General features: G+C 38.3%; 4 protein-coding genes, 1 long non-coding RNA gene, 1 other non-coding gene and 1 pseudogene across 11 annotated transcripts in view; 4 read left to right on the top strand and 3 right to left on the bottom strand.

Annotated features, from left to right (window-relative positions):
* The first annotated feature begins 45490 nt into the window (after nucleotides 1–45490).
* On the top strand, nucleotides 45491–46316 carry KCNE2 (potassium voltage-gated channel subfamily E regulatory subunit 2). Its single transcript, XM_072606951.1, has one exon. It carries the CDS (start codon nucleotides 45502–45504, stop codon nucleotides 45871–45873), a length of 372 nt encoding a protein of 123 aa, XP_072463052.1. The 5' UTR covers nucleotides 45491–45501; the 3' UTR covers nucleotides 45874–46316.
* Nucleotides 46317–47950: 1634 nt separating this feature from the next.
* On the top strand, nucleotides 47951–69115 carry SMIM11 (small integral membrane protein 11). 3 transcript variants are annotated; one of them, XM_072615035.1, is made up of 4 exons: nucleotides 47951–48019; nucleotides 58777–58883; nucleotides 64387–64568; nucleotides 68952–69115. In XM_072615035.1, exons 2-3 carry the CDS (start codon nucleotides 58863–58865, stop codon nucleotides 64552–64554), a joined length of 189 nt encoding a protein of 62 aa, XP_072471136.1. In that variant the 5' UTR covers nucleotides 47951–48019; nucleotides 58777–58862; the 3' UTR covers nucleotides 64555–64568; nucleotides 68952–69115. The 3 variants fall into 3 exon arrangements, with proteins under 3 accessions (XP_072471136.1, XP_072471138.1, XP_072471137.1); XM_072615037.1 differs by lacking the exon at nucleotides 47951–48019 and adding an exon at nucleotides 48027–48057; XM_072615036.1 differs by lacking the exon at nucleotides 47951–48019 and adding an exon at nucleotides 48316–48526.
* LOC140507094 (nucleoside diphosphate kinase B pseudogene) lies at nucleotides 48551–51601 on the top strand (annotated as a pseudogene).
* An 11343-nt stretch (nucleotides 69116–80458) lies between the features above and the next one.
* C5H21orf140 (chromosome 5 C21orf140 homolog) lies at nucleotides 80459–81617 on the bottom strand. The gene has a single exon (XM_072615030.1). The coding sequence runs from the start codon at nucleotides 81546–81548 to the stop codon at nucleotides 80790–80792; it is 759 nt and encodes a 252-aa protein (XP_072471131.1). The 5' UTR covers nucleotides 81549–81617; the 3' UTR covers nucleotides 80459–80789.
* Nucleotides 81618–124034: 42417 nt separating this feature from the next.
* KCNE1 (potassium voltage-gated channel subfamily E regulatory subunit 1) overlaps nucleotides 124035–144179 on the bottom strand; it is a 24491-nt gene continuing 4346 nt past the window's right edge. The window contains exons 2-4 of one of the 4 annotated variants that reach the window (XM_072615032.1): nucleotides 128363–128468; nucleotides 126582–126693; nucleotides 124035–125860 (exon numbers count right to left, since the gene is read on the bottom strand). In XM_072615032.1, the coding sequence (XP_072471133.1) occupies nucleotides 125436–125819 (384 nt within the window). In that variant the 5' untranslated portion in view covers nucleotides 125820–125860; nucleotides 126582–126693; nucleotides 128363–128468 and the 3' untranslated portion in view covers nucleotides 124035–125435. The other 3 variants (XM_072615031.1, XM_072615033.1, XM_072615034.1) reach the window with 3 other exon arrangements.
* LOC140509328 (U6 spliceosomal RNA) lies at nucleotides 124318–124423 on the bottom strand. Its single transcript, XR_011968658.1, has one exon. It is a non-coding gene; the product is annotated as a U6 spliceosomal RNA (small nuclear RNA).
* On the top strand, nucleotides 132972–142422 carry LOC140507098 (uncharacterized). The gene is made up of 3 exons (XR_011968197.1): nucleotides 132972–133141; nucleotides 135053–135200; nucleotides 139416–142422. It is a non-coding gene; the product is annotated as an uncharacterized lncRNA (long non-coding RNA).

The following is a 144179-nucleotide window of genomic DNA, read 5'->3' as shown; positions in this document are numbered from 1 at the left end:
TCTCAAAATTGTTATTAAATCTCTTTTGTTATCTTTGCTAATCTAATGGGTATGAGTTAGAAACTCTGAGTTGTTTGAATTTTTATTTCTCTAATTAGTTATTTGGAAATGTTTTGAATTCATGGGGATAGCTTGCCTTTCTTCATTTCAAAATTGCCTAGACATATTCTTTAGCCATTTATCTATTGGGGAATTGTTCTTATTCTTATATAAGTATCAGTTTTTTATATGTGTTTAATATTAGATTTTTAGCAGAAAAAAATTTGTAAAGATTTTTTTCCCCAATTGTTTCTAATTATTAAAATTTTGCTTCTGTAACATGTATCAAAGGGATGGGTCCATATAACTTTTTCCCATATAATGGTTTGTAGGGGGTCTGGGATCTGACCACTTATAACTGACCCAAACTCATAGCCACTTGAATTTTTTTGGATATTCAATTTATTAATTCCAAGCTCTATAAAAATCTGGGGGTTTATTGGATAACATATTTTATTAATAAATTTGCAACTTAAATTCATTAATTAGCCTGAGTCCTCATTCCAATTTATTAAATATTAATTATTTGATGAACTAAAAAAACTCATTTCCATTATTAAGATATATTCAAATAAATACTAAGCTTTCATTCAGATAGTCCTTTGGGGATGCAGCCTACTGGGTAAATGTGGTTTGAGAGAATTTCTACCACATGTCCTCCAGAACTTATACCAGATTATGCTTGACTTTCTTCTCTATCACCAGTTCTAATGTGGAATGGCCAGTTTGCCATCATTTCTACTCTCAGCTAGCAGATTCTCATCAATGAGAATCATTTCAAGAATAAAGTTACACTGATCTGTTCCTCCATTTTCTGAAGGATGAAATCAATAATAAATAAAAGAAGTCAAGAAACATTTAGCTGCTCTATTTTGGATAGAGGGAAAGTTTAAGGACATTAATCAACAAGAGTAAGCATTTCTATGTGCCAGGCACCATGCAAGGTACTAAAGTTAGAAAGAGAATCAAAAAGTCGCTATCCTTAAGGGACAGTATTTAGTATATAAATAACTCTTACTGTTGAGTCATTTTTCAGTCATGTCCTATTCTTTGACCCTTTGTGGGGTTATCTTGGCAAAGATACTGGAGTTATTTGTAATTTCCTTTTCCAGCTCATTTTACAGATGAAGAAACTGAGGCAAACAGCATTAAGTGACTTACCCAGGGTTGAATTCATGAAAAGGAGTCTTCCTAACTTCAGGCCCAGAGCTCTATCCATTGTGCCACCTAGCCAGACATGTAAATGACTAGGTACATGCAAAATACATACAAAGTAAATGGAAGGTATCTAAGAGGGGAAAGTACTAGTAGTGGGGGGACTAAGAAAACTTCTTTAAAAAGGTGATATTTGAGATGAGTCTTAAAGGGAACTAGGGAGTAAGGAAGTAAGTATATTTATATGTGTGTGTATGTATATGTGTGTGTATGGATGTGTATATCTATCTATCTATCTATCTATACATATATATATATATATGCACACCCATACCCACACCCGTATATATACATATATATGTATGTATGTATGTATATATGTATGTATGTATTTTTTTTTACCTACTATATGCCAGGCACTGTGCTAAGTACTTTGCAAATGTTATCTGATTTAATCTTCACAAAAACCTTGCTATTATCCTTTTTATAGTTTCGGAAATTGAGGCAAACATAAGTGACTTGCTCAGGATCACACAGCTAGTCTAGCGTCTGAGGTTGGATTTTTACTTAAGTCTTCCTAACTCTGGGCCCAGTACTAGGTCCACTCTGACACCTAACTACCTCAGAGAGGGGAATAGCTAAGGAAACTATGAGGTGAAATTAAGGCAAGAGGGAGTGGAATGGAGTATCTTAAGTGAGAAAAACCAAGTAAATGAGCACAGGTGTACAGCTCTGATGGGAATAATAGCACAGGTCTACACCATACCTGGTGATGTTTGGGTGAGAGACGTATCAAGTTATTGACTTCTGCTTTGGAATATCACAGGATGGTGAGAGTCTAGATACTCATATTGAACATAGTTCTTGGCTGTGATCAGAATTGAAAGAAGGTTATTACTTTGTGATTCCTTTGCCTCGAAAGAACCCTGTGAGAAACGAATGATGGTATGATGCCTGAGATCATTGTCACAATCTTGAACAGTAAGAGTTTGGCTGAGACACTCTTGTGTTCATGGGACACATGTTAGCAGATTAATAATGGAAAGATTCCCCATTCTCAGTTGAGAGACTAGACAACTTCCCCAGACCTTGCAGAATAGTTCCAGAGATTGGGGTGAATGGACTCTCCAAAGATAATTTACTGTAACCCATAAGAGAGTTAGTTGGACTTTCTAATGATCAGGACAGAAGTGACAATCTACTCAGGGATCTCTGAATGAAAGAGATTATCCACTAATTGCACAAAGGCTGTCTGAACTAGACAATGACATTCCATAAAAAAAAATTCTGTGTTGCGCACTATAATAGCCCAACACCTGTTCAGACAAGGAAAGTGGGCCACTAAGGCCAAAGACAACACTTTTCCTGCCTATGACATAAGCTATAGAGACTTCTAGGATAGAAAGGCAATTCACAGAGTCTAACAATAAAGGCAGCTATCCTGGGCACTCAACAAGGTCAGGTTTAGGAATACAGAACTGTAAGTGACAATAACAAGTGAGAATAATGATAATATCATTATTTTACAGTTGAGGAAACTGGCGCGAACAAAGGATAAGTGACTTACCCAAGGTCATACTGTTAGTAAATCAGATTTGAACTCAGGTCTTCCTGAATCCAGGTCTAATATCTGCATTGTAGCACCTCTAATAATGATGTTGACCAGCCTATTTAGGTCTCCTCAACCTATGTAACCAAACTATCTCATTATTTATGATGTTGTGGAAGGGAAATGGAGAAGCAGTTACACAGGCAACAGTAGCCAAGTGATTCTACTAATACCTCTCTGTGGAATCAATGTCTGGTATGTAATTGAATATGTTTATCCATACATGTGTTGATTACTACATGTCAGAGAATGTTCTCATCTTTTTATTTTTTCATTTATGGGTATTTGGATACAAAAAGACCAGTGTCCACTATTTAACCTGAGATGATTTAACCCTTCCCATTCCTCAGGAAGGAGGAAGAGGAAGCAGAGAGAGGTTTTCTTAAGAGGAGATGAGATCACAAAGTCCAAAGTGAAGCAAGCTGAGAAGGGCTGCACAATGTTGTGTACTGGCATTGCGCTGCTCCTGCTGCCTCCCAAGACGAAGTACGAACAGATTGGCAGAAGAGATTCCTCTGCAAGAATGCTGACCTGTCTCCCCAAGTTTTGTTCTGTTTCTTTCTGGTTTTGTTTACATATCTGTTTATTTGTTTGCCACCTAAAGAAACCAGACTCTCCAAACTAGTCTATTTGTATAGTGTGCTGCTGTTGTATATTGTGTTGCTGCTGGTGTGTATGTCCTTTGGGGATGAACTTAACTGAGAGGGAATCCATTGTATGGACACCTGTGTAGAGGGAAAAACTGATATACATGATTAAAGCTGGGAGGAATTCCCTGGAAAAATGTGTGATTATAATTAGACTGAAAGAGGGCTTATTGATTCATATTTTTTTAATGTCCCCAACATAGAGAGAATTTTATTCAGAACATAAGTAACATAGGCATGAATGAGCCTAAAGTAACCCATGTGGGAGGAACAAAAGAGTATGTTTTGGAGGTGCTTGCTTTAAGCATCACCTTTGATCCAACTATAAGATGACTAGGATTGTACCACAAAGAGATCAATGAAAGAGGAAAGGTCAAAGGTGCTTGCTATATGTACAAAAATTCTGTAGCAGTTCTTGCTGTGGTGGCAAAACCAACCAACCAATCTGAAAACTCAGGGAGTTCCCATCAATTGAGAAATGGTTGAACAAACTGGGGTATCTGCATGTGATGAAATATTCTCACAGTGTAAGAAACGAGGAAAAAATTAACTTCAAAGAGACATAGGAAGAGTTCGTATTTACTGATGCAGAGTTAAGCAAGCAAAACCAGAAGAACAATTTGTACTGCATATTAAAAAGAATAATTTTGAGTACTTATATAAAATGATGAAGAAATGAACAGGATCAAGAGAAAAATTGTGCAGTAACAACACTGTAAAAACAAGCATCTTCAAGCTGTATGAACTCTGATCAACATCTACGATTCGGGAATCTGCAGACTAAGTTTTTGTTTTTTTAATTATGTCAGACAATATTAAGAATGGACCTGACTCAAAGATGAAGCATACTCTCCTCATCCTGCCAGAGAGGTGATGGACCCAGGGTGTAGAATTTGACATATTTTTTTTTGACATGACCAGTGAGGGAATTTGTTTTTCTTTACTATGAATACTTTTTAAGAGGAATTTGTTTTTCTTTCTTTTTTTAAAAATGGAGTGAGAGTGGGAGGAAGGGAAAATAAAGTTCCTTTAATTAAATAAAATTTCATTTGAAATGAAAAAAGGAAACTATGCCTGAAGAGAGGAATTGGGAACAAAGGGAATCAGTCACCAAACTTTCTCCCTTCCACCCTTCACAACTGCTAGAGACTTGCTTTTGCTCAAGTTTTAATTATTTTGCGTGCATTATAGATATATTTATTAGCTATGAACTGGTTTATTATTTCTTTACTGATGTTTATGCATATTTTCTTTTTTACGTAGGTCCAGTGATATTGCTGTTTCTTTGATGTGATGTTATTGATTCTCTCCGAAAAGAATAACATACAACACATGTAAGTCTTTATGCACGTCTATGGTACATGAGAAAATAAGCACGAACAGCAAAAATGAAGAATTCACTTGAATTTAAGGAAGGCAGAGTTACTCAAAGTCGTCAACCTCACTCTCTCTTCCTGAGTCATCAAAATCCAGTGGCAAGGCAAATGTCAAGATGACTGATGATGGCCAGGAATGCAGTGGATGATCTTGGTGTCTTAGATGTCTGACCAAGCTAAGTGGTCCACAAGGTTTGTACCTTCATGGCTCTTAGAACAAATCGTTCTCATCTGTCCATTCTACAAGGGAAAGTCTTCACATGCATGGAATAAACATCCGCCTAACTCACCAATGGGTCTGAGACCTGTTGGTCACCCATAACCTGGTTTAGCTCATCTGCCAAAACAGTTTTACTAGGGTGTGGCTGCTGCACATGCTACAACTTCTTGGACCCACAGGTGAGAGTTTGGTAAGTGGTGGACACCAAAGGTGGATGAACAGCCCTGAAAAGGGCTCAGCCAGCATTTACATCAGAGGTGCTAGTCCTCCTGAACACCCCCAAATGCCCAGTCATATTGTAGGTGTTTGTCGTAATGATTCTCAAGAAAAGTTTTTGTCCTATTTTTATTTGTTAATGAGTAAATATTGGGAAAATTATCCCCCCTCTTCCAGGTGTATATGACTAATGACACCAAAGGTGGATGAGCAGCCCTGAAAAGGACTCAGCATCTTATCAGAGGTGCTAGTTCTCCCTGAATGCCCCATAGACCCCAACTTATGTATAATATGTCCTGCATATAATGTAGTCATCTAACTACAGAAGCAGCCTGTCAATCATTGTTCACATTGTGCTACATCCACATTGCTGATGCATCTTTGATATAAATGGTACTGTGGGGTGATAACCCATGCTATTGGTACAACCATCCTTATTATTTTAAGTTTATTTGATATTTGATATCTGTGATGCATACTTGCAGACGCCCCCAAATCTCAGGAATTTTCAAAGTACTTAATGCTTTTGCTTGGAGGGAGATTTGTAATGTACTTTCCACAGAATAGCACAAGTTCACAGCATGGGGGAGCAGAAAGTGCAAAAGATGGACAAGGCATGGGCGCTTGATCTGTGGCTACTTCTGGTTCCTGGTCATTCTGGAAAGGATGGGGGATCAGGGCAGGGGAAAGGGACTTGATCTTGGGAGTGAGGGTTTGCCAGAGCAGCAGGGCTGCCACAAGACTGTGGTTGCAGAAGTTTTAGACAATCATGCAGACAGAAGGAGGAGAATGTGAATTGTTTTACCTTGTGGTGGAGGAAATCAGGGATTGGGAGTCAGTGGGAACAATCATGGCACAGTAGACTGTTCCAGGAGAAGGAGGGAAAGAGTTATCTACAGCAACGGTATCAAACTCAAATAGAAAAGGAAAGAAGAACATAAATTAACATGATCTATATTGTATTTCAATTTATTTCATTATATTATATTTATATTAATTTTATTAAACATTTCATAATTGCATTTTTCTCTAGTTCACCCTTTTGCAGACCATGAAGGACACCAGTCTGACACCTCTGATCTACAGCATAGATGAGGGATGCTTATTGTTTAGAGACTTTATTCCAGCCCATTGACCAAGACTTCCTTTCCCTTGTCTATTCTTCACAGTTTCTGGGAAGACAGAGCAGCCTTGCTATCTCCCTGAGTGAATGACTAAGCCACAGGTGTTTAGAAGTTGTATGTCTATGTTTTCCTTTAAATCCCACGATGCTATTAAAACTGTGGTAAATTGTTAAGCTGTGCATACCAGTGTTTGAATACACAATTAAGTGAGGATGATTGGGGAAAACCATGAGGGAAGGAGATTTGAAAGAGATTTACTGTTTCACTATAGTCTGCAGGCTAAGGTTCTTCTATCATGTCAGACAATATTAAGAAAGGGCCTGACTCAAGATGGTATACTGTTAGTGCATCTTCAGTATCATGACAAAATGAGGCGTTCATTGGTCGTTTAACAGCTAATGAAAAGACTTTTACTTAGCCCTAATATATCAAGGTTATTAAGCAAGGATACAATAGTGTTTAGTTTGCATAGAGGTGGTCCTTGTTTTCTCCACATGGAAATGCATCTGGTCATTAGGGTAAGTATAGTGAATTTGTGTTCTTGGGACATCCACTGAGTCTGAAGGATGCTGACCATACATTGGTGGGCATTTTATACCCTTACATGACCAGAAAGCCATGTAGTTACAGCTACGGGCTATCAGGAAGCAGAGTCAAGGAAGACATAACTTCAGCCATGCCCCATTAGATCAATCAAATCTGGCTTTGTCTGCTTTTGGGGAAAATCTAACCTAACATATGTTCCTAAGAAAGGGAACTCTGGTAATTATCAGTCCTATCACAGACAAGCATTTATGCTGTTTTCCAGTTGTTAAAGTCACATCTGACTCTTCATGACCCTTTTTGGTGTTTTCTTGGCAAAGATACTGGAGTGGTGTGCCATTTCCTTCTCCAGCTCATTTTACAAATGAGGAGCTGAGGTAAACAAGGTTAAGTGACTTGACTAGGGTCACAAAGCTAGTAAGTGTCTAAGACCAGATTTGAACTCTAGATGTCATCCTGACTCCGGGCTCAACACTTTATCCACTCTGCCACCTAGCTGTCCAATGTGCACTTATTACGTATTCCCTATGTGTCAGACGCTGTTAGGTGCTGGGCATACAAAGAAAAAGATCCCTGCTTCCAAGAAGCACACATTCTAACGGGGAAAACAACATGTAAATAACCAGGTATACATTATATTTGTATGTATGTGTGTATGCAGAATGTATGGAAGTTTGTCTGAGAGGAAAAGGCCCTCTAGTAACTGAAGGAGCCAGAAAAGGACTCAGTGGCAACCAAAAAGGAAAGGAGATAGGGCAAAGTATTCTAGGCATGAGGTCTAGCCAATGCAAAGGTGCAGAGAATGGAGATGGAGTTTCATGTGTAAAGACTAGCAAATAGGCCAGTATAGCTGGATCATAGAGTGAGTAGAGAGGAGTAAAATATGAGAAGACTGAAAGGGCCAGGTGATATGGTTTTAAATACCAAGCAAAGAATTTTTTAATTGATACTGGAAATAATAGGGAATCACTGGAGTGAATTACTTAGAGGTGGGTGGCATGGTTAGACCTATACTTTAAAAAAACCACCTTGGCAGCTAAATAGAGGATGGCCTGGAAGTGAGAGACACTTGAAGCAGGAAGACCAGTTTGAAGGCTATTACAAGGTGAAACTTACTGAGGGCTGAGACTAGGGTACCAGATGTTTGAGTAGACAGAAGAGAACATATGAGAGAGATGTGAAGGGACGAACAACAAAATTAGATATGTGATATAATCATATGTGGGAAATAGGTAAGACCACACATCAGGAATCCAACTTTACCCCATAAAGTAAAATTGAGACTCTGACTTACTTTTTACCCTAGGGTAAAAGGGGGAGGGGAGATCCTTGGATCTCATTTTAGTTCTGATTTTTAGGAAATTTATCAGTTATTAATAATTAAAACCACAAGATTCTCTCTTAGCTTAGCCTTCAGCCAGGAAAAATTTGGGGGACCAATATTTTCTGTACTGTGGCAGCCACCCTGTTTGAAAATAAGGCAATATACAGATCAATAGTAGTTAAATCAATCAGATTTATTTAGCCCTTAGGCTTATGTAAAAGAAAACAAAAAAGCAAGCTGGCCCTCCCACTCTCCATTCCCCTCTGATAATGATGTCTTCCAGCTGAAGCACTTGACTGATGGAAATGCCTCACACAGCAGACAGGCCCAGAGAGTCCATTCATGGAATCAGTTAGATGCCTTTCAGCACTGGACTCTTTCACGTAGAAGAGGCAAGTACATGACACAGTGGATAGAATACTGGGGCTGGAATGAGCAGGACTTGAGTGCAAATCTGACCTCAGACATTTACTGTGTGACCCTTGACAAGTCACTTAAGCTCTGTTTGCCTCAGTTTGCTCAAGTAAAACTAGAGATCATAAGACTTTTCAAGGTTGTTGCAAGAATCGTGACATAATATTTGTGAAGTGCTTAACAGTGTTCAGAGCATGGTAGGCACTTAATAAGTGTGTATTTTCTTCCTTCCATGTGACTCTGATGCTCAGGATTCCATTGGTCATGACAGGGGGAAGAGGAGATCAGTTCTGCCCCTCTGTCTCCTGGCAGTATTACGTAAGAAGTCCAAAAGGAAAGCTAAAGAGAGACCTCAGGAGTTGAGTATTTCCTCCATAACTTGAAAGTCAGAGCTAGGTCAGTTTGATATATGTGTGTAGGGGTGTGTGTGTGTGTGTGTGTGTGTGTGTGTGTGTGTATGTTTTCAATATATCAACACAAGAAACATGACTGATCCTCTCAGCTAGTCGCCACAAGTTGCCAATGAGGTGTCAGTTTAACCCAAAGGTAGATACTCTATGATCCATATTCTATAATGAATTTCATACCACATAAAAGAGTAAAAAAATATATAAACATGTCTACATTACCTTTCAGTGAGGTTTCTATTTATGACAAGAATAAAAGTAGCCTTTATGAGGCATTCTGTACCAGGCCTGAACATTTTTTTAAAGGGTAATTGTTGTTTATGCTTAGGATGGGCTCTTAACCGAAAGAATGTCCCCAACTCCAAATAAACTTTCAAGCCAGCCTCTGTAAAGGGCAAACCTGGGTAATGCACAGTGGGAAAAGAAACATTACATGGGTGGTTTTCAGTGAAACACGTACACCACGTTGTTTACAAATTCCTGCAACCAACCTAGGAATCCAAATGTAGATGTCTCCGTGTTTATATAACCAAAATAGCCCAAAGTGGCATGTGATTAAGGTAGTTATAGGCAATTTAAGCACATAAGGCAGCAGTCGCTATGGAAGAGGGCTGATGGGGTTGATAATGCATCAGGTGGTCATGAGGCTACGGGAGGTATGTATGAATATTTATTTTTGAATCGAGTTCCCTAGATCAGTCATTTCGCTTCTGAGAAGGTCTTCTAGAGGTATGAATGGCAGCCAGAAATCATTACACTTTCTTTTCTACCAACCACAAATGGTGTGGAATATTTAAACTTAATCTAGATACAACCCAGGAAAGCCACATATTTGTGCTCCCTTCTTACCAAGAGCTCACTCATCTAAGAGTAACACAAGTTGCCTAGGAATATCATACCCCATTCTTGGGAGATATTTGGAATATAAACTTCTCATCACATTGGTGGAAGAAGCCTTATTCTAGCATCTGGTTTCAATCAGAAACCTGTGTCAATAATAAAACCTTAAATATGCTTGGAGTTAGAAGGTGTAAAGACAAAAAAATATGTCTATATATATTTATATCCCCCAAGAACATTAGCCTCATTCAAGAAACTGAAGAATCTGTCGAATCATAAGATAATGTTTCAATTGTACACATCCCATCTAGCTGCAAAATGCAGAAATAAGAGTTGAGGCAGGAGGATAGGAAGAGTACCAGAAGAAAAAAGCAATATTTCAGCATAGCCACTGGGGTCAAATGACCTACATGTATTAGCTATTTTCCACCCTTTCCAGCTTCTAGGCAAATACAACAAAGAATTGGTTGTTCTCTGCTGGATTCCAGTGTCTATGTTGACTCCAAGCTTTGTGAGGTCAGGTTAGGGAGTGGAAGAGAAAGAAATCCTACAATGGTGAATGGAGTTTTGTTTTGTTTTTTGTTTTTTCTCTTTTTAAAAACCATCCCTGAGTTGTTACTGGGAGAAATAGAGCTACTGAGGATATTTAAAGACAGAAAGAAATGTTTCTTAAGTACAAAAAAACACTTGTTTTCCAGAGACAGACCAAAATATAAAGAGGCCCTCTCATTTTCTTTTCTGATTGCCACTCTAATAGTGGAAGAAAAGAGAGGAGAATACATCCAGTTGCCAGGTTTCTGAAAGGTAACCAGATTACAGTCAATGCCTCATGTGTAAACCATGACCTCCTTTCCTACTATTCTGAGAATTCCTAGCTAGTTTAACCAGATACTCAGACTTTCCCTGTGGACAGAGATAGAAAGCTTTTGATATCTAAATATGTAGTATTGTGGGAAAGGTTCTTATAGACAATGTGTTTTCTGAAATTGTAATACACACACACATACACACACACACACACACACACACACACACACGAGACTCCAGAGGGAAGATTCTGAGCTGAAATTCAGGTGAGGTTGGAGAAAGCTAAGTTTGGAGGCAGCAGTAAAATGGCCATTAGGCAGAGAAACAGAGAAGGCCCACTATGTGTTTTGATATGTGAATCTGAAAATGAAGTCTCTACTTATTTATTAGAAGAAGCTTCTGATGGGTGTGACTAGGATTCACTGACATTGCTTGCTGCTATTCCCTGAGATCAGCAAAAGGACAGTGAAAAATCTCACTCCCTTTCCTCCAAACCTACAGGGGGCAGGTATTTCTAGGTGCTTTTCCTCTGTTTCTCTAAGTTGTTTATAATTCCTGATTCTATCTTCCACAAATTCCTGATTTCATCTCCCACTCCATTTTGCAATGGCTGTTCTACTCGGTTTCAACTCCACAGAACAAGATGCCCCTTCCAGGATAAGATCATCTCTTCTAAACTTATGCTAAACTTACGTTAACTTGTTCCTTGATTGATGCCACCACTTCCCTCAGTTTTCTGTCCTCTCATAAAGGCTGAGGATGGAGTACCAAACTCCTCCCGATGCTTTCCTTTATAGAGGACAGAAACTGGATTCTCAGTTCACTCTACTCTACATCTGTTGCTCTACCTGTTTTCAACTCCATGGAGCAAGATACACCTGCACTGGATCCTGCTTAGTGTCCCTGGTCTTCCCCTCTTTCCTGCCTAATTTTATATGTGGTCTCCCCATTTAGATTGTATGCACCTTGAAGACAGGGATTGTTTTTATTTTTTTATTAATTGTATGTAATAGGAGTTAAAAATCTTCCCCACCCATTAATGGGCCTCACGTAGGGCTATTAAGGGAAGCTTTATTAGGGGAGATTTGTTTTGTATGAAGGCACTCTGTTAATTTCTAATTAGGCACTGAATCTCGAAAGTCTTGCCCTCCAGCCCTGAAAAGAGTATATATACTCTGAGGTGAGGTTTTGCTTTGGGGCTTAGCTTTTGAAAGAAGATTTTTGTGCCATATGAGACTCTGGGTAGCTGTTTTAAGAAGTCCCCCAACTTTGAAAACCCAGATGTTGGTGCTTCTGTCTCTGGTTCTGATGTATGTATTGTCTATGATCAGACAGTTGAAAGGCCTGTCTGCTGGTCTCTCCGTTTGTAATTTCGGCTTGTAATTGGTGTTGTATTTTCTCTGAAGTTCAGGGGGCTGACTTTTCCCCTAAACTAAGTGAATGATACATGTGCTTGATTAAAGTAAGATTGTTTACCCTTCCTAAAGTTGCTTTCATTTTAGAAAAGCAGATCTAAGAACCTGTACAGCAGACCCTCCTGTGTATGCCAGGGTACTTGCTGTTACATTGTATCCCCAGCACTTAGTACAGGTCCTGGCACATAGCAGGTACTTAAAAAATGTTTATTGGATTGGATAAATTATGACTCACAAATGCTGTGACCCATAACTGTTAAATAACTGTATACAAGGAGATGGCAGTGCAGGAGGCCAGTGAATATCTTGGAATACTCTGAACTAAAAGGACAGTGCTTAGTGCTATGATTCAAAAACAACAGAGTTTTTACACTCTCCCACCAGCTAGGGGATGACTCCATTGAGAGAGAAATTTTTGATGTTATTTCTTTCAATTACTTTAATAAGCTATTAAATCACAGAATAAGACGAATCATGAGGCTTGGGACCATTTATTCCCAGGCTATGGAGTCAGGAGTAAACAAGATTCAGGTAGTACTATGTGGCATATATTTCAATGATGCTTTAAGATTCTATAGTAAGGAAGGAAGTAACTCATGGATCATGCCATATCCTCTGTGTAACTTAATGTAAAGAGAAAAGCATTATTTGGATGGCATGACTAAACCCCACATCCCAATGGTAGGGACTTCTCATTCACCTATACAGCCAACCATTCCAGATTGAGCCACTGGTTGGCTACATTGGGAAATAGGATTTTCTGTTTCTACTGACCCAGACAAGTTCATTCAAAATTAACTACAGTAACTGGCAGGCAGGCTATTGGATTTGTGATTTTAAAGATACTTGGGGCTCAGTGGGGAAAAAAACTGAATGTTCTACAGCTGTTATTTCGTTTGGGTTCTGAGAAGTGTCAGTTTTCCATTACAAGAAATGAACAACAGTTGCCAAGAGGAAAAAAAAGAGAATGTGCAGAAATGACCTAGGGAAACATAAATCCATTCAGGTAGAGTCTCAACGTACCTATCCCTCAGGAAGAAGGAGAAGCAGGAATGGCCCCTAACTCAAGGCCGTCTTCAGAAGCAAAGGTCCTTCCAGATAATTCAATTCTCTCAGCTGGCAGAGTCAAACGGAATCTTAAGAAGATCAGATTAGGCAATAATCTGTGTAAAAAGTGTTTTATGCATGGCCACACACTCCATTCTAGGTGTTATTATTATTATAATTTTTAGGACACAAGTACTCATGAGACCTTTAAAGGCCTGAACAGCTCCCAAAATAAAGAGTTATAAAAATCTATATTCAGTAACCCCATTCAGGGGTACTGGCTGTTCTTAGTGACTCACTAGGGTAAAGTTATTGTTTTCTTCAGAGACTGTTTTTGCTGGAAAAAATAAAAGTCAGAAGTAGTTTCACACTACAGTTTGTTGCATCACTGGCGGTCTCCATATTTCTAATGTGGTAAAGAAAAGAAACATGATTTACTGTGATTCAAAGATGAGAGTTCCTCATTGTTGGTTTTGGGGTCTTCCTGGCTGGGGTTACCTGTCTATGCTTGTAAATCCTTGGCTAAAAGAGCCAATTGTATGAGATTTTTCTCTCATTGATGGAGATCAATGCTCCACACTAGCATGAGAGGTGGACCAGAGTTGACTGGAGAGCTAGAGAGAGGAGAGATTCTTTCTTCTTCCTTCTTGAAGTTTCAAGAGAGATCAAGAGAAGTTTAAGAAAGATCTGTGATTCCAACCTCTAAAAAAGACTCCAGGAAGAAACTGAGAAGAAAGTGGCACTCTCTATCATGTCCCTATCTCTAGCTTGTTATACTAGAGATAGGGGAACTTCCCCCTTGGGTGAAATCTGGAACTATCTTTCTTCTTTAAGCTGAAATATCTCACTCTGAGAGGAGAGTTCCTTCAATGTTTATTATCTGATAAGTATTCTATGTATGCTTTTTCTGATTTCTGTTTTGCTATTAACCTGCATAAATAAGTTTCCTTGTGATTTACTACGTGTGCTCATTTTGGAATTGGCATATGGTGGAAAGGAAGTCGAGTTTAGATAGAAAATTTAGGGGTCTCCATTGCTATTTTCACACATCACAGGAAGAGCTTTAATTTGACACTACAGAACTGCCTATGCTCACATAGCCCTGGTCCAAAAAGGGACTTCAACACAAAACTGACAACTTGACTACAAAAATACTGAATCTTTTACAATTGCCACCTGAAAACCTGCTCTTTCATTAACTCTTATCAGCAGGCCACAGTCACACTATGTTGTTTGAAGCTAACATAAAATGAGAGTGTGGGAAAAGTTCATATTGCTGCCTTCAAAAACCACTGAATTCTTCTGGAAAACTTCACTTTGCTATAACCCCCTGTATTTATATAGTGCTTACTATGTGCCAGGCACCGTGCTAAAAAATTTACAATTATCTCATTTGATCCTTAAAACAATCCTAGGATGTAGGCATTATCATTATCCCCCTTTAACAGATGAGGAAACTTAGGCAACCAGAGGTTAAGTGACTTTCCTGGGGTCATACAGCTAAGAAGTGCCTGACACTGGATTTGAACTTCTGTAGGTCTTCCTGATTCCAGCCCTAGCACTCTATCTACTCAAACCTAGTTGCCCCATATATACTTATCTGGAGAGGTTTTTAAGCTTCATTCTGATCTCAACAGCCCAACCCTTAAGACTACCCCCATTCTTCCCCCAACTTATCTTTCTAGCTTCAATTCACATGATTCCCCTTTGAGCATCCCATATACAACCAGATTGGACTCCTAGCTAGCTGCTATGCAGAAGAGTGATCAGGCTTGTTTTGATTGGCCTTAGAGGGCAGAATTAAGAAATAATGGGTAGAAGTTCCAGAAAGGCAGATTTTGTAAGCTTGATAAAATAAAACAATTCCTAATAAAGAAGTATATCCGAAAGTAAAATGGAGTCTTTATGAAGGTGATTCTGCTTTTGATTCTATGTCCCCTGGCTGGAAAGCTAAAATCAGGGAGGCTGGTTTTCTCTTCCTGGGAAGTAATGATTCTGTCCTTAGTATCTCCTGACCAATATGTTGCATCCCTGGCTCTTTCCTAGGACAGCAGAGAACCATTTGGTTCTGCTTTATCATCTTGCACCATCAGACCTACCCATACATTCACTACCTGTGCATGTTCTCCAGGCGTATCCACTCTTTCCACTGATGGTATTTTGTATTTATGAGACAATTTACCCTAATTGTCTTCATATGAAATAGTAGTGTTCTCTTGCTGACTGGCAAAAGTAAGCACATTGGCAGTAGCTGATCAGTTATATTTTTTTAAAAAGATATTTGAAATATAATCGTTCTGTGATTTAAACAAAAAAGAGTGGAAATGGTAATAATAAGAAAGATTTATCACTGAATATTGTGGTATGACTTCATCAATTTTATATTTGAAACTGAAGGATATACATGAAATTCAAAAGTTAGCTATACATGTCTAAAATATTAATTATATATGTGTGTGTGTGTATATATATATACGTGTGTATGTATGTGTATATGTACGTATACACATATATATATATTTAGTCTACTACAATTCATCTTCTTTAGCATTCCCCAAACTAAGCACATGTTCTTCTCAATTATATAATACAGTAGAACACACACTATGCCACTACCTAGATTTCTGACACAGGGCTTCAACTTTAATCCTTTCTTAGGATTTAATCATCTTCTTATGGTGCTTCAGTTGTCTGTCACACTCAAATAGAAATGGATCCCTGCAGACCACATATTGACTTAGAAAACCACAAGTTTTATCATCAATGTTGCATTCTTATTTATGGAGAACTTTGTCTCTGCTTGCCGAACACCTCTGGTCTAAGCAATTCCTATTACTACTATGTTGCCAGCGCTGGTTGTATAACAGCCTCTGGAGGTATAAAAGCAGGTGTGATGACAAATACCAAATTAGAGTCTCCAATACGTTTTCCAAGAAGTCAAAAGAAGGGCTTTTCCAAATTGTCACTTTTGCCTGAAACATCACAGTCATAGAGATCCTGCTTCCTAAGAAGACAATGGATTTTGCCTTGACTTTTCTGTCCTTAATATCCATTTTGTTGATGCACAATGCAATAGAGAAGTTTTCATATGGTCATGCTAGATCTCTACACCCTTTAGATACATTCTGGTATGTAACTCTCAATGTCAAATAAAGACTAATGACACACTTACCTTGGATGTTGTAACCATTTCTCATAGCAGCAAACTTCTCTTGGGCAGTTATATACCATTCAAGAATTTAATAGAACTTTTCTTTGCACAGAACACAAAGGGGATGGATCTCAATACGCACGATTCTTTCATCCCTCTTCTCCTCCCTGGTCTCCAGCTTGGTTTCCAGCTGGTTATAAAACCAGCTTTTTGGTTATAAAACTTATGTGTTGTCCTCACTTTTTCTCACTTTCCTGTATTCAATCTGTTGCCAACACCTGTTGATTTTACTTTAGCAACATTTCTTGCATACATTCCTCACTTCTCCTCTGCCCTCACCCTGGTTCAAGCCTTTGTCACCTTGTACCTGGACTACTGAAATAGTCTACTGGCTAGACTGCCTGCCAGAAATCTCTCCCCACTTCAATATATCCTTCCCTAAGCTGACAAAGCGAATTTCCTAAAGTACAGGAGTGACCATGTCACCCCCCACCTCCAGTCAATAAATTCCAAGTGGTTCCAAATCACCCCCAGAATAAAATATAAATGATAAATACATTCTATTTATTTATTTAAAGGACAAAATATAAAACTCTCTTTTTGGCATTCAAAGACTTTCAAAACCTACCCTACTCCCCCACTCCACCTCTCATGCCTTATACCACCTCACATATTCTGCCGCCCAGTGATACTGACCTCCTTGGTGTTTCTCAAACAAGATATTCCGTCCTCCAACTCCAGGTATCTTCACTAGTTGTCCTTCATACTTGGAATGCTCTCCCTCTTCATCTCTACCTCCTAGCTTCCCTGGCTTTCTTCAAGGCTGAGTTATAATCTCATCTTCCATAGAAAGCCTTTCCCAATCCTCCTTAATTCGAGGGCCTTCCCTCTGTTGACTACTTCCAGTTTATTCTGGTTTTGGTTGGGTTTTTTTTTGGGGGGGGGCACATAGTTGTCTTCATGTTGTCTCTCCCATTTGGCTGTGAAAGCAAGGATAAGGTGCCTACATACTTCTGAAACTGATTAATCAAGTACCACACTCTCCAATATCTCCACCACCAACGAATACAATTTGGAGCTAATCTCGCAGTTCTCTTTGGGTCACCATCATGATGATTCCTCCAGAAGTATCTCCATCTCTGCCTCTAAGTTAAGGCTTTGAGTGGATGCAGTCTTCAAGAGTATCTTAAATCTGGAGTAGCTTTTTTTCCTAGATTACCTATATGTAAATGAAGGTATTCCCCATGTACAACATGTAAAATGAAGGTGCTGGATTCCATGATCTTTAAGATCCCTTTCAGTTCTAAGTCTATGATTCCAAAGTCCCCAAAGCTATATTTTCAATGAAGGTTGGATCAAGTCTCCTAGTTCATCAGTTTTAACAATTTCTAGACAGTTTTAAGAAGCAGTCAGGAAGATAGTGACAGAGAGATACAAGGACCCAGTGATGGATTCCCACTATTTATTAGTGGTAAATCTGAGCTGGCAGAAAAAGGGCTACCCAATCATGAATATGAGTAGGGCATATCAATGCTACCTTCTACTGTGTTTTTAGATATGGAAACTTCTGGCTTTCTGACTACAGTGGTCAACAGCCCCTGTACTGCAGTGCAATGGAGACACAGTGTGGTCATTTTAAATAACACACCTGGAGGACCTCCTTTTTTCTTCTCTCTCCATGCATGAGGTAAAACTGGTGTAAACACCTTGTATCAAAGACTTGCCTTGTGATAAAGGAAGATGGCTCTCAAATTAACCTAGAAAGCTAACAAACTAGAACTTGAAATCTTGAAATCAGCGGGAACCAGAGGATGGGAACCACCACTGTATCTGACAGGACTAAGCAAGAATTCTTATATGGAACTGATTTAAATGCACACCCTGAAGGCACAGGTGCATAGACTTAGAAACATCCCTTTTGTTGGTGGTCAAATCTAAGCACATTAAGCCACCAGGAGATTGAGATAAAGTATTATATGTTTGGGAGAAGGGAACAGGGAGTTTAAAGGGTACCTCAGGAAACTGATTTCTGCCTTTGTATTCCCAGAAGCTAGCACAGGGTTTGGCACACAGTAGGGGCTAATGAAATGCTTGTTGATTGATTGACCTATTGTCTCTCCCCACTGGGTAGTGATGTTCCACCAGCCCACCCACAATTTCAGTTACTACACAAACAAGGAATTCATGGAAGGCCCACCCTGTGGTTCCTAGAACTGCTGTCAACAATCTTTTCAGATAAACTGGATCATTTGGGAATGTGGCTGGATGCTGGCTATCCAGATTTTTAAAGGGATTTGTCTAAATATGTAGAATTGTCCAATCAGATCCGCAAAGGGTAAGGCTAACCTTTGTCAAAACTGTGAAGCAAGCAAAGTTTTTCTTTGTTCTCCTTTCATGACCTTTTCTTCGCATACCTGTTCCCCAACATCTTCCTTTCCTTCCTCTTCTCAGATGCTCACTGATACCCTGACCATTTTACATCTGCCCCAGAAAAACCTACTGATGGCATTTCCCATTTTCTCAGGGCTCTGCTCACTCACTATCTGGTTAAGCTCATTGTTTTGAAAGGTGGTTGACAGACAATTACTCAAAGAGTCACCAGATAACGTTTTGCATTTGTCCTGAGCCTTCAGTGACTGAACTCAAAAGAGTGAATGCTGGGAGATTTCAGGTATTTTTATAGGGATTTCTGAATCAATAGGCTGTACCCAAATAATGACAACTCCAGTACTATTGCATGAAATGTATAGACATCCCATCCTTCAGTGTCCTCAGCACATGTGCATGTGCACATATACATATACATACACAGTTTCAATAATAAAGGAAAGAAGAGGGAAGGAATGATATCTAACCTAACAGATATCAAAATGATATCTGTTCAGATCCAAGGCAAACGATTCTACCCCACAGTAATACAAGTCTATGCTCCAACCACCGATGCTGAAGAGGGCAAAGTTGATCAGTTCTATGAAGACCTACAACATCTTCCAGAAAGAACACCAAAAAGAAATGTCACATTCATTATAGGAGATTAGAATGCTAAAGTAGGAAATTAAAAGATAATTGGAATAACAGGCAAGTTTGACCTTGGAGTACAAAATGAAGAAGGGCAGAGACTAATAGACTTTTGTCAAGATAACTCACTGGTTATAACAAACACTTTTTCAACAACCTTTCAAAAAGTGACTCCACATATAGATGTCAGATGGTCAATATAGAAATTCGATTGATTATATACTTTGCAGTCAAAGGTGAAGAAGCTCTGTATAGTCAGTTAAAATAGGACCTGGAGCTGACTGTGGCTCAGAACATGAGTTTCTTATTGCAAAATTCAGACTTAAATTGAAGAAAGTGGGGAAAACCATCAGACCATATAGGTATGACCTAAATAATATCCCTCATGAATATGTAATAGAAGTAATGAATATATTTAAGGGATTTGATCTTGTAGACAGAGGGCCTGAAGAATTATGGACAAAGGTTAATAATATTGTACAGAAGGCAGCAACAACTACAACAAAAATTCCAAAGGAAAAGAAGAACAAAGAAACAAAATGGCTGTCCAATGAGGTTTTACAAATAGCTGAGGAAAGAGGAAAAGTAAAAGGCAAAGAAAAGAGGAAAAGATACCCAATGGAATGCAGAATTTCAGAAAATAGCAGGGAGAGATGAGAAGGTTTTCTTACAGAAGCAATACGAAGAAATAGAAGAAAACAACAGAATGCAAAAAAACAGAAATCTCTCAAGAAAATTAGAGATATCAAGGGAAAGTTTCATGCAAAGTTGGGCATGATTAAAGAGAAAATGGCAAAAATTTAACAGAAGCAGAAGAAATTAAGAAAAGGTGACAAGAATACACAAAAGAGCTATACAAGAAAGGTCTTAATATCACCAGTAGCTTTGATGATGTGGTTAGTGATGTAGAGCTGGACACCCTGGAGAATGAAGTCAAGGGGGTCTTAAGAAGCATTGCTAGCATTGGAGGTGATGGAATTCCAGCTGAGCTTTTTAGAGCCCTAAAAGATGATGCTATGAAAGTGCTATACTAGATATGCCAGAAAATTTGGAAAACACAGCAGTGACCACTGGACCAGAAAGGATCAGCCCACATCCCGATCGTAAAGAAAGGCAACCCCGAGGAATATTCAACTTACCGAACAATTGTGTTCATTTCACATGCCAGCAAAGTTATGCTTAAAACTTTACACGCTAGACTTCAACAATATGTGAACTGAGAATTACCAGAAATCAGGCTCCAAAGAGGCAGAGGAACTAGAGAAGAAATTACCAACACTTCCTGGATTATGAAGAAAGCAAGGGAATTCTAGGGAAGAAAAATCTACTTCTGTTTCACTGACTACACTAAAAAGCCTTTGACTTGTGTGACTCCAATGGGCTCCTGCCAAGGGCTTCTGGACCCTCCTCCCCTAGCTTTAGAGTGATTATCAACAGCAACTGCTGTTTCCCACTCAGTTTGATGTCTTTGCTTTTCTTGGACTCATTAAAGGGGCCATGCCCTGGCTACTTCTTAAACAGGCCTATTCAATGAATGGGCCTTGCCTCACCCCTAAGTGAGTATCTGCAAAGACCTAGGCCTAAAGGGCCCAAGGTCTACTAGTGTATCCTGGATCATCTCTAGTCATCCTGAAGAATATCAGGTCACTAGATTCAGATGGCTCTGGAGGAGAAGTGAGGTTGGTGACCTTGCACAGCCCTCCCTCGCTCAAATCAAAGTCAAGGGCAAGTCATAACACCATTTCTCTGATGGCCTGGTCTTCTTCAGCAGTGAAGGACAAACACATGAGCCTCTTGAGGACAAGCACTGTTTTGCTTTTGTCTTTATACCCCCAGCATGTAACACAGTGAATGGATTATATTAGGCATGTAATAAATCCTTTGGTTGATTGACTGATCCCAATTAGGAGTTGAAAGAGATTAAAGAATTCTTATGTTTGTGTGGGTATCTTTTAAAAAAAATTTGTTTTTAATTACTCAAGAGCTTTCAATGGCTCCTTATTGCCTTAAGGTACAAACATATACTTAAAGTACAAACATAAACTTTGCTGTTTAGCATTTAAAACTCTTTCAATCAGACTCTAGCTTATCCTTTCTGAATGATGTCATATTACTTCCCCTAATTTAGACTACATCAAAGCAAAATTGGCTTACTTGCTATTCTTAGTCCATAGCATTCCATATCCTTTGCATAGGTTACCTCCATGGCTTGGAAGACCTTTCTCCTCATCTCTGGTTATTGGAATGCCTAAGTCCAGTAGAGACTCAGCTCAAGCACTTCCTACAGGAAACCTTTCCTTATTCCCAAAGTTGTTTCTGCTCTCCAACATACACAGTTTGGGGAGCTCTGCGAACATAGATTCCAATTCATTTTGCAAGGAGAAATTTGCTTTTCTGCACACTATTAGTATTAGATATGACAATATTTTGTTCTGTTATTGAAAATGCTGCAGAAAAGAATTGGAAATTGAGGGGGATGCCCATCAATTGGGAAATACCTGAATGTGATATATGAATGTAATGGAATACCATTGTTCTATAAGAAATGATGAACAGGCAGACTTCAGAAAAATCCTGGAAAGACTTGTATGAACTGATTCTGAGTGAAGTGAGCAGAACTAGGAGAACATTGTGCACAGTAACAGCAACATTGTAACAGTAATAGCAACATTGCAACAGTAACAGCAGCTTTGTGGCATGATCAACGATGATGGACTTAGCTCTTCTCAGCGATGCAATGATCTAAGATGATTCCAAAAGACTCATGATGGGAAATGCGATCCACATCCAGAGAAACAACTGTGGAGTCTGAAGGCAGACCGAAGCATAGAATTTTCTCTTTTGCTTTCTCACGGCTTTACCCTTTTGTTCTTTCTTTCTTAACAGAAAGATGTGGAAATATATTTAATATGATTGAATATGTACAACCCATATCAGATTGTTTGCTGTCTTGGAAAGGGGGGAAGAAAGGGAGGGAGAAAAAAAGTTAGAACTCAAAATCTTATAAAAGTGAATATTGAAAACTATCTTTTACATGTAATTGGAAAAAATAAAATACTATCAAGTGGGAATGGTGGTAAGAAAATCTTCAGAATTAAACTTTTGAGAAAGTTTTACAGAAATCTAAACTGCCACAGAATGCCTAAGATGGCATTGGACAATTGTAATAATCTGGCGCGCTATTGTCATTTTCGTTCCTTTTTTGTTTAGATCGTAAGAAAGTTGTGCTTCAAACATCTAAAATTGAATAAACAAAATATGTTTACTTTTGCCAGTCACCCAGAAGACACAATTACTTCAAAGCAAAGGTTTTTATACTAAGAAATGTAGTAATAGAACACTGCTTCCATGAACCTGGGCTATAATCTTATCATAAACATGCACATCACTGGAAAGCACAGATATGCTTGGAGAACATAAATAAGAGAGCATGTGTGGCCTGGTCTGACCACACAAGAAGAGAGAGCAGAAGAGATAACCAGCCAACCTGCTTTCAAATAAGGGGACAGAGAATCAAAATTGGAATAAGATTTGGCAGAGACGTCATTCTGCTTGTAGATAAGTTTAATTGTTAGGAAGGTTTTTTTCCTTATGTCAATATCTGATGTCACTTGTGTTATTACTTTTGTTTCTATTTTCTCTTCAAACGAACTTTCCCACTGGGAGTCACTGAACAAAACTTACTAACATGTCAAGTAATAGGTAAATACTAATCAGTGAGTAAATAATAAAGAGATTACCTAGCTTCCCTTGACAAGTCACCTGGCTCAGATGAAACATATGCTTAAGTCCTGAGAAAGAACTGACATCTGTAATTGCTAAGCTGCTATTCGTGTTAATTGAAGGATCATGGAAAACAGAAGAGGTGTCATGAGAATGAGGGAGAACAAATATCTCAGTTTTTAGGAAAGAGAAGAAAGATATAGATATGCCTAGTAAGGAAACTGAGGGAATTAAGACAGCCAAGTGATTCATTGTGGAGAATTGAGTGAGCTACCATTGTACATCACAAGTAACCCTTACGTCTGATCTGAAAACTGGCCCCATGCTGATCATTGAATATGCTGAACAGTGTTACTTTGAATATTTATAGATATTTGAGGGGAATGGGACACTTTTTTTTCTGAATTAAGGGAATTGTACCTGTTTGATCATCTCTCAACTTGGAAAGTCCCTAATGTTTCATCCAAATAGAAATCAGATTACCTAATGTTGTAATGTTTCCTTTTAGTTACTTGGCTTTATTTGATTGTTTTTAATGTATAAAAGACTGTCTCCTCTTGTATCTGGGGTCCAGGCCTAAACTGAGGAGGTCTGGTCCAGGTTTGTTGGGCAGCTGGCATGCGTTGCTTAATCAATCATTATGCTTAGAAGATCAAACCTTTATTTTCTCAATCATTTCATCTTTCACTGGCCGCACTAGAGAACATGAATTAAAGGGAACATATGTGACCAGGTCTGATGTTTCAGGATGAGAGAGCAGAACCAATAACTAGACACCATGATTTCAAACAAACTATAAACTGTAATAGGCTAGTGAGCTTGACTTCCATCCAGGGGAAATTCTAGAAAATAAGAAAATTCTAGAAAGACATGGTTAAAAACATCTGAAAAAAGAAGGCAGACATTATGAGATTCAGCATGACTTCATCAAGAATAGGACACATCAGACTAACCTCATTTTTTTTGGTGGGATTTCTAAACCAGTTAATCAAAATTCTGTGGTTATATTTTTCTTAGATTTTCACAAAGCTCTTGATAAATTATCCTATAGTATTTTGGGGGAGAAAATAAAGAAATATAAATTGGGTCAGTAGAGTCAAACTCAAATATGATTAGGAGTCATTAAACCACATATCAGAATCTTTGTAAGCTTCATATTGACTTAGAAAACCACTTATTGATATAATCTAGGTTTTATTGTGTTTTTATTTAGTTTGTTAAGTATTTCTCAGTTACATTTTAATCTGTCTCAGGCTCACAGACTGCATTTTTTTATGTCTCTGAATCACATAGTAACACAGTTAGATGGATTCAGAACTTATTGGATGGATGGCTGAACTCGGAGAGCTCATGATTCAATGTTATTGTGTCAGGTCTCCATTGGAGGGATCTGTGCTTGGCCTTATGATATTTAACATTTTTATCAATGACTTGGATAATGGAATAGATGGTCTGCTCATTAAATGGACACATAGTTGGGAGGGGTTGCTAATGGTGAAGGAGAGGATCCAAAAGGATCCTGACAGTCTGTCCATCAATCAACAAGCATTTATCAAGTTGATACTACGTGTCAAGTTCTGTGCTGAATCTAATAGGATTAAATCCATTAAGGACAAATTTAAACTCCTGCACTTAGATATTAAAAAAACCAAAACATCAGTTTCACAAGTGTAAGCTGGGGGAAGCCTGGTTAGATGGTGGTTGGAAAGGATCTGAGGATTTTATTGGACTCATTCTGAGTCAGAAGTGATATGTAGTAGCCAAAAAAAGCCATTGCAATCTTGAGCTACATTCTAGGAATTGGAGATGGTGATTTCTCACTCTGCTCTGCTTTTGAATCTCATCTGGAATATTATGCCCAGTTCTGGGCACCTCTATTTAGGAATATTCATAAGTTTGAACATCTTCAGAGGAGGGCAGTCAGGATAGTGAAGTCAGTCTATACCACAAGAAGATTGATTGAAGAAACTAGGGATACTTAGGCTATTGAGCCTGCAGAAAACTCAGAGAGAGACAAATATTTAAAGGGCTATTTTGTGCAGTATGTATGAGATTTATTTTGTTTGGCCCCAGAAAGCAGAATTGGGAGTGATGGGTAGAGATTTCAAAGAAGCCAACTAAGGCATCAGGAAAACATTCTTAGAAACCAGAGCTGTCCAAAAGTGATACGGCTGCCTTGAGAGGTGATGGATTTTCACTCCTCTGAGGTCTTCCAGCAGAGACTGGATTACCACTTGTCAGGAATGGTGTGTGGGGTTGCCTTTTGTGTAGAGGTTGGACTAAGATGCTTTCTGGAGTCCCTTCCAACTCTGTGATTCTATAATCTCACAGCACAGTAGAAAAGAGAAATGGCTATGAACTCAAGAGGAGAGTAGAATATTTGTGAGAATCAGGCTGAGTCATCCATCTGACAGAGATGCTGCACTTAAGGGGAGCTGGTGAAGACTCTACAAAGAGAATAATATGTAGTCCATGTAGTACCAGGGATTACAAGTTACCTCTTCTGACATGCATATCCTACAGATATGCCTTATTATCACCGTATTCAAAACCTGAGGACATTCTTCCCCGCAGTGCTCTACGTATTTGTAGAAAAGGGTACCCCAGAGGTCTTTGGGGAAAATGTTTTATGCCAACTGTTCTTTCTATATCACCTTACTAAATGCCATCCCTAACAGCAGCTAAGTGGCACAGTGTATAGAATGCCAGGCCTGAACTGAAGGAGGTCCATTTTCCTGAGTTCAAATCTGATCTCAGATATTTTTTAGCTGTGTGACCCTGGGACAAATCACTTAATCCTGTTTGCCTCAGTTTCCTCATCTGTAAAATGAACTAGAGAAGGAAATGGCAAACCACTTCAGTATCTTTGCCAAGAAAACCCCAAATGGGGTCCTGGAGAATCAGACATGACTAAAAATATTTGAACAATAGGAGCTTGTTAGCTATCTTACTGTTAAGAGGGAAGCACACTTGTGGGCACTTGTGAGCTACTATAAAAGGAATTACCAACCATAATGTTATCCTTGGAACCCTAGAGTAGCAGTCACCCTCTGGAAACCCAGTCACTCATCCACAGAACCAAACCTTTGTGTTTGAGCACAAGTTAAAGGAATAGCCTTGAAGCTATGAGGCACCAGGCCTGGGCCTCTAGGTACATTACATTTTCCTGAACAGTGAAACCATAACATTATGCGATGAGAGAGGCTTTAAAAGATTTTAGAGGTGAGGAAACTGAGGGCCAAAGATATGAAACAATTTGCCAAAAATGTTATTCCTTTCTACTATTCTCACTTTCTTTCAAACACTACAGAAACGAATGAGTAATTAGAAGGGAGGATATATAGAGAGTCATAGTGATGGTATCTGATCTAGCCTCCCCAAAATAAAATCACCTAAAAGTTGTCAGAATGTTTTCATAACTTGAAAAATGGCTGAATATCAGACTCTGCTTTAAATGGAACTAAAAGATAAACTTAGGCTAAAATAAATGCTAACTACTACACACAAGATAACACAAGCATGTGAGAGACACCCTGGGATAGAAACCAGGATATCTGAATTCTAGTCCTAACCACAAATGCTATCTAGGAATGTGAATTTGGGCAAGCCACCTAACCTTTCACCCAGTCAGCTAGCTTCTACTTTCCTTATCTGTATAATCCTTGGCTACCTGGCAGCGTTGCCATGGAAACATGAGATACCAGCAGTAACCATGGTAACCGAGCAGATTTTTACCCAGTATTCACAGGACTGATGACATCTGAACTTGGCATGGGAGAAAAAAGGAGAATGTAGTGAATCCATCTTGGTAAAGCTGCACAGAGTTTACTGGGGGAGTGATCTGCCTTACCCCCAGGATTCTTGCAGGTTGTCGTAAATGATACTCACTGGAGTTAATGGAATGAACAAAGAGATTTCAAGGAACTGATCCATGTTTTAGACAAAGTGAACAGCAAAGCAGAGGGATCCTTTGCTTCCCCTCCCCCTGCTCTTAAAAGAGCACACCTCAAAACCCCCACCTTCATAGCAGGAGTTAAGACAGAGAAGCTTATTCTGTGTCCTGTTGACCCCCACTCCAGGCAGCTGGTGCTCCTAATGAATTCTTTTCCAATTCTTTACTCCTCTTTCATTGCTTGTAAATGTATTCCCAGTGATATAAAAGAAAAGCAGGTGGCCACCAAGATCTTGACTGTCTTGATTTAATCATGAAATTGGTTGGAATAGATTTAGGAAGATGTTTTGCCCTTAAAGAAAAAGGAGATTATTTTACCCTTTAGCAAGAACAAGATAAGAAGAAAGGACTTGTTGAATTCCCATGGGAAGGACTCAGCATTATCTCCTAAACCTAGAGAGAATGCACACATGGAGAAAAAGACCTCAGTTGGGGTGAGGGTGGGAAAGCTGTTAACATCATTCTATCTGGCACCATTATTTTATTTGTTATTTTATTTTATTATTACATATGAAGCCTGTTATCCCCAAGTCCTATTACAAGTAGGAGTTCTATTTACATCTATAACAAGGGAATAATAATATAAATTTTTGTGAGGATCATTGTGGTTTCAAGGTGTGTTGTGGGATTGTCTTGAAAGAATTCACAGATTCAGACCATCTCCAACCCAAACAAAGACATTTATTGACAATTATGCCCCTCGGGAAGTGGGCTGAATTCCAGGAAGGAACCAGCTGTTTCATTAAGGCAAGACAGGCAATTTTATAGAGTATATGATGCTGATTACGCAACAGAAAATATGAATATTAAAAAGGCAGAGGGGTTTGTCAAGGGATTAGGCAATAGGGGAAGGGTTCCAGCCTTGGTGGAAGTGCACATGCTATTACCCACAATCCATACAGAAAAACCCATTTGGGGGGCATGTATGTATGATACTGAAATTATAAAAAGCCTCTCCATGCCATAAGTACATCTAAAGGACAGTTTTTGCTATTACTCTATGCAGGTGCCTACTTAGGGAAAGTCCCTTCTATTGTTTTAGGGTTCACCTCTTGCTCAGGCATCCTGGTGGTGCTGGCTGATTGGCTTCTGATTGGCTGGCTATTGAAGTCCTGTCTGAAACTAGATGGATGTGGTTGTTGCTGAGCTCATGGACACACCTGCTATTTCTGTGAGGAATATGAGAAATTTAGGTCTGGGGATAGGGACAGTGGCTGGATTAAGGCAAAGGACCTGTGGCGTGGTTAAAGCCAGATTGTTGGTCAAATCAAGTCAAATTGAATCAAAATGCCTGCTGTTCAGTGAGGTCCATAAAGAAGTTAGAATATTGGGGGTGAGGCAGCTTTATAAGGACTCCATCAAGGATAAAATGATAGTTTGACTTAACTATGGTGTCAAGGATATAGCTAACACCCAGGCTTATCCTACTGAATCAGGTTTTCATTCAGAGGTGTGCTGAAGCCTACTCTGCGTAGAAATCAGCAATCACTATAACTCAGGGCTTGATTTATTGTTTGGTTGATTATCTAGATTTAAGAAAGTGTTAATAATGCAGATTAAACTAGTAAGTGTGGGTTTACATTTTTTTTGAGAGCCTGGTTGTTAAATATTTACCAGCACACCCTTATGTGTAGGATTTCTAAAATCTTGCATGAATTTAATAGAAATGCAGAAGAAAGCTCAGGGAAGGAAGTAACACCAAATTGGAGGCCTGGTGACTGTAGAAAAATGATAACAATAATAAATAATGCCTTAAGTTTTCAGAGTGCTATAAATCCATTATCTCCTTTTAGTCTCATAATACCCCCTGCTTTCACTATAGCAGATATGATTTTTTTGAGAGGCTACCCAAATTTGGGGCAGTTACATAGCAGAATGGATAGAGTGCCAGTCCTAGAGTCAGGAAGACTCATCATCTCAAGTTCAAATCAGGCCTCAGATACTTACCAGCTTTTTGACCCTGGGCAAGTCACTTAATGCTGTTTGCCTCAGTTTTCTCATCTGTAAAATTAGCTGGCAAGAGAAATAGCAAATCACTCCAGTATCTTTGCTAAGAAAACCCCAAACAGGATCACAAAGAGTTTGACACGACTGAAACTGACTGAACAATAACAAACTCCAAATTTGTTTAACAGTTACTTTAGAGTTCCATTGTTATCACTGGAACCACTCACTTTACTCCATCTAGATCCCCTGGTATCCCCAGATTAAGGACTTTTGTCTATAATCATTTTATGGTTCCCTGAACAGTTCTATCTATGAGGACAGAACATATAAATCTCCTATGTGTCTTTACACATTCTCCTCTGACACTGGGACATTCAGTGCATGCATTCATAGAGGAAACATGGTGATGGAATCAGGCACTAGAACTGAAGAAAAAAACCTGACTTTCAGCTTTGGCTTTACACCTGTATCTTGCTTGGTGTGTATACATGACCTAAGAAAAAAATCACCTCTTTTCTCTGGGCCCCAGATTCCTTGTCTGTAGAATGATGTGGGTTGGACTCAATAATCTCTAAATTTCTTTCTAACTTTGATATGCTGAGGTTCTACTTCTAATAAAATAGAATAAATAATGATAATACTTCTAATAAATAAAACAAACTTTCCATTAAGCCAGGTAATTATTTTTCTGTTCCCTTTGTCCAACAGTAGGTGGCACCATATCCCTAAAAGAATTTTCCAGGAGACTAGTATTTAATCCAATTGACATATCTGGGTTACTCTTAGTCAATTTTAGTTTGCCTGTGTTGGATCAAACCTGTGTTAAATGGTAAACAATGAAGTGAGTGCAATATGTGTAAGATAGCCTTTTTCAATTCAAGGTGTCAGTATTTCTTTAAATATGTGGGCTCCAATTAATTTTTCCAAAAAAAAAAAATTTATTCTTGCCCATTGTTGCTGTTAGGTGAAATAACATTATTTTGTTGTTAAGAATGCTAAACAATAAGGTAATTGAGAAAGATCTGTAGAAACTAAAGCTACTGCAAGTGTTTTGATGATGGTGTTGACCAAGTTATATTTTTCCTCCTTTTAGCAGCAGTCTTCAGGTGTGATCCTGTGATTGGCGATACAGGTTGCTATGTGTTTTTCTTCATCAACTTAAGTGTGGGTCTTATTTACCTCTTGCTTCTCTTTTGTTTTATTCTGACTTCCTTGTTGTAGAAGTGAACACATTTCTTGCATGCAGTTTTTTTTTTGTAAATAGTTGATATTCTCTTGGCCCTATTCCCATCCCCTGTATAGAAATACAATGTCAAATTTTCTTGGAAAGTCTGTCTTCCAATTAATATAGTCATTGAGAGATAGTAGATTATAGGGAAGTGACTAGGAACCAGGAGGCTGATTCTTGTTGTTTTAAATTTTTTGTAAATATTTTTACACACATTTGTAACCTGTTTCTATCACACACACACACACACACACACACACACACACACACACACACAACTGAACAACCAAAAAAAAAAAAGAAAAGGAAAAGAAAAAATCTTCAGCATAAATATGCATCATCTAGTAAAAACAAATTTCCACACTGGCCATGTCTAAAATATATATGCTCCTGGTGCATTTTGTTTATCATCTTTCTAGAAGAAAGTGAGTGGCATGTTTTTTCTTCAGTCTTTTAGACCTTTGAATTATTCTTGTATTGATTAGAGTTCTAAAGTCTTTCCAAGTAGTTTTTTAAAATAATATTGTCATTTTATAAATCGTTCTCCTGCTTCTTCTTGCTTCATTCTGCTTCCTTCCAAAGAGATCTTCCCAGTGTCCTCTGAAACTGTCCATTTCATCATTTCTTATAGAACAATAATATTCTATTACATATATTTGTTGTAATTTGTTTAGTTATTCCTCAGTGAAAGAGTCTCTTGGTTTACAATTTTTGGATACTACAGAAAGAGCTACTATAAATACTTTTGTACTTATTGCTTTGATCTCTTTGGGGATATAGGCTTAGTTATGGTATAGCTAGGTCAAAGGGTATATACAATTTGGGCAACTTTTGCAGCATAGTGCTAAATGACTTTCCAGAGTGGTTGGACCAATTCATAGCATCACTAAGAGTGAACTGTTTCCTGTAGCCCCCCAATATTTCTCATTTTCCTCTTTTGTCATCTTTCCCAAACTCATAGCTGTGAGGTAAAATTTCTAAATTCTATTAATTTGCATTTCTCTAATTTCTAGTGACTTAGCATATTTTTTCACATGGTTGTTGACAGCTTGGATTTCTTCCATTAAACATTGCTCTTCATACCTATTGGGGAAAGGCTCTTAAGTCTTATAAATTTGAATCAGTTTCTTATATGTCTTGGATATGAGACTTTTATAAAAGAAATTTGCTACAAAGATTTTCTTCATAGTCATCTGTTTTTCCTTTTAACTTTTACTACGTTAGATTTATTTCTGCAAAAATTTTAATTTTATGTGGTCAAAATTGTTGATTTTATCTCATGTTGATCTACTCTTTCTATGTTTAGTCATGAACACTTCCCTATCCGTAGATCTGAAAGGAAATTTTTCTTTGATCCTCCAATTTGTTTATGATATGAGCTTTTATTGCTTATCTTGGCATATTTTGTGAGCAGTTGGGCTAAACCTAATTTCTGTCAGACTGCTGTCCTTTATCCCAGAAATTACTGTCAATGTGTCTTTCCCCCAATAATTGGTTTCTTTTTGTTTATTGACCTCTATTCTATTATGTTTGTTTCTGTGTATTATGTAACGAATCTGTTCCACTGGTCAATCTCTTTATTTTTTAACCAGTGCCAAATCATTTTAATGATTATTGTTTTGGAGCACAATTCGAGAGCTGATCTCCTTCTTTCACACCTTTTTCATTATTACCTTTGAGATTCTTCACCTTTTTTGTTCCTCCATATGGATTGTGGCATTATATTTCCTAACCCTATAAAATATTCCTTTGGTATTTGGCACAGTACTGAATAAGTAAATTAATTTAAATACTATTATAATTTTTTATTATATTGACTTGTTGTATCCATGAACAGTTAATGTTTCTCTATTTAGATCTGTCTTTATTTCTGCAAGTAGCATTGCTATTTATTAACTATATGACCTTGTACAATCAATCTACAAGTATTTATTTAGTCCATACTAAGTACTAGGCATTGTGGTAGGTGCTGGGGATACTGGCACAAAGAATTAAACAATCCCTACTCATAATGAGCTGGCATTCTAATGGAGTAGATAAAAAGTACACATACAAGACTGCATGACATAATTATGAAGTTAATTAAGGAAAATATATATCAAGTACTTAAATATATGGTAGTTTGGAGGGGGGAGCACTAATCATTGGAGAGACCAGGAAAAGTTTCATGCCGAAGATGGTGCCTGAGCTGTAAAGGAAGAGGGGGAGGTAAGGAGGAAATGTATTCCAGGCATGAAGGATGGCCAATGCAAAGACATAAATAAGAGGAATTTAGCTAGATCACAGAGCTGAGGGGAGATGGTTTGTGAAGTAATGTTCCATGAGGTTGGAAAACAAGACTGGAGCCAAGTTGGGTAAGGATTTAAAAGCTAAACAAAGTATTTTATATTTTAGTCTAGAGGCAATTTGAAGCCAATGGAGTTCGTTAAATAGGGAGATCACATGGTCAGATCTGTGCTTAAGGAAAATAGCATTATATTAGATGAACTCTCTGGTTGGGTGCTGCCACTGTGACAGATGTGTGTTATTGTATTTCAAACCTCAGTTGGGACTTAGTTCTTCACCATTAAAACAAACTTCTTCATGTCTTCTGGCAAACCAGGCTAAGGATTAAACTGCTCCATTTGTTAGTGATCATACTCCTAGATAATACAAACTCTCCCTATCCTCTATCAGTGCACAAGGAATCCAATCCAATAAACATTTCTTAAGTACCTACTGTGTCCCAGACGTTGTGCTAAGTGCTAGAAATACAATTAATTCTCTGCCCTGAACAAACTTATAATCTAAAGGGGGAGACAACATATAAAAGGGGACAGGAAAGAATTGGGGTGAGAAATGGGGAGGGAGGGAGAGCTGTACATGTTGAGTGAGGGCATCTTGTTCCATGAAGTTGAAACCAGGCAAAGAGAGGAGTAGATGCAGAATGGAGTGATTCCAGGAGTTCAGGTTCTGTCCTCTATAAAGGAAGGTGCTGGGAAGAGTTTGGTGCTCCACCCTCCAGCCCTCCAATCAAAGGGGAGAGGAGGCTGAGGAAGGTGGTGTCAAAGCAAGGAACTGAAGATCTCCAGATTCTACAGGGTCCCCTCTGATCATCATCACAGGATTGCTGTTTGTTCACCCATATTCAGAAAAGACATTGAATAGTAGCAGCCCATGGGCCTAAGGCCCAGATTCTGGTTCACATAAACCGATTGTCAACCATTACTAAGTTCATTCTTAGAAAGACAAACAAAATTAGGCTGAATATGAGTGTTTACTTCTATCAAAGTTCGCAGAACATGCACATAGAGATACACATGGGAGCTCATTGCAAGTCAATGAACTCAAAAATTTACAGATAAAGCAGACCTTACACATTCAGAGCAATTCCCTTTCACCCCTTCCTCCCTTCCTGGCTCAGGATGCCCATATCGGCTAAAATTATGGTCTCCTTATGGTGAAACCATGATATGAGAAAGGAATTTCTTAAGTGAATAGGTTGTAAATACAATAAGATAGGAGAGGTGTTAAAGTGTCGATTGAAATTATAGATCCAGAATATTTGTGTTTCTTATAGTATATGTCCATCAAATAACTAAGATTAAAAAAAGTTCCATGATTCAAGATAGTGTCTGATTCAAGGAAACTTGTCCTTGGTAGTCATAAATAGAAGAATGTATTTGGGCAATTTCATCTGGCCTTGTAGATGTTGACAAAGGAAGGGATATTCTGAGTCCACTCAAAGAGCAAGCATGTCTGTTTTACCAGAGCATGCAAAGCATTATGGTAGATTAACCTCTGAGTGGGCCAGAAATGTCTTTCCTGATTGGCCAATCCAGGTTGGAGGCCTTTCTCAAGTTTTGGGGAAAGGTCTATACTATATACACTTCAGCTGTCATCTGCTCACATTTCAACATTTCTTCCAGGCAGAAGGCAAAATCACCAGGCCTCCCTCACTGTCTTACAGGAAATCTAGAGAGGGAGAATTTTGTTGCTACATGGAAGTATAAAAGGATGAGTTAAAAAGAGAAAAAAATTAAGGTATGTAATTAAAACAACTCCATCCAGACCTATTTAAATAGGCTGTTGACATTTAAAATTGGGAAATAGATGGAGAAAAGGATATTGACACCAATTACAATAATTCCATGAAATGGAATTTAAATAATGTAAATTAATTACCATAAAAAGGAGAAAAAAAGGAACCTAAACACTGCCTTAATTAGCAAATTATCTTTCTGGCAAAAAAAATCTTTCTTGCAGGTCAAGTTATATAACAGCTAAGGGCAATACCACTTTAGAATATAAGGTCATTTGTAAAGCCATTTAGATAAGGATGGTGAATGATTAACCTTAAATTCAGAACAGGTGAGAAATAGCAGAAGAAACAACACACAAGAAAACTTGGCAAATGACATAGCTAAGCAAAATCATGCTAAGGGCCTTTAAGAAGGAATTTGAAAGGACAAAATGTAGATGAAAGAGGGGGAAATGTCCTTCTAGCAAACTCTCTTCACCATTAAGGATACTTTAAAAGCCAAGTCTTAGATGTATGCATAGCGAACAGTTAACATTTATGCAGAATTTTCTATGTGCAGAGTATTTTATGATCATTATCTCATTTGGTCTTCACAGCTCTGAGAAGTAGGTGCTATTATGCTCTCCCATTTTACAGATGGAGAAACTGAGGCAAGCAGAATTTAAGTGATTTATCCAGAGTCACACAACTAATAAGTGTCCCAGGTCAGTCTTCCTGACTCCAGGTCCAGCATTCTATCCATCGCTCCACCTAAACAGTATTGAAGAAAACCAAGATGGTAAAGAGAGCTAAATTGGTTCAAGTAGACACAGAAAACTCTGTGCTGGCACTAACACAATTTTGAGGGCATTGAAAAAGGAGAAAATATCAAAGATTTGAAAAAAATCTTGTCCATTATTATTGTCAAAAAAAAGCAACCATCAACAACTCCTGACCCATACACTTATTTTCCATCTATGCAAAAATTCTTGCAAACTGCATAAATTGAAGGCATCCTTGAAAAGGATATCAGAAAGCTTTTGAAAAATGGTATCTATATAGTATTTTGAAGGTTATGCAACAATTTATTTATAATAACCCTATTAAGTAAATAATCCAATTAATCCATTGGATTAATTAACTGGAATCCATTAATTCCAGTTTATAAATGAGGACATTTGGGGACAGGGAGGTTAAATGATTTGTCTTTGATTATACAACAAATGAAAAAGTAGGAACAAGAACATAGATGTCCTGACAGAACATGACTTAAGTGTTAGAAAACAGAATTGGATATTGGATTAGATCCTTACTAGCTTCATAACCATGGATAAGTCATTTAACCTCAAAACCGCAGTTATCTGAACTATAAATTGGCAATAATAATATATGCACTCCCTACCTGTAGTACACCCTCTGGAAACTATCCCCAATTCTCAGACGGGAGTTGAGGCCCATAGATAACACCTGGATTTCTAAGGTATACTCTTTGTTGCCACTTCTAAAACTGTAGTTTACACTCACCCATCAGTGAACAAACTTCTAATAATCTGTAGACCAAATCAGCTCAAAGCAAAGGCATTTACTAATGCCACAGTAAGAATAATAGCCATAAATCTTCCCATACACACTCAGGGTCAGTGGGAAGAGGAGACACAAACTTAGAAAGCTCTGGTAATGGGGCAAACACAAAGGGAATACATAAGGCCAAGGGAACTCATACCTCCATTACTGCAGGGCCCTGATGGCTTTTTTCATCCAATGGCTTTGGGTATTTCTATACTGTTACCCTCTGGGTATAGAATCTCTTCCAGAGAGTTCACACAGCTGGGCTCCCTGAGTCTGCTCTTTATCACAGCTCAATACTCTACTATTTAGAGCTAGGTGTCTCTTGAATTCACACTTGGCTCTCTTCTCATTCCTTGATGCTGTTTCTTACTTAGAAATGGTGAGAAATAACCCCTCACACCCAAACAGACATGGCAAATTAGACGGACTCTGGATGAGTGAAGCAGTTGGAATTTTAATGCATCCTGTGGGGCAGATAAAGGGACCCTGGATGATATCCCTCATACCTTACAGAAGTGAAAGTAAGCCCCTTTTGTTTTCTCCTCTGGGCTGCCAGTCCCTCCTAGCTGGCTCTGATTAGTGAGAGTCAGCATAGTTCACAAGGTTCCGGGGATGCCTATTACATGTTCCCCTTAATATGCTCTCCCTCCCACCTCAGGCGATGCATGTTCACAAAATGGCACTAACCCCTTGTAATGATAATTTAAATGGGAAGATCTTTCCCATTCATTTACAGGTTCATGTGACCTTCCTGGGTCTCATGGAAGTCTGAGTCACATGGAGCCTGTGGTGGGAGGAATTTGCTGAATGGGTGGAGCAGGAAGGGTAGAACAGGAAGAGACAGAGCTAGAGCAGAGCTGAGGAAGTTGGTCATGAGAGCAGTCAGAGCTAGGAAGGATGTAGGCAAGCAGGCAGCTGGTTAGCATGAGTGAAAGAACTTTTCTGTGATTTTGTTTAAGGGAGTTGGTTTGTGGGAAGCCTAGCAGTGGGAAGGCTTGAGGATGGTGTGGTCCACTGTATTGTTATTGTTTATAGATTTTTGTTACTATGATGGATTTGGCATTCCAGTGTCTGAATAAGTTTTGGTTCTGTCTTTCATGTGGAGAGTCTGTGGTATTTCATGAGTCAGAATTATGTGGGGATGTTCATGGTTGTAGGTGCTATGTGTATTGCATTGGTACTACACTCCTCCATACAGGTATGTAAGTTAATACGCATGAACCTTATTATGCAGATATGGTAAAGATGGCCCTTAACCTTTGCCCTAATTTTATCCCCTGAAACCCCTCAGGTTGTTCCCCGGAATTCTCTCCCCATGAGACACCTTCCTTTTATGGCCCAATCTTTTAATATGTAAACAGAACTCACCCTGCTAACTCTTAACAGCCCTATATCCATAGTGATTTGCCTAACAAAGAGTTGACTGTCCATAGTGATTTGCCTAACAAAGAGTCAACTGCATTTCTTGTTCATATAACCTTTGTGGAAACAACTCACCCTGCTAATTCTTACAGAAACTCAGTTGCATCTGTGCATCAATCTCTCCCCTAGAGGCTGGATGAGATGCCTACTAGAGATTGGTTAGCTCCATTATAACATACCATGATGGTTGCATGGGGAGAAGAGAAAAAACCTGTCACCCACTGTTTCCCTCTAGTTATAATGTTGGGATACAGGCCCAAGCTGAGAATTTTGCCCCTTTCCCCAAAATAATTCAGGTCCCATTTGTATAAGGCCCTGGAAAACCCCACCTTCAACTCTCCTTGAATCTTCCCACTTGATATGACCAATCACCTGAGGCTGTAAGCCTTTCGTTATCACTATGCCCAATTCTCTGTTACACTTAACCTAGCCTAGCCCTCCATTGTCTGTTATTTCCAGATCTGCTATGGCTACTTCCCACCCTTGATCCTATCTAAACCTCACTCTCTTGGTTCCTGGCCTCTAACCTCTAGTCACCCCAGCCTACTGACCACTCCCATCAAGATCCTCCCTAGACCCCCTCCTTCACTCACCCCAGACTACTTGGCCAAACCTAGATCCCTCTTATAGTCTTTCTGTATATAAGATTCATCTCTGTCTCCATGGAGGTGCTTCAATTCAATCTTGGCCACAAATGGCACAAATACTCAAATTCCTTAAGAGTCTAGCTGATGCTGAGATTCCTTAAGAGTCTGACAAATAGGGTGGATTTTTAATAAATTTTGTTTTTCTTTGGCTGAAAGAAAGCTTGGGTTGAATTCCTTCCAGCGGGACCCATGTTATTTCAGGGTCCCAGCACCCATAAAGCTCAACCACAGGAGTCATATTCCACAAAAGTGCTTCTAGCCTCAACTGTCTACACTATTCAACTGTCTTCAGGGCTTCCAGGCTTCGATTTTTAAAAGCCACATAACCAATTTTTGGTCAGTCAATACCAAGTTACCTTTCTAATTCAACCAGAGAAACATTTGTGCACTTGGTAAGGGTAACAGATAGTAGACATATCTTTGAATTTCATTAACTTAAATTCACTTCCTCTGTCATCTGTCCCTTGATTTCTGCTGTTACATCAACTGAGCTGGGGGTAGGAGCAAATTGTCTTCCTATCCATGGCTACCCACCGAACAGAATTATTGTGAGGAAAGCATTTTTAAATAGTAAAGCACTATAAAAATGAATTATCATTCCAATCTATCATTAACTTGGTTAATATCTTCATTGGTACAAGTTACAAGTCATCCATGCCTTCTTACCCTGTGTTATCTTTTGCAGATTCTTCTACCATAATTCTAGAGGCCTTCCTCTTTGTCTCTTGACAATGTAGAACATTTCTCTTGCTCCATTATCAGCCCACTTTCTTTCTTATTTATACATCTCTTTGATATATTTTATTCTACTTCTCTTTCACAATTCTTCACCAGTAATATGCCGCAGCCTACTCACACACCTACCATGCACCTGTTTACTTCTGAGTCATCCTCAATTTTAATTCTTTGGAGACTTTGATAGCCCATGATTTTTAGATATAGAGGATCCCTGGGGATTGATGTTAAAAAGATTAGCCTTTGTTTCAGACCAATCTCGGAGCAGAGATTATTTTCTTCTTTGTATTTTTATCCCCAGTACCTAGTGAAAGGTCTAGCACAGAACAGGTGCTTAATAAATACATATTGATTAATTGATTTTGAAATTCTATTGGAAAGGAATAAGATCTAAAAAAGCTTATGTTGAGATATCTAAAATAACTCTAAGGATATCATCTCCTTCCCTTCCCACCTCCCCCCAAAAACATATTTATCTCCAAGTTATGTACTTCCTCATCATACCCAATGGAAGATGAGCAGAGGTTTCTTTTTCATCATGGGAAACTTAGACAAGAATTTAACACTCCCCCACCCCCACCCCACCCTGAAGCAACACTACTATAGAGGCCAAAGTCAGGTTTGGGAAAGTTGTGTGTTGTTTTTTTAGGCGCTTATTAAATGGGTCCACCTGTGCCCATGAGAATAAACTCTGGTTGGAGGTGGCATTATGGGACCCAGGCAGACAGCTTGTCCCAAAGCAGTAAGCAAATCAGATCAGAAATCAAGGTTGATTTCTATTGGCTATTTAGTATTTAACTTTCACATAAGATTAGATTAAATATTCAGATTAATGAAATCCTACCACCATAGAAATGAGCTGACAAGCTTGTAGTTGTACACAAACTACAAAAGAACACCATACCAAGGCTTCTCTGCCTTGCAAGGAATTTTGTATCACATTAACATCATAGTCCAGGTAAGTTACTATTTCACATTATTTATCTTTCAAAGGACTAAATAGCTAAATTATTTATTTTGCTGTCCAAAAAAGTGAAAAAAATATTTTTTTCATGGCACAATGTTTTTCTCTTTCCTCATGCCAGACCCCTTTCTACTACATTCTTGGAAAAATAATTTTAAATAGTCTTTTAAAGATAGTATTAAGTAACATTTATATGATATATAAGTGACTTTTACTTCCCTGTTCTTAATACAGAAATGAAATAATATATTCTCCTTTATATACAAGGACAATAGGACCATCTCATTCTCATTAGAGTAATGCATTGGAGATAAAAGCAAAAGTAGGAATTATTCTATTGCATTGACACTCCTGTGACCAGTTACATAGAGAATTTGATTTCTGAACACCCCAATCTATCTTAGCCACACTTTGCATGAAGGCTTCCCTAGCTGTAGACTTTTTTGTGTATTAAAACAAAGTGAAACAAACAACCTGGGGTCCAAACTCTAAGATATCTGAGACTTGTCATCTGTAGCTCTATCTTAAAGAATTTAGAAGTTATGGCATTAGTAGGGAGGAAACAGGCCCTTTTCTCATAGTTTTTCCAGAATGTTCCTAGATTCTTTGCTTTTTATTCTCTGACTAGTTCCTCTCTTTCCCATTCTTTGGAACACAAACCTCAGAGATTTTTCTGATAACATGTTTTATTTCTAACATTTTGGTTAGGAAATAACTGACCCCTGATACTTTTTTATTTCACCTGAAGTTGTGTTTCTTTGGAACTCATGGAGAGCTTTACCAACAGAGAAACAAAAGTTGGTTAAGCATAATGATACAGAAAATTGTATAAAATATTCATGTACTATCCCAAAATTGCCTTACCACTTAACTTGTTTATGTGTACATGTATGTACATAATTTTTTATACTTTCAAACTGTTCTAAACCTTCTCTCCTCATCAGACTTCTTGCACTAGCTGCCTCTTCTTCGTCTCTTTCATCAGAGAACCCAGCTAGCATCCAATCTGAGAAATGGAGATCATTAGTCAAAACCATTTTGTACCTCAAAACCTTTTATCATTCCTATTTTCAACTCTTTTGCTCCAGTCTCTATGGTAACTCTTGAGCTTCTTTCCAAGTTTAGCCCTCCATTTGCATTCTTGATTCCAAGAATTCCTTCCTTAAACACTTTCCATCACACCTACTTACAGGCACTTCTTCACTACCTACAAGCATAGCATGCCTGTTATTTCACATCCCATCCAACATTTAATTTACTCTTTTGAGATGGGCCTTTTGAGGAGTTATCTACATTGGTTGTTTCCATTTTCTTACCTCCCATCCTCTTATTAAATCTGTGCAATCTGGCTTCCCTCCTTACTGCTGTACCTCCTGGTTGCTAAGTCTAATTGTTTTTTCTCGGTCCTATCTTTCATTTTTCTGTAGCTTGACCACCCTTCCCCTTCCTGAACACTCACCTCCTGGTTAAGAAGAGAAGTCATCTAATTTTCCTCAATGCTGCATTCAAGGTTACACATCATATTATGTAGGAGCAGGAGCAGGGAATATAAACATGTGTGTGTGTGTGTGTGTGTGTGTGTGTGTGTGTGTGTGTGTGTGTGTAATGGTAGCCATCTCTCGCGTAGGGGGGGAGGAAAAAGTGTGAAAAAGAAATTTACATGATAAATTTATTATATATTTAAGAAGAATAGCAAGTTGTATATAACAGATTTGCAGTCTCATGTGAAAATCATCTTTTTTATACTATGTTTTGGAAATGCTTGTTTTATTTCATAAATTAAAAATAAAAATATTCTTTTTTTTTTAAGTCTCACTGGAGCTTGTGAATAATCACAACCCTTTAGGATAGCTAAACCTTACTTTTCCCCAACTTTTGTCTCTGGTTTCTAATGGAAAATACAGAAGGAAAATAATGTGTAGCTGGGGCTCCTAAGGGACTTCCACAACAGCTAATATATTCTAGCTTACTCCTCATAATTCATTTTCTCTCTTAAACTAGACATTTAAGGGTGTGTTGTTAATTGTTAACTTTTGTGTTTAATCTGCATCATTCACCGATCTTCCATCATTTTTTTAAGTCTAGAAAGTCAGCAAAACAATGAATCAAGCTCTGATTTGGAGTATTCACTGATTTCCAAGGTGCCACTGCTCACACTGAAAATTTAGGATCCTACCTCCTAAATTTCTGCTTTTTCTAAGTTCTTCCTTATATCTAAAATGTTTTTCCTTCTCACCTCTGCCTCATCATATATTTGTTGTTCAGTCATTTCAGTCACGTCCAATTCTTTGTAACCTCATTTGGGGTTTTCTTAGCAAAGATATTGGAGTGGTTTGGTCATTTTCTCCTCCAGATCATTTTACAGATGAAGAAACTGAAGCAAACAAAGTTAAGTGACCTGCCCAGGATGACACAGCTAGTGTCTGAGGCCAGATTTGAACTCTTCCTGACTCAAGACCTGGCAATCTTCAAAGCACCGTTCATTTTACCTCTTAAATGAGGGCTTTTCCAAATACTCTGGTTATTAGCACTGAATTCCTCTTGAAGTTACTTTGCATATGTTTTATTTAATTTCTTATGTACTTATTATATTCCCTCCCTTCTCCCAAATCCTAGAAGGCGAGCTCCTTGAGAGTAGTATTATTGGCATTTGTATTGTGTCAGCAGCGTCTAGTATGGTTCTTTGTCCATGAATTGACTTGAGGAATGTTAGATTGGGTATGTCTGAAATTCCCATGAGGCTCCCATTATTCTCATTTGAGAGATTAAGATGCTTTTCCTAACAGGCTCTGCAGAGTCAGTAATAGAACTAAAGAATTCTACATATTATTCACTAGACTGTGAATTATGTTCCTATCAGGAAAAAGAATGCATTTTCCTACTGCATTGTTCAGAAAACATGTTTTGGTACACTCTCCTCTATTTAACTGCAGAACTCCTTCCCAAGACAGGAAGGAAGGAAGGAAGGGAGAGAAGGAAGAGGGAGAGAGAGATCATATTGGAGAAGAGAGGTCTTTGAATATCAGGTTAAAGAAAACAATGGCTTTTCCTAGATAATTATTTTTAAAGGAAATATTGTGGAAGGAGTATTCTTTGGAAGAGAAACACATAGCAGCACCTAAAGATCACATTTAATAAGAACATAGGAAAGAGAGTCTTATAAGTGAAAAATGTTTATTCCTTACAGAAATCTTAGCTACCAAATCTGTTCTTTGGTCAATTTATTAGATGGACATTTCAGTCATCTTTGCAAATTTATAGCTTGAAGTAATCTGGCTTAATCCTCTGATTTTACCAGCAAAGAAATCAAGGTCCAGAGATATTAAGTGACTTGCCCAATACCACACACCTAGCCAGTGCTATCATTAGGACTAGAAGCCAGGTCTCCTGATTCTCAATCTAGTATTCTAATTAGTTTTCTGGTCATTGGGGATCATAAATAAATTCACTTGCTGTAATTTTGATGGCTTATTTTCACATTGTTCATACCAAACTCTCATTATCCTTTTCTTTCATACACTGCTTAATGAAAAGAATATCTGCTTCCCCGCCCTCCCCCCAAAAAACTGATACAAATATGTTTCTGCTTGGAATGGTCAGGGTATAATAGCTGAATGACTTCTGCAGGTACCTAACAACTTTATGAGCCCATGATCTGCCTCAGGCCTCACTACTGGACTTAAATCCTCATCATAAGCAAACAAATGAGATCTTATTAATTATAACTAATAATATTATTCAATACTGTACTAGAAATGCTAGCTATAGCAATAAGAGAAGAAAAAGAAATTGAAGGAATCAAAATAAGGAAATAAAACCATCTGTTTTTTGCAAATGAAGTGATGCTATCCTTTGAAAATCCTAGAGATTCAAAGAAAAAAATTAATTGAAACAACAATTTTAGCAAAGTAGCAGGATATAAAATGAACTCATATAAATCATTAGCTTTTCTACATGTCACCAAAAAAATCCTACAAGAAGAGATAGTAAGAAATATCCCATTTAAAATAACACAGACAATATAAAAAAAAAACCTATGTATATACCTGCCAAGACAAACCCAGGAACTATATGAACATAATTGTAAAACATTTTTTATTCAAATGAAGTCATATTTAAATCATTCAAGAAATATTATTTGTTCATAGGTGGACTGAACCAATATAATAAAAATGACTGTTCTACCTAAACTAACCTATTTATTCAGTGCCATTCTACCTAAACTATCATAAAAGTATTTTATTGATTTAGTAACGAAATTCATTGGGAAGATCAAAAGATCAAGAAAATCAAAGAAATTCATGGGGAAAAAATATAAAGGAAGGTCTAGCAGAACTAAATCTTAAACCGTATAATAAGGTGGTAATTATCAACACTGTCTTGTTCTGGCTAAGAAACAGAATGATAGATCAGTGGAATAGAGTAGGCATATAATACACAGTAGTAAATAATTATAACAACCCTACATTTGATAAATGTGAAGATCTAAGCTTTTGGGTTAGGAACTCATTATTTGATAAAAATTGCTGAGAAAACTGGAAAGCAGTCTGGCAAAAACTAGATACAGACCAATATTTTACATCATTTACCAAGATGAGGTCAAAAAGGACATACAATCTAGAAAAGGAGATAACCATAAATAAATGAAGAATGTGGAATATATTGCCTGTCAGATTTATGAATAGGAGAAGAATTTATGAATAAGCAAGAGACAGAGACCATTGTGGCACATAAAATGGATAATTTTGATTACTTTAAATTCAAAAGATTTTGTGTAAGTAAAACCAATATAACCAAGATGGAAAGAAAAGAAGAATGGGGGCAAAAATTTTATAGATAGTTTCTCAAAGACCTCATATCTTAAATATATAGAGAACTGAGTCAAATTTATAAGAACATGAGTCATTCTCCAATTGATAAATGGTCAAAGGATATGAGCAGGAAGTTTTGAAAGAGGAAATCAAAGGTATAGTCATGTAAAAATGCACTAAATCATTATTGATTAGAGAAATGCAAATTAAAACAACTTTGAGATACCATCTCATACCTATCAGATTGGCTAAAATGATAGAAGGGGAAAATGACAAATGGAGGGGATGTGGAAAAATTGGGACACTAATACACTGTAGGTAGAACTGTGAACTGATCAACCATTTTGGAGAGTAATCTGGAATTATGCCTAATGGTTTATAAAACTGGGAATACCCTTTATTCCAGAAATATCACTATTACATCTGTTTTCCAAGGTGATCAAGGAAAAAGGAAAAGAACTTACATATTCTAAAATATTTATAGCAGCTCTCTTTGTAGTGACAAAAAACTGGAAATTGAGAAGTTAATTGATCAGGGAATGACTGCATATGTTGTGGTATATGATTATGATAGAATACTACTGAATAGTAAGAAATGATGTACAGGTTGATTTTAGAAAACCACGAAAAGACTGACATGAAATAATGCAGAGTGAATTGAGCAGAAAGGAGAGAACATTGTATATAGTAACAATAACTGTGAATGACTAAACTATTCTGAGTAATATGGACATTCAAATCAGTGACAAAGGACTTAAGAAGATATTATCCACCTCCAGAGAAAGAATTGACATTATGAAAGTATTTACTGTATGATTTCATACACATACACATTATATAGATATAGGTATAGCTATAAAACATTGACCTCTAATTGAGGGTTGAGAGGGAGGAAAAGAGGGAGACAACTCAGAACTCAAACTGTAACCATAACAATTAATTTAAAAAAAAAAAGAAAGCCCTTGTTTGAATTACTGAGAACCCCACACATATACGTACATTTTCATTTGTATGACGGATTCAAGAAGTGAAAGTCAGCTTGAAAAAGATATGTTCAAAATGGGTAGAAAGAAATTTTTAAAAATTGAAATGATCCTTTTTTTAAACTTCAGTAATTCCTTTTGTTTTTCCAATAGAAGTTGGTGGGGAAGATGTCACTTTTATCTAATTTAACCCAAACATTGGAAGATGCTTTCAAAAAGATCTTTGTTACTTATATGGACAACTGGCGCAGCAACACAACAGCAGAAGCAGCAGCTCTCCAGGCCAAGGTCAATGCCGAAAATTTCTACTATGTCATCTTGTACCTCATGGTGATGATTGGTATGTTCTCTTTCATTATTGTGGCCATCCTGGTGAGCACAGTGAAATCCAAGAGACAGGAGCACTCCAATGACCCATACCATCAGTACATTGTGGATGACTGGCATGAAAAGTATAAAAGTCGAATTCTGAGTCTAGAAGATGCCAAGGCTACCATTCATGAAAATGTTGATGCGGCAGCATTCAAAATGTCTCCTTGATGATTGAGAAAGACATCCACTTGCAGAAGACATGAAGTTATCATCTGCCTCTCCATCCATATATACACGTGTGTCCACTCATATGTACATGTATGCACATGTGTGTGCACTTGGTACATGTGTATATATACATATATATCATTCCAAATAAAACACAAATTTACATTTGTATTTTATCTAAGCAAACAGTATGGAAATATCAGTGTGTGTGTATGTATGCATGTTTATTCCAAGATAAAAAAAAGGAGCGAAGCAAACTGATGGCTTGTTTGAGAGAAATTAAATTCCTTCTCAGATGAAAACTTTACAGCAAGTCAAATGGTAATAGGTTAATCAAAAGGAGTGGTATCTTAATCTATGTTACTCATGTTTAGTCCAATATTTTATGCTATATACACCTTTTATTATTTAAGCATTGCAAACTTCCCACCCAGAGCAACAATAAAGTCAAATTTTGAAGTGAAAGGTCTTGTTTTGTTTTGTCTTGTTTTGTTTTTAAGATGTTGGATGGAGGAGATGTAAAGATGTATATGTAAGAGTCTTTCCTCTTGGAGCATTATGTCTTCTGAGTTTGACAAGAAGTTACAGTTCTAGTTTAAATTAAGAACATTTTTGTGTCTCTGTGAAACTAAGATATTAATTCAATCTGTCATTTATTAGTTGGATGATAAAATTTTATTCATTTGCTTATCGTTGTAATTGGGGTTTACACAGATTATATTCAGAGCTTTCCTACCTGCTGACAGCTAAGGAGCGTGACAAAAATTAGAGACAAATAGAGACAATAGAGACAAAGCTCAGAACCCTGTCTAGGGGCTCTAGCTGCTTCCTTCTGGTAATGGGCATGACTCAACACCGAGAGGACATGGTACTTGGGTTTGACAAGAAAATTCTATATGATCCCTTGATCATTTCCCCAGACCTTGACGGCAATTGGAGGATAGTATACTAGGTCAGCTAAAAGGGAGAAGCAGCTTAGATCATTCTCACCCTTCGACCTTGGTGGCATCATATAGTTCTGGAATTTGGGTGAATGGTAGAGGAAAGAGTAGCTCACAGTATCCCCTACTGGTCCCCACAAAGTGGTTATGTAGCTGATAGTATATGACAGCTAAAGCCCATGTCTTCACTTCCCTGAGCTTTACCATTGGGTTTTAGTCTGCTTCTTCTGTGTTCTCTCTTTTCCGGTCTTGATATGTTAGTGTTGGTCCTGAGATGTAGATATCCAGACTTCAAGGTTTGAGAGGTTTGGTTCTGCGTTCTTTGGTCATAGTTGATGGAAAGCATGAGGAAGAGTTAGTTAGTTAGTTAGTTAGCTAACTGGCACTAAGATTACAAACCGCCCAAAAAGGAGCCCAAGTTACTTGGATTGGCAGAAGATAGAGGCCAGAAGTTATCTAGATAGTACAGAATTGAGGGTGAGATATAACAGCTCCTATTCAGCAATCCAGCAAACTGCCTCATGTCCAGATGTTGATGACTCCAACCTCTGGGAAAACAATGGGTACTGTGAGTTGAATCTTGCAGTACTTCTTTTGGAGGATGTAGGGAAGGGTAAAGCATTTATCAAGAACCCAATGTGTCCTAGGCACTGTGCTAAGAGATTTGCCAATATTGTTGACTCTGGCAACAACCCTCACCAGGTAAGTGCTGTTGTTTTACAGTTAAGGAAACTGAGTCTGATGGAAGTTAGATGATATGCCCAGGATCACACAGCTAGTAAGTACAGAATAAAAACAAGGCCAGAAGGAAGCACAATAAGCAGGAAAGCTTGGAAAGCTACACGCTGAATTTATTTAATAAATACGTAGAAAGAAAAACGAGATGTACATCCTAGAGATGATACACAATCCTCATTTCAAAATAATATGTACGTATCTGCTCCTTTTGGGGCATTTATATTCAGAATTAAGGTAAACAGAAAAAAAGCCAAATCGCAGCTGGCTCCCCAAGCTCGGGTAAGAGGCAGGACGGTCCAGCCTAGGCAGCGGAGCACTGGGCACTCAGGAGAGGGTTGTCACTGGTGCCCCGCCCCTGCATCAGGGATGCGAGGCGTCTGTTGGGAGATGTAGTTTGAGAGCACAAGAATTCTGGGAGTTGTAGTTTAGGGGCAGTTTCCTTACGACGGGCAAATGGCTACAGAGAGGTAGGTGTAGTGAGACTTCTGAATGCTAAGGTCGGGAGGTAGGTAAGGTTGGGGGGAGGGGAGATTATTTGTCAGAATGGTCCTTCCCCTCTCCCCCCCTCAAAGGGAAGTCAATCAATCAGTCAGCTAACACTTTTCAAGCTCTATGTGCCAGGCTTAACAAAAGGCAAAAAGTGGTCTCTGCGGTCAAGCAGCCTCGTGGTATAATGGGGGTGCGGGGTGGGGGGTGAGAAGGGGAGAGCGCGCGAAGAGCCAGGCAAGGTCTCTACGGGATAAACTGGGGATGAGGCAGGGAGAGGGAAGGCATCAGCACTGAGGAGGACCAGGAAAGACTTCCCACAGAAGGGACTTGCAGGAAGCCGGGGAAGGCAGGAGTTCCGAGGGTTTGAAGCCTGGGGGACAGCCGTGGAAAATCCGCTAGTGGGGAGATGGAGTGTGCTGTGGGTGGAACTGTAAGGAGGTCGGAATTGCTGAAAAGCAGAGTAAAGGGGTCAGAAAACTGGAAACGTAAGAGTGTGTGTGTGTATGTATGTGTCTGCCTGTGTCTGTGTGTCTGTGTCTGTGTGTCTGTCTGTGTGTCTGTGTTCAGGGCTTCTGGGAATGGAAAACAGAACAAAATATAGAGTGGCAGGAAAGCTGGGAAAGGGGATATTCCAGCCTGGGGTTGGGAAGTTCTTGAGATTCTCTATGTGGGCGTGGAGAGGAGGAGATGGGAAGTATGACTGCTGAGAAGACAGAGAATCGAAAGAGGACAATAGATCGGCCAAGAGGGGTTTCGTTCATTTTCTGGACCTCTAACCTCCATTCTGAATTCCCTTTAAGAGGATAATTAATTAGACAAGCAGTTTTCAAAATTTTTTGGGTCTCTTTATACTCTTAAAAATTATCGAGGACCCCAAAGAACTTTTGTTTATATCGGTTATATTAATTGATATTTGCTGTTTTAGAAATTAAAACATTTGGGTATTATCATGAAAATAATTTTGACCCCAGGATCCCCAGAATTTCTAGCCTGGGGACTTCTAGGGAATCCCCTGAATACACTTGGAGAACCGCTATTTTAGAGTGATAGACTACTTTTGGAGTGGAAAGGGACTTCAGACATTGCAAGGAGGTTTCATTTTTTAATACTTGTGTCCCCAGGCATGTAATAGGTGTTTAATAATGATTGATTGATTGATCACCTTGTTTAGTTCCAATTATGTTAGAGATTAGGAAAGGAAGCCCAGAGATATGAAATTACTTGCCCAATTACATTTAGCATATTGTAAAAATTATTAAATTTAGAGTTAGTTTAAATCCTAGGTTTAAATCACTCTTTCCAGGACCTCAGTTTCCTAACTTGTAAAATGGACCAGATGATCCCTACGGTTCTTTCCAGCTCAAAATTTTAGGTTTTTAGACCTTTGAATGGCTCTTTTTAATAGTTTTTATGCACACAAATCTCTACCCCATCTCCACACCCAAAAAAATTTATCAAGGGAAGTGAAAGCATTGACAGTAAAACTTTTGAGGAAAGGAACACACTAACTAGTTACACACCCTCTGTAGTGGGAGTCCTGGAAGATTGTGGAGGAGGATAGTGTGGTAAAGACAGTCAGCCTAGAAATCTACTATGTAAGGCTTTAAGATATACTATCAGGAAATCTTTGTTTTAGAAGTGTGGTTGGAAGGTGGGTTGAGAAGAGTACAAGTGAATGAACAAAGCATAAAGGTTAGCTTTCGATCAAAATTCAATAAATGGAGATTTACCATGCATTTATTTAGTGCCTACTTTGTGCTAGTAATACAAAGAAACAAGTGATATATTTTCTCAAAGAGCTTAGGGGAGAATATAGTCATTTCTGACTCTTTGAGAACACATTTGGAGTTTTATTGGCACAGATACTAAAGTGGTTTGCCATTTCTTTCTCTGACTCATTTTACAGATGAGGAACTGAGGCTAGGCACTCAGGGTTAAATGACTCACCCAGGGTCATACAGTAAGTGTCTTAAGGCCAGATTTGAACTCCAGACCCAACACTCTATCCACTGTACCAGCTATGGGGAGACTATACACACACATACAAATTAGTTGAACCAAGCACAGAACCCAGAGAGCAATGAAGAAAGTGCAGATATGGCCGCCCTTGGCAATTCCATGAAAACTGAGGTTCCAAGAGAAACTGACAAAGCAGAGGAAGGGACTCCTCCAGGGGCAGAGTGTTCGGAGACAAGATTAAAAAAAACTTGACAAGCTAGAACTGTGGCTTAAATATTAAAGATAAAATTTAACAGGCATAAATATAAAGTCCCACATTTGAATTTTTAAAATCTGCTTCACAAAGATAAGATGTCAGAGGCATGGAAAGGAAGCACTTTGTATGAAAACTGTATGTGGGCCTTTGAGCTCAATATAAGTTAACATGATTATGTGACTGCTAGAAAAGCTAATTTCAATCAATCAATCAGTACACATTCATTAAGCACCTGTTATGTACCATGCACTGGGCTAAGTGCTGGGGAGAGGTAAAAGACCCTTCTGTCCTCAAGGATCTTAGTCTAATGGGGTAGACAACATACAGACAGATATATACAAAGCAAGTTAAATACTGGGTAAATCTTGGGCTACATTAAGAAATATAATTTCCAGAATGAGGGAACTAGACTAGTCTAGCTAGTCCTATTAGACCTTGCCTTATTCAGAGCCAGGCTGGAGTACTCTGTTTAGTTATATTTGAGGAAGGACACTGCTAAACTGAACAGATTTCAGAGGAGAGTAACTAGGATGATGAGAGTAAAGGAATTATGCCATATGAAAACCAGTTGAAGAAACTGGGGAATGTGTAGCCTGGAAAAAAACTGAGTGTAGGGGAAGAAATGTCATGAAGAATCAAATGATCAAGCATTAAGTTGGGATGTACTAAGTCATAATCTAGGCCAGGTAGGGAACCTGTGACCTGGAGGCTACATGTGGCCCTCTAGGTCCTCAAGTGCCACCCTTTGACTGAATTCAAGCTTCACAGAAGAAATCCCTTTAACAGACCACAACCACAGCTGTCTGTTTCTCTTGCTCTAGCCTGAGCTGCCCTGGACATGGCCAACACTGGGCACACCTTCATTGCCATCAAACCTGATAGGGTCCAGAGGGGCCTGGTTGGGGACATCATCAAACATGTTGAGCAGAAGGGATTCTGCCTCGTGGGCATGAAGTTCCTTAGGGCCTCAGAGGAACATCTGAAACAGCACTATGTTGACCTGAAGGACAGGCCATTTTTCCCTGGGCTTGTGAAATATATGAACTCAGGGCTTGTTGTAGCCATGGTTTGGGAGGGCTTGAATGGGCAGAGTGATGCTGGGAGAGACCAACCCAGCTGATTCCAAGCAAGCCACCATTCATGGGGACTTCTGCATTCAAATGGGCAGGAACATCATTCATGGCAATGATTCTGTAAAAAATGCTGAGAAGTGATCAGCCTATGGTTTAAGCCTGAAGAACTGGTCGATTTTAAGTCTTGTGCTCATGACTCGGTCTATGAAAAATGATTTTAAAAGTGGATATAGGTTGGACCTACTCTTTTTAGTAGCTGTGCTATGCATGCGTTTGTCTTCATCACTGAGTATTAGTGTGTGTGTGTATGTGTGTATGTGTGTGTAATAAAGTCTTGGAAATAAAGCAGGGGACGGGGATGGGGACGGGGCAGGCGGGGGGGGGGGAAAGAAATCCCTTTAATGAAAGGATTTGTTTTGTAAAACTTGGGCTTAGTTACAAATATGAAGAATAAACTAAACCCAACATGTAAGGAGTAATAGTAATTGTATTAGCATATAAAAGAGAATAATTAGAAATATATAATACAATATAGTTTGTGAGGGAAGGCTTCATAAAGAAGGTGGTACTTAAGCTCTTTCTTGGAGGAAAAGAGATTCTATGAGGCAGAAGTGAAGAGAAAAGGCATTCAAGGAAAAGGGGGCATAGTACAAAGAACATTAAGGTTGGAAAGGTTGGGACCAGGTTATGAAAGACTGTAAAGATAAACAGAGGCATTTAGGAAGAAGGACCTCACTTCTTCTTGATACCAGAAGGCAGAACTAGGAGTAATGAGAAAAAAATGAAAAAGTAGACTAAGTGAAGAAAGAACTTGTTAACAAAGATGTACAAAAATGATATGGGTTGTCCAGAAAAGTCATGGATTTCCCCTTACCTAGAGGTTTTCAAGGGAGTCTTGAAGTTGGGTATGTTGTAAAGCAGATCTTTCAAACATGCCTGCAAAACTCCAAAGTGTGGGTTACAATGTGATTGGGAAATATTTGATAAAATAGATAAAAATACAATGTGGCGTAATGTTAATTTGCGGTTTTCTTAGTTAATCTGTGTATCTCTTTCTATTTTAAGTTGACATGTTGTAGAGTGTTTTTGGTTAAGTGCAGGATGGACTAGCTGGCTTCTTGTTTCAGCTCCACAGTTCTATGATAATAATTCAGTTTAGCTGGAATATAGTGTGAAGGGGAGTGGAAATATAGATTTGTGCTATGTGGTGGAGAACCTTGAATGGCAAGTTAAGGAGTTAATCATAATCTGTATTCAAGGCAATAGATGGCCAGTAAATGCTATTGAGCAGGGAAGGCACCAGGGTCAGCTAGAACTGGGCAGTAGTCACATTATTTTGGCAGCTATGTGAAAAGTGGATTGAACTGGGATGATACTGGAATCAAGGAGATCAGTTAGAAGGTTTTATAAAAGGTGAAAGGCGGTGAGACTCAGAATGAAGGATGATCATAAGGATAGTGGGTTTAGAGTTGTAAGGATGTTTAGAAATCATGAAGTCCAACCCCCTGATTTTACTAGTGACCAAATGGAGCCACAGAGAGGGCACACAATAGTGTGTAGTAGTAGAATTGAGATCAGATTATTAGTTGCTTTCCACTAGATTTCTTCCCTCCTTTGTTAGGGAATAGAGGAACCCAAGTTTTGACTTTTAGTCCTCAGTGGGTAGGACTTTCACTGCCCTTCCCAAACTAACCCTTTTTGAATAAACTCAAATGGCCATCTGGGTTCTCATGGGTAGATCTGAGTTGTTGTTGGTTTTTTTAAGTCACAGAAAGCCTTCATTACCACAAAGGGAAATAAGAAGACATTGGAGATCACAAGAGCTTTGGTAGTGTATTTGGTGAGAAAATGGTGGAGGTGAGGAAGGGATGATGGGAAACCAATCACTTCCACTCTTCAGACAGGCCTGGTTGGTTCAAGGGGCTGTTTCCTGGGACTGAACAAGAGTGAATGACTTTGTGCAGCTCAGGAGTCAGCCTTGCTTTGCAGATTTCCTCAGGGAAAAGGACAAATGATGTTCAGAGAACACCAATGGCTGTAGCTATATGCCATAAAATGGAGATTAAAATTAAGCCCATGGCATCAATAAATGCATTTGTAGGTGATGCCAAGCATTGTGTGTCCTTTGCCTATGGTGAATACATTCTGCTATACTTATTGAGATTGTCTAGTTGAGACAGATATGGACAGTCCCTTAGTACACTGTTTGGTTTGGTTAGTTGGGTTTTTGGGTGGATTTGGGTGTTAAAAAAAATAAGAAATGAGCCTGAGCACATCACTGCTCTGCCAAAGAAACTTTAGTGGCTTCTTTTTGCTATGAGGATAACGAAATACAAACTCCAAGGCTTTTAAAGTCCTTCAGCCTAGTCTAGCCTAACTTGTTAGAGTGATCTCACATTAATCTCCCATACACATTCTACAGTCCAGCAAAACTGGTCTCCTTACACATGAAATTCTGTCTCCAGCCTCTTTACCTTTGTATGTCTAGAATGACTTTCCCACGTCTGCTTCATGGAACTCCTCATATCCTTCACAGCAGAGTCAGGTGGCACATCCTCCAGGGGACCATTCTCCAATTGTTAGCATTTTCCTCTTGCCTGAAATTAATCTATATTTACTCAGTATATTGTAGATGCTTACCTGTGAATGAGCAGATGGTGTTTCTCTTAGTAGGATATTAGCTCTTTGAGGGCAAAACTTTCATTTTTGTCTTTATATTCTCATGGTTTCTCTAGCAGAGTGCCTGGCACATAGAGGCATAATTAATTGACTCTTGAATTAAGTGACTTGCCCAGGGTCACACACATGGTAAGTGTCTGAGGCTGGATTTAAACTCAGATCTTCCTGACTCTAGGCCCAGCACTCTATCTGCTAAGCCACGTAGCTGTCTCCTAGTAAAATAGTGACTTGCCCAAGGTCACACTGCTAGTAAGTATCCCAAGCTGGATTTGAACTCAAGTCTTCCTCACCAGGAACATTAGAAATCATTTAGACTAACTCATTTTACAGATAACAGACTGAAACTCAGAGAAATTATTCAGTTTTCCCAACAACCAGCACAGAGTTAGTGTCTCTTGACGTGGTTCAGTAATTCTTCAGAGAAGGATGTCAGCTCATTGAGGTCAGGAGTTGGGGTGTTTTTTGTTTCGTTTTGTTTTGTTTTGTTTTGTTTTGTTTTTTACTTTGTATTTCAATCCTCTCACACAATACCTGTAAATACATACTTGCTGGATTGGATTTTGTACTGCTTCTGTGCCTTTTGCCTTAGACGACTGACTGCCCACTCTTGTCCTATACGCTTAGTTGTGACAGAACATCTCTTTGCCCTAGTTAAGATGTAACCCCTTCTTCCCCTTTTCCTCTCCCTCCCACCCACCAGTCCTATTTCATAGAGACTCTGAGCCTCCACAGGAACAAATTTGTAAGTGTTTATTATGTAGATCAGGTACTTTGCTAGGCACTGGGAATATTGACTCCAAGGAAATAGTAACTGCTATCAAGGAGTTTACATTCTAGTGGGAAACAGTGTACATGTGCAAGTTTATTTGTATGAAACATCAATGAAAACTGTAGAAACAACTTTCAATATATACTAGGCACCGTCTGATACTTTCCATCTAATATGGGTAAAAAAATCTATCACCACTGAAATAATGTGACCCCTGATCATGAATGAAAGGAAAGAGGACCTTCAGTTCTCCTTTCATGATATTTAAATAAGTTTCCCCCTCAGGGTAACCAACAAGAGTGTGCTGGGTTTTTAAATTTCTTCCATTATCTTATCTGACTTTTCAAAGTCACATGGAAACTTTTCCTTTTGCACCAGCTTGTTCTAAAGATAATCATAACCTTGAAAATCTGAATTGTGATTTTTTTGTACATGTATTTAATCTCTATATGGCATTATAATTGAAGGTTATTACAATTTCATCCATGAGGTTCACCTTTTTCAACCCAAGACCTACTTAGTGATTTTTTTAGCCTAATGATCATTGATTACATTATTTCCAAAACACAGAAGAATAAGCAAATTAATTTTTTTCTACTTTTTGTTGACAACTCTCCACATTGTTTGCTTGAATTAATTATATTAAGCGCCACTTCTGCAAAGTACCTTATGAATAAGCCTCTTTTTTCCCTCTGAAGCTATGCTGGTTTAGAGTTATTCCCTTTTGGGTTTATGTCTTGGGCATCCTTACTATTTCTAGAGTTTTGATTTTTTTCTTTCTAATCTCATTTTTAATATCTCCTCTTTTGTGCTTATTGTAGGTTATTGAATCTCTTTTATAACAAAGTGATAAAAAGTTTCATTAATTTGCTAATGATCCTGTGGTACCATTGGCATGAGGCTCTGTTCTGTCTTTAGCTTGTATATATATCACATTCTCTGTCTTCCTACAGTGAATATCACTTTTGTGGATTAGGAGTATAGAATTATTTTCAGTAAAATTTTAGTCTGATCTAATTTTTTCTCTGCACACATTTTGAGGCTCATATACTATCAGAGCATAAAATGACTGACATCTGCTTAATCAAAATATTAGGAAGGCAAATATGCTGTAAAAAGAATCATATAATACATTCTACAGTTAAATAATGATTTTGGGGAGGTATTCTGTGCAGTTTTGAATAATCCATGCTGCTGATCCCTCTTACTATGCTGTATTGAAGCTTTCTTTTGACTGCAAGTTGCAAACCAGCCACAAAAATAGAGACCCCAGGACCAAGCACTAGCCTTTCCTCTATTTTGACCCTGACTACTACTTTCAAAATAAGAATTATTGTTACATAGGAAGAAAATTCTAGGACGAGTTCTTAACCTTTTTGTGTGTCCCTTTGACAATCTGGTGAAGGCTATTTTATCCCTTTTGAGAATAATTTTTAGTATAAATGTTAGCTACTAAATTTACAAAATAAAATACATAGATTACAAAGGAAACCAATTATATTGAAATAGTGACCTATATATTTTTTAAAACCAAGCTATTAGATCCTAAATAAAGACTTCTTGTCCTAAAAACAAGCTACATATTTAAAGTGCCATGTTTGTTCATCCCCAAAGTTGAGCCACCAATAGTCATTGGTTAAAAAAGCTAACCGTTCAAGTCTGTACAGAAATCCAAGTTTAAAAACTAGTACATAGTATAAAAATAAAGATTTTTTTTGTTTAGGTTTCTATGCTGGTTTGTATTCCCTTAGGGATCTGGCTGAGGAGTAATCAATAATTTGGAGTGGGAGGTAATTAAAAAAGCTTAAAATCAGGGATCATGTATTTATCAGGTGCTTTAATGGCTTTGAGGTATGTGTATGTGTATGTGTGTGTAACAAACAGAAAAAAGTTAGCAGTGAGGCTTACAATCATTGATCATAGAGCTGCAAAGGGCCTGAGATATCTTCTTTTATACCCTGTTTCACATAGCTAGAAAATTAGGGCCCAGCAAAGAGAAGTAACTTACCCCCAAAATCACAAAACAAGTGTCAGATCTAGGATTAGAATCCAGATTTTCTAAACAAATTCTATGTCTCAGTTATGATAATGGTGGTGTGTCATAGTCCTTCCCACCCCTTTTCCCCCACTGCTTCCTTGGGTCTTAGGAAGAACCCTAAATATGTATTGACATCTCAGGACAACCATATGCATCCTTCTCTTTGGTCTTCCCCATTCCTTCTAGACATTACTTGAAATCAAAACATCTAAGACTTGATAATAGGAGACTTGATAATAGGAGACTTGAAAAGCAGGAAACAAAAGAACAGTGCATAAAATAAAAAACAGGAGGTGCTGAGTGAGAAGCAAATTTTAATCACCACCTCCTATTTTCACTTTATTGTTGGAAGTGATAATGTTTAATATAAAATTTTGGAATAATCTCTTTGTTCTCTCTGAAGTAAACTCAGAGAGTGCCTCTTCCTATGTCAGCAAAAGCCAGCCAAGGCCGTCTCTACACTCCTTAAGGAGACCTTTAACCTAAGACACTATATCTTGAATAATAAGACTTTCCTTTGATGAATAATGAGACTTTCCTTTGATGAATCTTATTATCTATAGACACATACTATGTTATGAATAATGGGACTTTCCTTTGATCTATAGGCACATACTATGTTATGGTGTATTAATGATAAAGAAAATATAGACATCTTAGATCATAATTTCTATTGAACATTGTTTACCCTTTCCTATGTCAATTATCTGTTTAAGGGAGGAAGCCTGCCACTTACTAGTGGTGGGGTTTCTTTCCTTATCACCGAGACATATGCTTACCCAGCTTGGAATCTCAAGGCCTGACTAACATTGCTTTGTTAATTGTCCTGTCTTACTGAATTTATGATTTGCTTAATTAGGAGAGTTTCTTTCTCATGGCAAAATGTACTTAAGACAGATGATTTCTGTACTAGATAGTCAGAGTCACCTCTGACTCCATAGCGCTATGTAACTGTTTTCTTTATAGGGAATTGATCAATTAATTAATTAAATCACAAAATGTATGCATTTAGCCATGTTGCCTTTTCTCTAACCAAGTTTTCAGGTCAACAGAAGGCATGTAAATCTTCAGTCAAGACTGCAATGAAACCCCCTCACTTCTAAGGACATTCTTAACGAACAGCTGCAGTCAGGATCTGCATTCAGAAAGGGCGGAGCCTGTCTTGGGCTTATACAATTGATACTTACTTAAAACCTGTCCATTTCTGGCCAAACTGTCATTGGTTCTGTTGCTGTCAGTCAGCTCCTTATACCAGGCTCTCCTTGAGAAAAATGCTTCCAGAATGATGTAGCATATGGTATTTCCCTTTGGGAAATTGAGAGATCCAAAATGAATTAAGAGAGACGAAGTGTTTCAGGAGGAGGTTTTTGTGTCATGAAGTCCCTTCTCAGAATAATATCTCTGCTGAAGATTACAAAATGAACAATTATATTGAAATACACTTATCAAATTAGTTTTTTTTTTAAAAGTTCACAAAGGGACAGCTAGATAGCACAGAATACCAGCTGTGGAGTCAAGAGGACCTGAGTTCAAATCCACCCTCAGACACTTACTACCTGTGTGATCTTGGGCTAGTCACTTAAACCTGATTGCCTCAAAAAAAAAAAAAAAAGGTTCACAGATACCAGGTTAAGAACCCCTGGGAAAGAATCCTCTGGTTTAGGGGACAGAATATTAGACCTAAAAGTTAGGAACACAGGTTCAAATCCTGTTCCTTCCAGTTATAAGTCATATGAACTTAGGTCTTTTGGTAAACTCTTTTTAGTTTATTTTGCTTGTAAACTTCCTGAGCTTCAGTTAATTTCTATGGAAACTGGGGTCAGTAATGCCTATAGTGTCTCCTTCAGGTGGTAGTTGTGAGACTTCCATCAGAAAAGTATGTCAGTTGTTTTGCAAACTATGTAATTCTATGTAACTGTAGTTATTGTTGGTAAATTAACTGTCCTTTGTTGTTTCTCCAGATAAGTGGGATCTGCCTCCTTTTCTCTGCTTCCTTTGTCCTCTCCTGGTGACCTCTAGCCAGGAGCAGTTTTACAATTGATCCAATATGCAGGACCCCTCCTGGAAGGTAAGGAGAATTTTGAACATTCAAAAATTTGGACTGGTGCTTTAGACATATCTGTGGTAGCAGAGCACAAAAAAAAAGTTGTAATAAAAATCTAAACCACAGAATTTTCATCACCCAGTGGCTGATGGGTAAAACTGGTCCTAGTGCAAACTCGAGTTTGAACTGGCAACCTGAAAGACCCAGAAAGCTTGTAACTGGTTATTACTGCCTATACCAATTGACTGGGGTCCATTATCACTAATTAAAAAAAACAAAAAGGTTATGGGAAGAGAAGAAATTCTTATGAAGATAATAGTTTTCAAAGAAAGGTGATTAACCTATGAGATGCCATATAGAACAAGGTGTAGTAGACAAGACCCAAATTATATGGCCTATTTTAGTAGGAGCAATAAAGGACTGTGTGGAAAGATTTTCCTCCTTAGTACCACCTACATGGATAAGATCACTTTTAAACATGGGAGAATTATGTCTATAGTGGCTAAGCCAGATCTCTGTGTCTCTATTGGGATGTCATATTAATATCTCAGGGAACTGACAATTCTGGAAACATAGTCTTCTTACTTAGTGAACATTTTAAAACTGAAAGTAGACAGTATTGCCAGATTAGAATTTTTCCCCCTTTTTGTAGGAAGTATAAGTAAAGTCCTGAATGTGCGACAAGGGCAAGATTGCCCTATTCTTAAAAGTTGTATTTTGAGAATGGTCATATTCAATTCACTTTCTCCTCCCAATAAAGCTCATAGCTTTAGGTTCTATAGATCATATGCAGTAGGAAAAACATTTAATGGAATTCCAGAATCTCAGAGCTAAAAAGGAAATTCACAGACTTTTTTGATTCATACCTAAAAACGAATTCCCTTTGGCATCTCTGACAAATAATCATTCAGCATTTGCTAAATGGTCTCCAGTGATGGGGAACCCATTGTCTCCAGAAGCCAATGAGGCATCATGTTGTAGTTGTTAAGAGTACTGTGCATATGGTCAAGAAGACCAGAATTCTGATCCTGATTTATTCAATTAATAGCAATGTCATCCTGGACAAATACTGTCACTTATCCTCAGTTTCTTCACCATTAAAGGAAGGCATTGTAATCAGTGATCTCCAAAGTTCTTTCTAGTTTTAAATCTCTGATCCTATATCTCCCAAGGCAGTAATATGGAGCACTTAATGATGGAACTCTATTTGTTAGGAAGCTTTATCTTATGTCAAACCTAAATCTATCTCCAACTTCTTCCTATTGCTCCTAGTTCTGTCTCTAGGGCTAAGCAGAATACGTCAGATCCCCCTTCACATAACAGCTCTTCAAATACTTGAAGGCAATTGTAGTGTCCCACTATCTCTGCTCTTCTCCAGGATAAATATCCCCATTTCTTTCAAGTGTTTTCCCTTATGTTTGTGATATTGATATCTAACCAGCTTTTAGGGTATGAGAGCTATAAGTCCTTAGGAAATGGTGATATTCTGTGTCAATGTCTTTTATTATACCTATTTCTCATTTTTTAGAATCAGTAGCTTATTTAAATAGGTCAAGTTGGAGTCTCCCAATTAATGATCCTATCATTTTTATTCCATCTTACGTTTTCTAAACAGGTAGCAAATTCAGAAAGGACTCCCACAGACAGTTCTGTCAGTTATAATATAACATAATTTTCAAATCCCACTTATTGTATTTGTTGTAATAGGATTTGACCTGTATTTGAAATATTTATCATAAAGTTCATTTTTATAAGATGGGACCCATCCACAATCAATCTGTAGGAAATTGTCTTATCAAAAAGGGCCATTTACCCCGAGACTTTTATGGAGCAGGGAGATTAATTTTGTTGAGGGAAAAAATTATTGGGATGAGGACAGGAATGCCAATGTTTCTAATTAGGATATAAAAATATTTGAATGAAAACCTACATAAAATGTTCAAAACCATTGTTCAAATCTTAATATAGAATCATAAAATGTTGGAAATGGAAGTAACTTTAGAGAATATTTAGTCTAACCTTGTCATCTTAGAGATGAGAAAAGAGGTCCAGTGAAGAAATTAGAAACTAGTAGATAGTTTTTACTAGAAGTTTTCAAGCAAGGACTGGATCAGTTGTTAGGTACAATATGCACAGTATTGTCTGGTTTGGGCATGATTTCAACTAAATGGCATTGTAGGTCACTTCCAGCTCTTGAGATTCTCTGTTTCTATGAAAGGTCTAAGGTGTGTCAACCAGACCAGAACCAGTCCTTAACCTGTAGGTGTCTGGAGCCAAACAAAGCAGGCTGGAGACAGGCCAGTTAGGAATTAAACAGAAGTTTGATTTCAAAGTGAGGAAAACACTTGCAAGTAGAAGTCCTCCTGGGAAGGAGGGCTTATGGCTGTAATAGCAAGGACCCTGGCATACACAGGAGGGTCTGCTGTACAGATTCTTAGATCTGCTTTTCTAAAAGGAAAGCAACTTTTGAGGGATTAACAATCTACTTTAATCAAGCACATATATCATTCATGTAGTTCAGGGGAAAAGTCAGCACTCTGAACTTCAGAGAAAATACAAACAGAAATTACAAACAGAAAGACCAACAGACAGGGCTTCCACCGGTCTGATCATAGACAGTACATATATCATTACCAGAGAGAGAAGCACTAACATCTGGGTTTTCAAAGCCAGGTTGCTTCTTAAAACTACTGCCCAGATTCTCATCTGGCACACGAACCGTCTTCCGAATAATAAGCCCAAAGCAAAACCTCACCTTAGAGTATATGTACTCTTTTCAGGGCTGGAGGGCATGACTCATTAGAAATTACGGTGTCTGAGGCCTATTAATGGGTGGGGAAGATCTTTAACTCTTTCCCCCACCCACCATTAACCTTACTTTAACCTTACAGTGCTAGAGTAGGGTTTTTAATTATAAAAACCACAAAATGATGCGACCCAGCAGTCATTCTTTGGTCTTGAGTAAACAGTTCCCACAGCAGGCCTACTCTTGCAGGTATTTTGGGGACAATACTGGTGTTCTTGGGTCCTGTAGGAATCATTGAACCTGATGATTGTCTCAAGTGTTAAGGGTCATTGAGTCTTGTGATCATTCAGTGGAGTACAGAACCAGAGTTAGCATGGCAGAAACAAGCGTATAGCAGCTGGTTTGGTTGACTTAGTGGTTACAAGCACGGGAATTGTTCAGTTTCAGGAGATATGACTGATCGCTTTCTGTTATAGTATATTGGCTGCAGTTCTAGCTCTCTAGTCAGGATCCCCTGGGAAATAGAGCTAAATAGTTAAAATAGTGAATCCCAATTCTGCGGTTTTGCTGTGTCTGAGATCATCCAGAGGTTGAGTGCAAAAGAATGTTGTTATGCCAAATTCAGGGCACAGATTGCTTGCTGTGCCTTAGCTCTGAAAACAGGATGTCTCCTAATATCTTGACAGGTGCAATGCAAAATTTCAGAAGGAAGAAATTACTTTCATCTGGGAGATTATGGGGACTAGGGAGGGCTTTATGGAAGCCATCCCTGAGTTTGGCTTTAAAGGATGGGAGGCAGCAGTAGGAGCTGCGATACAAGGAATGGTATGAGTAAAGACATAGAGAAGAAGGAAAGTAGGCTAAGATGGAGGACAGGGAGCATTTCAGTTTGACTAAAACTGAAAGATGGTTGGAAAGGTAGATTGGAGCCAGACTGAAGATTTCCTTGAATCAATCAGAAGTTTATCCCTTATTTAATAGACAGTGGGAGTCACAGGTTTCTTGAAAAAAAAAGATGACATGATCTATACTGCATTAGGAAAATCATGTAAGCTATAGTGATAGACTGAGTAGAGAGAGTATGGAGTATGAGAATGAAGACCAGTTTGAAGGCTCTTACAGTAATCTAGAAGATAAGAAAGGAGGACTTGAACTCCTACAGTGAGAAGAGGAGCCAGATGTGAGAGATATTACACAGACAGAAGCAGACAGAGTCATAGATGATTCTCAGATTATGAGTTTGGGTCATTGGGAAGATGGTGCTGTTATCCACAGAAATTGAAAAATTAGAGGGAGATGCAATTTGGGGGGAGAAGATGATAACTCCTTTCGGTTGTTTGAAGTTGTCATATTGAAAATAATTATTTAGATTTGTTCTGCATGGCTTCACTGTGCTGACTCAGAACTACTGAGAAACAGATTTTGGCTCGATATAAGGAAAACATCTTAATTAGTTATTTAAAAAATTATGCTTCAGGAGGTAGCAGGTTCGTTTTCTAAATACAGATCTTCAGAACATTGTATGATCACTTATTGGGGTTATTGTAGAGAGAATTTTCAATCAGATTGGACTAGATCCTTTCAGGTATGATATTTTCTGTGACTTTCTTAAAGTTATCCAACTATCTAGTGTCAGGGACATATTTTTTGCCACTCACTTTCATTTCCTAAATGAAATTTTCCTTGAACCATTGCTATATATATGAGTAGAATTTTGCTATAAAACCAACTCTTTATTATCTCCCTTTTAACACATGATAATCAAGGGTGCTCTAGGATTGGAAAGTTTGGATAATTAAAATCCATAATTAAATCTCCAGACCTCATTTAAATCAGTAGTATAAATCTCTTCAATTACATGATTTTCTCTCATCATTTAATAGATAGCTTAATTGACACACCTAAATGATACAGTGGATAGAGTGTGGGACTTGGAGATAAGAAGACCTAAGTTCAAATCCTCAAACATTTGCTAGCTTGTGTGGCCAAGTCACTTACTTGCTCTCTGCCTCAATTTCCTCATCTTTAAAATGAGGATAATAATAGTACTTACATCCTTGGGTTTCTGAGAAGACCAAATGAGTAGGTAAAGTGCTTAGCAAACCTTAAAGATTTACGTAAATGCTAGCTATTACTATTCTCTTTATCCTCAAGTGGAAATATTAATTAGCCACCGGAAGAAAAAGGAAACTATACCATTGTAGACCTTGAGACCCCTTTGAGTCATAGGGTAAATTTAGGGTTGGACCTTCCAACTTGTACCTTACACTTACAGACCACTAATCCAACATTCTCTTTTTACAGATGGGAAACTGAATTTCAGAGGGATGACTTGTCATTCCTCCACTCTCACCCCCCCAGGTTTTGAACCCCAGGTCCTTTGAGCCACAATCCAGCATGATTTCCACTGTTCCACATAATCCAATGCTTGATTTCCTATGGTAGGCCACAAGAATGAAAATGACTTGTCCAAATATGACAAAGGTAGCCAGTGGTAGAGCCATGATTCTAGCCCTGGTGTGTGACAACTATGTTTTTCTCTAGGCAGCATCCCATATACTGTGGTGCTTCTAAAGATTGTGTACCACAAACTGAATGGTCAATGTAGTAAGCACAGGTTGGCCATATTAATAACTGTGCATATGTGAATATTAGGGGGTCATATATGAGGCCAGCAGCAAGGATAAACTGAGGAATGTGCAAGCAACTAGTCATAGTTATCAAGAGAAATGCCAAATAACACCTACAAAACACTCAAAAATGACTTCTGTCTTCTCTAAGGCTTTGGAAAACTTGCCTCTTCTGCTTTACATTTTGATCGCAAAATCTATAATTCTTTGCTTGGCATTTGCTGGAGCCAAAATGTGGCAGAGGAAAAGACTGGAAGCACAAAGGCAACAGAAACTGGAGGCCACACAGAAAAAAACTATTGAGAAGAAAAATGAATGACGTGTCTCCCAGAGGTACTTTGAACTTTTCTGGTGTGTGATCCATATAGCCAGTAAATGTGTTTGCAAAAGACTTGAAACTTAGTTACTCAAACCGTTCTACTACATTGCCACATGGCCTTTGGCAGTCTTAGTACTCTTAGGGGAGCTGCTTTTGTTTCTTCGTATTTAAAGTGGGTTTTTAGTCTACTCTACATTGTGGAAATACTGAGAAACAAGCTATTTGTTATCACATTTTATAGGTATCTCTAGCAACAAAATTTCCCCTAAACTTATTCAGATTAAAAAGAAAATGACTTAAGCAACAATTTTCATGCAGTGAGTTCTGGAAATATGTTTTGAATTCTTTCTTTCCAAGCTGAAGAATAATATCTGTTAAAGCTCTTCCAAGCCAGAGTTCCATTACAACAGTATTTAATAAACATTTATTAAGTACATAACTATGTTAAAATTATAGAGGGAGGTGTAGCAGAATAGATAGAGACTTGAAATTCTCCTTCGTCTTCATTGATTTTAGCACTTGTCTCACAGTCTTTGTCTTCACCACAACTCCTGCCCTCATGATGGGGAATGTCAACATATATATTGATGCTCCCTCAACTACCATAACTTCCCAGTTCCTCAGTCTACTCAGTTCCCGTGATCTATTCCTGCATACCAACCCAGCTACACAGACAGGAACATACCCCTGATTTTGCCACCACTCCACACCATAATCTTTTTTAATTTCATCTTTCCTTATGCCTTATGATCCCTAACTGTTCTTCATCCCACCATCACATCCAGTCTCTTCATTCATCAGTCTTTCCCTGGTCTATCATTCTTGCACTGACTACAATTTACTTTTTTTTGCTATCTTGATCTTTTAGTGAATCAGTTAAAATCTACAGTATTAACTTCACTCAAATCCCTTGCCCCCTTTCCATCTCACCAGTCAAGTCTTGGACTACTCCCGCCATCTTCCTCCTTCACTCTTGTTTATGTGCTGCTGAGCAGAGCTGGAGGAAATCATGAAACTGTGCTGACTGGGTCCTCTACAACTTAATGCTGCATAATCCCATTTGGGCTCTTAGTGCAGCAAGGCACTTTTATACCTCCCTAATCAATTTGTTATCCCACTCACCACAACGGCTATTCCAAACCTTTTCATCCTTTGTTAAATCCTCCCTCCTTTTCAGTTGGGGACCTTGTCCCATAATTTCCTGAAAAAAAATTGAAGTGATTTTCTGAGAGCATTCCCATCTATCTCCTTATATCACTCAGATATTTTTCCCTCAGAGTCTCCACCTTCACTCCTCTTTTTTGTGAAGAGGTCATGTTCCATGCCAAAGCAAATCCTTTTATATATATATATATATATATACATACACACACACACACACACACACACACACACACACATATATACACACACATTATATATATGTACACATACATCTTTGACTCCACCATTATCTAGTCTGCTCCCGCAAATTGCCCCCTCCCCCCACTGTTATCCCCACACCCACTGTCTCCAATCTTCAATCTCTCTCTGTCTACTGGCTCCTCTACTATCTACAAACAAGACCATGTCTCTGCCAACCTTAACTTGATCCTACTTGATGCATCTTTGATTCTACCATTTTATACTAGTATCCCCTTAGCTACTGTCTTTTAAGTCTCCTACTCTTCTTAGATAAATTCCTTGAGAAATTGTCTGCACTAGCTGCCTCCATTTCCTAGCTTCTCACTTTTTTGTAAACCCTCTGCAATTGGGCTTCCAAATCCATCATTCAATGGGGACTGTTCTGTCTTCAGCTACCTCTTTATTATATCCTATAGACTGTAAACCTTCATCTTTTTGACCTCTTTGCAGCCTTTGACAGTCAATCACTCTCTCTTCTCTAGGTTTTGGTTATGCTGCCTTTTTTGGGGTTCTTCTCTTACCTAAATGCTCCCTCTCTGTTTCCTTTACTGGATCCTCATCCAGGTATTATTCACTAACAAAGTGTGTCCTCCAAAGTTCTATTCTGGGCCCTCTTTTCCCTCTATGCTATATTGCTTGGAGGTCTCATCAACTCCCAATGATTCAGTTATTATTTCTATGCAGATAATCTATATATCCAGAACTAATCACTCTCTCTAGCTCATATTCTGTATCACTGTGTTTATCCTTCATTTTCAAAGAAGACCATGACATCAGAGAAATGACATGACTTGCACTTGACTTTGTTTTGAGTGAGGGAGGGCTGTGCAGGTCACTAGCCTCACTATCTCCTCCTGAGCCATCTGGATCCAGTGACCAGATATTCATCAGGATGACTGGAGAAGGTCCAGGATGCACTGGGAGACCTTGGCCTATTCAGGTACTCACTTAGAGTGAGGTAACGCCCATTCAGTGAATAGGCCTCTTTAAGAAGTGATCAGGGAATGGCCCCTTTAATAAGCAAAAGAAAAAAACAAGTAAATCAAACTGGGAGGGAAAGAGCTGCATTTTAGACATCTCAACCCGGATCTTCCAGAGGCATCTCAAACTAATTATGTTCAAAATAGAACTCATCTCTCTCCCCCCACAGACACACACCCTCTTTCCTATTACTGTTGAGGAATGACTATCCCTCCAGTCATCTAGACTCATATCCTCAGTCTCTCCCTTGCATTTATCTCATATCTAATCTATTATCAAATACTGTTCTTATCTTCTTAACATCTCTAATTTCTCCACTCACTCCCTAGGCCAGGTCCTCTTCACTTCTCTATTAAACTAACAAGCTCCTTCCCCATTCCAATCTACTCGTCACTTAGCTGCCACAGTGATATTCTTAAAGTGCAAGTCTGCCCATGTCATCTCCCCCTACTTAATAAACTCCAGTGTCTTCTTATGACTTCCAAGATAAAATATAAAATCTTTGGCGTTTGGAGCCCTTCACAGTCTGAACACTTTCTATTTTTCCAATCTTTATACACTTTATTTTCCTCTATGTACTACATATGATTCCATGCACTGTCTTTCCCTCCAGCCTGGAATGCTCTCCCCTCCACTGACTCCTTGATTCTCTGGCTTCTTTCAAGACTTAAGCTCAATTAATTAATTAATTTTAAAAAAAGACTTAAGCTCAGATTTTTCCTTCTCTAGGAGGTCTCCCCTGGTCCCATCCCCTCAACCTCCAGCCCCACTGTTGGTGCCTTCCCTGTGAGATCACCTTCCATTTACAGTGTGTGTATCTTGTGTTTACAGTTCCTAGCATTTTTCTGTCATTAGACTGTGAGCTCCTTGAGAACAGAGACTATGATTTTTGCCTTTCTTCCTATCATCGCCACCTCACAGAGTGCCCAGAAAGTAGTAAACAGTAAATGCTTCCTGACTAGTTGACTGCTTTGGCATCAGGAAAATCTGAGTGTTGTCCTATTTTTGCTACATTTTGGCTGTATAACCCTGGAGAAATCACTTACCTTTCAGTGCTCCAGGTCATTCTCTGAGACTGTAAATTGCAGAGAAGATTGCTGGCCTCTTTGGTAAAGGGAGTTTCCTTTATTGGTAGAGGAAATTTCCCCACAGGTCTGTTTAAAAAAAATTGTGCCCTACTATGTCCTCATACTGGGGATACAAAAATGAATCCAGTATCCTAGTCAGCCACCTATCTTAGTTACCTCTTAATAATATTTATTTTTGCTGCTCCCATCATCATGAAATAAGTTATCTCCATCTCCTAACTTTAAAAAATCTATTTAAACCATGGCTTATATGAAAATGTGTTTAATAAGAATGTACGTGTAGAGCCCATATAAGATTGCATGCCGTCTTTGGGAGGGAGCAGGGAGAAAACTTATGGGAGTGATTGTTGAAAATTGAAAACAAATAAATTTGAAAAAAATATATCAAAAATTAAAAATATACTTAAAATGATTAACTGTTTAATGACTTAAAACCAGTTGGAAGAACTTGAAATACAGATATGTGGAGAGAATGTCATAGACATACTGTGTACTTGTGTTCAAGATGTAATTTTATCCTGTAGTCTCTTTTCAGCGAAGAAGAGGAATTCACAACAGGTGTGGGAATATAAACACTTACTATTTAATCAATAAATTCCCACAAACCTCAGAAGTTAAAGAACAAGAAAAGTAAAGAAAAGTTTGAATTGTAAAAACACTGGCTTCAAAATGGCAGGCGTTAGTTATTTTGTGTTTCTCCTACAGTTTTTCAAAGATTAGCTAATGACGTTTTAAATAAATGGACAATTTTTGAGGAAACAATTTGCAAAGAAAACAACCCATATCCGCCAAGATATATGTTTCAGGTTTCTATTTGTTAGATGTTTTAAGGGACTGAATTTTAGATGTAAAGTAGAATGTGGGAAATGATAGTGACTATTTTTTCCAAATACTGACCAGTCTTTTTAAAACATTTCTTTCTAGATTGTGCAAACTGTCTGGTGATTTGGATAGACTCCAAATTCTAGGAGTTTGGTGTGTCAAGGGAAAATATCCTCACGTGTAACTTTAACTTAAAACAGTGTGTAAGTTTGCATATGCTTTATTAGGAATTGGCATCTAATTTACATATTAAAATGATTTTCTCAGCTTGTTGTCTGTGAACTTCTGCATACTTAGAAATCGTCATGGGTGTTGGAACTGGGAGGGTCCTTCAAGTCCAATATCCTCGTTAAAGCTTTTTAAAATTATATCAATGTAGTTTGTTTTTAATCTCACTTTCCTTTGGGAACATAGCCTTCCCCTTTTCCTCTTTCCATTGAGATATCCCTTATAATAAAAAAAAATTTTTTTAAACTGAAGTGGGAAGCAGTTTAATAAAGCTAGCGTTTCTAAATTTCCAACAGAAAATAAACTTTAGGATTTGGGAATGAGAAATTGGAATTCTCCTAACATTTTATGTGGTTTTACATGACAGTGAGTGACCACAATAATAAACAGTGAATCATTTTTCTGTGAACAAGGTTATACTAAAAAGTTTCAGAGGTTTTTCTTTAAAAAGAAATGATAGACAGTCAATCCTCAACTTCCACTGAAGTAATATTTTTAGAAAATGGCATGAAAGTAAAAAAATGTGATTACTGATAAACTGAACCTATAGGAAATATGTGGTTAGGTTCCTGTGACCCCCCAAATCTGTAATATTTCACTAAAGAATGCTGAAAATGCACTTTTCTCCATATAATTCTTTATAACAAAGCATTACTTCTGATAATATGTACTTTTCCTAACACAGTAACCATGAAATAACCTATAAATGTAGGGGAGAAGAGACAGAACAAGAAGAGGGAGGGGCCCAAATTTCAGAGGAACCCTGAGATAATAAAGGGAAAGGGGCACCAGTTGCCATCTCCAGTCTCCTTTTGGTTCCAAGGTTGGACTGTTCCCAGTAAAAAGCCCATGCCTTGGGTGGGTCCCTGACCCCTAGTCAGAGCTCAGAACTCTCACCAGCAGCTGTGCTTTCTGGGGGCCAGACATGGCCCCACTGCAGCATCCTGCCATGCTGGTAAGCCAAGATGTTTGGGAGCTCCATGGCATGGGCAGTGAGGGGAGGTTCAAATGGTCACTGGAGGGCAAGACAGTGGAGACCATCATCTGCTTTACCCACAAACTTAGCTGCTTTTTCATTTGTTTCAATTCGCTCGTCACAAAACTTGAGGGCGACTTTAACACTTTCCAGAGCAGATTCACAATGACTTTTACAAGTACTTTCCTCCTTTTTGCAGATATAAACTTGTCTGTCATTGCGCCCAGAGGCTGTACATAGTTGTGAATGTGCTCAGTTGCCCACATGAAAGTGAAAATGTTATTAATGCTATTAAGCAAATGCTGAAGTCACACAAGTTAAACTCAAAGGAATGTTGAAGATCATAAATAATAAAATTTATGACATATAATTATATGTATATTATATAATTAGGTGTTACATATAATTATATATTATAAACTAAATTATAAACTAAAATTTTGTTGCAATGATCGAAATCATATCTGGCAATGACCTGATTGCCTTCCTTTATTTTTCTCAAAATACTTTCAGCATTCTTTATACTCTTTACTCATCACTATGGATATTGAAAAAAATTACTTAATAAATAAGGAATATTGTATAGTTGCACCTTCCATATTGTAGGAGTTAGGAGTATGGCACCCTTTCCATCTGGAAAACATGTAAAAGTTTTTGGCCCTTTCTTGTACCACAGAAGTCCAATTTTTTCTTTCTTTTTTTCTTATGGTTGTTTACTGTACCTTATTGTAAAATTTGGGTGAAGTATTTGGTCATATGCTTTGTGTCATCTACTGGTCTTTTTGTGTGTCATCTGAGGCTTCTGAAAATCTCCCCCAAAATCCCCATTTAATTTCTTATGCCAACCCACGATACATCAAATCATGATGGGGAAAATTACAATGTGGAAAGGATAAATGAACAATAATTTTTACAAAGAACTATATTCTACAGCAAGTATTCAAACACCGGAAAATGCTAGCAAACATTATTGGGTAGTTTTTGAATAACAGTAACATTCAGGTCTCCCAGCAAGGTTAACTAGACTTTATAGAATCACATACTGAAAATGACAATTGGATGACTTACTTTGCTTCCAAATACTTGCTATTTCTTGTAACAAAACTGATAGGATTTGTATCATACATATGATATGAACTTACTTATTCACCATAATGACTCATCATTAGCAGCAGAGAGAGCTATAAACACACACTTATAAAATAGCAACAGTTTATAAGTGAAGGAAGATTAGATCATGACTACTTCTCTCCTTCTGTCAGAAACTGGCTTCCTTTCCCACTTTTGCTTTAGATTTGCTGTCACAGTGGATTCCTTTGAGCCAGTAATATCTCTACGTTAATTGCTAACCTTTAATTCCCACAAGAGAATTCTCATACTTTTTTCTAATTTCTTGAATGATTTCTCTCAGTATCAGGAAAAATATAAATTTCTCAAGAAATGCTGAGAAGGAACTCCCACATGAAAATGCTAAGCAAAACCAACCTACTTATCAGCTGAGTATGACAGTCTATCAGTGTTCCATACCTGTAGGCCTCCCTACCTCTGCAAAGAAGAGACATACATTAGGGACAACACTGATCATTATCATTGCATGGCATTGAGGGGTGTTTTTTAGTTGTTGTTCTTTCTTTTTATGTCATTTTCACTGATAAGTTGTTTCCCTACTTCTACTTGCTTCATTCTGCATCAGTTCATCTAAGTCTTCCCATGCTTCTGTGAATTGTTCATTTCTTTATTTTTTTATAATGAAATAAGTTCTATGTTCATGTACCAAAATTTGTTTAGCCATTCCTCCATTCTTTGGACAGAATTTATATAAGTGTTTACCATTGCAAAAAGTAATACTATTAATATTTCCGTTAATCTAGAACCTTTCTTTCCTTGACCTCTTTGCAAGTATATGCTGGAATCTCTAAGTCAAAGGGCATGTTCATTTTAGTAATTTTTTTGGCATTAGTCTAAATCCAACCCCTTCATTTTATAGATGTGGAGATTAAAGCCCACCCAAGGAGCTAAATTTACCCAGATAATAAGGAGAGGGGGTAGGAATCTAAACCAGGTCTTTTGATTCCAAATGATCATGATAAATATGTAGTTCTTTATGGCATGTGGAATCATAGATTTTGAACTGAAATATCATCTGGTTCAAAGGCATCATTTTATAGATGAAAAAATTGAGACTCAGAAAAATTCAATGATTTACTTAATGGTCTCATTCCTGGCAAACATTGGAGGCAAAATTCAAACCCAGTTCTCTCTTGATTCTATATGTAGTTGTTACACTATAGTGCAGTTGTCTAATCTGCTAAGGAATAGCTTACTGTAAGGAGAGGTGGTATTGGAAAACCTAAGCCTTCTAAAACATTCTTCAAACTTTGCCAAGAAATTGTACTGTTGCCTCTACTCAAAACATCAGATAGTTGTGTTGTCTGCTTTCCCCATCATCTGTAAAATAGAGTTAAATACCTGCTCTGCTTACTTCAGATGGTTATTGGTAGGACCCAAAGGCTGTATGTGTGTGTGTATTCATACACATATATAGTCATTTGAAACTAAAGCACAGTGCAAATATAAGAATGATAGAGGCACTTTTAGCACAAAATACTATTTATTGTCTATCATGTGGGAAAGAAAGAAGAAATTGTACCTGAAAACTGGTTGGAAGAAATGTATTGATTGTGATAGAGTAGTATTTGATAAATGCTTTCTCTGAGCTTTGTTTAGTCAGCGTACTGCAGTGAGATAGACTGCTAGATTTGGAGTCAGGAAGTCAGTCACTGGTTCAACTTCTCTCTCCGATGCTTGGTAGCTCTATGATCATGGAAAATCCATTTACTCTTTATCAACCTCAGGCAACTAAGACTACAGTGGGTTGTGATCTGCCTCAGTGGAGGGAATTCCTACACTAACAAGAAAACGTGGTTTTAACGTATTAGCAGCAGCTGTTAAAGTAACCTGGAAGAGGACACCATGGAGCTTTTAACTACCCAAGAGACTGAATGGCAAGTGGTGGAGTGAATGTCTATTATCTCCCAACAATAGTAACTAGATAAATTCAAGCACAGCAGTGCATTTTGTTGCCTCAGCTTTGTAATATGTGTTTTAGCTGCCTGGAGGTTACTGTCTTCATTACAGCCTCTCAGCTGAGTTTCTGTCATCAGGCAGAATGTTGAGAAGTGCGACCCTTGACAGCTCTTGCCTTCAGCTCCACACATTGAATCATAGTCACCTTTCTTTGCCCCGCAGGCATATTGCTCCCTCTTCCACCCTCTTTTCTTTCTTCATTCCATTTTGTGAACTCAACAACTGACTCATCAGCTACCATCTGATGTTTTGGGGAGAGGCAACAGTATAAACAAGCTCATTAGTGATGACACCAGCACAGCTGGAGGTGATCAGGCACAAGACTGAGCATTCACCTCTGAAACCACATCTAGAAGTACAGCCTCTTGACACAGAGTTCACTTACCACCAACTCCCACATAACTTGCTTTACTTGAGTCATAACTTCCTGATCGCTAATTAGTCAGACCATATCTGTGGCCCTGGAAGGCGGTGGGTGTATGACAGAGGTAATGCTAAGGCATCAGAACCACCAAACTGAGGGTTATTGCTTTCTCTTTCTCCGTATTTGGAAGTATATAATTAAGGAGTCAGCATGATACAATAGAAGGAATGTTTGAACCCTAGGTTCAAATTCCAGGATTTCCTGTCTCTGGATTTCATTTCCCTTATCCGTAAAGTGAATGAATTTGAGTAAATGGTCTCTCTTTCCAGTTCTAAATCTATGATCCTTTGAATCAATCAGTAAACATTAAGTACCTACTGTGTGTCAGGCACAGTCCTAGATACAGTGGAATCAAGATAAAAAATGAAATGGTTCCTGTCTTCAAGGAGCTTTTATATTCTACAGGGGAGAAAACATGTATAAGTGTATATAAAATACAAACAAAGTAATTTGCAGTGAAGAAAGATTAAGAGAGGGGGATGTGAAACTAGGATCTGAAAATAGAAATCAAATCTACCTCTTGTGGAATTGCAGGTAGTGCCTGAATTTGCCTGCACCTTAGAGATTATGAAAGGGAGTAATGCAAAATATGGCTGGGAAGGAGCCAGGTGATAAAGGTATCTAAATGTCAAATGGAGGGATTTGTAATGGATCCTAGAGGCAATAGGGCAATAGGTAACTATAAGAATGGCAAATGCACACATTACTCTGTATTGTTACCAGGAACATAATAGTTTAGCTTGTACAGAAAGTAAAATGGTACCTGTAAGAGATTATGAGCTATTTTTACAGTCTCTCTGCTGAGAATTCTTTCTTATTGATATATAGACTTAACCTGTTGTAGATTATCCTTAAAAAGGGTCCAAGAAAGAACTGTTTGTTTTGTTCAAAGAATCTAAAAAGGTTGTGTTTATACTTACATGCAATGAAAAAAAAAATCTCAAAAAAAATCCCTCTCATTTTCTTGGGTGCAGTGGGCTTTAAAAAGGACCACCATTTGGATCAGTAGAATAGGTTAGATATAAAGATATAGTAGTCAATGACTATATGAATCTACTGTTTGATAAACCCAAAGACTCCAGCTTCTGGGAGAAGAACTCACTATTTGACAAAAACTGCTAGGAAAACTGGAAAGCAATATTGCAAAAATTAGGCATAGACCAACATCCTACACTATATACCAAGATAAGGTCAAAATGGGTACATGATTTAGACATAAAGGGTGATGCCATAAGGAAATTAGGAGAGCAAGGATAGTTTACCTGTCAGATCTGTGGAGAAGGTAAGAATTTATTACCAAGCAAGATAGAGAGCATTACGAAATGCAAAATGGATAATTTTGATTACATTAAATTAAAAACTTTTTGCCTAACCAAAGCCAATGCAACCAAGATTAGAAGGGAAGCCAAAAACTGGGAAATAATTTTTACAGCCAGTGTCTCTGATTAAAGCCTCATTTCTAAAATATATAGAGTACTGAGTCAAGTCTATAAGAATATGTCATTCCCCAATTGATAAATGGGCAAAAGGTAAGAATAGGCAGTTTTCAGATGAAGAAATTAAAGCTATCTATAGTCATGAAAATTTTTTTCTATATCACTATTGACTAGAGAAATGCAAATTAAAACAACTCTGAGGTACTACATCAAACCTATCAGATTGGATAATGTGACTAAACAGGAAAATGATAAATGTTGGAGATGTGGGAAAACTGGAACACTAATGCATTGTTGGTGGAGCTGTGAACTGATTCAGCCAAATTGGAAGGGGCTATAAAACTGTGCATACCCTTTGATTCAGCAATTCCACTACTAGGTCTGTATTCCAAAGATAAAATAAAAAAGAAAAGAAAAGGACCCACGTGTACAAAAATATTTATAGCAGCTCTTTTTGTAGTGGTAAAGAACTGGAAACTGAGGGGATACCCCTCAATTGGGGAATGGCTGAACAAATTGTGGTATATGAACATAACGGAATACTATTGTTCCATAAGAAATGATGAGCAGGCAGACTTCAGGCAAACCTGGAAAGACTTACATGAGCTGATGCTGAGTGAAGTGCACAGAACCAGAACACTGTCCACAGTAACAACATCATTGTTCTCTGACCAATTTTGTTAGACTTAGCTCTTTTTAGCAATGCAGTGATCTAAGACAATTCTAAGACTCATAATAGAAAATGGAGTCAGAGTGCAGATAAAAGCATCTTTGTTGTTTTTTGTTTTTATGATTTTTCCCTTTTGTTCTGATTTTTCTTTCACAACATGACTTAGGTGGAAATGTTTAATACCATCTTATATGTGTAGCCTATATCAGATTGCAAGCTGTCTTGGGAGGGGGGAAGGGAGGGAAGAGGGAAAATTTAGAACTCAAAATCTTATAAAAGCAAATGTGGAAAACTAAAAATTAGTTATTTAAAAAAATCCATTAAATCTGGAAATGCCTGCCTTCCATTTGAACCTGAATTAGTAGGCACATTATTTCCTAATTTGGGAATTTCTGTACCAAACGTTTTGTTCATGTCTAAAACTTCATTTCCTTTGCTTACATGCAGTATTCATCTCATGAACTTCTTGTGAGGAAAGCACTTTCATAAAATTTCTAAGTTGGAAAAGATCTCAGGAGCCTCCTGGTCCAACTCATACCAGAACCAGAATTTCCCCTGCAATATGCCCAACAGGGCATAATACCTGCAGTGGAGGGAAACCCACTCTCCAAGCAGGTCACTCCACCTTTGGGTAGCTATAACTCTTAAGAAATTTTCCCTTATATGAAACCTAAATTCATGTCTTTACAACTGATCAAAACTAGTTTTTTATCTTCATAGCCAAGCAGAGTAAGTTTAATCCCAACACTACTTGATAGTCCTTCACTTACTTAGACTTCTTTCAGTCCCCAACCTCTCCCTCCAATTCCTGGTCTTCCTTAGGCAAAATATTCCCATTTCCTTTGACTGATCTTTATATGGCAAGAACTCAAAGCCTCTAACCATCTGGAACTTTGCACCATCCATCCCCATGTCTGGAATTCATTTCCTCCCCACCTCCACCTCACATAATCCCTCACTTCAAACTGTGGTTTAAGTACCACCTTGAACAAAAATCCTTTACCAAGACAAATGTTACTTTCTTCCGTAACTACCTTGTGATTAACTACCCTACACTTTATATTCATTTTTTATGCACTCATGTGTGTGTGCTCACACATGCACAGAGTCTCCTTTGATAGGTCTGTAAAAGCCCTAATTTTTTTCACTTTTTTGGCTTTGTATCCCTGTTATGTGAGATGGCAACAAGCATGTGGGAGGTAATTAACACATAATTGTTGATTGTCTATTTGATTGACCCTGGGTGCCATTTTGTACAGAGGTTAGACTTGAGTGGGTTGGAGAGGTGGGAGATACTGAAAGAGAAACTTCGTTGAAGACCTGAATGGGAGGAATGTTTTCCTAAGCCCCATCCTAACATCTGGCAAGTTTCCAGCTTGCTCATTTGGTACCAGTTTTTGTGATACTTAGAGATTCTGGCATTTTTCTGTGTTAACCAGTGTGATAACCTTTTCACATTTTATAGAGCAAGGAAAAAGCAGTTACTCTTCATATTGCAATATCTATGTTTGACTAGGGACAATAGGATTTCTATGGAACATTTAAAAATTTTGTGTTTTTTAAAAAAATCAAAACAAACCTAGTATAGGATCATTATGGGGGAGTAACAGGGAGGGTGGGGAAGCTGGAACCAAAACTGGAATTAAGAGGGGGTTTTCCACTTGTGCTTGTGTGATTTTGAGGCGGCCACATTTGTTAGATTATTTCTATATTTTTTAGATTTTCATTGTGTCTGTTTACCTTTTTGCTAATAAAAGAAAGAGACTCCCAGCCTCTTGTGCAAGGAGTGACACTCCTGGGGTGTCAGGATCTGGGGCCCAGCTAGATCTTTATACAGTGGAAACAGCAGAGTTGTTCCCAGGCTAGGGAGAAGACTAGACCAGAAGGGAGAATGAGGAAGAGGTGGTTCCCTGGTCCCTTTATCACCTTTCCGAAGAGAGGACCGGAATTCAGTCCTCAGGCAGAGACTTGGGAGCAGCCTCACTGAAGGTCAGGGTCTTGGCATCTGTAGCATCTCACAGAGCCAGGTCAGGGGAGCAGGGTGGGGCCATGGACCATCTTCCCTGGTCAGTATTTGGGCTCAGCTTTGGGTCTTGGGAAGGTCATTCAGCTTATCTTCACCCCCTTCCTCCAAATCTACTCTTCTAAATTTCTCTATTACTATTGAGAGCGCCACTATCCATTCAGTCACCCAGGAGTATGACTTCAGTTTCATCTTGACTTCTCACCCTCACCCCGTACATCTTACTCATAATGTCAGATCTTTTCATTTTTTTCTCCATATCTTTTGTACATTTCTCATTCACTCTGTTCACACACTTTTCTAGTCCGTGTTCTAATACTCTCTGGCCTGCATTACTACAATCACCTCCTAATTGGCTACCCTGCCTAGACTGTGGAGAGCACCATTCCAATCCATCCACCATGCAGCTGCTAAAGTCATTTCCCTAAAACACAGGTGCAGTGATCACATTACTTTCTACTCAGTAAACTCCATTGGCTTCCTATTTCTTCTGGGATCAAATATAAACTCCCATGTTTGGCACTTGAAATTCCTCACAACTGGCCCCTTCTGCCTTTCCAATGTTTTTTACAGTTGCCTCCCTCCATGAGTTTTCTGGTCCAGTCATCTTGTTCTATTGGCTTTTCCTCATACAAGACGTGCCATCTCTTGGTAGTGACACAGCATTCCTTTATATTGGCTTTCCCCACATGCCAGAATGTCCTCCCTTCTCTCTTCTGCCTGTCAGAATCTCTGCTCTCTTTAATGCCATTTGCAGAAGAGAAGATTTAAATTCATAACCCCAAGGTCATGAACCTATCTGTGAGGAGGGTAGTACCCACTATAAAAATAAGCAAGTTTGGAGGAAGCAGCGTCAGGGGAAATGAAGTTGAGTTCTGTTTTGAACATTTCAAGCTTGAGTTGATAATGGGACAGCAAATGTTTGACTGGAGAGCTTAGTGTTTTGGCTTGAGTTTTACCTGCTCTTTCAGCCCCTGTTCACTTTTGACTGGAAGTGTCAACAAGCTATGAAAAAACAGCAGAACAGGCAGTAGGAAGAAGAAAGACCTAGAAAAATCACTAATTCAGCCATAAAAAGGGCCAGTGAGTGGGAATAGCTCCTTGGTTTTAATAACTGGGCAGTACACTTCCCCCTTGCAGGAGCCCTCCACCCTGTCTGCCTCCTGCCAAGTATCTGTGTTGGTATTGCTGTTCAGTTGTTTTTCAGTCATGTCTGACCCTTCATGGCCTTTGGGTCATTTGGGGTTTTGTTTGCAAAGATACTAGAGTGGTTTACCATTTCCTCCTCTAGCTCATTTTACAAATAAGGAAACTGAGGGAAATAGGGTATAGTGACTTGCTAGTAATTGTCTGAGGCCAGATTTGAACTCAAGATGAGTTTTCCTGACTCCAGGCCCAGCACTCTATCCACTCTGCCGCCTAGCTGCCTCTCAAGTACCTTTACCCTCATAAACTAATTATATAATTAGTGACTGATTGACCAGTTGATTGATCCTGGTTGCCCTTTTGGACACTTCCCAGCTGATCAATTTGTGTTTTCTAAAAGGTCAAAGGTGCCATCTCAGGAGGGAGAAGGAGAAAATCTAAGACTTATGGAAGTGATGGTAGAAAACTGAAAACAAATAAATTAATTTAAAAAATAAATTTTAAAAAGAAAAAAAGAAAATATTGAACTATGAAAAAAATTTTAAAAATAAAAGGACAAAAGTAAAAGTAACCTATGTTCCCCAGCCATGCCCCTCAATCTTCCCTCCAAGGATGGCGGGGTAGGATTTGATTGATTGATTGATTTACTCTTCCATGAAGGCTAGGGCCATAATCTGTAGGTTTTGGGATACCCCTTCTTAGAGTATGATTGCACCTGAACAAACTATCTTCTGAACTAATTTTTCACATAACTGAATTTATACCAGAATTCTTAATTGTCTCTGTACTGAGTAAACAGTTGATGTTTGTCCTGCATTCTTGAAGAGGATCATAACACAAGGGAGGTGATGCCATGATATTCAAGTGAATTGGATTTAAGTGAGGGAGGGATGTGCAAAGTCACCAGTCTCACATTCTCCTTCAGAGCCATCTGGGTGCAGTGGCCAGATATGGATCAGGACGATTGGAGATGGCCCAGGATGTAGTGAGAGTCCTTGGCCTTTTCAAACTAAGGTCTTTAACAGGTCTTAGTTTGGCTGAGGCAGCACCCATTCAGTGATTAAGGCTTTAAAAAAATGAGGCAAAGAATGATATCTTAAAAAAAAAAAACAACAATGATGTGGGAGGGGAAGACCCTCAAGGTTTCTGACCAAAACAGAAATGATTGTTATTAAGATTCATTCTGAGCCAATCAAGGCCCAAACAGTGACTAAGCAGGGTTTGGTCTGCCACCAGAGTGATTTGAGGTTAAGGTTGGTCTTGAAAAAAGTTTCAGAGATTAAAACTTTCATTCTCTTTGGGTAGAGCACCGGCAGGTAAGGGTGTGATACTAGATGTGGAGAGAGAAGAAAGAAAGTGACAAAGAAAAGAAAGAAAAAGAAGACAGACAGAAAGGAAGGAAGGGAGAAAGGGAGGAGGAAGAAAGTAGAAAGGAAGGAAAGAAGAGAGGAAGGAAGGGAGGAAGAAAGGGAGGAAGGAAGGAAGGAAGTAAGGAAGGAAGAAAGGGAGGAAGGAAGGAAGGAAGGAAGGAAGGAAGGAAGGAAGGAAGGAAGGAAGGAAGGAAGGAAGGAAGGAAGGAAGGAAGGAAGAAAGAAAGGAAGGAAGGAAGAAAAGACTAGTAAAAGTTGACTGTGAGTTTATTTCTTCTTTACCCCAGTGAACTTACCACACTTGCGGATTGTAGAGATTTAAAATTACAGTAGTCAGCCAACCAAACATTCTCATTCCTTTTTTTCCTCCCTTGTTGAAGTATTGAATTGATTTAATGATATGTTTATGATGATGTCACCACCAAGCTCAGAGAACTCTACCAGCATTAGCAGTCTATTAGAATGTGAGGTTTTTGCCAAAGTGGCGGCAATGCGAAAGGTCAGAAGAGAGCTAAGAATCTCATTGTTAAAGAACATCCTCCTACTGGAGAAGGACAGCTGCTTGCTGGGGAGATTTGCTTCAAGAGCATTTACCAAGATAGTAGTTTTCCCATCTTCGAACTTTGTTAATCACTGTTTTCCATTTGGTTGGTGTCATCCTCTCAATTCCTTTCCCAATCAAGTCACTGAAAAGTATATACTGGTAAGAATAGAGGTTGTCCATGGACCGCAAACAGAATTCCTTCCTGTTGTTGATAATAAACCATTTCAGAGAAGACCAGGCAGTATCTAAAGGATTTAGGTAATTGTAAGGGTATGGAAGAGGAAGAAGCTCATGGCCAATAGCTTTGGCTATCTTAGGACAACATGAAATGCTGGTTAAATTAATAGTAGATGACGTGTAAGGTTGAACTTGGTTGTCCTCCATGACTTCATTCTGCCTTCTTTCATTTATCTGTTTTTTCTCTCTGACCACAATGACACATTTTCCATAGGTTCTTTTTACCACACTGCAGAATTCAAGGAAGAGACCCTCTTCCTGTCTGTTACATAACTCATCTCTCAGGAACATTCGGTATTTCCAAGGAACCCATCCTTGACTGCTTCCAGCATGGACAACACTCCAAGTTGGGTTGTGTGTGAAATTTTCATCACCCAGGTTTTCTCCTGTGACAAGATGTTCAGGTATATCTGTTTCCCCTAAAAAGATGGTTTTAAATCCATCAGATTGTAAACTTCTTAGCCTTTCTATATACTGGAGACATTGCCTCCTCATAACGCTGTCAAAATGATTCCTGTGAATCACATGTCTTAAGAGAGGATTTGCAAAGCGAAGCATGGTGGTTTCTTAAGTGTTTGAGAAAGCTTGCATGGTTATATCTGAAGAGACTTGGCAAGTGTGGGATTATGATGACCTCATAATGGCTTTTATGACTGCTGGATCATTCCCAAGAATCATATGCTTTGTATTCAGAGTTTCAATAGAATTTCTCCCCACCTAGATATCCCCCAAGCATTTTAAATTCAACATGTCCAAAGTCAAGCTAATCTTCCTTTCAAATCCCTGCTTTTCTTAAGTTTATTATGAAGGAGACCTGTGGTGCTATTTACTCTGACTGCCATGTTTGAAACTTGGGCATCATTATCTCCCTTAAACACTTAGCTACCATGTTCTGTCAGTCCAGTCTCTGACGTCTCTCACATCCAGCCTTTCCTGTCTGCTTCCCTGCCACCAACTCAGTGCAGGCCATCATCACCACCCACATGTACTATTGTTGATTCCCTAGTAAATTTTCTTGCCTCTACTCTCTTTTATCTTTATCCTACTTTATTCTTATCACTCTCAAAATAATCTTATGCATAAATTCATATCCATACATGTCACTCCTAAAAATAAAAGAAAAAAAAGAAAAATCTACCTTCTTCTATATGAAAACAAAAGACGTAAAAGAAATATTCAGGTTAGGTAGGCTCTAGGGTACTTTATTGGGTACTAAATTTTAGTCTTTAGTGGGTACTAAATTTTGCTAAGCAAAAGCATTTTGCTTAGCATTTAGGAGTTTCTACAATAAATATTGGAGGAATTGCCTCCTCACAATGCTATCAAAATGGTTCCTATGAATGACATCTTAAGAGAAGAATTGAAAATCAAAATATAGTGGTTTCACCACCACAAAAGAAGAAGTCTATCTTTCTGTTTGTATTTATATTACTTCCCTTCCTATACCCTGTACTCCAAGCAAACTTAAATACTACACTATTTAACTACTGGGGTGGCTAGGTAGTGAAGTGGATAGAGTGCCAGGTTAGAGTGTCAGGAAAACTCATCTTCCAGAGTTCAAATCCAGCCTCAGACACTTACTAGCTGTATGACCCTGGGCAATTCACTTAACCTTGTTTACTGTGGTTTCTTCATCTATAAAATGAGCTAGAGAAGGAAAGGACAAATCACTCTAGTATCCTGGCCAAGAAAACCCCAAAATAGGGTCACAAAGATTCAGTCTGAAAAAATAACTAAACAAACAAAAAAGTCACTCAACCAGTTCTGAATCTAGTCTCATCAAACTCACATCTTTCTGTCTTATCCACAAAGAGAACACAAGAAATTTGGAAAAATGCTTTGTGGATATTTAAATAAGCTATACTGTACTTAACATCATTCCTCTAATCTCCTGATCAGCATAATTCTGTCAAAAGAAGCAAGTATGGTTAGTCAACTACTGAGCCGATGAAGCCAAGCTGGTGTTTTGTGATCACTACTTCATTTTGTAAGATGTTCAATGTTCACCCCTCTAATAGTACATTCTAGAATTTCATCAGGAGTAAGCTCATTCCCATATAATTTTCAGACTCCCACCTTTTCCCTCTCTTTTTAAAAAATCATGATTTTTGCCCTTCTCCAATTCTATGGTAGCTCTCCTATATTCAACAGTTTGTTTCAGACATCACTCACAGTGATTTAGCAATAGCATCCTCTGTTTCTTTCAGTACTTCATAGTGCTATTCTTTCAATACTTCATAGTGCTGTTTGGTCATACTTAGTGTTCTGAACTAATAAAGGATGATCTCTTGTCATCTCCTTATTTACTTACTACTTACTTACTTCCAACCTGAATAACATCATTTATATTTTTTCTTGTTTCTCTGAACTCATCATATTCATCACTTCTTCTGGTATGAACATTTTCCATGTTACATTTCATAATTTTTGTCTAGCTGTTCCCTAATCAATGGACAGCCTTTTTGTTTCCTTTTTCTTTTCTTTCCTTTTTCTTTTTGTTTTTTTTTTTTGCTCACACAAATAGCTGCCCAAGATTTCTGCTAATTTTTAACACTGCTTTCTAGATTTGTCCCAGAGTATCATTTGTGACCAATTAAATCATCAGAATTTGATCATAGTCATCTGATTGACAAGTCCCACAAGGGAGGTTCTTTATCAGGTCTTTGATACATGCCTTATCAACAAGGCACACTTATGTACTGTTCTGAAGGCAACAGGTTTCATATTGCTCAACAGCAAGTTACTAACAACTATTAATGTCTTTTCTTCCTCTGACCCTTAGTGGTGATAACTCACCTGAGAGCATCTGTACATCTACATCATCATTCCTTAGAAGACAAAGAGCTGCTTCCTAGTAGTGAGGTCAAACTTTCTTCTCTTTGGGAAGAACCTCATATCTTCTCCTCAGCTTCAAGGGCTCATAATGAGACTGGGGGAGGGGATAATTTCCAGCTCAATATAAATGACCAAATTTATTCAAAATGACTTCTATATGTTGAGGACATTATGGTAACCTTAGAGACTCAAGTTTTCTGTCAGTGAAGAACAAACCCCAAAATGTGAAAAGAAGAATTTTATTGTCATTTGACCAGATAGAGAGAGCTGGAAAAAAGTGTGTCTTGAGACCCTCTTCATCTCTGTGAAGTTACATTATATAGATATGAAGGATAGACAGACAGCATGTAGCTATTAGGCAGTTTCCAGAAAAGGACAACTTTCAGGTAAGGTTGCTTGATATATGTATCAGCAGGTAGGTAGAAACTTTTGATAAAATTTGGGCAAAGCCAAAACACAAACTACTGGGGAACCCAAAACATAAGCTCTTTGGGTGACCCAAGATTTAGGTGGGCAGACACAAAACAATACCTGGGTAGGATCTAGGTATTCCTTACAGTGGTCTCTGGCTTCCCTAGAGGGTTTCTGAGGTCAGCGTGAGCTCAGCAGTTAGTCTTGGGTTAGATCATTTCCAGCCACATGAAGCCAGGTGCACATAAAGTAATATTAATAAGTAATCAATTATTTTCCCCATGATGCCTATAAATAGGATGAAATTGGGTTATTTTGACCCAAGGCCTTGCCAGATCTTACCAGATCCAACAAGTAGGAGAAAAAAAGCACACATAGTTTGAGAGAGCAAGACTGAATGCTGCTTTTAATGCTTTTTCCTTCATCCATCAGGAAGGGGCTAAAGGGAAAATTTTTTATTTTATTATATTTATATTTTATATATATATGTATATATATATATATATGTATATATATATATATACATATATATATATATATTATGGCAACATTGCCTTCCTCCATGCTAGGAAGATAGCAAAGAGGAGAGACCCCTCAGAAGACCAGTATAGCCCTCAGCCATAGCCACTTACTTCAAAGCCTAGTCAGGTAATGTGCAATAATTCCCTTTCTTTCTAGGGTCTCTATGTCCTATCCTTCAGCACCTCCTGAGGGTAGTTCTGTGCTAGACCTGAGGTCCATTGCTAGTCTCTACCTTCCAGTGGATAAGCCAGTTTGAAATCACTGAGGTCCAACCCTGTTAACAATAGAAAGCTGCCATCATATTCATCTATGATTCTTTGCTATCTACTTTTTCAAAACTTGTTGTTCTAACTGAAGCTAAGCAGAGGAGGAGCAAGTTATTGTCCCCTTCCCTCCCCATTTCAGTTATGATGTTATCATGATGATATTACCCAGAATGGCTAAGTATACAGTCTCAGTGCTATGGCAAAGACAACTCTTTGACACCAAGTTGAGGGGAAGGTGCCAAACAGCCTGGGGAGAAGGAGTTTCCTCATTTAGAAATTTCCTATACAAATGAAAAAGGAAAAGTTGCTGGAGGTACTAGGTGGCTAGGATGCTTATCCCTCTATCCCTCTCACCCCTGGAAACTCTATCATCTTTTCTCACCACTATCTCTGGCCTACCCTCCCCACCCCCTAGTCCTAGATCTCTAAATTTAGAGAAACTAGGCATTTTTCTTGGACTTTTTGGTTTTTTTACATACACCTCTACCTGAAATCCTTGAGGAAAATTTCTTAAAGCTTAGATTTGGTTCATGTCTAATTGGAATCCTAATAAAGCTGCCCCCAACCCCAATATTCTAACTTTCTTATAGACCCCACTGAATAGCAGGTACACTGCACCAACCCAGCCACTGTCCCCCCCACTCAATATCCTATCTCATATATGCCTGACTGCTCACTAGAACAACAGGTCTGTACATGAACTCATATTTCTCACAAGAACAGCAGGCATGTCCATGTGATGGAATCCCAGCCACTGCCTCTAGCTAACCACTGCCCCTCATCCCATTCCTCATATTTCCCACAGAAACAGCAGGTGTGTCCATGCACTCAGCCACTACCACATCCATCTAGTCTCAGACAGCACCACAATACTCAGCCAATCTGAAAGCAGCACCACCAGGATGCCCATGCAGGATGTGAACCCCAAAACAATAGAAGAGACTTTCCCGAATTAGGCACTTGTTCACTAATAGTAAAGAATTGACCTAGGGTGAACTTATGATGTAGAGAGGTTTATTATAATATCGTTATTATACATACATATCCCTCCAATGGGTTTTTCTGTATGCATTGTGGATAATCACATGTGCAGTTCCACCAAGACTGGAACCCCAACCTCATTACCTAATCCCATAACAAACCCCTCCTGCCTTTTTAATATTCATAATTTCTGTCATGTACTTGCATCTTTACCCTATAAAAATCCATCTTGCTTTCTTTGAAGTTGCTGGTTCCTCTTGGAACTTAACCCACTTCATGAGAGCCATCAATCTCTGTAAATGCCTATACTTGGATTAGACGTGCTTTGACTCTGAATTCTTTGAGATGATTCCACCACAATACATCATGAAACTGCAACAGTTTTTGGCAACCCTGGGTGGGCAGAACCTAAATCCCAACATAATGTCTCCTGGGAGTAAGGTGAGGGAGAGGGTGTAGAAAGGTACTCAATGTACAATATAGATCCAGTTTAGGACAGCTATTTTATTTCCTCTACACAAGAAAAGCTAAAAACACAAAGACTTACAGGCACACAATTGACAAAAGAGTTAAACAAGCACCAGCCAGTTATAACCCAAACTTCTCTCATACTCTTCCAGGAGGTTGAGATGTAACATCAAAACATGAAGTTTGTGGGACTGCCGAATAAAAAATTTACATTTCATCTTGGCTGTGTACTATCTGGACAACTCCTTCAAGGCCCATGACTTCTGAGAACCCTAGATAGGAGTAGAATTCTTCTCCTTGTCCATTCTCATCCTCTCTGATGCAGAAATTTTCCCTATGCCAGTCAGTTGTTACTGAGGGATGGATCTTCAGGCCTCTCAAACTAACAATATTGCCTCCAGGGTTGCCTGTACCTCAAAAGCACTGCTCAATCACAAGGGAAAGAGTGTAAAACAAAAGAGGCAGCCAGGGTTTAGAAGTTCAGATGTAGGTTTGTCTTAGCCAGCACAAGTGGCATCTGCCTTGTGATTTCAGTTCATTATTTCTTCTGGAGTTGGGGAAGGGCAGTTCATTTTCCATCCTTCATGGGAAGCTCACGCAGGGAAAGCTACTTGTTACACATTGACTTAAAGCAAGAGAGATAGAGAGGGATTTTAAAGTACATGGAAGAGGTTGCTTCTCCTGGCTCTCTGACACAGCTTTGAAACTGTGTTCCCCCTACTTGAGCTGCCATCATGGAGTGGAGGACAAAGCAGCAGCATCACCACCACACTTCCATTCCCCAAGGTTTGTTTAATCATCCCAAATTGGCAGTCCCTTAGCTTGAAGTCATGTTTTCCCAGAAATGACCAACATTCAGGTTCAGCACGCACTGGAGTGTGCTAAATAATGATGGTTTCTAACTTCTTGGTAATCTTTCAGTTTAGTTTTGTTTCCTTAAACTGTTGTTTCCTTGCTTTGGTCCTAGGCTCACCTGGATTGCTCCAGGACATCACTATTATTTGTCAGATCCTGAAATAAATCAAAGCTATGAGTTGAGGAATAAAGCCATCTTTAACTGAAAACACAGGGCAGCAAACCTGCCACCCTGGGTATGTCCGATGAGTGCAGAGCACATTGTATTTATCATTAATAAGACCAAATAATTATATATGCCAAACATAAGAATTAGATTCAGAATTTTCTGACTTTTCAGTTTGTATTTGAATTTCCTAAAGTATATCAATATGACAATTTGCTAACCCACATCACGATAAATATAGGTGATAAACTGAAGTTCCTTCTCTTTCTGGAACGTGACTTTGAGGTGAGGAATCCCATAGTATTAGAATCCCTATATAGTATTAGAAATAGATAAACACCAGAAGTTAAACGATGGTAGAACCTATGCTAATTTAAAAGGCACCTTCTAGCCTTAGCCTACATATCTATGTTGGCAGATATCAGATTCATGACGAAAAGGACAAATTCTACAAATCAAATGCTCATAGATTGTTTATAGATTCTCCTTTCAGCTGTTATTGGTAGTGTCCAAATATATAGTTTAGATAAGGATAGGAGCAGCAAGAAGTATGGAAAAATATCAACTCTCTGGTCTAGAATTTTCTAATTTGGTGTTCTTATCAGAGCTATAACGTTTGGGCTAGCTCTCAATACCTGATCTGGTTATTGACAAAGCAAACTTGAATGTATTAAGATCTATTTTGTCAGAGAATTAACAGATAAAGGAATATCTGCAGGTGACGTGAAGTGAATAAGCCAATCTTCTAAAAAGCTGATCTGAGATACCACCTAGACTGGAGGACTGCCTTTGAAGATGTCAGAAACCAGACAATTTTATGAGACGTCCAAGCCCTAAGATAAGATGAACTGATGAAATGAATGGACAAATGGGAGTGGGTTACCCTTCCCTTTTTGCTTCTGATGAAATGGACCCTTTCCTTTTTCCTTCTTTCCTTTGTTCCTCTGTTCAGTATTCTGTTCCACTTGCTTGTTGAAAAGCTTTTGTCAATGTGTTGATCCATCTGTTTCTACTTTCCCCATATTATTGAGTGTCATACCAGTTAGTGATTTGCTGAGAAGACTCTGCCTTCTCAGAATCAGAAAGGGGAATGACAGAAAATTGATAATATAATTGTAAGAACAGAAAATTGTTAATGCCAATTGTTACTTGCCACTTCCATAATGATCTTATTAATGTCAGAATTTCAGGAATGTCCTTACATTCTATATGTGTCCTTACATATACAAATATCCTTAAGATATTTATTCTTGATTTGGTTGAGCTGAACCACACTCTAAGTCCCTGCAACCAGAGATTAATTTTACTCTTTGAAAGAACCTAGCTTAAGCTGAATCTCAGCTTCCTTGCTCCTTTCCACTAGGATTCATGGCATGAAGGGCAAAACAGCCAGAATGAAGTGGTTTTCTTTGCCTGGATTGCCTAAGGTCCCATAACCTGGCCTTGCTATGTCATACTGCCTCTTCCTAAAGGTATAAGAAGTTTTTGCATGGGTCTTGGAGTTGGGAAATCCATTGTGCTTTGTACTCATGTGACATCTTCCAGGGTGGCAGGTTGACTACATTGTTCTCTCAATTAAAGATAATTTATTCCTCCATTCATGACTTTGGTTTATTTCAGGACTTGACAAATCCATACTTAATGAGCTGCTTTTGGTACTTCTATCTTGGAGCTTTTTTTTGTAGTTTGATTGTGAGATTTGGATAATAAATATCTTCCAAGCGCTTTTCATTTTGGAGGATATTGCTGGCCAACAAAAAGAAGAATATTATGCCATATATAGCAAAGATGGTGAGAACATACCAAGTGGCACTTGTCCCATTTGGAAAATTCCAGGCTCTAGTGGAGTTAGTTTGGTTCGTTCCTCCTATGAAATTCTTAGTCAAGTGTTGCAGTACAATGTTGACTTGGGTCTTGTTGGAAGCTACTCGAGGGATCCCTTCAATCACTAGGAAAGACAGAGACTGAAATGAGAGTATTTCTTTGGCTACAGTTTAATGACTTCTACATCAATAATCCCTTTTATGGAATGTTTAGTGTATTTTCTTTAGGGGGATCAAAGAGCAGAAAAAGGGCATATGGATTATTATTCCAGTTTATAGACAGAAAACTGAAGCACTGATAGGTTTAAGGATATGTTAAAGATCGCAGCAAAGGCATGGCCACTGAATAGAACTCCTTTCTCCTTCCATTTCACTTGTTGCTACACATACAAATACACATACATAGAAGTTTGTGTGTGTGTGTGTAAGTGTGTGTGCATGTGGGTATTTATTTTTTACCCTAGGAGTAAACTAAGTCATTGCCTACTTATGGATTTTCCTGCCTTGAGGCATCTCTCCAATGGCACCAGTCTGGACTGATGTCACACCCCATAGATTCATAGAGATAAAACATAATTTGGTTTCAATTTACTTTATTAGTAAGAACCATTTCTTCTAGTTTGGTTCTGTGGGAATTTTCCCACAGAACTTTTCAGAGGACATTTAGTGAACAGATGGCAAATAACCTAGCAAGCATATATATTATCAGAACAATGTTTTCAAATGAGCCAGTAAGATTTTATTGTAAGCAATATTAGAAATAGTATAGTCAGTACACAGTATTGTAAAGAAGTATTCAGGGATAAAAATAGATATCCCAAACAAATTATAATCTAATTGATCAAAACCTATAGTGAAAATAGTAGATTCTCAATAAATGCTTGCTATGTTGCCTTCTTGTTTAAAAACAAACAAACAACATCAATCTCAGGTAAGCTAGAATTACTCTATTGATGACGTGCAGTAAGCAGTATATGCACACTGACGGTAAAACTAATCATGTGCCTATTTAATGAGATAAGATGTGGAATAAATAACTTTCCATACATACAGTTGGCCAGTGAAAATCTTCCTCTTTCTCAAAACAGCAAGAACAACCAACCAATTCCTGAAATTACAGTGAGTTTCCCATCATACCACTGTGGTGAGTAAAAAGATTGAAAGCCCAAAATAATGGAAAGGAAAAGACACAAAATGTCCAATCACGTATTGCTTGTTACATGTGTTTGTTTCCAAAAGTCTACAATTATCCTGGGACATATATATAACATTCATTTAACCTTTTCTGAGTTGTAGAATAAAAGCAATTCTAGGAGATACGTCAACATAAAGATATGCCTTATAATTCTAATTTTAAAACTAGGTCATTCTTAATATGATAAGTCATCTCTGTGCTAATGATAGTAATACAGAATAATTACCTCAGACAAATGTCAGTTCAAACATAAGTGTACAGGATTTCCAGCTGGAAGAACTTCGCAAATCTTTTTGGCCAGCATCCTTGAGATGCAGAGGTTATCCAGAGGTTATCCAGGGTTACAGAAGTCATTAGAAGCAAAGATGGGATTCAAACCCAAGTCTTCTGATTCAGTCTCTCTACACCATCTGCTACACCATGTACTAAATTCTAAACGAATACCATATAGTACATGGAAGGTAACTTACAATTTGTTCCTTCTGTCACATACCATTTATAATACATACAGATGAGAATATTGTTGATAATACAATGTACGTAATGACAAACCTAATCAATGTCCCTTTAAGATCTAAGTAAAAATATTTACATTCCATGTCTGAATATTTTCTGTTAGCCAGCTTCTCTTTTGAAGTTGAAGATGAACACTGATAGACAGACAAGAAGATTAAAGAGTGATTTGTGCTTCTTTTCTCTCATAAGTAGTTGCATTCACACTACACAGTTTCCTGAGCAAGAAATAACTTGATACTTCTAGAATCAGTTCATCAATTGACTAGATCATTTTGCATAATGAGAAGCCTCAAAGACAAATACCATCCCCTCTACAGTGAGGACAACTTTCCCATTTTGGGTCTGAACTAAGCCAGAAACAAATAAAAAAATGTTAGAACCTACTTGTTTCAAGCCATCCCATGTCACATCCTCAGGTTTCGGTGAAGTGAAGCTTCATTTCTCAATATGAGGTTGCCAGATTTTATAACCAGAATGTTTCCTGAAATTCCGCAATCCAACACCTGTCCACAGGCGTGGCAAAGAAGGTACACCCTTTTGCACAGGACAGGAAACTCCAAAGGGTCATACATAATGCCATTGCTCCCTTGATAGGGAAGGAAACCAGGATAACACATCTGAACAAAGACTGGGGAGGAATTAAAGAAGGGAGGAAGGATGATGAGTACGGAGCACTGGTTTCCACATCAAAGGACTGAAGTCTATATCACATGTCCCAGCAATGCCCAAGATTGCTTGGGGATGATATTTGCATGTGGAGTTTGGTAGACAAGGAAAAGGAATTCAGTTTAATTCATTCTGTAGAATGACCTAAAGATCAACTCTAAGACAGAGCCAGGCTCCCCCTCTCTACTGTTTCATTTGCCTCAGACTACAAACATACTTAGCTTTCCCCTCTTCTAGGACATATGACCTTGACCTGACATATTCGCACTTCCATTTGCTTTCTATCTTCTAAGAAGTCAGATTTCTAAAATTGTCTATATTTTCTGGATCGTCTTCTTTAATACCCACCCATTTCTGAATTTCTCATGATCTGCAGTAGTTTGACAATATTGACCACCCTCTCCTTTTCTCAACTGAGAATTATAAGATCATTTAGTTCAATATCCCTAATCTATAGGTCAAGAAAATAAGACCCAGAGAGCTCAACTTATGTACTCAAGGTCATGTAGCTAGAAAGTAACAGAGCTGGGATGTCAACCCATGCCCTTCAGTGCCACCTGCCTCCCCACTCTATCACACTACTTCTCTCTATTTCAATGGTTCTCTTCTTGCCTCTGTCTTCTTCTTCACTGTCTTTTCATCATCCACTTGTTAAGCAGAGGTGTTTCCTGAAGTTAGTCCGCTTTCTTTACCTGTCTCCACACATTGTCCTTCATTAATCCTACCCACTCCCATGGTTTCAGTTTAATTATCAGTTTTATGCAGCTCATTATCAGAGAAGGTTCAGTGCTCTATGAGCAAAACAAAATGGAAACAGCTCAAAGAAAAGGTGGGATGTGCAAAGTTAGAGTATCTACCCTAAATGTTCATATGGACTGTTTGTGCCAGACCTGTGATAGAGCATGCCGAGCTCATATTGGTCTGATCAGTCACAATCAGACACACCAAAGCCTGACTTTATCAGAGTGATGTCATTTTGGTCCTCTTCAAGAATGAAAGACAATAACCGATCAATCTAATGTATAGATTTCCTTCCCAGAGTTCAACTCCTATATTTTCAACTACTACTAGAAATATCTTTTTTTTAATGTATTTATTTTCAGTTTTCAGCATTCACTTGCACAAAATGTTGAATTTCAAATTTTCTTCCCATCTCCCCCCTCTCTCTACCCCAGGACAGCGTTCATTTGCTACTAGAAATTTCTGCCTTGATTTTTCCATCAGTACCTCAAATTCAGTTGGTCTAGAATTGAGCTCATCATCTTCTCTGATCTATCCTTCAAGTCATTTTAAGCTCCCTTGATGCATCTCCTTCACTGTATATTTGAAAACTTTCAGTGGATTTTCATTGTCAACCAAATTAATGATTAGTCTCCACAATCTGGCTCTGATCAGTCTCTCCAGTCTTATCTTTTTTCCTTCATGTACTTTATAGTCCAGACAAATTGGACTTTACCCCATCTCGTCCTACTCTCTTCTGTATTCATGCTATTTTTCAATTTTAATCAGTCCTCATTCCTGAAATGGACTACTTTTCCATTGCTGTATACTGAAGTCTTCCTATTTCTTCAAGATCCAACTTCTGACTATCGAAATTTTATTTATTCATTTATTTTTGACAATAGGAATTTTAGAGGCAACCTGTTATACTGGACATTCCGTGAGAAATGGAATCTTCAAAACCTGGATCAAAGTACTGCCTCTCATACTTACTGTCCATGTGACCCTGGGGAAGCCATGCAACTCTCTCTCTGAGTCTCAATTTCTTTATCTACAAAATGGGGATAATAATAGTAACTACCTTCCACAGAAGTAGGAGCAGCTAGATGGTGCAGTGGAAATATTGCTGGAACTGTAGCTAGGAAGACCTGAGTTCAGATCCAGCCTCAGACACTTACTAGCTGTGTGACCCTGGGCAAATCACTTAACTCTGCCTCAGTTTCCTCTTCTATAAAATGAGCAAACCACTAATATCTTTATAAGAAACCCCACAGGGTCCTGAAGAGTCAGACATGACTGAATTGACTGAACAGCAAAACCCACAGGGTTGTTGTGAAGACCAAATGAGGTAACTTAGGTAAAATGAACTACAAACCTTAAAATGCTATATAAATATTAGCTATTACTCTTACTAGCTATGTCATTCTAGTCAAGTCACTTGACATTTCTGCACCTCAGTTTCCTTATCTATAAAATAAGGGGGTTGGAATCAATGACTTATGAGGTCCCTTCCAGATCTATGATCCTATGAAATTTACCATTAAACCTTCCATTATACCACTAGTCTAGCTGGAAGTAATTTTTTACCTTCAAATTCTTATTTCACTTGGGTTCGGCCCTTTTAAAAGTTAAGATTTTTATTCTTTGTCATGAGTATGATTTTAAGCAACTTGGATTATAGATTTCAATCTGAAAGTCAATTTAAAGGTCATCTAGCCAAGGCCCTTTGTTTTTAACAGATGAAGAAAATAAGATTGAGAATTGGCTTCCCCAAGATCACACAGACCATAGGATGGGATTTGAAATCGGATCCTCTGACCACAAATCCAATTTTCTTTCAACTGTACAACACTACCTTGAAGTCTACTGTCATTTAAATTTTTTTTAGCCCCTTGACTTTCTTTGTCCATATTATAATCTCCTTATAACACAATTATATACATATAATGTATATATACATATATATATATGGTTTTCCACTCCCATTAGATTGTAAAAATGTGAGTCAGATTTGTGTTGCAGCTATCTGTTTCCCCAGAATCTAACACAAAGCCTTGTACATATGAATAAATAAATGAATGGATGGATGAGTAATACATAGATTGTTAGACAGACAGACAGATAGATAGATATGCAGATAAACCTGAAACTCAGTGTCGGGGCAGTTTAGGGCTGCAGTTGACTTTCTGTATAAATAAAACACTGTTGACTTAAGAACACTTTGATGGGACTCTCATCCTCTCACAGCTGTGACTCAAACCTTTGACAGAGATAAAGAGCAGAGACCTAATAGCAAGACATAACCAACTACATAACGAATGATTTTTCCAAATTACCACAGTCTTTTATTCCTTGTTTCTTTAATACTCCAAATTTCTTGGGTTTTTTTTCTTATATTGTCACTGGTTAGTCATTTGTGCTCTCCCCCCTTCATCTTTTTTTGATCTCCATTCATGGCCAAGGTATCATTTGTTCAATTAGTTAACTACTCAGCTCTAAGCTAACTGCTATATAGGTATAATTATTTAAAATCAATTAAATGAAAGATGTATTCCCTATTTTCCTGGAATTTATAATCTAGTTGAAGCAAGATGAACATGCATGAAGCAACTGCAATGGAGCTTTAAGTGTGTAGGAATTCAGAGACAAGAGGGCAATGTTGGGGACAGCATCATAGAAAAAGTAGGACAAGAGCTAGACCTTGAATCACCAGGAGGATTTAGACGATTAAAAAGGATAGGGAGAGTGTTACAGCTAAGAGAAATGGCATGAAAAAAGGGAGGTGGGAATCAGGACAGTCATTCATAAACAAATGTTCTTATCTTAGATAGACAGAACCACAAAATTGGAGAGTTGGAATGAACCTCAGCAATCATCTAGCCCAACCAATACTCAGAAGGAACCCTCATCATAAAATATACACAAGTTGTAAACTAGCCTCTGATAAAGGACCTTTAAGGAGGAGTGACTTACTCTCTGTTATGGAAGTCCACTTCTAATCTACTTCTGAACTTTTGCTCTGGAAGCAAGACAAAAGTGTTCTCTTTTCAACTATCATCCAAAGTTTCTAGTTTTTTTGGGACCAAATAGTAGTCCAATCTCTCTCCAACATGGCAGCCCTTCAAGTACTTGAAGATAGCTCTCATGTTCCCTTGAAGACTTCACACCCCAAGCTAATTATCCCTTGTTTTTTCAAATGATCCTCATATGACATAAACTCAAGGACTTTCACCATTTCACCATTCTGATCACTCTTCTTTTTTATATATAATTATTTTATTTGTTTTCAGTTTTCTACTATCATTTCCATATATCTTAGATTTTTTTCCCCTTCCCTTTCCCCTCCCTCCCTGAGACAGTATGCAATCTTATATAGGTTCTACATATAAATTCTTATTAAATACATTTTCACCTTAGTCATGTTGCATAGAAGAATTAAAATGAATGAGAGAAATCATAAAACAAAACAAAACATAATACAAGAGAAAATGATCTGTTTCACTCTGTGATCCAGTTCCATAGTTCTTTCTTTAGATGTGGAAGGCGTTTTGCCTCAGGAGTCCACTGGGAATTGCTGTGAAGGGCTAAGTCTACCAGAAAAATTCCTCACACACTGTGGTTGTTGCTGTGTAGTGTTCTCTTGGTTCTGCTCCTTTCACTCAGCATCAGTTCATAGAAGTCCTTCCAGGCCTCTCTGAATTCTTCCTGTTCCTCATTTCTTATAGTACAATAGAATTCTACTACATTCATATACCATGACTTGTTCAGCCATTTCCCAATTGATGGGCATCCTCTTGATTTCCAGTTCTTGGCCACCACAAAGAGAGCTGCTATAAATATTTTTGTACATGAGGGATCCTTTCCAATTTTTATGATCTCTTGGGCATACAGTCCTAGAAGTGCTATTGCTGGGTCAAAGGATAAGCACATTTTTGTAGCCCTTTGGGCATAGTTCCAAATTGCTCCCCAGAATGGTTGGATTAGCTCACAGCTCCACCAACAATGAATTAATGTTCCAACTCTCCTACATCTTCTCTAACATTTATTATCTTCCTGTTTTGTCATGTTAGCCAATCTGATCGGTGTGATGTGGTACCTCAGAGTTGTTTTGATTTGCATCTCTCTAATCAATAGTGATTCAGAGCATTTTTTCACATGAATGTAGATAGCTTTAATTTCTTCCTCTGAAAACTGTCTGTTCATATCCTTTGACCATTTACAAATTGGGGGGAAATGAAGCCTTTATCATGGATAGTAGCTGCAAAAATTCTTTCCCAGTTTTCTGCTTCCCTCCTAATCTTGGTTGCATTAGGTTTGTTTGTGCAAAAACTTTTCAATTTAATGTAATCAAAAATATCCATTTTGCACTTCATAATGTTCTCTATCTCTTGTTTGGTCAAAAATTTCTCCTTTCTCTTTAAGTTTGACAAATACACTATTCCTTGTTCCCCTAATATATTTATAGTGTCAGTCTTTATATCCAGATAATGTATCCATTTGGACTTTATTCTTGTGTACGATGTCAGATATTGGTCTATGCCCAGTTTGTGCCACACTAGTTTTCCTAGCAATTTTTGTCAAACAGTAAGTTATTATCCCAGAAGCTGGGGTCCTTGGGTTTATCAAGCAGTAGATTGCTATATTCATTGACTACTGTGTCTTGAGTACCTAACCTATTCCACTCATCTACCCCTCTATTTGTTAGCTAGTACCAAGTGGTTTTGATGATTGCTGCTTTATAATACAATTTGAGATATGGTAGGGCTAGGCCACTTTCTCTAGAATTTCTTTTCATTAGTTATCTTGATATTCTGAACCTTCTTTTCTTCCAGATGAATTTTGATATTATTTTTTCTAGCTCTAGAAAGTAATTATCTGGTAGTTTAATTGGTATGGCACTGAATAAGTAAATTAATTGTTAGAATTGTCACTTTTATTCCGTTAGCTTGACCTACCCATGAGCAACTAATGTTTTTCCACTTACTTAGATCTGACTTTATTTGTGCAAAAAGTGTTTTGTAATTGTGTTCATATAGTCCTTGGGTTTGTTTTGGCAGGTAGACTCCCAGATATTTTATAGTGTCTGCCATAGCTTTAAATGGGATTTCTCTTTCTATCTCTTGCTGTTGGACTTTGTTAGTAATATATAGAAATGCAGATGATTTATGTGGGTTTATTTTGTAACCTGCAACTTTGCCAAAGTTGTTTATTATTCCAAGTAGTTTTTTACTTGATTCTCTGGGATTCTCTAAGTATATCATCATATCATCTGCAAAGAGTGATAACTTAAGTTTCTTCTTTGCCTATCCTAATTCCTTCCATTTCTTTTTCTTCTCTTTTTACTAAAGCTAATATTTCTAGTACCACATTGAATAACAGTGGTGATAACGGACATCCTTTTTTCACCCCAATCTTATTGGAAATGCATCTAACTTATCCCTATTGCATATAATGTTTGTGATGGTTTTAGGTAGATACTGCTTATTATTATCAGGAAAGTTCCTGACCACTCTTCTTTGGACATTCTTTAGCTTATCCATGTCCTTCAGTGATGGCACTCAGAACAGAATATAGTCTTCCAAGACAATACAGTGATACTATTATCTATCTCCCTGCTCCTGGAAGTAGTAACTCTCAGTGTAACCCAGATCATATTAGTTCTCTTGATTGCCATATCACATTGCTAATTCACTTTGAGCTACTAAAATCAAGAATCTACTAAACTGAGTCGACTAAATCCAAGAAATCTTTTCCAGAACAGCTGATATCTCACTGTGTTTCCCCCAGCTGGTTCTTGTGAAGTTGGACTCATTTGATCCTCACAACAACTCTGACATAGGTTCTTTTAGCATCATTTTACGAGGAAACTAAGGCAGACAAAGACTAAATGGCTTACCTAGAGTCACACAATAAATGTCTAAGTCTGGATTTGAACTCACTAACTACCATTCTTTTGATTCCTACACTGACTACTAATTTTCTAAGTCATATCATCTGTGGCTTTCCTTCAAGTTTCTAAACAATTACTCTGTATGCAGATGGACCAGATCCACTTGTGGGGACCTGATCCAAGAGAGTCAGTTTCTGTATCTCAATGCCTATCTCAGCACAACACCTGAAACATAGTAGAGATTATATAAATGCTTATTCCCTTCCACCTTTTCAGCTAATTGCCCTTACCTAGAGTACTCCAGGAAAATCTCTAAATCAGAGGTTCTTAGCCTAGAGTCTGTGAACTTGTTCTTTAAAAAAAAATTACTGTATTTCAATATGATTTGTTTCCTTTATTTTCCTATTTATTTTACAGAAACTTTATTCTAAGAAGGGATCTGTATCCTTTACCAGACTGTTAAAGCAATCTTTGATACACCCCAAAAATTTAAGAATTCCTGCTCTAAACATAGTCATATTATATCTTGTGTCTGTTTTTCCAAATGTGGGTGATAGGAATCCCCAGTTTCTGAACAAATACCTAAGATTAACTAAACGCATCTTAGGTATAGGACAGTTTTATTTCACCCCACAGAAATGCAAAAGGCACAAAGGATTCACTTATCTCATAAACAGATAGAGAAAAACACGTAAAGTAGTCAAATAACTTATTACCCTCCTCTGCACCTTCAGGTCCTCCACAATACCCAAAGAAAAGGACTTGAGTAAAGGGTTGCTATTGGGGAAACACTCTGACATTCCAGTGAAAGTTCTCTCTCTCTCTGTCTCTCTCTGTCTCTCTCTCTCTCTCTCTCTCTCTCTCTCTCTCTCTCTCACACACACACACACACACACACATACACACACACACACACACAATCATCTTACACAAAGTTCCTTTCAAACTCATAGTGCCACCCTTGAGGTTTAGACAACCCCCAGAGGGGAAATATACTTTGGGAGATGTTAAATAATCAAATTTTCTTCCATTAGGCCTATACTATAACATAACTAACTGATTTTGTTTTTAAAAGTAGAGTTCTGCTTTCAGAAACTATCTGGACCTTCCTCTTCTTTATCCAAAGAATTTGCCACATCAGAAAGGCTTTTTTCTAAAAGGTCTTGTGGTCAAACTCTTGAATTCATAAACTAGAAGTTTAGAGCTAACCATGAGGCAATTTCCAAGGCTGCCCAGGAAATTTCAAGGCTAGATTCAAGGATCATGCTGCTCAGAGAATTCAAAATCCTTCCTCTTCCACATAGGAGTTAGGGTCTATCCACCAGAAGGATAGATTTTTTTTTTAATCAGTGGACCTACTTTCAAATCCCCCAACAGTCATTTAACTTCTCTGAGGGTCAATTCCTTTATGAAGGTCACAAAATATCAATAAACCTGTGATCTTATGATTAATTGACCTCTAAGTTCCCTTCCATCATTCAATTACCCTCTCAGGACTCACGCCAGCAACACGCCAGCAACTCTGCCTCCATTTGCTTTGGCCATAGGTCACCTTCACCTGTTGTGTTTAGCAGGGGCAGAGCGGTACTGGAGAGGAAGGATGAAGAGAGGAATAGGGAAGAAGTAAGAAAACTTCACTCCTCCACCTTGATGAACTTTGAAAGAGGACACAAGGGACAAAGGCAAATGGGAAGTCCTACACTTCCCATTAAAGACAATGGGAGAGAGCCAGCTAATTCTCAGCCGGCTATTCATCAGGAAGCAACTGCAGTCTCCAAAATCGAATCAGTTGCTAGTGGATTTGTTTACATTCCAGGAGGAATTACCTTCCTGTAGTTGCTGCTAACAATTCACATCTTGCTATTTCACTGGGTTGGTTGGAAAATTGCTCAAATCACCTTGCTCTCTCTTTGCAGCCTTCTGAGAATCCAAAACACACTCTCCCCTCCCAGATCCTAAGGTTAAGATAAATATCGTCTCCTCCATTGAAAGTCAAACATTGAGAGAAAGATCTCAAAATTATCTTGATGTTTAATGACTACAGAAGTCCCACAACAGATTAACTGTATTTCTAGCCTTTAAATGGATTCTGCTCTTTGCATTGTAGAAATAAAAAACAACTTTCTTCTACTCATCCTTGTTAAATCTGGATGAGTAGGGGATATAAAGACAGAGTCACTTTTCTTCTAAATCTTTTAAGTTCTCCTAAAGTGGATTAGAAAAAGGAGAAGACCTATCTATGGTTTCACTAGTATGTTGTTCGCCTTTTTCAGCTGTACCTTTTTAGTGTGTTCTTGGCAGAAATACTGGAGTGGTTTGCCATTTCTTTTTCCAGTTCATTTTGCAGATGAAGAAACTGAGGCAAAGAGGGTTAAGTGGCTTGCCCAAGGTTACATAGATATTAAACGTCTGGGGCCAGATTTGAACTCATAAAGATGAGTCTTCTGATGCTAGGCCTGGTACTCTATCCACTGTGCCCCCTAACTGAACACTGGTATAGGGAATTCCAATACAAGAAAATTCCTTCTGATGGGGTACTTGTGTGCATGTGCTTGGGCCTAATTCTAAAATCACATTTCTCTTTAAAAATCACATTTCTCCCTAGCCTCAAAACATTATCCCAGGCAGTTTCTCCCTAGACCAAAGACACAGCCTGCCCCAGCAATAACTATTATCTCCCTATAGAACTTATTAATTTGAACCAGCCATGTACTGACTGAACTGGCTGTGCACTGGGTCGCAACAACATTTACTACTCACTGACCAATCCTATGTGTCCTAGACTTAGACATACCTATACTCTCTTACATTTATCCTGTCTAGTAAGACACTGATGACAGCAGCCTGTTATTCCTGAGTAAATCCTGACTGCTAGTTGATTTAGTGATGTTTCAGGCCTAAAACTGCACCTCCATGTATCCCCACTTAGGCTATTTCCCAATGAACTCTGGGTAAAATACCTGTGTAGTAGATACCAAGAGTGCATGTTTCTTTAAGAACTGATCACTTCCAAATCCCACCCTAAAACACTTAGTTAGCTTATTTGGCACATATTTCTCTAGAATATCCTATATCAACTTTACCTGTACCCTTCTAAGGTTGTAGGTTCCCTAAGAAGTCTTGCCTGCTAAAAAGCATAATAAATCTTTACCTTGACCTCAACAGTGCTTGAGTCCATGAACTCATTCCAGGCAACCTGCCCCTGATACTCTGGTCTTTGTGGGGGTTGCACCCCCTCACTCTTCCAAGCCCTCATCACTTCTGCCTATGCAGGCCAGCATCTCTGCAACTTAGACTTTTGGAGAATGGCTTGGGACAGTGAGAGGTTAAATGTAATGTCAAGTGTCAAATAGTCGATATTTATCAGAGATCATAGGCACCTACACCTTCCTGGCTCTGAGGCCAGTTTTTTCTCCTCTATGACAAAATGTCTTTCAGTCTTCCAGAGTAATTGTAGCAAAGTTACTTTGTTATTTCTCTTTGGCCATATTATTTGTCCTAAAGCTAAAGCAACTAAAAATTTATCAGTTTATTAGTATCGGAAGGGACCTTAACGATCATCTGATATAACTCCCTCCTTTTACAGATGAGGAAATTGAAATCCAAAGAAATGAAATTAATTGCCCTGGGTCATACAACAATTTCATAGAAGAAGCAGATCTCACAGTTAGGTCTACTGACCCTTTAGATTTTTTTATATAGAGAGCTTTCCTTTCATGTTATCATAGCCTAGATGACTCAATGAGCTTGAAGCAGAAGAACCTATGAGAGTAGGGGTGACTCTTTCTGCTGGTTTGTTTGGTGTTTTTAGTTGTTTTTGTTTTTCTGTAGGGAGTGATAGGGTGTGTGGGGTATTCAGAGAGGACTAGTGTGAGGGCTTATTGAACCCTTTTTAACACTGCTCAACCACCTTAGGTGTCCAACTGGTCACCCAACCCTCACCTGTGGTTCCAAGAAGCTGTGCAGCAGCAATGCCCCAGTAAACTGGCTCAGCAGACAGGCTAATCCAGGTTGAGGGTGACTGACAGGTCTCAAACCCATGGGTGAGTTAGGGGGATGTCTAACCCAAGCATGTGAAGACTTATGCCAGCAGAATGGGTGGATGAAAACAATTTGTTCCAACAGCGAAGAAGGGGGTTGAAGTAGTCTCAATGGAGTGCTAAGAGCATGATCAGACATCAAAGAGGCCAAGGTCATCCAGTGCACGCTGGGCCATCACCAGTTGTCTTGACTTTTGTCCTGCTGACGGACTTTGATAACTCTGGATGAAAGAGTGAGGCATCAGCCTCTGACTCATTTAAAGACAATTGGGCAAGTCAAGACCTCACCTGTAAAGTCATTGGTCCTCTTCAAATACAAGGACAAATAACCAATACAAGGGGGTGGTGGTGGTGTTAATGAATAATGACTCATGAATAATGCTCATCATTTCTAAGAAAAAGTTATCATGACTAAAAATCATTTCTATATCTAGCCTACTAGTGATTAAGTGATGTAGTGATTAAGGTGGTTGATTGATTTGCTTAATCTCTAATACCTGCCTTTTAACAGTAGTGGAAAGAGTCTGGAGAATTCCCCAAAAAAGCCCTTTTATTCACAATGCTTATTACAAAATACTTTGGGGTTGAGCCATTAAGTTAATTAGAGAAGGCCTTGGGGATCCTAGAGCTAATGGCCACATTAAACCCAATTGACATTCTAAACTCTTGGGACTGAAGTGATAGAAAGGTGGATTTCTTTTGATTGGTTGCTTTTTTTCCTAAGCACAGATTTGTCAAAACAAACATTTGCAGCTAAATTTTACCTTTGGTTTTTAGATCTGTCATCTTTTAAGGCAAATATTTATTCACCCAGTTATGTGATAACATTAAAATTGCTACAGTTTTTGTTGTTTGATCACATAAAATGAAAGAAGCTGCCCAGGGTTATATGCATAAGCCAGCCCAGCTGTCAAGGAAGAAACCCAAAGTGAAAAGACAAATGAGAGCATTTTGGCTCTCTGACTGCAAAAAAGATTGAAGAAAAGAGTTGATGTAGGAAATATACTGTCCTGGTGGAAAAGACAAAAGATGATGGACTCACCACATACTCACTTGGGTTGGAACATTTGTTCCAGTGAACAAAAAAAAAAAGAGACATTTCCACAGTCACCTGAAGAGAATGAATGTGGTGTGTAGGGCAAGAGGACTCAGGTACAAAACTACAGAAATCTAAAATTGGCCTGAGTCATTCAAAGCCATAGATGTGCGAAAGAGCTATAAACTGCTTTAAGTCTACATTCTAGTGTAATCACTCCATGGACCAGATGCTAGCAAGTATCTGGAGGAGGAGTTAACTAGTATTGATGATTATTACTGTATAACTGTCAGAGCAGATGCTAGAAAATGAACAATGTGTTACATATGGAGCAATAACTGACAGATATGGAGGCAACAGTGCGGTGGAGTGCCATTGGATGGAGCAGAAAAGCTGTAGGCAAAAAGAGCAACCAACATTTAATTGAAGAATACAAACTGACTTTCCTTTTTTCCTGAGAATTCTCTAAGTACTGTTCCGGAGACATAGTTTCTGGGTAATTAATCATTTTACTAACTATTTTTAGCAGATAATTATTAAAAAATTATTATTAGTGGGATAATTAATAATCAGTGGATTGGTCATTTGGCTGTCTCTCCTGAACCAAAGGTCCCTCATGGAACCCATGCAATGTTCATACGTCCTTGGAAGAGTGGATGTTCCTGAGGGTTGCAATCAATTCTGATTGGTTAACAATTAATGAGGAGAATGAATATTATGATGAGAGACGGGCCTATTCTAATGAGGGGCTGGGGGATGTGGCTTTGATCACTCTTACTCCCAGACCACCCCCAGCCTTGGGCAATCTAGACAGAGGATCTACCTTCTCACCCACCCAAGCCTGAGTAGAAAGCAATGGATTTTGCCACTTGAGTGGGGTCTGATTGAGGAGAAAGTTAATCCAATCTCATTATCAGCAATGTTCTTCAGATGCTGGCTTGTTCCCAAAGAGGGCTATACCGCCCCCTGGGGGGTCACTGGAATGATCCAGGGAGGTGGTAGTAACCTCTAGTGCAATTGGGGAGGTAGTGTTGAATAAAAATAAGGAGGCAGTGGAAGTATAAGGAAAAAAGAGAAGAAAATTTTGAAAAACCATTTGTACATGTTCCATTGTAGTATGAAGTCATACTGATTGCATAATTTTCCAAATAAACAAACAAAATGCAAATTATAACCACTCAGTGGTCAAGTCTACTCACAAAAGGAAGTATTGGCAGGCAAGCCTGTCAGGCATTGTTGGGAAGTCTAGCATGCATTGCAGGAATATGTAATGACTTGTTTACAATATAATACTATATGGTTACATGATGTAATACTGAGTTATCAAAATTTCAATGCAGGAAAAAACCCACAAATTTATAATAAATTATTAAATTTAAGATGCATCATTTAAGAAAATTTATATTTTTATATGATGCAAATTAAAAAAAACATTAAAGGGTTAAAGAAAGTAGATTTCCAGGGGGACTCAGTAATTTTTTTTAAAGGGGGATGGTAGGCCAAATGATTTGGGAACTTCTGGTAGAGATTGAAGACATAGGAAGGGAAAAAACCCTGTATCTCCCCAAGAATTTGATATTTAATAATCATTTCTCTCAGTACTTTACAGGTCTTGGGACAGCAGAGTGGGTAACCCTCCTTATGGATCACCTTGAGAGCTTCTCATTACTCTATGCAGACTCAAATGCAAGTCCTTTCCTCTGTAAATAAAACTGAAGTGGTATGATCCTGAGAACTTATAAGGGGAACTGAGGGTTACTCTTGAAGAATATCAGATACTAGAGTTTCCAAGTTCAACATTGGTGGCAAAAAAAGAACCAAACAATTGAAAGGTACCCAACATATGCATGGGAACTTCATCTTAGTAGGGAGCCTCTGATATAAGCATTATATAAAATTTCAGGGACAATTTAAAACTAAAGCATAGAAATAAGCAAAAGATTCTAACAAGAAGGAATAAATTTGTGGGATCTTCATCCTTTCAAGTTTGGAGAATTACTCATGGTAATCACAATGAGAGTCAACACAGCATAATAGATAAGAGTTGACAAGTTTGGAAAGCTGTATTTGAAATGGGGAGAGCTATAAAGTTGAGTTAAGGCAAATCTCTTCCTCCTCAGACTTTAAAGAATGGTAGAGGCGAGAGATATAATGAAGCCCAAGGAAAGAAACACATTGAAAAGAAGAGGAAAGAAATAGGAGAAAATACAAGAAGATAGTGATAAGAAAAGCAAATAAGGAGAAAAGTAGATAGTAAAAAGTTTTAATTAACTCAATCCCTACATGAAATAACAATTTTACAGTTTTTTTCTAAGTCCCCTGTCCCACCTTAATACACTCATACATCATTTCATTTCATCCTCACAATAAACCTAAGAGGTAAGAAGTATCTTTACTTCACAGATAAGGAAACTGAGGCTCAGATAAGTTTAGTGACTTGCTTAAAGTGACTAGGGACTGCTGACAGGTCACAGAAAAGGGACTGGTACCCAAGTCTTTTCACTGTAACAGCAAAGGCAAGTCAGGAACTTAAAATCCAAAGTTTATTTTTTATCAAAGGGGTCATCCAACCAACCTAATTACTTTTTGGAAAGATAATGAGCTCTATGAAGGGTTAAGACCTTCTAAAAAAACTTGCTCTTTAAAAGAAAAACACTTTTACATGTTATTTATTATGTTATGCCATATCCTGACTGCTTAGAGTATACTATTCAACTCAATTTAATAAACATTAATTATTTGCTACATATCAGGAACTGTGCTAAAAGCTGGAGTTACAAATAAAGATTAGAAAGATAATCCCTACTTTCAAGAAGTTTACAATCAAATGGGGCTGATGGGGTGCTTGGGTGCATGTGCTTGGGTCCAATTCGAAAATCACATTTGTCTTTAAAAGTCATATTTCTCCCTAGTCTCAAAATACTGTCTCAGGCAGTTTTTCTCCAGTTCAAGGACACAGCCTGCCCCAGAAAAAACAGTTATCTCCCTTCCTGATACAGCAGCCAACTGCACCTACAGAACTTATTAGTCTGAATCAACTGTGTACTGACTGAACTGGCTGTGCACTGGGTCATAACAACATTTACTACTCACTGGCCAATCCTATGTATCCTAGACTTAGACATATCTATACTCTTTTACATTTATCCTGTCTAGTAAGATACTGATGACAGCAGCCTGTTATTCCTGAGTAAATCCTGACTGCTAGTTGATTTAGTGATGTTTCAGGCCTAAAACCACACCTCCAGGTAATCCCCCCTTGGACTTTTCCCCAAAGAATTCTGAATAAAATACCTGTGCAGTAGATACCAAAAGTGCATGTTCCTTTAAGAACTTATCACTTCTTAACCACTTCCTAATCCTACCCAAAAACACCTAGTTAGAATATTTGGCACATGTTTCCTATAGAATATCCTATATAAACTTTACCTGTACCCTTCTAAGGCTGCAGGTTCCCTAAGAACTCCTGCCTGCTGAAAAGCGAATCAATCTTTACCTTGATGTCAACAATGCTTGAGTTTTTGAATTCATTCCAGGCTACCTGCCCCTGGTACTCTGGTCTTTGTGGGGGCCCCACCCCCTCCCCCTTCCAGCCCTCACCAGGGCCAGATTTCACACAAAAGGAAGCTAACACGGAGAAGGGGACCAGAGGTACTAGCACAGGGATATAGTTTGCAGTGTCAAAATCAAGCAGAACCACTGATTGAAATCGTTATTTCAAAATTATATGGACAGTTCTGAGCCTTCTATAAAGGAAGTTTGGGGGAGAAATTTATGGCAACACCACCTCGCCCTCCAATCAGAGGGGAGAGGCAACTGAGGGAGCTGAGAAGGTGTTAAATATCAAAGCTGAGTTAATCTGCACGCTGATGAGACTTCAGGTGTTCACTTTATCTTGGTGGAGGCTTGACTTTCAGTGGAATCAAAACCAAGCTGCTGATTAAGTGATATGATGGTGTTGACTGGAGAGGTCCAGATTTAGGGAATTCTGGGAAAATAAAGCAAAGAAAACCACAATTGTAACAGCTAGAATAACTTTGTTAAAGCAAAGAAATGGAGATTTCAGGGGAGTATACACTTTCAACAGCCGGGGAAGCCCCAGTAAAGGAAAGGGTAGCTATATTAGTAGCTTCTGACGTCATGAATTTGATCTGAGTGGAAATCTCTATGAACTAGGTTAAGTAAAGCAGTCCCCTTTATAAGATTAAGAGTTCTTGATTTAGGACTCCAGCAATAGTTGGGTACTTGAGTGTTACATAACACGTAAGAAAATAAGGGAATTCCATTTGCTCGGTTCAGCAGCAGCAATTGCATATCTGAAATGTAGTGAAACCTCTTGTGTAGCCTGTCTTTCCCTATAAAATATTCTGTAAATTCCTTTTTACAAATTGTTGCCATAAAATCTCACTAATTAAATTGTAATAATTGCAACTAGGTCAGCTTGATTTGTAAAAATTTGAATTTTAGAATTTTTTAAAAGTCACTTTTATTAGTTTCAAATACATGGAATAATACCATGTAAGCTAATAGTGATGGATTAGATAAGGATTTATAATCAATATGACAATTCTTTACATAGAAATTCAATACAATAAAATCCTGCTTGCCCAGATCACCTAAGATGGAGGCACCCAGATGGGACATGTCAGGGTCCTGCTTCTGGGAAATAGGAGGACTGGTATATACTTGTGGACATTCTGTGTTGGCCCACCATCTGATTGCGTCACTGCTTTCCAGTTGCTACATAGCTGAATCTGTCTTGCAAGTTTAAAACTAGCCTGGGACAGGATCTCTGTCTTTGCCAGTCAAGTCCCAAAGCAAAGGACTTGTTCACTCAAAGAGGTGAGTTGTTCACTCACAGAGGCCAGATGTTGAAACCAATCCATTGTGGAAGCCTAGAGAAGCAGGGTACCAGGAAGCTAGCCCAGGGGGACTTGACCTTGGTACTATTTAAAACTAATGCTATATAAGTACTGAGCTAAGCTGTTTACCTACTCTCCTCTCTCCGAAGAGTGAGATGAATGCTGTCATGGTGTTGGGGTGAAACATTTATTTTTGCTGTACTATTGACATAAATATTCCTTTGTAAAAGCTAATCTAACTGTTAAGAGGCTAAAAAGAAATGGGGTGCTTGGACCACTAAAATGAGCAGGGAATACAATCAGTGGAATATCAAGTCAGAGGCAGAGAAGGGTAGTGGAGAACCCTGGAGGGAGGCAAAAAGTGTATCTCAGACCCCAGCAATGGGACCAGAGTAGCCCATTTAACACTAGATTCAAGAGGAAAGGGAAAGGGTAAAAAGAAGGGGAAGAAAGAATGGGAAGGGGAAGAAAGAAGGGGAAGGGGAGGAGGAAGAAGAAGGGAAAAGAGGAAGGGGAAGGGAAGGAGGAAGAAGGAGAGGTAGAAGGGGAAGGGGAAAGAGGAAGGGAGAGAAAAGAGTCCCTGCCCTCCAAAACTTTGTATTGTCTGACAGGATAATTCCTTTGGAGAGGTTTCATGTAGAGACTTGCAAATGTTGATCTCACCAGTTCAAGCCCTCTCCTCATGTGTACCATTAATTTGTACTTTCTCTCTCTGAAGGGAGATTTTATAAAAACAAAGGTAGATTTCAGTCCAGGCTCCATCATTTATGTCAATAACACAAATATACCACAAAGTATACCAAATTCTAGATTGGGGTGGAAAGTGGAGAATGTATAACTAACTGTACAAGTACTAAGGATATCACTAATCTGGATAATATTTATATTTTACAGCTAGTTGCTCTGCCACCCTGTGGGGAGAAGGTGCTATAGCTCCCACTAACCAAAATGCCTATTGCAGAAAAACAATGTAGATTTAGAGTTAGAAAGAACCTTAGAATCTAGGTTCATCATTTTACAATTGAGGAAACTGTCACAGAGCAGAATCATGGAACAGAATTATCTCTGGGGTGGCATCTGTCAAGGAATTTTGGATGATCTTAACATATGCATGTGAGACACCTTGCTGGAGGAAAGATCCTTCTGGTATAACACCAAGTAGTTCTACTTGGTGAAATAGGGATTTCTACTTTGGACATTTTAGGTTTTGGATGTTTGTAGTATATATGGGGGAAATTCCAACAGAGAGTTGAAAATGTGGGACTGGACTTCAGGAGAGAGACTGGACTGCATAGATAGATAAGATATTCATCTACATAGAACTAGCTAATAATTGACATCATGGGAGTTGAGATTATCAAGAATGTAGACTGTTAAAAAAAAGGGGGGGGAGTGTAGAACATACCCCTGATGGATACACAGTTTTACACAGTTTTACTGAGTGGAAAATAGATATTTCTCTACATAATAAATAACAGGTACTTCCCTCGATGGGCACAAGAGATTCCATTTCATTCTAGCAGATTGGTCCCTTTTCCTGCTCCCCCCCCCCCTCACTAATCTTGAGTTGCTTTCTATTTACTGACTGCTTCCTTTCTGCCTAAAAATATGCCCATTTCATCCCCATCCTGAAAAAAAAAGCTCTCTTTATCCTATTTCAGCTATCATCCTGTATCTATTCTCCCTTTTGGCTACACTTTTGGAGAAGGATGTCTCTAATAGATGCTGCCACTTCTTTCCCTCTCACTCCCTTCTTAATTTAGCATTCTGGTTTCCAACTTTCCAATCATTCAAATGAAATGTCACTCTCCAAAGTTACAGATAATCTCTTAACTGCCAAATCTAATGGATTTTTTCTCAATCTTCAATCTTCTTGGCCTTTCTGCAGCCTTTTACAGTCAGTCACCCCCTTGTTCTTGATAATCTCTTCTCTCTGGGTTCTTGTGACTGTTCTTTCCTGGTTCTCCTCCTATATGTCTGACCTCTCTTCACTCTCCTTTGCTGGATCTTCATCTAAGTCATGCCTACTCACCACTGGAATTACTCAAGGATCTGTCCTGGTCCCTCTTTTCTTAACCTATGTACCACTTCACTTCGTAATCTCATTAGTTCCCATGGATGAAATGAACATGTCTATGAAAGGGTATGTTCAGATTTATTTGTTTAGCCCAAACCTCTCTTCTGACCTCCAGCCTGACATTTCCAACTGCCTACTGGACATCTAGAACTGTATAGACATCTTAAATATAACATGTCCAAACTTGAACTCATTATATTTTCCTTTAAACCAGCCCCTCTTCTTGATTTTCTAATACTATGGAGAGTGCCACCATCCTCCTGATCAGTCACATTGATTCTTTGATTCCTCACTCTCCCACCCATGCCCCATAGCCAATTTTCTGCCAAGCTCTGTCATTTCTACCTCCTCTTCACAGTTCTCACATATGCCCTCTCCTCTCTTCTGACATTGCTATCACCATTGTGCAGCCCCTCATCACTTAACAACTGAACTATTTCAATAACCTTCTGGTTGTTCTCCCTGATTCAAGTCTCTCCTCACCATACTCTTCTGTCACTACAGTTGAATCAATGATGCATCTTTTGAGAGATTTCTACCCTGATTCTGGTTACTCCTCCAACATAATCAGATGATGTTAGAGAGAGAAGACAGATCTACAAAATTTATTTCTAGTATACAGCTTTGAAAGTCTATACTGCACCAGTTCTTGGCATCAGTTTTCAATATTTTGTCTCTCCTTTGTGGGGTCCAAAATTGTCTAATCCAAAAGGAAAACCAGAGGCAGAGCTCCAAGCCATTAAACATTTATTAAAAGGAGCAAATTTCTTCAACGAATTGGATGATCTGAGATGCCCCCTTCTTCCAGGGCCCTAGTTTTATACTGCTTGATACCCAGACAACATAGATGAAGCACAGAAAAATACAGTCTCACTCCAGGAGGATCTACACAAAATATAGATTCCCACTGGCTGATCAAGCTGAGGAGCAGACCCATGGGTTGGGCTGATAAACAGATTTGAAAACATCTACGTGGGATAATGGGCCAGTAGAAAGGCAGACCACAGGTCAGCAAACAGGGTCACTTATTGGCCAAATGTTCATGGCCAACTTCCCATATTGGGCAATACAGGAATGATGAGGGACAGAGAAGCAACCAAAATGGCAAGGGGACTTTCCATATAAGTGAGTCACCTCTGCCACACTGGGCTTGGTCACCATACAAGGAAAAACAAGGGTGGAGATACTCTTGTCAGTTTCCTATGATTAAGCAAGTGAACTTACAATCTACAATTCATAGCTCTGGGGTCTAATATAAAGAAGTTGTAATCATTACCCCTACGGAATCCTATCAAACTGGTGAATACTGATTGAAATAAAATAGGGGGTACAATTAGTCATCTACCACACCCCTCTTCTTCCATCAGTATTATTCTGCTTTGCCTGAGACTGCTAGCTACTTTGGTTCCTGTGGACCTTGACTGGACTTCTCCCCACTGAATGGTTCCCATCCTTATAAAACCATCACTTGACTTTGCTGTCTCCTCAAGCTTCCATTCTCTACCTTTTCTTCCTTTGACGGTCAAATCCCTAGTGGTGATATGTATCCTTCTTTTCAGTATAGTGGAAAGAGCAGTGGATTTAGGTTTAAATAGCCTCAGTTCAAGAGTTGTTACTATGTCACCTTAGGAAAGTGATTTTTCCTTTTTGAACCTCATATTTGTAATATTTCTTTTGGTAGCAACGACCTCTCCTGAGAGATAAGAATTGGAGGAATAAGGAGACTGGAAGAGCATGGACATTCATGGATTCATTCTATTCTGGTTCTTGGTGGCCAAATGGAGAACTACAAAACCTCCACAGAGAGAGGAGGAGGAGGAAAAGATAAAGGAAGGAGGAGAGAAAGGTCAATGTGACTAAGCCAGGAATGGGTGGGGTTCCATCTGTTCAGGAAAGACAGCCGCTATGGTATATGGTGTTCATAGGTGGAAATGGAAAGTATTGGATAAAATAGCAAGGAGCAATAAAAACTCTGCTTTTGATTTGGGGGAACTATTTATTCCATTGTTGGACTGAATATCATCTTCAAGTTTGCCCACTGAGAGAGCAAGGAAGGCTGGGAGAAAGGGAAGGAGAGTAAAAGAGACCTAAGAAGTCCCCTTCCTAGAAGCACAAATGACTGTCTATATTTTTTTCTCTGTTAAGTTGATACTTGAACCATGTTTTATTGTGTTTTTCTATAAATGGTGTACAAATTCACACATAAACAGCAGGTGTCACAGATTTGGCTAATTACTTATTCTTTTTTAAATTAAAAAAAATTTTTTTAATTTTTAAATTTAAAATTTTTAAGTTTAAATTAAATTTTAAATTCCCTTCTCCAAAAGGAAAAAAAAGGAGTAGATTCTTTCCAAACCACACTTTTCTCTTTCTAGGAGTATGACATTCTTTTGGCCTCTGCATCTATTCCAGGATTGGCCTGAGGTGCCTGAGACCTAAGACATCTGACTCGAGTTATAATAATAGCTCACTCTTTAGCCTACGATGTTGTTCCATGTGGATCTTTCCCTATGCTATTTTAGGAGCTGATAAATAAAGATTATTCATAAAAACAATTGTTTTAAGATCCTCTCACAGATACAGCTAAAGGATCCTTCAGTAAGGGAAAAATCCAAATGTTTTAGATGGAGATTTAGATCTATGATGCAATTAAATTCTGTGTAGTTATTTCCAACTAGTCATTGACATGCTCCAGTGCATCCTTGGCAAAGCAGACATGCAACATAAAATACTTGTGATCAATCATAGACATTTTTATATGAAACAAAACTAGGAAATAAAAATACCATGGGTAAATTGCAATAAAAATAAGGCAGAAGTGCTTGCTACTATCAGACAGCACAAGATAAAATCAAGGGATTAAAACCTTTCATAACTAACTCAATTCCTACAGAACTGGTTACAACTAGCAGCTTTAGTCCAAGTGTTTTGCTTCATTGACTGCAGTGTCGAAGCCAACCAGCTGCTCCTTATTCTAAGTTATTTACTATTCCATCTCAACATACCCATAGAAACTTATTCATCCCAGTACTGTGGCTGCTGTTCCTGATACAACACATTCTCACTAAGTGCCATCTGTCATCTGTCAAAATCTAGCTCAGAGTCTGAGTGCAACTGAAATTCTCCCTTCAGCTTAACCCTCATCTAAGCAGTCCCCTCTTCCCTCAGAGCAGAGAGAATAGAATAGTCTCTCTGGAACTACTAATCCTAGGATTGCCCATGGGAACACTGGTAGAGATACTACATATTAAAGGGAAAGAAGATAAATTTTTGCATCCAGCACAACCTGGGGGTGGAGCTGGACACAATCAGAACCATAGAGTATGAATGACATTTCTGCAATCTTTCAAATGAACTCATTTCTATCCTAGACATATTTAATGAGCTTAAAAATATATGGCCCCTAAGAGGGGTAAGACATTTGGGCAAGATGATCTTTAAGAATGTTCCTAGCCTTAAATAGTGCACTACTTTCCTGGGGCTAAATGGTGCAGTGGATAGAGCACCAGTGCAGGAGTCAGGAGGATCTGAGTTCACATCTCACTTCAGACACTTGACACTCACTAGCCGTGTGACCTTGGGCAAGTCACTTAACCCCAATTGCCTCATCCTGGGTCATCTCCAGTCATCCTGATGAATATCTGGTCACTGGATTCAGAGGGCTCTGGAGGAGAAGTGAGCCTGGTGACCTGCACAGCCCTCTCTCACTCAAAACAGTCAAGTGCAAGTCATGTCATCATTTCTCTGATGGCATGGTCTTCTTTGGCAACGAAGGACGAGCACACACACGCACACACTTAGTTTCCTGGGGGTTTAATTCCTAGGTAAGTTTTTATATGAACTTGCCCTCTCATGTATTCTCTGCTACTGAATCAGCCTTTCCTCTTAATCACACAAATCAGTTTCAACTGCTCATTACGTAATTGACATCTGAAATATTCTTCACTGAGTGGCCCCTAGATGGCAGTCATTGCCTGCATGTTCCTCAATTACTTGCTTCAGTGCCCAAAACAGGCACACAATACAATACTGTATTTTTTTAATTGTGAACCTAAACACAGAAAAGCATTTCCACATATGCATCAAAACACAAAAATAGAATTATATATGAAACTGTTACCCTTCATTTCATGCCACTTGCTTAAAGGAAGGTATATAATTAATTGTACACTTTTTTTTTTAATTTTTAAGGTCTATTAGGCTTTTTTATTTAAAGTTCTGAGTTCCAAATTCTATCCTTCCTTTCTTTCGGAGACAGTAAGAAATCAAATATAGGTTATACATGTGCAATTATGTAAAACATTTCTACATTAGTCATTTTGTATAAGAACACTCAAATAAAAGAAAATGAAAAATAGCATACTTCAGTCTGTATTCAGTCAATATTAGTTCTTTCTCTGTAGGTGGAGAGTTTGCTTCATCAGTTTTCAGACAAAGAAATCAAAGCTATCTTTAGTCATATGAAAAAATGCTCTAAATCACTATTGATAAGAGAAGTGCAAATTAAAACAACTCAGAGGTAGCAGCTCACGCCTATCAGAGTGGTTAATATGACAAAAAAGGAAAATGCACTATTGTGGAGTTGTGAACTGATCCAACCATTCTGGAGAGCAATTTGGAACTATGTTCAAAGTGCTATAAAATTGTGCATATCCTTTGACCCGGCAATACCACTGTTGGGTCTAAATCCCAAAGACATCCGAAAAAGAGGGGAAAGGAACTATTTATATAAAAATGTTTACAGCAACTCTTTTTTATGGTGGCTAAGAATTGTAAATCAAAGAGATGCCCATCAACTGGGAAATGACTAAATAAGCTATGATATATGATTGTAATACAATATTATTGTGCTATAAGAAATGACAAGCAGGATGATTTAAGAAAAATCTGAAAAGACTTACATGAACTGATTCATAGTGAAGTGAACAAAACCAGGAGAATGTTGTACAAAGGAACAGCAATATTGTTCAATGAACAACTGTGAATGACTTGGCTATTCTCAGCAATACAATCTAAGACAATCACAGAGGACGAATGATGAATTATACTTTTAAAAACATCCTGTTGTTTAGGTTTCCTTCTGACTTCCTTCTGTTCTCTTATGTGCATTAAAAAAAAATTTCAATGATCCTCTCTCTTAGTTGGTTTTTTTTTTGGCATTATTATTTCTATCCATTCTCTCACAGATCAACTTTGCTCCCACCCTCCATTTAAAAACCTAGAGATGGGGAGGTGGAATATCCTTGTAATAGATAAATATAATCAAGCAAATAAATTCATGAGTGGCCATGTCCAAAAATGTATGTCACTTTCTGAACCTTGATCCAATAATTTATCAGCAGGTGGCTTCATCCTTGTTCCTTCGGAGAAGTGGTTGATTATTGAATTATTCAAGTTTGTAAATCTTTCAAAGTTACTTTTCTTTAAAATGTCTTTTTAGAAACTGTTCTGTTGGCTCCTTTCACTTCGCTCTGCATCAGGTCATACCACCCAGGATTCTCTGAAATTTTCTCTCATCATTTCCTACAGTGTAATAATATTCCAGTACATTCCTATACCAAAGTTTGTTCAGCCATTCTCCAATTATCTCAAACACCTCCTTACATTCTAGGGAGTTTTTTTTAATTTTCATTTCTCCCCCCTGTTAAGTGCCCCTTTGAGAATCATGAAGCTTGTTCTGTTTGCAGGTATTACCTCCAAAGATTCCTTTTTAACATTCTTCTCCCACCCCTGTTTATTTTCCCATTGTTTGATGTATCTTTGCCAAATTCTGTGTATGTGTTCAACCTTGCTTTGCCAATTTCAGATAAGAGTGAGGTTTATTTGATGGCTTCTCTGCCCTCCCATTCCTCACCAACCCTCCCCTCCCTCCGTGCCTTTTGCTATGTTTATATATTCTTCACTTATGCAAGGAAAACTACTCTTTCCTTCTTTGGGAGGGGGGGAGAATCTCTAAAACTACAATATCATTATTATTTAATGCTGGCCAGGTTTTTCTTTGACATTGATCACCTTTAGTTCCTTAACTGGGGCTTTGTGCCAGGGCCAGGCTTGAACCTCTGATTTGTTTATGAATACAATAGTCAGCTGTGTTTGGTCTTACCCTGGGTCTCCTGGATTCCAGTGCTGTGTTCCATTTTCTGGTCTTAGAGCCATTTGAATCATTGAATTTCAGAATCCTGAATCTCTGTGGTGTCTCAGGATAGACTACTACAGATCTCCCAGCCCCTGGGTGCCTGGTCTTTCCAATCTGAAAGCTGCCATGGTGCTCTGGTTGCTGTCTTCCCCCAGGGCTTCCAAGGTCTCAGCTTTCTGACCTTCCCAGGGTTTTCTCAGAAAACCCTTTGCTCTTGCTGCCTCTGTACATAGAACCTTGCTGGCTACACATTTCTGTTTTCCTATGGTTGGGCTGAGAGTCTGGGTTTTGCTTGCATTGGTGGGGTTTTCTCTTTCCTATTGACTGTAGACTTCTGGTGATTTGCACAGTCATGGAGTGGAAGAAATCATTTACTATATTTTCTCCTTGGATTTTTTAATCATTATTTAGTTTGGTTCAAATTTCAGGTTTTTACTGAAGTAGATATATGGGAGATCTGGATTGTCTCTCTTCATTTAGGCAGCCATCTTGACCAGAAGTCTCTTCTATTAATTTTTTTCCTCCAAGGTCCTTAGTACTTGGCAGGTCATAATCATCTGACTGAACACTGCAATTTACAGACTTCATATGGTTTTTTTTTCCCCTGACCTCTTTTGCAATTAGATATGATTTAATTAACCCATAAGCCTGCTCACTGGTGCAATATTACTTTGCTAGTGTGATGGAAATAGAAATAGAAATAAGATTAAAATCAGAAGTCCTAGCTTTGTATCCCAGCTCTGCTACTGAATGACACTGTGTCCTCTAAGGTCTTATGCTCTAAATGTTATAATGTGTGCTCAAAGAATTAGGGAACATTAGAGCTAAGTGAAACCTAGAACAATCTAGTTCAATCCCCTCATTTTAAAGGCAAGAAAAACATGCATTTTTCTCATTCCTCATCACCTACCCTTTATTAGGCAATATTAATTTGATTTAGTTATTTGATATCACACTGAAACCTATGGAGAAACCACTGATATGTATTTGAGATAATAGATTCTCACATTTCAAGGACAATAGAGAAATACATGGAGCATGTAAGTAGGCCATAGGTTGTTACCAACAGAGATTTGCATTTACCAAGTCTAGTGCTGCAAAAACTTGATGTCTTTCCTACCAGGACTAACATGGCCTAAACAGGGTAACTCTCAGCAGATCCGACCAAGACCCAAATGCGTTCTCTATACGTGTAATATCTTCTGAATATGCCTGATCCTTCTTGGGATAATAATAGTGATATGACTAACATTTGTATATTGCTTTAAGCACTTTATATGTATTTAATCCTCACAACAGTCATGTGTATGGAACTGGCACTCTATATGAATTCAGTCCATTTGCTGTGGACACAAGTTGTTCAGTTGGCAGCCAAGTGCACAGTGATTAGAGTGCTGGACCTGGAGTCAGGAAGATCTGAGTTCAGATATGGCCTCAGTCATCCATTAACTATGTGACCCAGGGCAAGTCATTTAGTTTCCGTTTACCTCAATGTCCTCATCTGTAAAATGGGGATAATAATAGAATTGTTGAGAGGATTAAATGAAATTATTATAAAGTGTTCAGAATGGTGCCTGGCACAGAATAATCTCTCTTCAAAAGGTAGCTATAATAGTTATTATCATCCTAATTTTTATCCCCAGATTCTCAGTCTGAATTTCCCACTGCCAAGTATTCAGAGAGTGAATGTCCACCTCGATGCCACCCTTCATTATTACACAAAGTAAACACTGAAGCTTCCATCAAATAACACATTCCCCATATTATACCTAGCAAACTACTACCCTCTGCTTCCATAATCCTTAAAACTCAGAGATAACATCTGCTAAAGAGAAATTCTCTTTACCCACTACCTTTCCCTATACCATCATCCCCATTAAGGTGATTCCTTTGTCTTTTCCTTCCAAAGTACCATCTGGAGCTTCATCCCTATAGATATCACACTAATGTCTAACTTAGATCTCTTCTCATACTCTTTCCAACTTCTTGTCATAACTGGCCACCCTGTGCAGGTTACTCTTTTTCTCATACCTCTTATATACACACTAATCCAGAAGAAAATATTGGCATGTCTCTTGCTCCCCCATGCTACTTCTAGAACCTACCTTTGCCACTATTACTTAGTAACCAATTATTCTTTGAAATGTTTTATATTCATCCATCCATCCATCCATCCATCCAGGTTTCTGTTGCTATACTCTTTTGACCTTTAGGTCATTCTTGCTCCTAAAAGGAGTTCAACAGCTGACTCACGGTGTTTCTATTTATTCCACACCCTTCCTTCATACCTATGGGATTCAAAATACATGTTTATGTGTGTAGGCTAGGTCTGACTCAGACTGATCTGGCTCTTCAGGTTCAGAATTGTAATGAAGAAGACACTTATCATTGACAGGTAACAAAAGGAAGTTTACTTAGCCATAGCATGGAAAGAATACTCAACAAGGATACAACGGTTATTCATTTGAATGAAACTTTCTGGTCTGTGTCAGTCATGAGGACACACTGGTCAAACCTGAAGGAGTAACAACGAACTCCTAACTGGCTGACTTTTTGTTCCGTATCCAGCAGGAAGCTATTTTATGGCTAAGAGTTTGCCTTCAGGGCCAATTAAGTCTCAGTGATGGTTATAAGTCTTTTAAAGGAAAAACACAGCTTAACCCATGTGGAGTAGATATTGTTCTTATGATACCTTGGATTTTTTTTTAGCACCATGACCAATGGTTCATCAATCTCCTCAAATACTATGATTTACACTTTCTTCTTTGTCACACGCTGGGATTTTCATTTGATCTTGGATCTAATCATCAGATCTTAGATCTTGTCATTACCCATGACTAAGCTTTCTTTAGTGGTCTTGGGCAATGACATTTCCCTCTGATCATAATTTCCTATCCTTCAAATTTTCCTTCTGCTTCACTCCTCCTAAGTCTGTTTTACTTCTCATCACAGCCTTCAATCCCTCTAAGCCCTCTATGTTCTCCAGAGCTTGCTGTGACCTCAATTTCTGTATTTTTATTTCTCGACTCTATACTTTACAAGTTCAATTGTTCATTTTTCTCTTTCTTCACTGTTGAAGGAGGTCTAGCAACAAATTCAAATCACCTAATTTCAATTTGGCCTCCAATGATTAATGGCAATGTTTTTATTTTTTTTTATTAGCTCTCGATCTTGGTTCTATCAACCGCTATCTAAAAATCTTCCCCTCTCTTCTCAAGTTGTTCTACCCACTAAATAGTGACTTGCCTTCTATTTTATAGAGAAAATTACTCCATCTATCATGGGTACCATCATCTTTTCTTCACAATGCAAAACCTTTGTGCATTGTAATCCTCTTGATCCTCCCTACTGCAATTTCTGAGGAAGGGGGTGGTGGTAGACTTCTTTGTCAATCACCCTACTTGTGACTTCCATCCCATCTCTTCCTGCAACCTTGAACTTGTCCCACTGAACACTCTCTCATTTTCACTGTCTCCCCATCTATGGACTCCTTCCACACTGCTTGAAAACAACACATCTAATCTATCCTTAGAGAACATTCATTTGATCTTGCCATCTGTTCAAGCTATTATCCCCTGCCTCCTGCCTTTTACTGCCAAACTCCTACTACCATTGCCTCCATTTCCTCAGCACCCACTCATCTCTTAGTTGTTTGCCATCTGGCTTCTGATTCCAACACTTGACTGAAACTGTTCTCTTCAAGGTAACCAATGACCTCCAAACTGCTGAATCCAATGACCTTTTCTCTGTCCTCATTCTCTTCGTCTTCTCTGCAGCTTTTGATTCTACTGACCACATCTTCTTCCCGGATACAGTTTCTTCTGGATTCTGTTTTCTCCTTTCCTCATCTGGAAAATGACTAGATGGCCCCTCAGGTCCCTTCCATCTCTATGACCTTATTATCTTCTTACTTGTTAGACTGTACACAGCAAACAAAGCACAGTTGACAAATTAATGTAACTACAATACACAAAGAATCATAATAGAAAATAAATAAGCATGAAGAGAGGAAAAAAATAAAATATAAGCATACTAAATGAGTGTATGGGATGTTTCTGTACCCTAAGAGTCTGTATAGTAGAAATATGAGTTGCCTCTGTGTTCATTCCTCTCCCATTCATTTGAACTAGTTTTTGGGTATATTCTATATCATCTTTTTCATTTGAAGTGTCCGTTTCTGAGTCATCTAGGTCAGCAGTCTTTGCATGACTGGTAGGAAGTCTCCCTTAGAGTTTGATGAGACGCATGTCCATCAATCTCTACTTGTTTGGTTGAGGTTCATTGCTTTTACCAGGCCCCCCATCAATCTCTCAGGCTATTTTGTAAAGAAGCATGTTTTCCAGTCTCTTCACAATGAGAGGCAGATTATCTTTGCATCAATATGCTAACTTGTGTTTCCTGGGAACACCAAGATTTTTCTGTCATCCCGTGAAGATCTTAATAAAGAATTCAGATAACACTACATCATGTATTTCTTTCAGCATTTCTATGAGCTAAAACTGTAGCTAAGTGTTGCTTATCTCTTAGGCAAGGCAGGTACTGGCTGTTAGTGTCTATAGTCTCTCCATCTTCAGAGACTCTAAAACATAAGTCAATATATATTTAAGTTTTGCCCACAAACAACAACAAGTAATGGGTAAAGTCAGTGGTATAAACTACCTGAACAGAGGGCAAATGACCCATTACTACAGATATACCTGCTCTGGTAAGAATTTGAAGTTCACACTAGAGTGAATAATTCTCAAGAAATTCAAAGAGAGACTATTGTAAGTGACTTCTACCCACAAGAAGTTATCTAAAAGCCTGAGGGCAATAGGAAAAGGGATCGCCAACAAAGCCAGGACAAGCACAGAGAGGTCTCCAGCTGTCAGAATCAGCAAGGAGCTTGTCTAGCCTGAAAGGCACAGTGGTAAGTCTGGTAGTCAATAAATACTTATTAAGTACCTACCATGTACCAATCCTTTGCTAAGCACATGGGATACAAATGAGAAAAAGAAAGGCAGTCCCTGTCTTCAAGGAACTTACAATATTTTGGGGAGGATTACACATAGAAAGCTGAAAAGCAGGGGGTGGGTAAAAAGCCAGAGAGGAAGCTACCAGGCAAAGGGGATATGGTGGAGTCCAGTTCAAGGAGAGCAGTTGGTGGGAAATGAAGAGGCAGTGAGAACATAGAGTGCCCCAAAGAGAAGTCCAACATGATCAGAAAGCCTTGGGGTTGAAGCCCTGGAAGTGACAAGATTTGTCAGTTGCCAGTAGCAACAACTAGAAACATTTAGACTGGGATATCCCAGGTCCAAGAGATCTGAGGTCCCTAGCAATTTCTCCTGAGACGAGAGAGGAACTTGAAGATCCAGTGCTCTGGACTGGAAGTTCAAGAGCCCTAATCTCAGGAGTGGAGGTCAGCACAAAACCCAAGCCACCTACGAAATGACCAAGGAGGGTTGACCCCCCCACCCCAAACTGTAGCACAGGGTACAGCCTAGCCCTGACACAAAGCCCCAGTTAAGGTAATAAAACTTGAGTGATGAATAAATCAAAGAAAATATTGACCATTATCAAAAATCATTGCAAATTGAAAGAGTGGCTGTAAAAACTGCAGGCAGAGACTCTAAAGGAAAAAAAATAACAGATTTTCCACAAGGGCTATGTGAATTAAAAGAAGTTAAGCAAGTGCTAATATATATATATAAAACTACATAGATGAATGAATAGATAAAGGCTCTTGAGAAAAGAAGTGGAAGAAGAATAAGTAGCTTAGAAAAGAAAGTAGCAAAATCAACCCAAGTAACAGACTCCTTGAAAACTAGAAGAAACTAAACAAAAACCAGTGACTATGAAGCAGTAAAACGTACTTGAACAAAAATCAAAAGATTGGAAGAATAGAAGAAAATGCAAGTTATTTGCTTTAAAATAACTGATCTAGAAATAGCTTGAGACATAATTTATTAAACAGTGGAATCCCTAAAGAACATAATTTATAATACGAAGGCTAGATACTACATTTCAAGAAATCGTCTGATGAAAACTGCCCAAATAACCACTTACCAAAGTGAAGATAGAAAGAACCCACTGATTGATTGTTCCTGAAATAATCCCAAAAGGAAAAGTCTGAAGAATGTCATAGCCAAAATTCAGAACTTCCATATTAAAGAAAAAATGGTACAAGTATCCAAAAAAGAAGCAGTTCAAATACCAAGAGTCTAGTTACAAGTTCCTTCAGAGCAGACTGTCCTTTGCTCTTCTTTGTATGAGTGCTTAGTGCAGTGTCTGCCATTTAGTAAGTGATTGCTGACTAGGTTCATTGCTGTGCCTCAAAAATTAATTGCTTGATGGTAAAATCTCTCTTATTATGTTTTTCTGAACTTATGACCTGCTAGGCAGGTTTCTGAATGACAGGAATCCTGTGTGTCCCTGGACTCACACTTACATAGCCTTTCTAGTATGGCAGAATCTGGTAGGACTTGTGCTCTGCTGGGACAGCCTTCAAGAATTCACCATCACTTCCATACCAGAATAGTACATCAGAGAAGGACCTTAGTGTTTATGGGCTCCAAAAACAAGTGTGGGGAATCACAATTTTCAAAAAAGAGTGATGAGTAAAATCACTGTCAAGTCATATTTTCCTTCTAAAGGAGGATCCTAGTGCCTTCATGATGCTTTTTATGTCCAAAGGCATCAGGGTGACCTTCATCATCTTTTGAATTATGTATCATCCTAAAGGACAACAGTCCCAGGTTGTTTTTTCCTGGAATTTTAGTCTTCATAAGAATCCTGTGTTGCTGCTAGCCATGATGATTGTTGGAGAAGTGGGGTCACCTTTAAAGGTCAATTTAATGGCTTCCCTTTTCATAATTTATATTTCATTTTGATCAGAGTTATGCTGGATAAAGAACAGCTCCTTCCAGCAGCAGTCCCTCTCCCCTTCCACCCTCAGTGGCATTCTTTTGAAGTGAGGGGTGGCACGGGTTGCAGTGTTTCTACAGATAATGTCTAATATTATGGCATGCTATTTAAATAGGGACTCCCATCTCTGGCTCAGCTCTCCTCAGGTTGCAGTGGGATAAATGCTATGCATTACAATGGTGGAGGAATAACTATCTCCCCACTATCACACCCACTGAATTAGAGGATTATTTTTCCTCTAGCATGCATCCCTTCCCTTTTGGAAGAGGTCTTCCGCTGAAATAGCTCATTTTTATATACACTTTAACATCTACAAAGTGCTTTATAAATGCTATATTATTTATTTGTCATCACAACCCTGTGAAGTCGATACTATTGATATTTCTATTTTAGAGATAAAGAAACTGAAGTTCAGAGAATTTAAATGACTTACATTATGTTAAATATCTTACCTATGTTTTCTCCAGGGCAGTGGTTTTCAAACTTTTTGGTCTTAAGATCCCTTTATATTTTTAAAAACTGGTGAAGACCCTAAGATATTTTGTTTATGTGGGTTATATTATTGGCGTTTATGTTATTAGGGATTAAACTTGATCAATTAAAAAAAATTAAATTAAAATAACATTCATAAACCCATTATATGTCAACATAGATAACACATACTTATGAAAATAAATATTTTCTAAAATATTTATTGAGAAGTGAATTTCCTTTACATATTTCACAAATCTCTGTCTTTTTTACATTTAATTTTAATTCTTTCTCAATTTACATGTCAACAAAATTTTTAACATTCTTTTTTAAAAAAATACAATTGCATATTCTTTCCCTTCCTCTCTTCCCATTCTTAAGGAAAGCATGGAATTTGATATACATTATACATGTGCAGTAATGCAACACATTACCATATTAGCCATGTTGCAAACGAAAACACAGACCAATAAAAAAAAAAGAAAGTAAAAAATATAGACTGTTTCACAAATTTTCATACTATCCTTGGGCAGGTGCCATGCTAATCTTCTCTGTTTATTCTGATTTGGGTATGCGTGCTGCCAAAGCAAGCACTCTATACATCTCTTACTAGAAGACGTGATTCTCATAGAAGCTGGATTCTCATATTTGCTTCTGTATTCAATCCCCTGTAATTTGTCATGTTGATTGGAGCATATGAAGAAAATCTGGCCTCACACAGATATATAATTTTAAAAAGGAGCTGTATTTTAATAGACAAATAGCGTTTCCATATTATTATGAAAATAGTTTTGACCTCATGGACCCCCTGAAAATGTCTCAGGGACTCCCAGCAGTCCCCAGATCCCACTTTGAGAATAGTTGCTTTTAGGATTTGCATATGACTTGGGGGTGGGAGGTCAACATGAGAGAGTGGGAATGTTTTTGTGGCAAGTACCATGGTCCCAAAATTATTGGCAGTGCTAGGTTACAAGTTCAGTTAAAATTTTATATGTAATTTAGAAACAAAAATACAAGATCTCTTAACCTTGTTTCTAACCCTAACCCTCAAACACACAGACTACAAAAAATACAAATTATTCACAAGGATGGGCATATGAGAAGAAAACTGCTGAACACGATTTGGTCTGAAGCACCAACTTTCAAGGCTGCTGGTCACCCTGAAATGAAAACTGCTTCCATTTTTCCCATTCAATAGTTACTAGTCAATAAACGTTTATTAAGTGTCGACTATGTGCCAGGCATTGTGTATGGGGGGGGGGGGGGAGATAGGAACACTAATAAAAGGAAAGTCTGCCCTGAAGGGGCTTACATTCTAAGAGAGAAAGGCAATACGCAAAAGATAGCTGAAAAGTGTAGGGTGTGGAGAGGGGGCCACCAGACAGTACCTCCTACCTTCCATGACTGTGGAACTGAAACTAAGCAGAGTAGCTTATAGGAAATGAAGACAGCTGGACAATTTTGAGCCCTCCATAGAGAGTTCTGGAGGGGATTTATTGTTCCATCCTCCAGGCTCCAGTCAGAGCAGAGAAGCACCTGAAGGTGCTTCAGTATCCAAGCTGGATCCATCTACACATTAGTGAGATTTTAGGCAATATCTCACCCTTCAGGACAAGGGCTTTTCTTCTGGAATGTATAGACTGGACTGTTCAGCCACAAGTTGGTTTTCAATGACATAGCATCCCTTGTAGCTTTCCAGAATCCTGGCTTGGAAATATGCTTTGTCTGTCTTGTTCCATATGTCTGACTCAATGTAGACATTGAATGGATCATGGGAATGCTCCAGTTTTTTGGAGCGGATATAGCTCAACATGATGCCCAAGGTAAAGAAACCAAAGAAACCAAGCACTATGAGGATATACAGGGCTTCCAACTCAGCTTCAGCACTGCGATCTACAGCACTTAAGGAATGGTTACCTCTTTGGACATATTCTTCCAGTGGTTTTGAAAGGAAGGGGTGTGAGGCAGTACTGTTACTCAGGGAAGTCATTGTTCTTCTCAGTGCCTGATAATTTTCTTCCTTAGTGATTTCTAAAAAAAAAAATAAAAAGATAAAACAAAACTAATTTTTATCCAAAGTATCATATGGGATATATATATATATTGCTGTTAGCACTATGCAACAGGATGATAGATTTTAAATCTTGCTTGTTTTTTCTTCCTTCTCTGCCTCTATCTATCTCTGACAACCTTCTGTGGGCCTAGAGAAAATATGCAGAAAACTGTCTCACTATCTTCTCTACAAGTTTAATTTCACAAATCTACACAAGATCATTTGGAAGATCTCATTGGTCATCTAGCCCAACCCACATCTGGACCAGAATCCCATCCACAACATCCCTAGCAAGGGATGTTTCCTTCAAGAAGACCTCTGCCTCCTGAGGCACCCCATTCTGTTTTTAGACAGCTCAACTGTTGAGTGATTTTTCCTGACATCAAGACTAAATCTGTCTCTGAAGTTTCCTTTCCTCGCTCCTTGTTTTGCCTACTTGGACCAAGCCCAACAAGTCCAATACTTACTTAATAAAGGCTTCAAATACTTGAAGTTAGGTCTCTTTCCCTCCCCCTGACCCTGAAGCTGGATAAAGAATTGTTGGCTATGCCACAAATGTCAACGCAAATGCCTTATTGTTCGTGGAGCCACTCCTGCTCATCACCACCACCTCATGTCGGGAGAAGGAATCTGTGACTGGTGTCATCATCTGTGCGCTAGCTCTGATTCATCATTACCACGCTACATTAAGAGACTTACTGTGAACTTCAGAGGTGTGGCATAATCCACCACATGGACCAGACTGTGAGACTTTGAGACTTAGTCTTTCTGAAGAAGGATGGAAAGGCTTAGGACTTCTGGCTTTTGTATTCTGTGAAGTATTTTTTAATTGTTATTATGTTTTTGTTTATTGTTTATTACTGATCCTTCCCCTTTCCCCCTTAGTACTACCCATTCTAGAAGGGCTATCCCATAAAAGACCTTGGTTCTTCCAAAGGGAGGGAGGAAGGACCAGACTTCACATTTTTGTTTTGTGTTTTTTTTCTCCTTTCCCTCCCTTAGAACTTAAAAAGGCCAAGGTCTCCTACTGCATCCAGGGCCATCTCCAGTCATCCTTATCTATATCTCACCACTGGACCCAGATGGCTCCAGAGGAGAAAGTGAAACTGGTGCCTTTGTACAGCCCTCCCTCAGTTAAATCCAATTCACTTGCATGTCATGGCATCACCTTCCTGATGTCATTGTCAAAGGACAAACAACAACTCTTAGTACTACCCCTGATGGAAATACTATCTATTAATTTAAGTAGTGAACAATCTTCTAGAAGATCCTTAGGATCTTGCCACCAAGTGATGGTATATAATGATAGCAATGGTTTCTTGATAAAGTTTCCCTGACTCTGGCACACCTTCCTCCTCCCCACTCCCATAACCCGATTGACTCCAGTTTCCCTGATGTAGCTTTCTGATCTAGAGGTAATAAAAGGTTCCAACTACATGTAGTCTGTCTCTTTCAGACTTGGTAGGTGACTAAGACCACATGAGTCACATATCCTGATCAACTGACCAGACACATTTCCAGAAAGAGACAAAGGAGGACTGCATCAGGAAAATACTGGTCTTATCACATATGACCAGATTTGCACTTTAGAGAGATCAATTTGATAGCTGAGTTTATTGAAGTTACTGAGGGTGGGAGTTATCCTGGCCATGGATTGCCTATATCTATGTCTCACTGCTGGTATTACCTTATTTTGTTAAAGTTACATTACCAGCGTTACTTTAACTCTTCCTAAGGATGTGATATGTATTTGCGAGAGAGTGCACCTCAAGTCTGGGGTGTGTGTATGTATGTGTAATGTTTTATACTTACTGTTTTCACCATGCCATCTTAATAAATTCTTTGATTTGCACTAATTGTGATTCTTAAAAGAAAGCTTCCTAGTAGGAGTTTGTGAGCTATACTTTTAGGAATGGATACCCACAAAGTATCCTTTAAATCTGATGATACTAACTGTTCTTTGGGGAGATAGATCAGAGGATGTACTACACTCAATACTGTCTAAGATCACATTTGGGCAGCTGGATGGCACGATGGATAGAACACTAGGCTTCAAATCAGGAAGACTTATCTTCCTGAGTTCAAAGGAAGCCTCAAACACTTACTAGCTGTGTAACCCTGGACAAGACATTAACCTTGTTGGCTTCAGTTCCTGATCTTTTAAAATGAGCTTGAATAGGAAATGGCAAATCAGTCCAATATATTTGCCAAGAAAATTCCAAAATTGGGTCTTGACTAAAATGGACAAGTAATACAATCACATTAGCTTCTATATCACACCATGGACTTAATACTGAACTTGTCCTCTGCTAAAGCCCCAGATCCTTTTCTTTCCCCAGATGAATCTCTATCTAACTACATCTTCCTCATCTTGTACTTAAAGGATTTTTTTTTAATCCCAATATAAGGTTTTACAATTATCCTTTTAAAATTTTGTCTAATCAGATTTGACTCAATATAATGTTCTAGTCAATCCAAACCTTTCTGTTATTCAGCTTGATGACTACTCCTCATAGTTTTGTGCCTTTCTCTGTACTGTTTCGGATTAGCCTCTTGAACCAGGATGAATTGTCTTGGATGAGTATTCTGTTTTGAAGACACAAGAGAGTTAGACAATGTTTTACAAAATTGGATTGCAATCCCTGAAATTGATTTGACTTTATTTCAATCATGTGTTAGCACCCTGTGCACTGAGTCCTATACTAAGCAAAATAGTGTTTCTGTGCAATTCATCTGCAGATGAGGTTAGCCTGACATATGGCCCCAATTTGGATATGACTTTTGAGTTTAAATCAGCTTACAAATGCTATAATGCTTCAAAGATTTGTAACATCTTGAGTATTTGCTCAAGGTACAGATTAAAGCTGATCTATAATTTACTGGATGTAATTCAAGATTTGTTGTGACCAGAACCTTTTGGACCAACTGATGAATTTCTCTAAACTTGGGCTTGTCCTTGGACAAGAGCATGTATTCCATTACTGCTTCATACTTGAAACCTTTCTAATATGGCAGTATCTAATGATGTTTGCACTCTGTTAGCCTAGCCATTTAGACCCCAGGGTATCTTCCATGCCACAATAAGCATTAGCATATGGTTTTAAATGGAGGCAACTGAGAAATAGTTTCCCCAAATTTCCCCACCACTTCCTGCTTCCTCATCTCTAAAATCACTTTTCCCTTAGAAGTCCTCTAAATACTTCCTTGTCTCTACTGGATGTTCCATGGGCATCTCAAAACTCAAAATATCTAGAACAGAAGTCATTTTTCCCCCCAAGAATCTCTTCCTAGTTCCCCATTTCTATTGAGTCCCCAACATTCTTAGAGTCACACTCAACATTTCCCTTTCACTTCTCCCTCACATTCAAATAATTGCCTGTTCTCATCAATTTTACTTCCACAATATAACTGGCAACTGTTCCTTTTTCTCCACTCAGTCTAGTTCACAATCCCATCACCTCTCACCAGGATTACGGTAATAGCCTTCCAACTAGTTTCCCTGCCCCTCTGACCTTTCTCCCTCTCCAATCCATCTACCATATAGCTGTCAAATTCTAAAGCACAGATCTCACTATTTCCCTCTGTGGCTCAAGAAGCTCCAGGTTCTCCGAGAGAAATTCGCCCTTGCATGTGGGATAAAATTCCTCTGTTTGGCCTTTAAGCCCTTTTTGAGCTGGCTCCAGCCTACCTTTCCAGGATTATTGCACATTACTCTCTTTCATGCAGTCTATATTCCTGCCAAATTGGTGTACTGGTCCTTCTTTCCTGTCATTCAGTTTCCTACCACCATGCCTTTGTAAAGGCTAACTCTCAAGCCTGAAATATATTTTCTCTTCAGTTCTACATCATGGAATTCCTACAGAAAAACTAGGCTGATCCCTCCCCACCCCCTCACACTCATGCAAGTACGCTTCATCCAGAAATTAGTTTTGTATCTACCTTGTATATATTTTATATTTAACTTTCAAGGTACATGATGTTTCTCCCCAATTGAATGTAAGGTCCTTAAGAGCAATGACTATTTTGGGGGTGTTTTTTTTCCTTTATATCCATAGCACCTAGCCTGTGCCTGGTACAGAATTAGAACCTAATAAATATTTATGGCTGTTCTAATGATAAGCTCTATGGAAGGTCTCAGTTCTGTGCTAATGTGATGAGATTAAGGAAACAGTTGGAGGGCTCTTAGTTTTTGCTTTTTTATTAAACTGATAATTTGCTAAACCTGTCAACAATCAGAACTTTAAATTGAGTCTCTGTGATTACTTCCCACCCATCTACCCCCAAAAGCAAAAGACCTCACCCAAAGACAAAGGGGAAGTGGAAGTGTATACTCCACCCCTTTCCAGAAGGAAGGGGGAACAACATGGAGCAAGTACAAGTTAGCCAGCTTTACCCTCCATAGTATGTCCCGCTGTCCACACACACACACACACACACACACACACACACACACACACACACACAGAGATAACATGCATACATACTTTCTTTTGTTGCTCTACTAATTTAAATACAGGATTATATACCAAATAGTTCCTTCATCAGTGGTCAGTACTCTAAAAATCATGAAACTCAGTCCTATAAACAGTGATACCAGATAACTTGCTTGACCTACTGCAAGTAACAGAATGCCTATACAACTAAGCAATGGCCTAAGCAGACAGAAAATTTTGTGTGAAACTCAGAACTTCCAATCACCCCCAGAAAGAGGGAGAAAATGGTACGAACCTTGGAAAATTTAAATAAGTTGTTCCCCAAAGCCAATGCCCTGTACTAAATATTCCCCTCTTATTCCCACACTAAGTTAATTATCTGTACTGATAAAGGACTAAAAGCTTTTAGAACAAACATTCTGCCAGAACTGGCACCTTCCTTCCTATCTTAAAATTGATTCGAAGCTTTCTTCCACAGTGGGGGATCTAGAGGAAAGGGAACTGGGCTGAGAGCCAGCAGATCTGAATTCCAAGTCGTGTTAGTCATTGATAGATTACAGGACTTGAGGGTATCTCAGCTTACTTATGAGTACAAGGAGAATAATAAATACTATGGTCACACTCACGAGCACCATTTATTGGTATATTGGGAAGTACATTGTGTTTGGAGTCAGGAATCCTAGCTCAGCCACTGATGCAGCCAAGCTAAATAATCTATTTTATCCAAGTTTTCCAAGAATAATAATGAAGAGACATTAAGAAGTGGAACAAAGAGGTGAATAAAAGGAACACCTATGTACGGAAAAGATTCAAGAAAGAGGCAGAAAAGAGGGAAGAAACCAGTAGTTTGGATGAGAATCTTACTATCTATATGAAAGATAAAGGTCTTCTTGTTTCAAAGTAACATTTGGCTCACCTACCTCATAGCATTGTTATGAGTTAAAGTGCTTTATAACCATAAAGGGGAATATGATGTGAGCTATTATTGTGTTCCTTTTTGCTAATAGTGCTAAGGTAAGGTGCTCCACCAGATGAATTAGCCAAATGCAGGGATTTTTTGGTTTTGTTTTGTTTTTGTCTTAGAAAGATACCTAGTTTTGACTTCACCATTTGGCTTTGTTTAGCTGTAATAGTTGTAGCAGTTTAGCTGTAATAAAGCCTGTGTGTGTCGGGAAATTTGTGCAATGCACATTTTTGATAAATACAATTTTATTAAGATATATAAAATCAGTAAGGATATCCCAAACTCAAAGGGGTTATTTTACAGAATTTATGTTCTTATGAATAGAAATAACTTATGTTCTTTAGAAAGAACTTGTCAACTGATTGAATTAATGAGGCTATTGACTTTATCTCCTTCTTTTCCTTTGCTATCTCTTTAAGTTTATATTACATAGGTTCCTATTCTCCACTACCTTGTATCGTATTTGTCAGTCTACCTATTGGAAGAATAATAACAACTTACATGCCTATGCTATTTTGTAGTTATATAGCACTTTAATACATAATTCCATTTACTTCTCACCCTACAATATGGTGAATATGTGTTTTATTGGATGTGTGCACTTTGTTCACCGAACAGATTCTGACCATTTATACAAGTGATCTAAGAACTTGTTTGATTCTTTACATAGTACAGAGGGCCATGTTGTTCACTAGAATTATAGGGTCACACAATGAGATATAGACTAGCCTTTAAATGGCTATGTAGAAAGTCCTTCATTTTATAGTGTGAGAAAATGGGGGCCTGTGATGTTGTGTTTACCCAAGACCACATAGCTTAGGAAGAACAGAAGGAGAATTTAAACTCAGACTCTTTGAATGTAAAACTGACGCTGCACTATCATCACACTACTATGTCTTTTTTGAAAATCATCCTTTAGTGGCCAGCATTCTGATAAACAACCTCTTCATATCTAATTATTCTGATCTTGAACAGCAGAAATGTCTGTTGCTTTTCTCTGGGTGGAAAACTTTTCAATTTGGTGGAACTTCTCAGAACTAGTACTCAGTGTTGAAATAGCTTTCCAGCACCCAGGTTCATTTCCATACCAGGATGAGGCATTAGAATAGGATTTTAAGACAGGGTTGAGTAGATGGTACAGATGTTAGAATAATGATTTTTATAAATAAATACATTAAGGTCAGAGACTTGTCCAAAGTCTCACAGTTGAACAGCTGATTCGATCAATAATTTGGAAAGGGGGAAGTATGGTATAATGAACATTAGGTCATTAAACTAAGAATCTTGAGACCTGGACTCTCTACTCTTTGTTTTGTAACTAGTTGTGTAACATCTTTAAGCTACAATTTTGTCATCTGTATATAATCTTTAATACCTCTTCTGTCAAGGAAAAACACATGCTGGAGATAAAGTTCTGCTGGCCAGAACAGAATTATTTGCTTGATTATGGCCAGATATAGTAACTGAGTCTTTAAAACCTAAGAGTCAGATTTTTTTTTCTTCTCACCTTGGAAGAAAAAAGTCCAATAGACTATGAAAAGTAAAGAAGAATATGAAGGTTTAGAAAGTGTTCCTGTACAGTGACAGGTTTTAGAATTCTCTTTTTGTCTGGTATTCAAGCTAAAGGATGAAATGGAGAGGAATCAGAAGCTAGAGACTAGAAATGAGGAGTCAGAGGCCACCATGACCTTTCTCAGTTGCAGAAAATAGGATAGTTAAATGCTAAATAGGCATGCCTGGAGCATAATAAGCTAAACTATCCCTTTAAGAGAACAGATGAGACCTTGATTTTGCCTATTTTTTCTTTTCTCTAGCACCCGGTCTTGTAGGATTTACGTGAAGTTTAAAGCTTATCTGATATTGTAAGTTTGTTTCCATACTTCTATTTAATTAATACTAATTCCTATTCATTGAATCAAAGATGGTTCTGGTTTCTGTGCTTCATTATTGTGAAAGGGAAGGCAGAAAGAAAGATGGCAGAGTGACTAGAAAAATATTCAGACACAAAAGAAAGAGAAAGAGACCACAGACTCTGAATTGTCAGAAGGAGAAGTGACTCCCAAGATGGGGGCTCCTGAGTTAAATGAGAGAGAATCTTATCATCATATTTTTATATTTAAAGTTGTGTGGGCTCCTAACCTTTCTGGGCCTTAATTTCTTTACCAATAAAATGAAAGGAATGGACTAGATGGCAATTGAGTGGTTCCTTTTGGCTCTAAAGCTATGTTCTGATCCTACGATGACATTTTTAAAGAATCAGACTATTCTATTCCATTTAGCAAGTAGGAAAAAAATAGGCATCAAGAAATGATCCAGCATTTCTACTGTGAAAGGAAGCTTGTCAGTCATACTCATTAAAACAATTTGGTACTGAGTAAGAAATAGGTTGATCAACAGTTTAGGAACACAATATACAGAAGCAAATAAATACTGTAGCCTGTTTGGCAAACTCAAAACTTTGAGGTCAAGAACTTATTTGATTACAAACTATTGAGAAAACTGGAATGTAGCAATTAGGAAAAAGTAAAATAGCAGAAATTAGGTGTAGATAAACATTTATACCATCTAGCAAGACAAATGAGTACATGATTTAGACATAAAGGTGACACCATAAACAAATTAGAGAAGCAAGGAGGAAATTGCCTTTCAGATCTATGCATAGGGGAATAGTTTATGAACAAACAAGATACAGAGGTACACAGGAGGGAAAATGGGCAATTGTGATTACAGAAAATTTTAAAGTTTTTGCATAAGTAGAACCAATGCAACTAAAAATAGAAGAGAAATAGAAAAAAATCTTTGCAGCAAGTTTTTCTGATAAAGATCTCACTTCTAAGATATATTGGAAATTTAATAAAATCATAAGAATAAAGAATAAAGGCCATTCCCCAATTTATAAAAGGACAAAGAATGTGAGTAGGAAGTTTTCAGAAAAAAGATATCCAAACACCAAAAGCCATATAAAAAAATTCTAAATCATTAAAAATTAGAGAAAATAAAGTTAAAACAACTCTGAGGTGCTGCCTCATACCCATCAGATTTACAAAGTTGACCCCCCAAAAAAAGGAAAATGACAAATGCTAGAGTACGTTACTGCATTTGGTTTATGTTGTAGCTGTGAACTGTTCTAGCCAGTCTGAAAAGCAATTTAGGACAATTTCCCAAAAGCTATTAAATTGAACATTCCCTTTGACCCAAGAATACACTTAGTAGAGTGATACCTCAAAGAGAATAAAGATGAAAAGGATGTATATGGACAAAAACATTTATAGCAGCTCTTTCTATGGTTGGAAACTGAGGAGGTACCCAGCAATTGGGGAATGGCAGAATGAGTTACAGTATATGAATGTGATTAAATTCTATTGAACTATAAAAATGATGAAGGGGAGAGATGGGGAGAAAATTTGGGACTCAAAATCTTGTGGAAGTGAGTGTTGAAAACTAAAAATATATTAATAATAAAAAAAGAATCCAATAAAGAAAAGAAGGAAAAAATGATGAATGGAATGATTTTAGAAAAACCTGAGAAGACTTGCATGAACTGAAGCAAATTGAATTGAACAGAATCAGAAGAACAATTTATATAATAACAATAATACTATAAAAACACAATAGAATCAACTAGAATTGGAGATAACTCATGATGTAACATGCTATATAGAGAGATGATGAATTTAGAGTGCAGATTTAATCTTTTTTTGTACAGTGATAATGTGGAAATTTGTTTCGCTTGACTATACATATTTGTATTTTTTTTATTTTTGCTTTTTCAGTGCGTGAGAGAAGAGGAGATGGAGAAAGTCAAGATGGTCGAATACAGGCAGCAACTCAGAGGAACTCTCCCAACATTTCCCTCCAAACAATTTTAAACAAAAAAATTTCAAATCAAATCAAATTTTGGAGTAACAGAGCCAATAAAAGGTCAGAATGAGACATTTTTTCCAGCCTAAGAAAATTGAAGAGGTCAGAAGGAAAAGTCCATAATATCACGGTAGGGGCTAGCCTGGAGCACAGCAGCAGCACAAGTGGTAGGCCTTGGGGGGTGCCCTGATCATGGTAACAGCAGTGGCAGTTTTGGGAGCTCTCACCCCAGAGATGGTAAGGGGTTTGGACAAGTGGTCAGAAAAAAATGATAGGTAACTCTTTGGGGGCACTGGGTGCAGCCGGCACTGATTAGAATCTCATTACCCTTAAGCAGTTCTGGGTCATAGTTCAAAGGCAAAGAGGAGCACTACCACTTACAGCTTCAGGAGAGCAAAAGCCCTGGTCAAAATTCCAGGGTTAAGAGGAACACTAGTGTTTGCAGCTGCAAGGAAGCAGGGGCCCTTTCTGGATAAGAACAGAGCACAGACAAGGACAGCAGTGGCCACACTTCTCCCTGGTTTATACCACCTTGTAAACATTGAAAACTAGCAGACCCCTAGAACTATCTCTGAAAACAGCAGCACAAAAGAGCCTGAAGCTTGGTACAGTGCCTCTCTAATCCCAAGTAAGCAGAGCCCAACTTTAATATAAAGTTCAAAGTCAAGAAATGGGCTGGAAAATAAGGAAATAGCAGAAAAAGAACTTGACCATAAAAAGCTACTATGGTTGCAGGAAAGACTAAAACATAATTCAGAATAAGACAACAATGCCACAACAGCTATAACCAAAGTTTCAAAGAAAATGTTAATTGGACCTACATCCAAAAAGAATTCCTGAAAAAGCCAAAGAAAGAGATAAGAATGGTAGAAGGAAAATTGGGAAAGGAAATGGGAGTGATACAAGAAAATTGTGAAAAGAGAATTAACTATTAAAAGAGGAACAAAAAAATACTGAAGAAAATAGCACCTTAAAAAACAGAATTGGCCTAAGTATAAAAAAGACGTAAAAAAGCAGTGAAGCAAAGAACTCTTTATAAAGTAGAAGAGGTCAAATGAGAAAAGAGGTACAAAAGCTCACTGAAGAAAATAATTCCTTAAAAACTGGAATTGAAAAAATAGAAGAAAATGAAAAAAAAATCAGAAAAACAACTGACCTGGAAAATAAATTGAGGGGTAATTTTAAGAATCATTGATCAACTTGAGAGCCCTGAACAAGAAAAGGGCCTAGATATCATATTTAAAGAAATTATCCAGGAAATATTTTATATCCAGAGGGTTCAATAAAAATTGAGGAAATCCACTCATCATTTCCTAAAAGAATGTCCAAAATGAAAATTCTCTGGAATATTATAGTCAAATTCCAGAGCTCCCAGGTCAAGGACAAAATACTGCTAGCAGCCAGAAAGAAACAATTCTGATATTTTGGAGCCACAATCACAATCACACAAGATTCAGCAGTTTCCATCTTAAAGGAGTGGAGGGCTTGGAAATTATATTCTGGAAGGCAAGAGAGCTAGGATTACAACCAAGAATCAAAGCTGAATATCTTCCAGGGGAAAGATGGATATTTAATGAACTAGTAGATTTTTAGTCTTCTTCAACAACAAAGGACGAACACAACAACCAGTGAGTAGACACAACTGCCTGAATAGGGACCCTACTAGCTAGGTAACTGAGCTCCTCCTCTCCTATCTGTCTCCCCTTCCCCTTCCTTCTCCTCTCCAAAGGAAGGTAAGTTGGGATGACCAGAAGATGCCCAGTTAACTTGGGTTTTACTGGCTAGATTCCTTTATTTTCTCCTCTCCTCTCCTCTCCTGTCCTCTCATCTCCTTTCCTTTCCTTTCCTTTCCTTCACCAAATTAGGCACCTGCATAAGGGCTGTCTTCTGGACATCAATTGTGATTATCAATAGTAACTGTTGTTGTTTCCTTCCCACTCTGATGTCTTCATTTTTCTTTGCCTCATTAATGGCTACTTCTTAAACTAGCCTATTCAATGAATGACCCCACCCCAAGTGAATACCAGAATAGACCTTGGCCTAAAGGGGCCAAGGTCTCCTACTGCATCCTGGGTCATGTCCAGTCATCCAGATAAATATCTGGTCACTGAACCCAGATGGCTCAGGAGGAGAAAGTGAGGCTGGTGACCTTGCACAGCCCTCCCTCACTCAAAACAAAGTCAAGAGCAAATCATGTCATCATTTTTCTGATGGCAACAAAGGACGTACACAACAAGATTTTTCTAGCATCCCTGATGAAGAGATCAAGGCTGAATAGAAAATTTGACATTAAATAAAAGATTCAAGAGAAGAATAAAACAGTAAACATGAAAGAGTAATCATAAGAGACTCAATAAAGTTAATTTTTTTATATTCCCATGTGTGTAACTCCTAAGAACTTTGTCATTGTTAGGACAGTTAGAAGGAGTCTCTATGAACAGAGCACATGAGTGTGACTCCATTATGTTGGGATGATGTCTCCAAGAAAATAAACAAAAGAAGGGTTGAGAAAGAAGGATGCACAAAGAGAAGGGGAAGAAAGAGAGAGAATGGTGGAAATTTTCTCACTTAAAAGAGGAGTACAAAGAAGAACTTTTATTGTGGAAGGGAGAATGGTGTGGTGGTAGAGGGCAATATTTGAATCTCATGTCAGAATTAATTCAAAGAAGGAAGAATATATTATCTATCTGTATGTATAAATGTATGCATGTATATGTATATGTAATTTGTATATATGTATATATATTATATATGTATATATATACACACACATATATAGTAGAGTTGGGCATAGAAAGCTGTCTTAATCAGTAGAAAAATGGGAAAGGAAGGGGTAAAAAGTTGAGAAGATGATAACAGGGAGAGTGGATTGAGGGAGGCAGTGGTCAGAAGCAAAACAAACTTTTGAGGGAGGACAGGATAAAAAGAGAGAGAAAAATAAACAAAAGAGAATAAGATGGAGGGAAATAAGATTCGTAATCATAAAACTGTGAATGGGAACACGGAGAGCTCATCCATAAAATAGAAGTGGATAGATGAATGGATTAGAAATCAACATCCAACAATATGTTGTTTATAAGAGACATGGTTGAAATTGAAAGACACACAAAAAGAGTTAAAAGAGGGAGATGAAGCAGAATCTATTATGCTTCAGCTGAAGTAAAAAAAGGAGGGGCAGCAATCATGATCTCAGACAAAGCAAAAGTAAAAACAGGCCTAATTAAAAGAGATAATTGGAGAAACTACATCTTGATAAAAAGTACTATAAACAATATAATATCAGCAAGTTCTCTCATAAAGGCTTCATTTCTAAAAATATAGAGAATAGAGCCAAGTTTATAAAAATAAGAGCCATTCCTGAATTGGTTTACAGAAAAAGAAATCAAACCTATCTACAGTTATATTAAAAAATGCTCTAAATCACTGCTGATTAGAGAAATGCACATTAAAACGACTCTGAGGTACCACCTCACACCTATCAGATATGACAAGTGTTGGAGGGGATGAGGGAAAATAGGTGCACTAATAAACTAACTCCTGGTAGAGTTCTGAACTGGTCCAACCATTCTGGAAAACAATTTGAAACTGTGCCCGCCCAAAAGGTCATAAAACCATGAATACTGTTTGACCCAGAAATATCACTACTAGGTGTATATCCCAAAGAGATCAAAGACAAAGGAAAGGACTATATGTACAAAATATATTTATAGCAGCTCTTTTTGTCGCAGTAGAGAATTGGAAACTGAGGGGATGTTCATCAGTTGGGGAATGGCTGAACAAGTTGTGGCATATGATTGTGATGAAGTAATATTGTGCTATAAGAAGTGATGAGGGGGATGGTTTCAGAAAAAAAAAATGGCAAGACCTATTTGAACTCAAGAAAAATGAAATGAAAAGGACTGAGGAGCCTTACACATGGTATCAGCAATGTTGTAATGATGATCAACTGTGAAGGACTTGGCCACTCTGGTCAATATAATGATCCATGAATTCCAAGGAACTCATGATAGAAAAATGCAATCTGCCTCTAGAGAGAGAACTGATGAACTCTGAGTGCAAATTGAAGTTTAATTTTCTCATTTTATTTATTTATGCCTTTTTTGATATGGTTGATGTGGAAATTGATTTTGTATGATTTCACATGTATAAGTGATTGCCTTCTCAGTGAGTTGGGGAGGGGGTGGGAGGGAGGGAGAGAATTTGGAACTAAATTTAAAAAAGAAAAGAATGTTAAAAATAAATAATGGCTTTTTTTTTTTCCGCTCCACTCCACAGGATCCAGAAAATTATTGGGCTCAAGCAAGTTTAGACCCTGATGCTAAAGCAGCTGAAGCCTGGACATGGTCTAAAATAGCTACATTTTGCATGAAGCAAACTGGAAATCAGAAACTGAAAATCATCCAAAATGGCTTCCTTTAGATATACATTCAAATCAAGAGAAAAAGTAAGAGCAACAATGTTCCCTTTGCAATTCAACTGATGAAGCAAGGTGATGTTCTAGCTCAAAGCCGATCTAAAGAAGACAATCTTCTCCTCCTGGGAACTTATCACTTGAATGAGGGTGAAGAGATAAGTTTGCTCTGGAATGATAAACATTTCAAGAATATTGAGAAAAATTCCACTAAGACCTATTGGGAGATTTTGCGCATTCCATCTTACAACTCTTAGGACCCTGACCCTCACTTTCCCCACCCTTCAGAAAAACAGTGGACTTCAGTGCTAATAGTTTGCCTGGCTGTGTAAATCAATGCAAACAAGTCTTCTGCAGGGTGATGATAGCCTTCTCCTTCCTTCTTTTGAAATACTGGTGTTTGCTGTTCAATGAGGTTATGACTCAGAGGACCCAGATCTGAGAGGGAACTTCTTTGCAGAAGAAGAATAGATGTTCTGTTAGAGTATGGGTGGTTGGAAAAAGGGGACTCCTTAAGGAGTTTTCAGCTGAGTTTTCATTTTCCAAGATCTTCTTAGATTTGGCAGTAAGAAGTCCTAATGCAAAGGAGATGTTGGCACAGCATTCCAAAGTCCAAAGGAGGCAGCCTCCCTGGTCTCATTCCCATGCTTTGGGAACCATCCACTACTCACAGAACTCTGGTGACTCCAATCCCTCTCAGAAAAAGTGGTAGGGTCAGCCTGGAAGGGTAACCCTACAAACTGCCAAAGTATATCCTACCTAAGAAGTGGCCCTTGACAGAACAGAATGCTATTCACATATTGACCAGAGTGGAAGCCTTTGGGACAGAAACACAAACGTCCGTGATAGATTGACCCAGTCGCACTTTATATATAGGAAGTTAGTGATATTTGCCTTCCTCATACTCAGGACACATAGCTTTAAAGGAGATCATGGAGTGGAGGGATGATTCCTCATCTTCAGCCAGGGCTCTCTCATCATTCTACAGCTAGAAGAAATGTGAATGATGTGACCAAAGTGATCAGGAGTTGTTCACACCACCATGTCTCTGTCCCTTTACCTGCTGCCTTTCTTTAGCCTTCTAAGGGTCCATAGACTGAGCATAGAAGAAGTCTCTTCATCCCTTCTTATCTGCATGGGGAATAACTAGACCACTTAGGAGATGCCTTTCTTTTGATGAAGTTACAATTCTCTGCCTCCTATTTCCTGGTGGGGAAATTTCTTGTGCAGGCCCTGCACTCCCAACTAGTCACCTTGTTTATCATTTGTGTATTAGTGTAGGAAATGCCTTCTCCCAGCTCAAGGCAAGGACTTTGGTGCCTTCTAACATGCTTTGCCCTTGTCTCCTTCACTCTGTGCTCTGATAAAACAAGAGACAAACATGAAGCTATCAACCTTCAACCTTGCAAGGTCTACAGTGATTAAAAAGCTATGTTCTAAGACAACTTGTACATGCACACTACACATGTATATGTATATATATTATATATTTATATTACTCATTATACAGTCAGGGGGATGGACTGCACTAGACAGTTGTACCAAGTTCAAATGCAGGAGACCCTTTCTTTTCACCTGTATACTGGAGAGACTTGGGTCCAAGGCTTGAACACTGTATAACTATTTCCTATATTTGAAAAGTTCCTCAGGAAATTACAGTTGCTCAATTTGTCTAAATTGCTGTGATGTTTGCTACTGTTGTGTTTGTTCAACTCTGCTTTCCATACATAAACTCATCCCTGTGCTTGCCCCGCTACCCCCTTCCCTGTGGGATGAATGTGATAGCCTCTTAGGGGCCCAGCCTGGGCCAGCCAGTGGTTAAGGAGGTGGACCTTCTTCACCTAAACCTAGTGATTGGGTATGGAAAGTTGTGAAGCCTTTCTAGTCATTAATTCTGCTTTTTGATATGTGCTTTGATATGTGATTCATTCTGTTCAAGATCAACTGAATGCTCTGTAAATCTCTAATAAAGCGCATATTGGCCACTGGAAAAAAAATATAAATAAATAATGGTTATTTTTAAATGAAGAGGAGTTGAGAGGGAGAGAAGTTAGAACTTAAAATTAAATTAAAATTTTAAAATATATCAGAAAAAAAAGGCAGCTTCTCGGAAGACATAGGTTCATATCCCACATCTGACAAATACTAAATATGTAACTCTGGACAAGTCATTTTTCTTAGACTGTAAGTTGCAGAGTTGTTGCTAATCAGAATTGCTGCCCTTTTAGCCACCCTCCCCCTCAAAAGCTAAAATAAATGCAGGCTTAAAATTGCAGTTTGCTTGTGGGTGGGGTTGGGTTTTTGCTGGTCACTCCGTGGTTCTGCTTTACAGAACTACAGAAATACCCACTATTCAGGAAAGGGGACGGGAGGGGTGGGAGAACAGTGACCAGAGAATAGGCCCTGATAGAAAGAGAAAGAAGAGGAGTGGCTATCCAAAGCGGGCAATGCTCATCTTTCATGGACAGCAGTCAGAGAAAATGGAGAACACCTTGCTTCTTGTAGCTGTCCAGTAGAATAGTTTCACCTTATACAATGGAAAATAAAGGCATTGAAGTAGATAATCTCTAAGGTCTCTCCCGGCTTTAAAATCTATTATTCTTTTCAGTTGAAATACTAATTTATCAGACCAAATATACTCTTATATCCAATCAGTTGCTGTTTCTTTCTACTTTCATACCCCTCTCTCCATTCATATACTTATGACCCTATTTTCAGGCCTTCATCAATTCTCGTATAGACTGCTATAATGTCTCAAGATTGGTCTCCCTGATTTCAGTCTCTCCCTTCTTCAAACCATTTTTCACCATTCTGTACTCCTCTGGACCTCTCCATCATGTACCAAGAAAATTTTTATCGTGTAAGATCACTTAGGCTTTGGAACTCCCACCTCATCAGTATTTCGGGGTCCCTCCCTCCTTCTGATTGGAGGGTGGAGATCTCTCAACCATTTAAAGAGGGCATCCAAGCCAGCCAGTTCTTCATTTTCCACTCAGATGAACTCCTCTGGACTTCTCCATCATGCCTTCACTCAGTTTTCTTACCCACCTCCCACTCTATCCCCTCATCTCTGCTTTCAGTATTTTCCTCCATTAGACTGTAAACTCCTGGGAGGCAATGACTGTCTTTTGCCTTTCTCTGCATACCCAGTGTAAAGCACAGTACCTGGCACATACTGGGCCTTTAATAGATGTTTTATTAAATATCTGATAATATAATCCTGCTAAAGTACAAGTCTGGCCATAAATATCATTCCCAGTTCAAAAACTCATTGCATGTAGAATAAAATACAAATTTATTAGCCAAGAATTTAAAGCTCTCTGTAATCTAAGCTAATTTCATGTTAGAATTAATTCTCAACATTCAAGGATTTACCTGTTATGACTTCAAGCATTCAAGCAATTTTATTAGTAATCTCATTTTTCACTTTTCTATCGATAACTACACACATTCCCATTTATGCTCAGCAGAGAAAAAAAAATGAGAGGCTGCATGCTCACAAGCTTGTGGAGTGGTTGGCAGTGTTTTGCTGGTTTTAGTCGCCCTATCATTGTAAAGAGTTCCCTGGGCATTTATTGAATATTGTTTGCATTTAAATCTCAAGTTTTGTGTTGCAATTATGCTCCCAAAGTGTTGTACAGGTCCTTTGGGTTCTAAGTCCAAGTGTGCAAAGTCAGTGATGCAGCTTGGTGAGAAAATAAAGATGTCAGATAAACTTCGAAGGGAATGTCCACAGCTGCTGTTGGCCCAATCCACTAGCGACATTCAAGGTGTCGGTCCCATCATGGATGGCAGCCTCAAACTTAAATATCAACTTTTCCTGCTATGCTCCCATACTCTGAGATCCTGAAAGAGCTCAAATGGTACAGGAAGCAGATGTCACTGACCAATTATTTCAAGCCGGTTCATCCTTTAACACCTCCAACACCATCCACTAGTTGTGGAGGACAGAGTGTCAGAGGTGATGTTTCAGTCTTCCAGCAGCAGAACTGAAATCTCAGCAACCTCTCTCTTGGTTTTCAAAAGGTAGCCAAGGTTGAGAGCTTTATGGCAGTATAATATATAGTACAATAGCCTCACACCACCATCTGACACAATGGAAAGTAAAACAGGTTCAAAAATATAGGTTATAGGTTAAAAATATATAGGTTTAAATGTTTTAGTTTTAAGAATTTCATTTCCTGTACAGTATTTATGGTCCTGTAGGTTTCATGTGACATGAAAAGTGAAAATTGTCTGAAATCTTTTTTATTGGTGTTAACATAAAAGGTCAGAGAATTCTAGGGAATTACTAGTGAGAAAAAATGTCTCTCATGTTATCAATTTTATTTTGTATGCTGCATTTTATGGGATATTTCACAGTTACTATGCTGGGAAAAGTGCATATTATCAAAATTGATGTTTTGTTATAAAGAATTGTATGCAGAAAAGGATATTTTCAGCAATCTCAGCAAAAGATTACAGTTTTTGGCAGTCTGGTAACCTCATCCCCTATTTTCCATGTTTTTTAATTTCACTCCATTTTCTAAGAACATAATTTCCATGAAAGTCAAGGATTGATTGTACTTGTCTTTATGAATATGATGTCCCAGCTGGTCTGCTAGATACTACTCTCTAAACTCAATACT

This window comes from Notamacropus eugenii, chromosome 5 (assembly GCF_028372415.1).
Source record: "Notamacropus eugenii isolate mMacEug1 chromosome 5, mMacEug1.pri_v2, whole genome shotgun sequence".
Classification (NCBI taxonomy): domain Eukaryota; kingdom Metazoa; phylum Chordata; class Mammalia; order Diprotodontia; family Macropodidae; genus Notamacropus; species Notamacropus eugenii.
The sequence above is the reverse complement of the archived record's forward strand: the minus strand, read 5'-3'. Positions and strand labels throughout refer to the sequence as shown.

What these genes read in the sequence shown, in the direction of transcription:
- KCNE2 (XM_072606951.1), top strand. Translation starts at nt 45,502, where the DNA reads ATGTCACTTTTATCTAATTTAACCCAAACATTGGAAGATGCTTTCAAA.
- SMIM11 (XM_072615035.1), top strand. Translation starts at nt 58,863, where the DNA reads ATGCAGGACCCCTCCTGGAAG. An exon ending in TGCAGGACCCCTCCTGGAAG is followed by an intron (nt 58,884 to 64,386) that starts GTAAGGAGAATT and finishes GTCTTCTCTAAG; the next exon opens with GCTTTGGAAAACTTGCCTCT.
- C5H21orf140 (XM_072615030.1), bottom strand. Translation starts at nt 81,548, where the DNA reads ATGCTTCGCTTTGCAAATCCTCTCTTAAGACATGTGATTCACAGGAAT.